Source organism: Podarcis gaigeae (assembly GCF_964106915.1).
Source record: "Podarcis gaigeae genome assembly, chromosome: 6".
NCBI lineage: Eukaryota > Metazoa > Chordata > Lepidosauria > Squamata > Lacertidae > Podarcis > Podarcis gaigeae.
In genome coordinates, this window is record NC_139682.1 from 76,408,718 (window position 1) to 76,530,613 (window position 121,896).

A 121,896-nucleotide genomic window follows, 5' to 3' on the forward strand; every position below is an offset into this window, starting at 1 on the left:
CTTGTCATTAGTGTATGCTGTTAAATGTTTTCATTCAGTTCAGTAAGTTCATTGTGCTAGCCAAAAGCTCTGACCATCACATTATAGTGTACAAAATACAAACATAGCAACAATACAACCAACACCAATAATATAAAGGAAAGAAAACTCAGATTAAACATCTGCATCTCCAAAATAGATCATAGCAATATCATCTAACTCTTTCCAGTTTTAATTTTCCTTTTGCAGCCAGTGCCAAAAGATCTATTTCGTATGTCACAAAGCATTAGTGTCTCTCAAAACAAATTGATCCGTATGTATTATTGCTTCCATATGGTTTATTATTTTCTTTACTTATCAAGATGTACTCATCGCTTAATTGTAGTAAAAACCAGCAAGTGGTTTACATTAAACAATGGCCAAATCAAGAGCCAAAATGGGATAGATTTATTATTACAGTCATACCTCTGCTTACGAACTTCATTCGTTCTGGAGGTCTGTTCTTAACCTGAAACCATTCTTAACCTGAGTTACCACTTTAGCTAATGGGGCCTCCCTCTGTTGCTCTGCTGCTGACACACGATTTCCGTTCTCATCCTGAGGTAAAATTCTTAACTACTTCTGGGTTAGCGGAGTCTGTAACCCGAAGTGTTTATAACCCTAGGGCTTGCCGATCAGAAGGTTGGCGGTTTGAATCCCCGCAATGGGGTGAGCTCCCATTGCTCGGTCCCTGCTCCTGCCCACCTAGCAGTTCGAAAGCACGTCAAAGTGCAAGTAGATAAATAGGTACCACTCTGGCGGGAAGGTAAACGGCGTTTCCGTGCTCTGCTCTGGTTTGCCAGAAGCGGCTTAGTCATGCTGGCCACATAACCCGAAAGCTGTCTGCAGACAAACGCCGGCTCCCTCAGTCTATAGAGCGAGATGAGTGTGCAACCCCAGAGTCATCTGTGACTGGACCTAATGGTCAGGGGTACCTTTACCTTTACAGTGTGTAAAAATGAAAACTAAGTCACATCCACACTGATGATGGTGATGATGATAATGGGATAATTAATCAGTGCTGCACACTAGGTCTTGATTCTCTCCTGTATATATAATGTATCCCTGAATACCAATTGTCTCAATTTACTTACAGTTAACATGCAGTATTTGTGTTGTTTTCCTCGCCTTGGGCTCAAACTCCATCTCATCAATTGGCAGTTCGGCTCTGCATGTGATTTCTTTCCCATTATCTTCTTCACTGGGAGTAAACGTCATGCTCGCACTTTTCGTCTCGACAGATTTGATAAGGGGTTCTCGGGAAAACTCTGTCATCCGACGAACCTCCCCTTCGATCTCCAAGTAGATCTCCAGCCGGTCAGCGGGATACACTTTAGGAACACGGCAGGTGATAGTGGCTGGTTCCCCCAGAATAAGCGGCTGGCTGATCTCTATAACTGGATCACTGGGGAATGCTAGAAAGAGGACACAGAAGGAGAAAAGGTTACTCAAGAGAGACTCAAAGTGGAATGTCTGCATGTTGTGCACACACCCTAGATTCAGGTTTCTGCTTCTCAAGACCTATCACGGCTGAAGGAAAACTGAAGCAGCAGTGAGGGGTTTTTCATATGCGAATTCTTCCCTGACCCAAAGAACTTTCCAAATTCTGCATGTTTGTTGAACAAGTACTCATTCAGCTGCATCTAAATATGAAGGACCCACTTGCTTCCGTGTATTTAGAAAGCAACACGGAAAATTTCTACCATGTGTTTTAAATTATAATGGCTCCATCTGTACAGTGGGACCTTGGTTCTTGAACTTAATCTGTTCCGGGAGTCTGTTCAACACCTGAAACCATTCGAAAACAAAGGGGTGGCTTCTGATTGGCTGCAGGACGTTCGGCTTCCGAAAAAGTTCGCAAACTGGAACACTTACGTCTTCAGTTTTTGGCCTTCGGGAGCTGAGATGTTCAGGAGCCAAGCCATTTGAGTACCAAGGTACCATTGTACTGGGGAATCGTCCCCCCTCACTGACAATATTCAATTGTAAACCCTTCAAGAGCTTGACTGTGCTCTGTTCACCTCCTGCTCACTTCAGCGAGGCTTAAGCAGGTGGATTTCCATGGAGATTTTGTTCAACACAACCTATTCAGTATGTTAAAGCAGGTAATGGGAAGCTTTTTCTTCCTCTCACACAATACTAGAACTCAGGGCCATCTAATGGGCAACCTCACATATAAATCACTGCAGTGTTGGAAGTGGGAGGTTATTAGAGCAAGGATTATAGAACTGTAGAAGGGATCCTGAGCATCATCTAGTCCAACCCCCTGCAATGCAGGAACATGCAGCTGTCCCATATGGGGTTTGAACCTGTAACCTTGCCGTTATCAGCACCACACTCTAACCAGCTCAGCTATAATGGTAGCAAGGCTCTTTGTGTCCAGATAGGGCTGCAGGTCGTAGATCAGCCAAAACTAATAAAAGACACTTCATGCTTCTAAGAGCGACTTCATATACAGCGGTGGGTCCAAAATTGCTTAACTGAACTTTTTTGAGGAGGGGGTGCAGGCCCCTTGCCCCAGGAGAATGCTACCGTATTTTTTGCACCATAACACTCACTTTTTTCCTCCTAGAAAGTAAGGGGAAATGTCTATGCGTGTTATGGAGGGAATGCCTACGGGTGGCATGCCTACGGATTTTCCTCCTCTAAAAACTACGTGCATGTTATGGTCGGGTGCGTGTTATAGAGCGAAAAATACGGTACTCAATTTATTCACACTGTATAAACTGGTATGCAACCTCTCTCTGTAATCTGGGCTGTCTTGAGCAAAACAAACAAATTCAGAAATGAGCACAGATCAAATGAGACACACGTGGAACAATGAACACATAAAATCCTGGATCTATACAGTGGAAAAAGTAAGGTGCAACTAAAACAGAGAAAACAAACCGGCGCCAAGGGTTATAATTATTAGTAGGTTGAAACGTGATTGTTTCAGAGGGTTGTGCAGGAATACTACTTACAGTAAATGTCAATTTGCACCCTCTGTTGTTTCCTGACCTCCCCGCATCTAGTGTTGCAGAGATATTCGTGCTCGTTTTCAAAGCCAACCTTCATCGTTAAGACTGAGTTGCTTCCCCGTTGGCTCACATTTGCACCTAACGGGAAGTCAAGCTGAGTCCTCCAGTAAAAAGTGGGGCGATCACAGCCAGTTGTGTTGCACCATAGCTCCAGGTCTTCACCGATCTGTGCGGCAACTTGGTGGCCGGGCACAATGTCCTCCACCTCAAAAGCTTTAGCTGAAAGAAGAGGGAAAGAAACAGGGTCAATCTCTTTAATTCAGTTAGGCTTTATATTTTCCGCTAATGGCATTCCCCACCATATAGGCAATGTCTAAATCCATCAGATTGTCTATTCTCAACAAGTTGTCTCCAGTCCACACCCCATTGAATTCGATGGCACATTGTGCCAAGCAAGGACACACAACTGTCTAAGCAAATACTGTACTGAGTTTCAGATGTCTGGGGTTAAATCTACAGTTGTGACAGTTTATAAACCTATACAAATTTATGCTTGCTGGAAACCTAAAATCTGTCACCAACTGATTTGAACAGCTGACGGCAGGTGAATTATTGCCCCAAAGGCCTTGTTTAATTCATTCACTTGACCTGTTTAATACACAAATTGATTTTGCATACAACTGTAACAGCATTTCTAAAATTGCATGATCTGTACATAAGTACTTGGGCAGGAATTCCAGTGTAAAATTACCTGTCTGGGAATATGCCCCATTGAACTCAGCAAGATTTAGGCTGCAATCCTAACCCCACTTTCAATAGGACTTACTTCTGAGTAGACATTCTTAATTCAATTCAATAGGACTTACTACTGAGTAGACATTCTTAATTCAGTTCAATAGGACTTACTTCTGAGTAGACATTCTTAATTCAGTTCACTAGGACTTACCTCTGAGTAGACATTTTTAACAGACATGGCTACCTACTTCAAGTAAGTCTTACTGAATTCAGGGGAAATAATTTATGCTATTTATGAGTAAACACAGGCAGGATCAGACTGTCAGCACAATCTTATGCATGCAGTCACTAATTCTCAGGAGCAGGGATGGAGGAGAAATTTTGTTCCGTTCACATTTAAAGCTGAAGCAAATTCACGCTTTCCAAAACAAAAATGCATGCAGCTCTCCTTCAAAATTCACACTTACTTGAATTTTGCAATACAGTTCACCGAACAAAAAATTGCATATTTTGTGGGAAAGTGTGCATAATAATTAATATATCGGTGAAAAGAACTTAACTGCTTCCAACAAAGCATATGTTACCCTAGTTAAAACAGAAATTTACACTAAAGTGCAAAATGTGGATAACTGGAAAAATGATAAATAGAGATAACCGAAATGAACTGATCCATCCCTACTCAGAAGTAAGTACCACTGCAGGTTTTACTCTCAAATGAGGATTAGGACTACCCTTTTATTAAGGACCCTCTTCTGCACCTAAATAATTTAGATTTATCATTAAAATTTATTCCTTGCAGAAGTGATGCTATTTTCCTGAAACCATTCATTTATACGGTAACAGTTTAAGTGTCTCATACTACTAGACTGAGCATGCAATTTTTAAAAACACGCCTCACATTAAACAAACTACAGCTGCTGGTTTATTTTCTGAAGTGAAAGGCAGGGTGGGTAGGCAAAGCCAAAACTCAACAGATAGCAGTGTTAGTATATATCTAAAAGCACAGAATTCCCACCTCCTGAAAAATACCAAAGCAAAACACACAACTCACAAGTTAGGACAGCCGTAAGTAAAAGCGCCGTCAACGCTGACAAAGTTCCTCTTGACATTTGGCTGCCTTTTGTCTTAAAACCGATTTCGAGAGGGAAAAGGAAACCAGTCTCAAAACCTTGATGCTGCTCCTTCAGAAATGAAAGCCAAGGCTTTTGAAAGTATTTGCTCCGAGAGGGAAAGCAGTGTGAAGAAACTCCATCTCTTTCTTTTTTTATATACAGTGAAGGAGGGGTGGGCTGTGGGGAAGGGGTGAGGTGGGCAAGACAAAGTTGGAATTTCCATGCCGGGAAACCCCATAAAGCAAGAGTGAAAAGTGAAATCCCCCTCAGCGAGGAGTGGATTTGGAGTCGCTCCCTGGGCTTTTCTCCCTCTACTGCTTCCTGAGCTATATTTCGTTTCTCACAACCCCCCCCCCCCCGACAACAGCATGAAAGGAAAGCAAAAGGCTCTCTGTCCAGAAGGGAGGGGGGGGGGAGAGAGAGAAAAGAAGAGAAAATAAATTTAAGTGCGGGAGAAAAATGAAAATCTAATAGGAAGGAATTTTATTTATTTTTTTCAATTTTTTTATTAACTTTCAAAATTTCAAAACAAACAAACAGACATACATACATCCTGTTTAAATCTTGGTAACATTATTAAGTGATTTCCTCAAATCCCCTTGGTTGAATTTCATTATATATCATTTTAACAGTTCTCCAAAATCGATTTTCTCAAAAAATTAACTTGTTCACTTAACATCTTTCATTCTTTCTAATTTAACTTTAAACATCTTACACCTTATCCTTACATATTTGAATCCTTAGCCTATTATTTGCAAGCTTTCCCAATTAAGTTATCTTAATATAGTTAGCTAAATAGTCTTTAAATTTCATCCATTCTTCCTGATACTACTCCTCTTTCTGATCGCGGACTCTTCCAGTCAGGTTGGCCAGTTCCGAAAAATCCATCATCTTCATCTGCCTACAGGAAGGAATTTTAGGGCTTGTTCTACCGGGGGGAAATTGTGAAGAAAAAGGGTTAAATGACCCTAAATGACTTCAAGTGACAACATATACAGGACTTTAAGTGAGCCTCTTTCTTTCTCGCTTGGTTCTAGTATCCCCCCCAAACCCCTTGCAAAGAGGGAATGAGAACACTGCCCAACCTTACAGGGCTGTTGTGACAATTCCTATATTAAGGTTCCCATTTTTATTTGCTTTACTGGCTCATGGTCCCTTGATCTGTCAGGCTGAGGGCCTGACCTGTACTCATTAGCAAAGGGGTGGGCAATCTTTGTCAGGCTGAGGGCCACAGTCCTTTCTGAGCAACCTCCCAGGGGCCACATTTCAGAGCTGGGCAGGGCCAGAGGCAGAGCACCAAATTTTACTTTTGTTACATTTGCCTAGCTTCTGCGCCGACTTCTCTCATCCATCCGGTCATGCAAGACTTCAAGGGCACATTGCAGCCAGGCAAAAACACCAAAGGACAGGGCAAAGTAGGAACAGTGAGGTGTGTGGCCTGAGGAATCGAGGTGGGGCTTGAGAGATTTCCAAGGGCCAGATAGAGAGGTCTGGAGGGTCACATTTGGTCCCTAGCCCTGAGGTTCCCCACCCTTGTGTTCCTCCCCTCGTCACTCCTTTATTTAATTACTTTTAGGACTTAGCCCTGATGAGGCACCCTACATGACAAAATACAATTTTAAAAAAACCAATTTAAAAACTGAAGCTTAAAAACAAAGGCCCTTAATAAAATATAATTGGGGAACCAGTAGACGACAAACAAGTGCAAGCAAGGACTCAGCAAGACTCTTGTACCTTGTGGGATATTTTTAAGGGGATATTTATTGAAATTATTCATGGCCACATTCATGGAATGTTTCTGGCCTTTGTTTTTAAGCTTCAGTTTTTAAATTGGTTTTTTAATATATATATTTTATTAAGTTGGGAAATTTTGGAGCAAGAGGGAGATAAACTGAAATTGCAGAGCTTTGAAAAACTAAAAGACAAAGTGCGAGATTGGCTTCATTATTATCAAATAATGGAGACATACAATATGGACAAGAAAATTGGCTTCCAGGTGGAAAAATCAAAATTGGAAACAGAACGGTTAGATCCCAAAACTAAGATTCTGTCAAGAATGTATAACTTGCTGTTGAAATGGAACACTCAGGATGAAATGGTGAAATCTGCTATGATAAAATGGGCACAAGATGTGGGACACAACATTATGCTGGCTGACTGGGAACAGTTATGGACCACAGGTATGAAGTTTACGGCATGTAATGCCTTAAGAGAGAATATTATGAAAATGATATACAGGTGGTACATGACACCAGTCAAGCTCGCAAAAATATATCATTTGCCTGATAATAAATGTTGGAAATGTAAAGAGACTGAAGGTACATTCTTTCACCTTTGGTGGACATGCCCAAGGATTAAGGCTTTCTGGGAGATGATCTATAATGAAATGAAAAAGGTATTTAAATATACATTCTTGAAGAAACCAGAGGCCTTTCTCCTGGGCATGGTCAGCCAATTGGTGTCAAAGAAGGATAGAACTTTTTTTATGTATGCAAAAGCAGCAGCAAGAATACTCATCGGAAAGTATTGGAAGACACAAGATCTACCCACCCGGGAAGAATGGCCGATGAAGGTGATGGACTACATGGAACTGGCGGAAATGACTGGCAGAATCCGAGACCTGGGAGAAGAGTCAGTAGAAGAAGATGGGAAGAAATTTAAAGACTATCTACAGAAACATTGTAAAATTAAGGAATGTTAGAATGAAGTTATGTGGTTTTAGCAGTAAATGTTATAAAGGAGTATTTAAAGATGGATTGTTAATAGGTGAGAATGTAAAGTTATAATATATTAAGATAAATTATTAAGATAAAAGTAAAAATGGAAAGGATTTGTTGAAATAACTAATTGAACTAGAATACAAAAAAGGGAGGTGCGAGGAGGTCAGGGAAACAAGTAAATGAAAGTCAAGACATGGAAAGGTTGATTTGTTTTTAATTGTTTTTACTTTTTTGTATTTTGTATTTTTTGCTTCTTTTTCTTTTTTTATTCTTGTAACTTTTTTGAAACTTTAATAAATATTTTTTTTAAAAAAATTATATTTTATTAAGTTTCAACATTTTCAACATATACAATCCAACATACAATTATGTTTTTTCTCTTATTTTCGTCGACTTCCCATCCTGTTTTCCAGGCAGTTGTTGTTACTCCCTTCTATCTATTAAATCATAACCCACAATGCTATAATCTAATTACTTCTGTTGCTCAGTGAGTTCATCATACTATTATATTTCTTTTAGTACGAAAAAGGCACCCGTTCTTTCATAAAACACTCATCATTAGATTATCTTAATTTTGCAGTTAATTTTGCCAGTTCTGCATGGTCCATTATCTTGCTTAGTTCCCCACCCTAGTATGAGCAGGTGATAGCAGGACCGGCCCCTCCATGAGGCAGACTGAAGCAACTGGCTCAGGCGGCAGAATCCAAGAGGCGCCTCTACAGGCAAACCACCCATCCTGTTGTCACTGGAGAAGTGAGGAGAAGTGGTTGTGGTGGCTTCCAGGTTCGAGAGAGATCTTGCAGGAGCCCTCAGAAGTGAGGGGTTTGGCAGGGTGTCCAGCAGCTTCCTGTTTTGCCTCAGGCGGTGAAACAGGATAGGCCACTGCGGGTGACAGTTTTCCTTATGTGGAAAAAAAAGTTATTTTTTTGCAAACTTAGGCAGCATGAAAACAAGATGGATGCTTTTGTTTTCTGGTTCGTTGCAAATTTGAGCGTGACAGAAGCTCTGTATAATTGCTAAGCACTATCAACGTGTCATGCACTTGGAAGGGAATTTGACAAGCCGTTTCGCTCCGAAACTTTGTTCACCATTGAAGCATTTGAGAAAAGAGCCAATGTGTTATGTACTGAAGTTCTCACCCTGGGCCAGCAGGGGGATACTGTAGATAGTTTTCACTCAGGTCCACATATGCAAATAAGGGATTGAAAGTGACGTTCAGTGATTGGATAGTTACAGAAAGTGGTTACTGTTGCGTTCTAGTGGAGCTCTATATAAGCAGGCTGGCTGAACCCTTCAGTTCTGTTCTGTTCTGGCCTGTGAATAAACAAGAGCTGTTTGAAGAATTACTGTGTCATCTGATATGTTCATCCACAACTTAACACAATGTGGTGCAAAGGCTAGCGGGCTGGATTAGACCAGGGTTCGAATCCCTATTTAGTCATGAAGCACACTGGCTTCATGGGTGTTTTCTCTCTGCATCTTTTGGGGCGCTGTACACCACCGAGCCTCTTGAGCTTGCAGATTGTAAGGTCGGCAGTTTGAATCCACGTGACAGGGTGAGCTCCTGTCTCTTTGTCCCAGCTTCTGCCAATCTAGCCATCTGAAAGCATACCAGCATGAATAGATAAATAGGTACCACTGCGGCGGGAAGGTAAACAGTGTTTCCGTGCACTCTGGCACTTGTTACGGTGTCCTGTTGCACCAGAAGCAGTTTAGTCATGCTGGCCACATGACCCAGAAAGCTGTCTGTGGACAAACACAAGCTCCCTAGGCCTGCAAAGCAAGACGAGCGCCACACCCTATTGTTGAAGTCCACTGGACTTAACCATCCAGGGGTCCTTTACCTTTTACTTATAGAGAAACCATTCCCATGTCATCCCTGTCCCCCACTTTTTGTCATTGTGACGCTGGAATGGTTATAATCCGTTTTGTGACAAAGGGGCACCTCTCAAGCACTTCCTGAGCACATGTGTGCACAGAGCTCGGTTTCCCCCTCCTGGGGCAGACCTATTGACTTTGCATAGCTGTTCTGCTCTTCCTCACTATGTATATAACCTATATGACTAAAAATAGTCAAAATAGGAAGCTGTACAGTGACGAAGATGCCTTCATATGTGAACATGCAGCATATATTTTCTGTATATCAGTAGATCACTGCCCCGGTTTCTTTCAAAGGACTAGGGAATTAAAATAAATGAATAAAAGGTCTGTGGAAATGCACATTGAAGGGACAGTAATTGTTAAATAGTGGATAGACATAGCAGACGATGCAGCGATTTCTCCAAAGCAGCTCTTTATTTGTAAGCTGAAACAGAACTGAACAGCAAACAGCTCAGCCGACTTATATAGGCTGTCAACATTGTAGCAACAACAACTCAGGGTTTTCCGCCTAAAGTAACTGATGTGGACCTGAGTGAAAACTATATACACGATAACCCTGGTGGCCAGGGTGAGAACTTCAATACATAACAGTAATGGAGAACACCATTGCACACTATTTTGAAAAGTGCCCTGGCAATATTGTAGATGTTCCCGCTAACCCACCTAGGTTAAGCACTATCTCTCAGCCCACAAAATGGGGCAGAAGAACAGGTTATGTTTGCTGACCTGAGTTTCTGATGTAAAGGATGGAATAGAATTGTAACGAATAAATATAGAAAAATGCCACACCAAAACTGTCATTCCTCAGTACCCCTGCACCCCACCCACAGTCCATAATACCCCTAATACACAGTAGAAATTGGCCTCAGGTTATATTTTAAAGAGATAAACTAGAGATTTCATAAAGGGTAGAAACACAAGAGATCGACTTTAATTACCTTAGAATGGCTGGTAACTAAAGCTCTTTCACTCTTTTACCAAAGTAATCTGTGATTTTATTTCTCTATCCTCTAGTGGCCTAGCAGGGATTGCCATAGACAAATAATTGAAAGGGATTTTTGTTATTGCTGTTGCTCCTAATTCCAGGAAGGGACTTTAAAAGAAAATTACTTTAATCTAGACTTGGGTGGCCCTCCGAGTGGAAACAATGGAATGACTTCAAAATTCAGAAACAGAATGGAACCAGGAAATGAAGCTGTCTGAAGGAAACCGAAACTAAATGAGCGTTTTCCACCTCGGTAGTCAGAGCAGAAATCTGAATCATTTAACTTTACTCTGCATTTTCTCTGCGTACCCTTGTTTCCAATATTCATCCCTAGTTTGTAGGTGAGCTGACCAGGAAAACAACATATTGGTCTGCTCATTAACCCAAGCTTGATCTACAAATCAGCAGGTGAAAAAAGTTTTGCAGTTTGGGAATAACCACAGTCACCTGCTAATGTCTGAAGAGGAATCCACTCCTAATGGCGAAGGTATAGAGACTGGCCATAAAGTTGGCCGCCCTCTGAATTTTGCCCCATTTCATGGAACGGCTGAAGCTGAACCCTCCACCAGCCCTTCTGGTGGAAAATGTGAAAATTCCTCTTTCCCAACGCATTGAGCAACCGCCTTCAAACTAATAAATCCTCCTCTCTCTCAGAAATAAAGGAAAATTCCTGCCTTCTATGTAGATTGGAATGTAAAGGAGGTGGAAACAAGAAGGCAAGAAAGACAGAAAGACTGATAGATTTACCAAAATACAGCTGACCTCTTCGCAGTGGATAATGGACCATTAGGGTGAACATACCCACCAACCATCCCAATTTGACCGGGATACCCCGGAATTACAGAAGGCATCCCAGCTTCTGATTGGTTGGATCCCGGAATGTATTGCTTTTTACTTGTGCGAGAGTGTGGGACCAAATAACGTGGGTTTTTTGGGTGCCACACTCTTGCCTTACACCTGCACATGCCCCCTCCTCCTCCATGTCACATGGCCCGAGTGACAGTGGCTTCCGGAAGTATGTCACAAAGTCAGGCTTGGCTCCTCCTGAGTCCCCCCGCCCCCAACCTGGAACTTCAGCTTGAAACAATGACTGCTCCCCACATTAAATGGGGGGCGCCCTTTGCGTGGTTGTGCACAGCCCCCTGGACCCTATGTGGCACCATTAGCACAGGCTTGGCTTCGCCTTCCCCAGGTGGGATACCTGGAGGTCTCCGGCTACCTCAGCCAATTGCCCAATCCCGCCTGGGGAGGTGTTGCCAAGGTGATCAGGCCAGGTAGGGGGAGGGACCACTCTGCCCACACAATTGGGGGAGGATCTTACCTGGGAATCGTCAGTTGGCTCCAGAGCTTCTCCCACCCTCAGTTAAGACTTCTTTTGCAGGTTAACCTTTTCTCCACAGGTACGTGGGCGCTGCTACGTCAAGGTCGCTGTTGAAGAGCCGGAAAGGAATTCTCCTGCATTGGCAGGTTTGCTTTTTCTGTGGCAAAATGTCACAACTTTGGCGGTATCAGGCCTTGGGTGGAATCCTTTAGTCTATCTTCCCTAAATGGGGGGGCGTGCAGTGGTGACCCACGCCCCCTCCTCTTCACAGCGGCGATACCAGGGTTCCCCATTAAAGGGGTTGTTTGAGGGGAGGCGTTGGCCGTACGCCTAGAGGTCGTCATTGCTCTCCCCTGTGACAGCGGTGGAATGGGGGCAGGCTGTCTCTGCTTGAACATATGTTCTCCAGAGCTAGCCTCCCCCCCACACACTGGATAACCCTGATGTTCCCCAGATCCCCGGTGGGGGACTGGGAGGGATAAACGCCAGTGTCTGAGCCAAGGTCTACCCACAACTGAAACATAATAAAGTTGTGGCCAATGTTAATCCCATAGCATGTTGTCTTGAGTTGTTGTTTCACATGGGGGTTGCCCAGGGTTTGGGGGACTCTGCCTGTCCACACAAAACAAACGGTGGGGGTGGGAGTTGCTGCATGTCAGGGAATGGTCTGAAGACGAGGACTGGGGAATGCTTTCTATGGCAGACCAGCTTCTCTCTGATGGAGAACTGAAGGGAGAAAAGCCCCCCCCCCCTTGTCTACAGCGTATTCAGAAGCAGAGAGAGAGACAGGAGCTGAACAGTTTAGGGGAAGTTACCCAGTTACAATATAATGACAGGAGAATCAGAAGGGAGGGAGCAGCTAGTTGAGACATCACTTGAGAGTGTGGGGAACCATGGAACCGGAGGTCCGAACGTATCAAAGAGCAAAGGAGTCAGAGGGAGGGAGGAACTCCCCGTTGGTGCCCAAAATGCTGTGGAAGTCGGAAGGAGGGTTTAGAGTAGCCAACTGCCCTCCTTGCGGAGAGCTGTGTATTTGTGCCTGCAGCATGATGCTGTAATAAAAGGACTAGAAATCTTTCAACCACTCATTAATTCTTATCTGTGAAGTTACCAAAGGGAGGGGATTACTCTCCACACCTGACACTGTGGCCCTCATGTGTGTGGGGTGTGTGTGTGAAAAGGCAAAGAGGTGGGGGGGGGGAAGGCCCGAGTGAGAGGGTCCTCCATCGAGGAGCCCAGCCATGTCCTGATTTTCACCTTTCCTTGAAACAGAGGTTCTTCTGTGGATGAAACGAAACCTTATCTATGAATCTAGTGAGCTGTAACAAGAAAGATGACAACCAGAAAAAAGGAAAGTAAGGAAATGCCCTGTTGTTGTTGTTGGCACCAAATACACGTTGTGGAAATCCCAAATTTAAAATGTGAAAATGGGCATGAATCTAGTTAACAATGCTCTCTCTAAAATCAGACCTTCTGTACGCATCCTGTTTTCAAATAAACTTGGCTAGCAGAAGCGTTGTTTCAAGCAAAAGAAGTCTTTGAGAGGAAAACATTTAATTGGTTTAGATGCCTTCACCTCCATTTCTTCTGTTCCAGATCAGCCCTTTAACTTCCATAAATCTATCACTAAAGCATTATACAGTGGTACCTCAGGTTAAGTACTTAATTCATTCCGGAGGTCCGTACTTAACCTGAAACTGTTCTTAACCTGAAGCACCATTTTAGCTAATGGGGCCTCCCGCCGCTGCTGTGCACGATTTCTGTTCTCATCCTGAAACAAAGTTCTTAACCTGAAGCACTATTTCTGGGTTAGCAGAGTCTGTAACCTGAAGCGTATGTAACCCGAGGTATCATTGTAATTTCATCAATGACATGTTGCAGAATACACTTGCAGAAGTACACCAGCCTAGAGCAGCCTGAAGTTAACCACTAGCTTAGATGTGTATCTGATTTGTATAAAATAAAAACCCTCTTATGTCTCTCAAAGTACAATTTGGCTGAAAACTAGGGTCTTGAGAGCACATTGATACATTGAGAAATTTTCATAGGTAAGGGATCAAATGAGTCACTTCGCTCAATTGAAATATTCTTCAACATCATCCAGCACCCAGCCAGACAGCGTATGCCAAGATTTCACACGCACATCACATTATTTTAAAAAGAAAACTTGCTTCTTTATCTCCAAAGAGCACTCACTCTGCGCTCTGATAGAGGGTGACACAGTCATGCAAAACATTTTCCTTCAAATATGTATATCTGAATACAAGGACTGCCGTCTTTGATGCCCAGCCAAACAAGCCTCTTGAAAGGGAAACTCAATCTCAGCAGCTCATGTCGCCGTTCACTTGACTTGTCTGTGGCTGCGTATATTTCTTATCAGGCTACGAGCTGCTCATACTCGAACACATTTCTGCCTCTTTTGCTATGCACACTAAAGGGAACCTATCCTAAAAATACACTTTCCAGATAAAAGTACCTGTAAGAAGAACTGTTGGACAGTGGGAGAGTCAACAGCAGAGATTACTGAGTTGCCAAGGCTGCAATTCTATGCAGAGGCACTTGGGAATTTTGCTTTTATTCATTTATTATGGCATTTATTTCCCACCTTTTCTGCAGAGAGCTCGGGGTGGCGATTGCCCTTCTTGCCCCCTCCATTCTTCTTCTCACAACGACCCTGTGAGGTGGGCTAGGCTGAGAGAGAGTGACTGGCCCAAGGTCACCCAGCCGAGTGAGGATTTGAACCTTGGTCTCCAAGGTGCAGCACTCTAGCCATTACACCACACTGCCCTTCACTTCCAATCAAACGTTGTCCATCTTGATCACTGAGTTCTTCTGATGGGACACTTTGGGTGGTCCCCCCTGCCCCTGAGTTTTGACTGGCCTTCGCCAGGGACCAGTTGTTGTTGTTGCTGTTATGTATTGAAAGTACAGTGGTGCCTCGCAAGACGAAAAGAATCCGTTCCGCGATTCTCTTCGTCTAGCGGTTTTTTCGTCTTGCGAAGCAAGCCCATTGACGGCTTATCGGATTAGCGCTATTAGCGGTTTAGCGGCTTTTAGCGGCTTATCGGCTTATCGGATAAGCGGCTTAGCGGCTTAGCGGCTTAGAAAAAGGGGGGGAAGGGGAAAAAACCCACAGGAACTCGCAAGACATTTTCGTCTTGCGAAGCAAGCCCATAGGAAATTCGTTTTGCGAAGCACCTCCAAAACGGAAAACTCTTTCGTCTACCGAGTTTTCCGTCTTGCGAGGCATTCGTCTTGCGGGGCACCACTGTATATCCTTCTCTTTCTTCCAAAGGAGCCCAAGGCACCAAGCACACCCATACTTAAAAAAACCTCGAAAAGCCTTCTAAAATAGTTAAACATTCTAAAAACAGCTACAGTTCAACAACAACACCAACACCACCACCATGTGCCCTCTGGAACACTCTCTGGAACGCCATTGGGAGTCTGCTGGAAGACATCCCTGCTTTCTCTTACGTGTCTTTTAAAAATTGTAGCTAAAGCTTCAAATTACGACCTTTTCATCAACTGGTTTACTGGCACGCTACTGATGTTTTTCTTGATATTCTTGCAGCATTGTGTGTTTTTATGCTGTACACCACCTAGTGATATTTTCTATGAAAGTGCCATTTATAAATATTTAAACAAACAGGCGAACAAAGAAATGTTCTTTAAAATCTCTGCGGCAGGTATTTTGGAACAGGCCCAATTGCGGGGGCACTGTGTTCTCGACAAAATGATTTCGATTAAAACCTCGGCTCTTTGGTCTAAAATTGTAATATGGTTTTCTTTCTGGCTGCTTGCTCAAAAATCATAGCCTCCATTTCACAGAATTTAGCTGGACCATCAAATCATCACCATTATTATTATTATTATTACCACATTATTTGCAAGTTCTTAGATATTCCTGCCAGGTAGGAACATGGGCCCTTACTGTCTGCCAAGGCATAGAGGGTTTTCAAAGGGCTAAATAAATTTCCCTTGCAAATGAAACATTCTTAGCATTAATAAGTTGGAACAGCAAAGGCTGCAGGCCTATGAAGATGGGGGGTGATTTGCAAACGTCAAAGCTGATGTTTGGATTATCCAGGGGACCAAATATTTCATATCATGTGACTAAGACAAAATATCATGTTATTACTAGCTAGCTGCCCGCCAAATGATGGGAATTTGTAAGGAAATGTAGCCATAGGCTTCTACCACATGGGAGGTGGGTTAACGCCAGCATAAACATCCTTTTCCTGTCCTCTGCTGTGTTTGGGCTGGCTTTCATTCCCCCATGAATGCAGCATTTGGGGCCTTTGAGTTTAGAGAAAATGCGAGCCAGAGGAGACATGATGGAAGCATGTAAAATTATGCATGGAGAAAGTGATGATGGCTGAGTTATTAACCTAACATGGGCAGGAAGATGGGCAAAGAACAAAGCAGTTTGTCCTGAATAGCAGAGGGGTATAAGCTCCTACGTACTCTAGTGAAGTAGGAGATAAAAGGCCAGCGTTTTTAGGATAGCAGTTGGTAGCGATGTGCTGACAAAAACTGCAACAGGCCGCAGAAAGAAATCAGAGAGCATGGCTGATTTCTGTTTTGGATCCAATCGTGCTGTGCCTATGGGAGAAGCAAGAGACCTTACTGGAGTGTATTGCCGTGAACCCCTCCACATCACAGGCTCAGGTTGCATATATGCGTAAATAAACCATATATCCTAAAGACACCACAGTCTCCGCTTTGCCTCATTCTCAAAGGGCAAGCACCTGGATCCCTGGATCTCGTACTGCTGTGGAGATTGGGTTGGTACGCAATAATATTTAAGGATTCTTAGCCACGCTGTCTTACAGACCAGGCTTCCTCAACCTCAGCCCTCCAGATGTTTTTGGCCTACAACTCCCATGATCCCTAGCTAGCAGGACCAGTGGTCAGGGATGATGGGAATCGTAGTCTCAAAACATCTGGAGGGCCGAGTTTGAGGAAGCCTGTTCTAGACCAATCCTTAGGCATATATTGGATGGGAGATTTCACTTCGTATTTCAACATCACCCACCATCACTTCTAAACATTTGTGGGGGGCATTTTGCTTTCCCAAATTCTGCACCGTGTCGTGCATTCTTCTCACCGGAGTTGCTTTCAGAATCAAATTATCACACAGGGCACACATAGAACAGAAGCAGGATGTCCAAGCAAAACAGACAAGAGGAGATGCTGTATCTATAAATTACCAACCGAATTACTGACATCCACAAGATTTCCATTGTTATCTTTCCTCTTACCATCAGATCACTGACCTTCCTCACTTCGTTTGACTTCTTTGTTTTGCATTTTCATGTTGACCATTATTTTGACCCATGTGCTGCTATGGCAAAGGTAAATATCCCTCGAAGGAAGCCCCCATCGTCCTGTTGTCCCTGCAGATTTCCTCCAAGGGCAGTTGAAAAGAACATTGGTGCGCTGACTTGGCTAGAGTTGGCAGTCTGGATAAAAGTGTGCACTCAGATTGGTGTTAGTTGCCTTTGGGGTGAGAGAAACCCTGGCTGAATATATTTTCATTCGTCAGCAAGACCACTTTATGATCCAGTATCCTGCCTATGACAATGCTGAGCACCTGGTTCCATCTCAGGAGGAAAGCGATGGCCCTGAAGATTGGGTTTTCTCTGTTATTTTAAGCTACGCACGTCTTTCTCTTCCATAAAGTCCAAGGGAGTTTTAGGGACTTTCTTTAAGCTAGCCACCTTCCAACGCTTGTGGGGCATTTTGGGGGTAGGAGAAGAAGGGTCATCCACACTCCTTGAACTTCCATAATCATCCTTTTCCCAGTCCAAACAAACAACAATAGCCACATATATCTTCTTAGGGTGTTTGTGTATGCGTATTTACTACTTCAGGACCACAACATCAACTGATGAATTGCCATGTGAAACAGGAAGTGAACTTTAGGCACCACCAACAAGACTCTCTATGTCATTTCCAATGAAGGCCCAATATTATATGGCACATAGGTGTATAAATTGCCTGTAACAGACTGAGTGTATTCTGGTGTACAGACCCAAAAACCATTCTCTGCTCCAGGAAAAGTTGGGAGTGCAAAGTTCTGATCTCTTCTTAATACTTGAAGATAGCTATAGATATTGGTATAAAGTGGTACCTCGGGTTACAGATGCTTCAGGTTACAGACTCCTCTAGACCAGAAATAGTACCTCGATTTAAGAACTTTGCTTCAGGATGAGAACAGAAATCGTGATTTGGTGGCATGGTGGCAGCGGGAGGCCCCATTAGCTAAAGTGGTACCTAAGGTTAAGAACAGTTTCAGGTTAAGAACAGACCTCCAGAACGAATTAAGTTCTTAACCAGAGGTACCACTGTACTATGCTATACTATACTATACTATACTATACTATACTATACTATACTATACTATATACTATACTCAGTGCTTTTTTTCTATAAAAAAATGTTTAAGAGTACTCTCATTTATATTGAAATACTGCCCTTCAATGAGGCTAAATTTGGATTCACAAAATGTTTAGGGGTATGCGTACCCCTGCATCCCCCCTGAAAAAAGCACTGACTAGACTAGATTATAAGACACGTACCCAGTGCTTCTTGGGAATTCTAGGAAACAAAAGAAATCAGTGCAGTTTTGAAAGTTTCAGTCCACCATTTTGATTCAAAATGGTGTCCAGTTGTACCCAAACATGGATTCTTGATTTCAGGAACCATAATGCAGGTAGTAGCTTTATTGACTGTACCACAACAGATTATGAGTGAGAAGAATGCTTTGCTGTGTTCACCAACAAACAAAGGTAAAGCTGGTTTTGGACTACAACTCCCATCTTCCCTAGCTATCAGCATCGGTGGCCAGGGATGATGGGAATTGTAGTACAAAAAAAAAAAAAAAGTTGGAGACCCAAGTTTGGGAAACCCTGATGTAAGTTAAGCTCTCACAGGAAATGGATGCTATTAAAGAGAGAGAAACCTTTGCTCATTAGTCTCTTTGGATTATTTCATATTTTCTAAGATACTGAGCCTGTGCTGGGCAGCACAAGACATTGTATGGATATTTTTGGATGTAACTTTAATGCTTATGTTCTGTTTTTGAAGAGTTCTGCAAGTAAAAGTTTGAATAGTACTTTTATGGGCCTGGACAACAATTTCTTCCAAAAGGAGTCAGTTCTTACGCTTCCAGTCGCTTCAAACTGCGCAATATTAATATCTGCAACATAGAATGTTGTTGCTTCTTCCTCTGTGAGAGTGGGCAGGTCTCTTCCCAAATCAATCAAGAGATAATCCCGGGAACGGTCATTTGTTAAGGATGTTGGGAAATGGAAGTGTCTAAACTACAAGTTGCCAGGATAAAGTTACCATGACTGTTAAAGGGACATAACTGTGCTTGGCCTGGGTGGGGCTTGATGAAAGTTATTTCTGAACTATTAACCAGCAATCTGACAAAAGATAAAAGGTTTGGCCGCCACCATAGCAAGAAAACTGAAATGACTCACAGCTGCATATTTCCCAATGGGAAGGCAATTAAGGTTAACAATGAAGATTTTTAAAAATGCACAGGGTGATTCACTGTTTGCAATAAATATATTAGGAAAACAAGGAGACAAGAGCTGTCTTAGGCTATGTACACATTCCTGTTTACTTTGGCTCCAATGTGCTCCCACATCTGAAGTTAGAAGCCAAATACCTATCTCCTTAGCCACAATCTATAAATATCTATCCTGGAGTGAAAAGGTTCTAAACCCCTGCCCTGTGTGACAGATGCAAATGAAGCTCCAAGCACCAGCAATTTTAATATAGCTGTATATACTGCAAGACAGGCTCTGGCAGATTGAGTGGACAAGACCCAAAATGAGTCCAATGGTCAAGAAGGTGGTTTCTGCACGTGCTGTAGAGGGAAGTGAGGGCCAGATGAGGCTTGTCAACCTGGGAAGGTAGCCCATCGGGAAGAAGGAAAACACAGACCTTAAATCTCTGCTGCCTTGCTACAGTGGTGCCTTGGTTCTCGAATGGCTTTGTTGTCAAACAAATCGGCTCCCAAAAGCCGCAATCCCAGAAGTAAGTACTCCGGTTTGTGAACATTTTCCGGAAGCCGAATGTCCAACATGGCTTCCGCTTGAGTGCAGGAAGTGCCTGCAGCTGATCGGAAGCCAAGCCTTGGTTTTTGAACAGTTTTGGGAGTCAAATGGACTCTTGGAATGGATTAAGTTCGAGAACCAAGGTACCACTGTATACTCATTTGTAAGAAAGGCTTTGGGAGTAAACCCCGAGGAAAACCCTGAACCCACTGCCTTGCGGGACATCTTTGGGAGGAGAAAAGGCAAAGGAGTAAACACATCACAAATCCAGAGCGGAGTCCCTAAGGCAGTTGGATGGCGCCTTGAACACCTCTTTCTGGCAACTCCTGCAGCCAAGTTGGTGACAAACATATTGCTCTGTTTTCATTTAGACCACATCAGCGAGGCCAAGAGGTGTGTGTGTGTGGGGGGGTGTCTTATTGTCTGGGCAGCCCAGGGCAGACTTTGGGCTTCCAGATTTCAGTGGTGCCCTGTGCAAGGCCAAAGTTTGGTGCGCCCCGCCTCTCACTTTCCATTCTAAGTCATTGTTGGGGTGCCCCTGCAGCGCTTTCTTGGCTTGATGCCTAGTGTGGCCAAACAACTTGTGCTCCTCTAAATCTACCTCTACCCAGGACCTCCAAACACACTGCCCAGGCTTGCGCCCTTAATAATTTTTTCCCCCTAACGGTGCACTCTTCCATTGTCTCTTGAGACAGAAGGGTGCCAAGAAAAGGGGGCAGGAGGAGCTCCATCCATGACAAGAATGTCACCTGCCCAAAAAATGGAAAGAAGAAGAAGTCCTGACAAAAGAAGAATGGATACAAAAACTTATGGAATACACGGAAATGGTGAAACTTACCAGAAAGATAAGAAATCAAGATAACAAACTTTTTTTTAATAAAAGTGTGGAAATGATTTATTGAATATTTGCAAACAAATTGTAAACAGAACATTGGCAGGATGATTGCCATAACCTGGAGTTTTATAAGCGTATATATTTAAAGTAGACGAATAAATGAGTAAGTTAAGTTAATTTGGAATATGCAGAAAATAAAAAAATAAATTTAAGGGAACGCAGAAAAAGGGGGGAAGGAAGTAGAGTTTTGAAATGTAAAAATGATTGTAAAATTATTGAAATGTAGAAAATTGAAAATCATAAATATTTTTTCTTTTAAAAAGGAAGAGTCCCACCCTCCTCCAGTGCCCCCTGCCAGTTCAAGGCAGTTCTATACTGATGAATGCTTTTACAGAGTAATCTTCTTTATGTCTTCTCGGAGGCCCTCCAGACTGGCGTTTATTTCGTGGGTGTATTCTGTAACATGTTACTGATGCAATAATAGTGAATTAGAGGTGGATTTATACTGGACATTCAGCATATCATCCTTACTGCATTATGGGATCATTTGTGGTATGAAAAGCTAAAGGATCTCTGTTATGTAGTGAAGTTTCACCCTGGGCCAGCAGGGGGATACTGTATATAGTTTTCACTCAGGTCTGTAGATAGTTTTCCCTCAGGTCCGCGTCAGTTATTTTAGGCGGGAACTCTGGGCTGTTGTTGTTACAATGTTGACAGCCGGCTGCCTATAAAAGCAGGCCGGCTGAGCTGTTTGCAGTCAGTTCTATTCCAGCTTACGAAATAAAGAGCTATTTGGAGAAATCGCTGGTCGTCTGTCATGTCTACCCACTATTCAACACTGGCGACGAAGGTGGGATCGATGGACATCAGAGCACAGCCAGATGCGGCCAGCCTCTGAACTGAGCTGAATCACTGAGCTGAATCACAGAGCGAAATCACTGAGCGAAATCACTGGACAGAACCAATTCAGAGCTGACTGTTCTGGCTAGAGCACTGTGTTCCATCCATCGCCCTTCACGCCGGCATCGGAATCATGGCTTCACTTGTGCCTCTACCGCCGTTTGCGCCAGCCTCTGAATCATGGGATTCCTACCTCGCTCGGTTCGACTGCTACCTCCAAGCCAACGAGCTGACAGCAGTATCAAAGGATCGTAAGCGGGGCCTATTCCTCAGCCTCTGTGGGCCTGAGGTGTTTGAGACGGCCCGAGCATTGGTTGCGCCCGAAGCAGTCCAGGCAACACCATGGGACACGATCCAAGAGAAGCTCCGCAACCACTACGCACCAAAGCCGTCCAAGATTGCTGCCCGCCATGCGTTCTACCACCGGAACCAGGCAGAGGGGGAGTCAATCAACAACTACACCACCGCCCTGCGACAGGCTGCAATGCACTGTGAGTTCCGAGACTTAGACAATGCCCTGATGGATCGAATCGTCTGCGGGGTCCGGGACATCCATCTGCAACGGCGTCTCCTCGCCAAGCCAGACCTCACGCTGCAGAAAGCCATTGAGGAGGCTGTGGCCCAGGAGATCCGCAAGTCCAGCAGCCAGCGTCTTGCTAGGGAGCCAGTTCCGGTGCATCATGAAGAGGCCAGCAGTGATGAGGCATCCTCCAGTGAAGGTGATGACGTGCACCAGACAAAGCGGGAGCACAGGAAGTTCCAACAGAAGTCCAAGGGCCAACCGGAATGTGCCGGCTGCGGAGGCAACCATTCCCGTGCCAAGTGTCGATTCAGAGACGCCATCTGTAGGAAGTGTTCCAGAAGGGGCCACATCGCTAAGGTCTGCCGATCGGCTCCGTCTGACACCCCCCCTTCATCGACTCGCAAGTCCAAGCCTTCACTCCAGTCTGCCAAGGAAAGTTGTTTTGCTCTCACCAACTGCCGCTGCCCGTCTGGAACCACGATTGGCCAAACCGACTTGCCTACGCGACGCAAGCTGAACGTCACGGTGCTCATTGAAGGAGCTCCATGTGACATGGAGATCAACACCGGGTCTGCCCTGTCCATCGTGTCGTGGAGCACCATCAAAAGACTGGTACCCAGAGTGTCCAAAAGGCAACTCGACTCTCACCGCATACACCTGAGAGACTACCAGGGAAACGACATTCCCGTGGTAGGCGTTGGCCAGTTCCGGATTGCCTTCAAGGATTTTTCGGGCCTGCTCCGGTTGGTGGTGGTCGAAGGTCAGCGGCCAAGCCTCCTAGGGCTAGACTGGTTTGATGCCCTCGGCCTGGAAGTCACCGGCATCAACTGCATCTCTAACGCAGAGACTGAGGGTCTGGTCAAAGACTTTGCCGAGGTTTTTGACGGCACCTTGGGGCAATATACAGGTACGCCCATCTCCTTTAGCCTTGATCCACAAGTTGCCCCCATCAAGCTAAAGCCACGCCGGGTTCCCTTTGCTCTCAAGGCTAAGGTGGACAAACAACTGGACAAACTGATCGCCCAAGGAGTTTTGGAGCCGGTTGACCACGCCAAGTGGGAAACCCCCATCGTCACGCCTGTCAAGCCAGATGGGTCGGTGAGAATCTGCGCTGACTACAAGTGCACGAACAACAAGGCACTTCAGCAGCACGCTTATCCGGTTCCTGTTGTCCAACACCTGCTGCATTCCCTGGGTGAGGGTAAGGTCTTCGCTAAGCTGGACCTTGCCCAAGCCTATCAACAACTGCCAGTCGATGATGCCACTGCTGAAGCCCAGACGATCGTCACCCACCGGGGGGCATTCCGTTGCCGCCGGTTGCAGTTCGGGGTGAGTGTGGCTCCTGGCATCTTCCAAAGCCTTATGGAGCGTCTCCTGCAAGGGCTTCCGGGCGTGGTACCATATTTTGATGACGTCTTGGTGTCTGCAGACTCACACCAGCAGCTGTTCGAGCGCCTCCGTGCCGTGCTGACCAGGTTCCAAGAGGCCGGGCTCAAGGTAAAGAGGGAGAAGTGCCAGATCGCCGTTCCACAGGTAGAGTTCCTGGGCTATCTTATCGATGCCTCCGGCCTTCACCCGACCACATCCAAGATCCGCGCTATCCAGCAGGCCCCCACCCCAAAGAACAAGACGGAGTTGCTGGCATTCCTGGGGCTGCTGAACTTTTATAACATGTTCCTGCCCCACAAAGCCACAGTGGCTGAGCCTCTTCACCGACTCCTTAGTACAAAGACGCCTTGGGCCTGGGGTCATCGGGAGACGGCGGCCTTCAACGCGGTCAAGGCTCTCCTTTCATCAGACAGTGTGCTGGTACAGTACAGTGAATCCAGGCCGCTGGTCCTTGCCTGCGACGCCTCACCTTTTGGCATCGGTGCTGTCCTTAGTCACCGTTTTCCAGATGGAAGAGAAGCACCACTCGCCTACTTTTCCAGGACACTATCTCCGACGGAACGGAATTACAGCCGGCTCGACAAGGAGGCATTGGCACTTGTGGCTGGAGTGAAGAGGTTCCATGAATACCTCTATGGCAGGACTTTTGACCTCATCACTGACCACAAGCCACTCCTGGGCCTCCTCGCCGGTGATCGTCCAACTCCACCGGTCCTCTCGCCACGCATGCTGTGATGGACTGTTTTCCTGGCTGCCTACCACTACCGGCTCATCCATCGCCCGGGGAAATCGATGGGCCATGCTGACGCCCTCAGCCGTTGCCCTCTTCCAGCATTTGTGGAAGACCCGGCTCCAGCTTCATCGCTCCTTCTGATTGAGGATCTTCCGGCAGCGCCTGTATCAGCTGCCACTGTGGCCTCCACGTCTGCCCAGGATCGCACCATCAGCCGGGTGCTCAACTGGGTGTGGAGGGGGTGGCCACAAGGGCCTTTTAATCTCAGTGTGAAGTTTAGGGACGTGCACTGATAGGAAACGAAGCAGTATGTTTGCCCCCAAGCTGCAAACAGTGTTGGAAAAGGTTGTACAGTGGTACCTCGGGTTACATACATTTCAGGTTACAGACTCCGCTAACCCAGAAATATTACCTCAGGTTAAGAACTTTGCTTCAGGATAAGAACAGAAATCGTGCTCCGGCAGCACGGCGGGAGCAGGAGGCTCCATTAAGAACAGATTAAGAACAGTTTCAGGTTAAGAACGGACCTCCGGAACGAATTAAGTACTTAACCTGAGGTACCACTGTATATCCACCTCAGATACCATCATGAGCACAAAGAATTCACCACAAGCTCACTGTAAAAATGACGTTCTGGGAAAGGATTCACAGCAGCAAGTCTCACTGATAAATTGATGAGATTCAGGACTGCGGCCTGACTCTCAGTTATTTAAAAGGAAGCCGATTCAATGCGCTAGGTTTGTTTTCAGATTTAATTTAATGAAATTTAGTCTTCTTCTGCTTTCGTACTGGTTCCCGTCCCCACTAACTGCAGCAGTCCGAGTCTCTCCTCTCTTCTGAACTGTCTCTCATCTTGTAATCTTCGGCAGCGTCCCATTATTCTTCTCAAGTTGGGTGGCACTCTTCATTCCAACCATCCTAAAGTGGGGAGAAAAAGATGTAATCATTGCCCTCTGCAGAGACAATGAACATAAAGGTGACCAATGGCCAAAATAATGCACTAACTGCAGGTGTCATGCCTCCTTCCAGCTTGCATGTCCTACTGTCAATAACCAGTGCCAGCTTTATGTATAAGCTAAACAAGCTATAGCTTAGGGCCTCACTCTCTTGGGGGCCCCCCAAAAAAGTAAAGGAAAAAAACCTGGATGTACATTTCCAAAATACAGTGGTACCTCGGGCTAAGAACTTAATTCGTTCTGGAGGACTGTTCTTAACCTGAGGTACCACTTTAGCTAATGGGGCCTCCCGCTGCCACCGCGCAATTTCTGTTCTCATCCTGAAGCAAAGTTCTTAACCCAAGGTACTATTTCTGGGTTAGCAGAGTCTGTAATCCGAAGCATCTGTAACCTGAAGTGTCTGTAACCCGAGGTACCACTGTATAAGATCAAAAACAAATAAAATAAAACCTACATACAGCAACAGTGTTTTGTGTTGTGTAGGCTCCTATGATGTGCAAATCAGTGGCGTAGTGTGGGTTGTCAGCACCCGGGGCAAGGCAAGTAATTTGCACCCCCTAACCCATGGATTTGCGCCCCCTAACCTGTGGATTTGCGCCCCCTAACCCTAACCCCCAGATGTTGCGCCCGGTGCGGCCGGGCCCCCCTGCACCCCCCACGCTACGCCACTGGTGCAAATGGCTTTAGATACCTATTAGGTACATATATTACCATATAGCATATATTCAACACAAAAAACAGTGACAATTTGTTGTTGACAAAGAACAGCTGGACATATAAAAGGCCCCATTACCTTCAGTAGCTTAAAAGGTAAAGGTAAAGGACCCCTGACAGTTAAGTCCAGTCGCAGATGACTTGGGTTGTGGCGTCATCTCGCTTTATAGGCCGAGGGAGCTGGCGTTTGTCCGCAGACAGTTTTTCTGGGTCATGTGGCCAGCATGGCTAAGCTGCTTCTGGCGAAACCAGAGCAGTGCGCAGAAACACCATTTACCTTCCCACCAGAGTGGTACCTATTTATCTACTTGCACTTTGACGTGCTTTCAAACTGCTAGGTTGGCAGGATCTGGGACCGAGCAACGGGAGCTCACCCCGTCACAGGGATTCAAACCGCTGACCTTCTGATCAGCAAGCCCAAGAGGCTCAGTGGTTTAGACCACTTAGCTTAGGGCCTCATCAAACCTAAATCTGGCCTTGTCAATAACATGCCACGTTTGGAAGATGGGGGATACAACACAAAGGCGGATTCTCTTTTGACATTATATAAAAGCTATTTACGGGGAGGATGGGGGCAAATCTCTGAAATACGATATGAACCCCCCCCCAGTAGCAGATTTGCCATAAAGTACTTGCATTATTCCTGTGCATGTATATTAGACCAGAATAATACTTAGGTTGCAATTCTATACCCACTTACCTGGGAGCAAGTCCTATTGAGCTCAATGTGACTTACTTCTGAGTAGATTTGCACAGGATTGTGCTGTTACAGTGTTGCTGTTTTTCAGTGATTCTCTCTCTCACAAAAGCTCAATAAATCTTTGCAAACCCTATTTTAAAAACCCTGTGTTATATATTTTTAATCCTGAATTGCATGTGGGAGGCTCAAGTTGGGAGCTAGCCACTGAAGTGAAATCTAAAATGGAGATTTCACCCCTCACAGCTTATTCTCCTGGCGATAATGTTTCTGTCTTCCTTAACAACACCCAGGGTTTGGAGCAGTCATTTATTTATTTTTTCTTTTATACTAGGAAGTTATCAGTTTAAAATTTCCCCAGCAGCGTAGCGTGGGTTGTCAGCACCCGGGGCAAGGCAAGTAATTTGCGCCCCTAACCCCTAACCTGCTGCCGCTGCCAGCTTCTTCTTGCTGCTGCCTGGGCTGGGGTATTTACGGTAAGGTAGCCACGACGGCGGTGGGGGGTCCGTGTCAGATGATCTGAGGCGAGTTGCCGCTGGCGCTGCCGCCCAAACGACGCCGCTTGCCCGGAGGAGGAGGGCAGAGAGGCGAGGAAAATGCAACGTGGCCCAGCAGCTGCAGCGGTGGTGGCGGTGGGGCTGTGAGGAGGGGCTGCCTGGCGCGCCCTCCGCGGCCCTGATGAGCAGGGACCACGGCGAGCGCTGAGAGCCGCTGCCTGCCGGACGCCTTCAGCCCGGACGCGCGCACAGCTCGTCGGTTCCACGAGACATGGGGCTCTGCTGCAGCCTGCGCCCGAGGCTCTTCGGCAACTCCGGAGGCGGCGAGCGCGCCCCCCCAGATGTTGCGCCCGGTGCGGCCGGCCCCCCCTGCACCCCCCACGCTACGCCACTGAATTTCCCAAAAGGAAGCTGTCGCAAGTGAATGTCATTTCTTGGCTGGGCTGCAACGTTTACTGATACTCTCCAGGGCAGCTTTTCATCTTACAGGATGCATGGTTCTTTTTTTAAAGCATGTATTTCCAATACCAAGAGCCTGGCAACATTACAAAAAACAAATCTGTGTCACCTTTAATATTCTTGTGCTGACCTCTCAAATCTTGAACAATAGAGGACAGACTACATTCACACTGGCGGCTGCCTATTATGGGGTGGGGTTCATCTTTTCCTAAATGTTTATGCTTCAATTATCAGAAGTACTGAAAGCCTCCTTATTGATTGGAAGGGGCAAATTAGTTAAGATCTTCTCGTTAAACTGCTGATTTACCATTTATTAGCACCTGGGTTTTCGAGAACAGAAGACACCTATCACAGCAGGCAGGGACACAGTGCTCTGGATAGCCTGTTTTATTCAGCATTCGTCTGGATTTGCCTGCACAAAATTTACACTGTCATTAGACCTACACCCAGCTGTTATTGAGCAATTTATTCTGATTTGTTTAGGGGGCAGTTATTTGGCAACAAGCATTCGTCCTGATCTGCTTGCAGGGTGCTTACACCTCTTCCCAGTAACTATTTATTATTGATTTCTAAAAATATTTATATATCAGTGCATCATAACACATATATCACAGCGGTTTACATTAATATGAAAAAAACATAAAAGCAAACAATAAAATCATGGAAAGCTAAAAGCAAATTAAAAGTAAAAAGATATCAAAAGCTCCATAGTATATTTAGGCAAATCTATGAAGGACTTCCTTTTCCCTCTCTCCTGGATCTTCTAATATTCAGCTTTATTGATTGGCCCTGGGTTCTAATTTTATGAGAATAATAGAAAATCACAGAATAGGAACGGACCCTGAGGATCAACAAGGGTTTCCCAAACTTTGGCCTCCAGCTGTTTTTGTACTACAGTTCCCATCATCCCTGATTACTGACCCTGCTAGCTGGGGATAATGGGAGTTGTAGTCCAAAAACAGCTGGAGACCTAAGTTTAGGAAACTCCCTGCAATGCAGGAATATGCAGCTGTCCCTTATGGGGATCAAACCTACAGCCTTGGCGTGATCAACACCATGTTCTAACAGAGCTATTCATGAGAGAGGGAGAAGAACAGAATCTGGAATTTCTTTTTGTTGCATTTTGTTTAACGCTTATTTAAATTTCATTCCACAACTGCACGAAACGATATTTACACAAAATGCAAACGTTAAATTACATAATTCACTAATGACACATCCAGTATGTTCCTACCAACACTTTTTACATTATCTCAAGAGATGAAAACGATTCCTTTCTCTTTCACGTAATCCTTTCTCTTTCATTTATGGTTTGCAATCGGGCCAACTCCAGCTTCCTCCACTGAATGGGAAATCATTCAAGGAGTCAGGCATAAGTTTAGAAGTTGACTCATTTCAATGTACATGAGCCTCTGATCAGCAACATGAAGAGATAGCCTTTGAAGAATGGGACTGAGTCATGCGTGATATTAGTCACAAAGGCTGAGATGGGGGTGGGGAATCTATGTGAGCTGAAAACAAGGATTTGGGTGGATATTTTTTTTAAAAAAAGCACCTTTGAGAGAGGAGACGTTGATACCATATCGCATTACTACAGTTTGAATTTGAAAGAAAAAGTAGGCTTAGTAACTTTGACTTATTATATACTCTAGGCTTCCTCAACCTCGGCCCTCCAGATGTTTTTTGGCCTACAACTCCCATGATCCCTAGCTAGCAGGACCAGTGGTCAGGCATGATGGGAATTGTAGTTTCAAAACATCTGGAGGGCCAAGTTTGAGGAAGCCTGATATACTCTTCTCTCTCTCTCTCTCTCTCTCTCTCTCTCTCTCTCTCTCTCTCAAATGACTTAGATTTGATGATGGTTTTATTACTATTTATTAAATTTGTATACTGCCCTTCAACCATAGATCTCAGGGTGGTTCACAACATAAAAATACAATAAAAGAAACACAAAGCACATAATAAATATAAGAACAAAAGCAAACTAATAATCCCCCTCCCCAACACTTTTAAAAGGATTTCAGATGTTAATCGGCCAAAGATGTGGTTGAAGAAGAACGTTTTTCCCTGGCGCCTGAAGATGTATAATGAAGGCACCAGTTGAGCATTCCATAAACAGGGAGCCACCACAGAAAATGCTCTTTCTTGTGTTGCCACCCTCCAGATCTCGCTTGGAGGAGGCACACAAAGGAGGACTTCAAATGATGAGGGCAGAATCTGGGTCGGTTCATGTGGAGAGAGGCAGTCCTTGAGGTATTGCGGTCCAAAGCCATTTATCTGATTCGTTTCCTTTTGCCTGTCAGCAACACTGAGAGCATTTATTTATTTATTTATTTATCAATCATCTTGTGTACCAACCTTCATTGCAAAGTACTGTACAGTGGTACCTCAGGTTAAGTACTTAATTCGTTCCGGAGGTCCGTTCTTAACCTGAAACTGTTCTTAACCTGAAGCACCACTTTAGCTAATGGGGCCTCCTGCTGCTGCCGCACCGCTAGAGAACTATTTCTGTTCTCATCCTGAGGCAAAGTTCTTAACCTGAAGCACTATTTCTGGGTTAGTGGAGTCTGTAACCTGAAGCGTATGTAACCTGAGATACAACTTTAATAACTTTTGCTTTTGGGCAGTATAGACAGCTTGTAAATAAATGACGGAAATAAATGTGTTTTCTAAAATTTCTTTTGCTTTGATTTTACCATGTCAAATGATGCTGTTAGCCGCCTAGGGTGTTATGCGTGGAAATGGAGCATCTAAATTTAATAAATACACAAAAGAGAGAGAGAATCTCTCCAATTACTAATTATGAAACACAAATATTAATCTGGCGGTAATCCTAAACACACTAATAAATACAGCTAGCCTATTGAGTTTGATGAAACTTCTGAGTAAACATGTTTAGAACTGCACTTATTATATAGTACATAGAACAGATTCCAAACTGGCTCTGTAAATTTAGACCTGACAGCGAGGAATAATGGTCAAGAAAAAATATGTGCCCTGGTCTAAGAAGAAAGGCAGGATATGAATTTAAAAATAAAATATAGTGGATCTGACTCAGAACCAGTCAGCTTGCTGTGTCCTTTTGCTGGACCAGGACTACAGTCAGTTTCTATGTTTTTTGGCTGACTTTTAGCAATTCACTGACTCTCTCTCTAACCCACCTCTTGTAAAGATAAAATTGGGGAATGGTCTATATGTGTACTTTTCTCTCATCCTTTAGTGGAAGGGCTTAATAAAAATGTGATAATGAACTTTTAAAAATGTCAAAACAAAAAAGATTCCTTCCAGTAGCACCTTAAAGACCAACTAAGTCAGTTCTTGGTATGAGCTTTCGTGTGCATGCACACTTCTTCAGATACAAGGAGTCTTTTTTGTTTTGACTATGGCAGACCAACACGGCTACCTATCTGTATTTTAAAAATGTGTTTGTTTGCATACTGGTAGTGGGGGGAAACATTGTCCTTAATAGTAGGAGAATAATTTATTTTCTGGTACAGCTGCCTTCAAGGAAGGAAATCCTAGAACCATTAGGCTTTCCTTGTACATAGTGCATACTTTCCTGAACATATGGCATAAACTGAAAAGAGCTGAAAATAAACCGGTGCAACTTGCAAAAGCCCTATGGCTCAGTGCGCTGACATTCTTTATTTCACCGTTAGTAGAAAACATTTGCCAAACTGTTCAGAAAACAACATGCCGTGTTTGTATTATGATGGAATGCTTCGTTTTCAGTATGGACACGATCCAAGCTAAGCACCTTTAACGTTCCAATGATTTCAATGGGAAATATATTAAAACATGGACTTAATTCTTCCATTGAGGGCAACGGTACTTAATAGTGATAAATATGAGAATGGAGGAACCAAGAGCTCTTTGCAGGAAGAATGGGATGTAAATGTGATTTTAATGTGAGGTGTGCCTATGAAAATATTCAGGCACTCCTAGTAAACATACTTTCAGCCCCATATAGTAGCTTATTTCTTTTACATTGGGTGTCATGCTATCCAGGGCTGGGCAGTGCTCCCAAAATCAACAGGACACAGGAACAGTGGAATTTCCCAGCCTTTTGTGCTGGTAGCCATTTTAATACAAAATATTTTTAAGCTCCTGTTTACTTACAGATATTTTTTGAATGGTCTATGAAGCCGTGGAAATACCCTAGCCTAGCAAAAAAGAGGAAATGCGAAGGCGTAAACCTGATCTTTAAAAGTGGGAAAGAAAATCTCAACTCCTTTGCAGAACCGTTTATTTGAATCCACTGAATGTTTATTGAGGTCTTTCTGCGACCAGCTTTTATTTTGATCCGATCTCTCTGCTGCTAGCAATACTCCCTTTCTCCAAAGGCCCCCCATTGTGGAGCTAAGGCTTGGACTTTTGCCTCATTTCGGTTTTTAGATACACAATAGGAAAGGGAAAAGAAAGGGGATTTTCCCTCCTTTTCTTTTCAGCCTGCTGAGTAAACATTCATCAGCAGGAATTCTTCAGGAAACTGGAGCTCTGGGGTTTTGCGGGGTCACCTGGCTCTGAACATCTTGCACCTCTGAACATAGATCATAAATCATAGAATTGTAGGGTTGGAAGGGACGACAAGAGCCATATAGTCCAAGCCCCCTGTCATGCAGAAATATTTTGCCCAATGTGGGTCTCAAACCCACGACCCTGAGGTTAAGTCGTGCTCACGCTCTACCGACTGAGCTATCTGGGTGGGCAGTCTCATGCTGGTGTGCTGCTGCTTATATCAGTTCAGCCGTTTGGTGTGTTGGCAATGCTGATAATCCAATCCAGGAGCTGAATGAATTGCCAGATCGCTCGCTCATAGAAAGAAAAAGGAACAACCCAAAAGGAGCCATAAAATGGGAGGTTTACAGAGAGGTCCTCAAGGGTGTCTCTCTGAAGATATGCACCCCAGTCAGGCAGCAGAGGGTGTTTCTAGATGCTGAGCGCATGATCCAGGAGAAGCCAAGCGCTTTGATTTCGATAGAAGAGTTAAGCCAAGCATCACCTCTCTCCCACAATCCTATGTGCATGTTATGTACTGAGTTGAATAGGATCCAAAATGCAGCAGTCTGATTGGTCCTAGAACAATAGGATTCAGAATGCAGCAGTCTGATTGGTCCTAGAACAATGCAGCAGTCTGATTGGTCTGCAGGAGCCACCCAATACAGCTCCAGGTGGAAGTGAATCTACAACCTGATTGGCCTACAGGAGAATCCTGGAATTAGCCAATCACGTGGGGCCCATTGTGTAAATAATGTATATAAAGCAGATATTTTGGGGGAACTTCCATTCCTCCTCACCACTACGAGCTGAATAAAGAGCATGAAATCCACTTTCGACTCCGAGTATATTTCAGTGCACTTTCTGAGAAGTAAGGCTCACTAAACTCAGTTCAGTTCCATTTGGACAGCTTTTCCAGAAGGTTAGGTTGAGAGGGTGACTGGCCCAAGGTCACCCAGTGAGCTTCATTTCATGGCTGAGTGGGGATTCGAACGCAGCTCTCCCAGGTCCCAGTCCAACACTCGAACCATTATGCCACACGGGCTCATGCTACGCAGCAGTGACTCAGCCAACTAAGCAACACAGCCCAACCATGGCCTCAGCTACTGACTCCAACTCCCATCATCGCTGACAACGGACCATGCTGACTGGGGCAGATGGTAGTTGTAGTCCAACAACACTGGGAGGGCACAGGGTTGGCTAACCCTGACATGCTGGTGTCACGCTAGTTCTGCTCCATGGCATGATCAACTTGCAATCATTCCACTCTCCCTCCCTAAACCCACACAAGATTCCATCAGGTTAGGGGAAACTGCTGCAGTTGCTAATTTTAAAGGCTGGGAAGCAGGGAAGGATAGGAGAAGGGGCTCAGGTCTGAAGATAGAGGCTGGGGGAAGAAGCTTTTTTATTTTAAATGTTTTAAAATATATATGGAATTTGCCATTAGTTCATCAGCGCCATCTAGTGCCACATTTGTATAATGCACTTAAAACATATTTGCAGCTGCATAGCTGAGTCCACAATTTGGGAATCCAAAGTCAGCACTACTGCATGTGGCACAAGCACTTCCTAAAAAAACAAACCCAAAGTTAACGCACCTGGGAAAATAGCCAGTAAGCCATATTTTATTATAGGTCGGAGCAGTTAAGGAAGATGCAAAAGGAACTTGTTTTATGAGTGGCAGCAACTGTGGAAGAAGTGAGGAGGACAGAGTGTGCACCAATGTTATTTCCTGGAAATAGGTATCAGATTTAACAAGGAAATCTTTGCATCCCTCATCACTAAATGCTGGCAGCGTCTCTTGTTTGTCTAAGGCTCAGGGAATTGTGTGCCTCCAGCCTCCATACTAGATTTAACTTGAGCCATATAGCATAAGAATGCATAGTTTATAAATATCATGGTTATATATATATATATATATATATATATATATATATATGTAAAGGTAAAGGTACCCCTGCCCGTACGGGCCAGTCTTGCCAGACTCTGGGGTTGTGCGCCCATCTCACTTAAGAGGCCAGGGGCCAGCGCTGTCCGGAAACACTTCCGGGTCACGTGGCCAGCGTGACATCGCTGCTCTGGTGAACCAGAGCCGCACACGGAAACGCCGTTTACCTTCCCGCTGGTAAGCGGTCCCTATTTATCTACTTGCACCCGGAGGTGCTTTCGAACTGCTAGGTTGGCAGGCGCTGGGACTGAACGACGGGAGCGCACCCCGCCACAGGGATTCGAACCGCCGACCTTTCGATCGGCAAGCCCTAGGCGCTGAGGCTTTTACCCACAGCGCCACATGCGTCCATATATATATATATATATATATATATATATATATATATATATATATTCTTCCTCAAACTTCTGCACAGCAGTATCTTGGAAAGGATCCAAGGTGCTTGAGGACAGCAGGCGAGCCTAGCCTGATATGAGTTCTGCATTATTTTCTCAAGTGCTTAGTTGACAACAATTTAAATAGAAGCTTGCTCTTTGGGTCAAATAAGAACTTGGCATACAGCAAGACCAGATATTCTGCACTGAGAAGGAACTAAATAAAGGAATCACACAACACTAGGAAGATTGGATTTTGCCACAGTCAGGGCTGACACCAGACATCAGAGGACTAGTAGTAGTAGTAGTAACAACAACAACAACAACAACAACAACAACAACAACAACAGAAGATGAAGAAGAAGAAGAAGAAGAAGAAGAAGAAGAGGAGGAGGAGGAGGAGGAGGAGGAGGAGGAGGAGGAGGAGGAGGAGGAGGAAGTATTCTGTCCATCTGATGGGTTTGCCCCAGTCACTCTGGGCGGCTTCTAGCAGAATATAAAAGAGCAAATGATACATCAGACATCAAAAACTTCCCAATACAGGGCTACCTTCAGATGTCTACAGAAGTTGCTTAACTGGTTATTTGTTGGACATCTGAGCAGGCACTCTGCCTTGTTCCCTGCAACTTCACTTCTCGCAGTGAGGGAACCTCCAGAAGGTCCACCCTCAGAGATGCTCCTTCAGGTATACAGGGCCACAGCCGTTTAGGGTTACAAAGGTCAGAGCAGTGCTCCCAATGAGACGCCACCCCAACCCACGCCCCTCCACCAGTGCTGGCCCATCTTGTTTCGCCACCTGAGGCACAATAAGAATGGCTCCCCTGCTCCACCACTGCACCCCTCCCCACTCCCACTGTTTGCTCCACCACTTCCACCACAACTGGAATGTGTCCCTCTCTTGTAAACTTGAGAAGGGGGCATCAAGAGAAGGGGTTTTCCGCAAGGCCTTCCACTTGTCTTCCCCGCCTCTGGAATGGCACAGAAACTCAGTAAGAATTTCGGACGTCGTTCCGGTAATCCGACGTTTCGTTGCTAAAGAACTTAGTCATCGACCTCCTTCAGGTTTAACAAACTGAAGGACAGGACATTGTTATGTACTGAAGTTCTCACCCTAGGCCAGCAGGGGGACACTGTAGATAGTTATGCAAATGAAGGATCGAAAGTGACGTTCAGTGATTGGATAGTTTTAGAAAATGGCAACAGTTACATTGTTCTGGAGCTCTATATAAGCAGGCTGACTGAGCTCCTCAGTCAGTTCTGTTCCAGCTTACAAATAAAGAGCTGCTTTGGAAGAATCGTTGTGTCGTCTGCTATGTCTACCCACAACTTAACAGACATCATCCTCTTTCTATGCTCCCCTGATGGAAACACGCAGATGGGGACAGATATACCCCTGCTTAAAGTCCTTTACATACTGTCTTATCTTGTATATTATTTACTACAAAGCTTGATGACTAAGATCTTTAGCGACAAAACGTCAGATTACCGGAACAACGTCCAAGCACTGAATCACTGGTATATCACAAGTGGATTCTTTATTACTGCGTTTGCAATTGTTCAAGATAAAATCTATTTTTGAAAGAGAAGAAATGAGCACTGAACCACTGGTGTATTACAAGCAAACTCTTTATTTACTGTGTTTGCTATTGCTTAAGATAAAACCAATTTGGGAAGGAAACTACTTTTGCCATTTTTAATGGATATTTATCGTTTGTTTACAGATAGCTGCCTTGGTGATATTATCTTGTGCCGATTGCAGTAGTCATCGTATCCCCACCCTGTTCGCTTGTTAGGAGCCAGCAAGGGTCAGAATTGATGGTGGGCTCCCAGCATGCGATTTGCTGAACTGCACACCTGCCATATATATCGCAAACTGGGAGGAAGCTGCAATTTCCCTGTATAGGAAAGTTTTTAATGTTTGATGTTTTATTGTGTTTTTAATATTTTGTTGGGAGCCCAACAAAATCATCATCACCAACAATAATAAATTGTATTAAAATAATATTTTCTCTATAAAAATATATAATATATAAATATGAAACTAATTATAATATAAGCATAATATTGCATCTGTTTCTGGCCTAAATTCAGCTCGGTGCAAAATAAGTCCTGAACGTATTGTTGTAGGTGCTGCCTACTCAAATGCCAAGAGATCCAGGGGCAGATGGGGCAGACTAGGAAGAACTTGATGCCGCGGAGAGCTGTTTGACAGTGGAACGGTCTCCCTTGGGAGGTGGTGGGCTCTTCTTCCTTGGAGGTTTTCAAGCAGAGGTTGGATGGACATCTGTCATGGATGCTTTAGCTGAGACTACTGCATTGCAGGGGGGTTGGTCTAGGGTTTCCATACGTCCAGAATTTCCCAGACATAGCCAGGATTCTGCCATTGTTCGCAGGTGGGAATCTGGATGTATGGCAGCCCATGTCAGCAGTGTAAATTGTGGTGATTTCCCATAAAAAATACTGTATCTTTTGCTTTATAGGATGCACCTGACCATAAGACGCACCTTGTTTTAGAGGGGGAGAACAAGAAAAAAAAATCTCCTCCTCTCTGCGCAGCGCCCCTTCAGCGAGGCGGCAGGAGAAACAGAGCCCCTTCCATTTCTCCTCCCGCTTAGCTGAAGGGGCGCTGCGCCTTAGCTGAAGGGGCACCTACCCTTCAGCGAAAGGAATCCAAAGCCTCTGGAGCGCAGCAGGAGCTCCCATTGCACTCCAGAAGCTTCAGGCGGCTATCCCTGAAGCCTGGAGAGCGAAAGCAACGCGAAGCTTGGGGAGCGCGGAGGGAGAGCTCCTTCTGCGCTTCGGAGGCTTCGCGTTGCTATCGCTGAAGCCAAGGAGCCTGCATTCGCTCCATAAGACGCACACACATTTCCCCTTAATTTTGGAGGGGAAAATGTGCGTCTTATAGAGCAAAAAATATGGTAGCTGAAAAATGTTTTGTTTTGTTTTGTTTAGATTTGGGAGGGAAAGCTCAACAACTTTTCTCCCCACAGCAAAAAAAGAGCTCAGCAACTTTGCCCAATAAAGCTCAACAACTTTTGTGTCTGGATTTTCACTTTTTGAAAGTTGGCACCCCTAGGTTGGACCAATTGACCCATGATTCTATGATTCTATGATAGGGTGCCTGGATTCGAAGCCGGAGGATGCAGCTATCCCTTTACATCTTTTGACACTTCTTTGCCTTTGGGGGCCAAAGGAGATAAAGCAGTTGCAGTATATCGGCCCTTCTCTCTCTCGGGCCCATTGCACAAGGGCTAAACTCCAGGCATGTCACACAACAAGCGAGGGAGTTGGCAAGGACTGAGCAAGACAAGGTGTGGCTGCTTTATTTCCTCCCACTTCAGGAGATTCAGTTACTTAGGGACAGCTTTCAGACTATGCTGAAAGCAAAGGGGGAAATAAGCAGGATGTTAAGGAGTCAGGAAGTCAGGGCTTCGTGTTCTGCGTTTTGCTTAACATCCCTCGCTATGATTAGCAGAAACACACACACACACACGGAAATATCCTTAGTTCACAAGGTCAATCTGTCTTGCCAAATTAGGGCTTCTTTGGCACAGGGTTTTGTAAAGAGATTTAATTCTCTTTAAGCTCAGAGCATACATGGTTTGTGGCCATTTCCTGGAACCGTTAGCTTTCAATGAAGGCAGGGGTCTGCAACCTCTGTGGACCCAGGGAAATATTTATCGAGGGGGGGGGGGGACTAAGAAACTGTTGTGCGCACCACAAAATACCCATTTCACCAACAGGGAGAAAATGGCAATGTTCAGAACGTTTTCCCCTCAACCCAAACCCAGGCAGAATGCTGATAAAAATAAGATACACAGGGTTGGTGGGTGGAATCAGACAACATCCTGCCAAAACAAGCAACAAACAAGTCCACACCCAAAGCCATTAAAAAAAGGGGTGTGCAAGACAGAAGGATGGCCATCTGAGATGGATGCTTTGGCCTAGATTCCAGCATTGCAGGGGGCTGGACTAGATGATCCTTGGTACCCCTTCCAACTATGATTCTATAGGGCCTCAACAGATGCCATGGTCTGAGAGCGCCATGGTGCCCAGGGGCATATTTGGGACCCCAGATGTAGGAGTTGATGATCTCAGTTTGAAAAATCCCCCGCAGGATAACATTGCTGGCATTATTTACAATTTCTGGGACCATGGGAGCTCATTAAACTTCAATCCCAGGGACCTGTAAACTAATCTCTCCCACTCTGAGTGGGAAAATCCCTACTGATTTCCATCTCTTCTACTTTAAGTCCCCTTCTTTTAAGTGCAGCCATTGTTCTGGTTACTTTAATCTTAGCAGGGATTTCCAGTGCAATGTTATATTACCAAATAAGGTTGGAATCTGCTTGTTTTGGCTACTCCAAACTACAGGAGATGTTGGAGATGACTGACTGAATCTCCAATCTAAATCTTTGTAAAGAGCAGGGGCAGGAGGACTGAAACAACAATGCTGGGAGAATTTTGTCGGGACCATTTTCCTGAAGAAAACCACCCCTCTGCAGCTGCTATTTGCCCTGTTAAGGGGCAGGTACAATACAAACATGAAAGTTTTCCTCCATTGCCATAGACGTGACCTAATCTTCCCATACATACTTTCCCCAGACTTTTAAAGGCAAAAGAGAAACACATCCATAGGGTTTCCTTTAGTTTGGCTCTCAGCTCAGCTCTCTGCCGGTTAATGAAGGTAAAGTCTGAGCTTAGATTTAGGGCATCACAGGTAGTATTTGCTAGCAATGGCTATGTCAAAAAACTACAGAAGAAAATAATATAGATTGGCCTGCACAACTTGTGAGTCCACCAGCCCCAAGGCAGCCAACCATCCACATAACGTGGCCTTCTAGGTGCATGACAACATCCCTTGTTTTTTGTTTGTTTGTTTTTCAATTCCCAACAGGCAGCAAAACAAGGTGGCTTCTAGATACCTTGGTGTGGGCCACCATCCATGGTTGGTCAGTTATACTTGGCTTGGTGAGGAGGAGCCATATAATTTGTGCAGACCTCTCAGAAGTCGTTGAAGAAAACTAGACGAATAGTCTCATATCCTGCAAGTGTCCCAGAAAAACTGGGACATCCCGTTTCCCACCCCCACGAGAGCATGGTGGCCATTTGGGGCACCATGATTTTGCCCCAAAACAGCTCTACTTTCAGGGCTGCAATCTCACTCCATGCCCCAAATGTGTGTTTTGGGGCATTGTGACAGCACACAGCACCCCCCAGAAAGCATGTTTTTTGGGCTCTGTGATCTTGTGTGGGTCACATGGGAGCACCAACGGGAAGACACGCAACCTGGTTTGGGGACTCAAAATGTTGGCGGGTATGCAGTCTGCCTGTCCTCTTCCTTGTCTCTCTTTCTTTGGCCAAAGTTGTTGAGCCAAAAAATCAACACTTTCAATATGGGCTGCCATAGGCCCAGATTTCCATGGACACTTTAGCCGCTATTTGATACTTTCACACGGACGCCATTTCGACGGACGAATCCTGACTATGTATGGCAACTCTATCAGAATTATCAAAGCCAGAAAGATTATTGACCATGCCTTCTATTTCAGTTTGTATTTATTTTGCCCCACTGCTGGAGCAGCAGCCAATGTTTCATCCATAAGCACATGTCTGTTCAAAGTTCACAGAAGTTTCCTGTTCCCTCCTCTCCCCTGCAGCCAGCTCCTATCCTAAGGGTCAAGGGCCCCTCCTGGGCAATGTAGGGTGGGCTGCAAGAGGCTTCTGCAGGAGCAGAGAATCACCTAGTACTGGATTGGGTGAAGACTGATTTGGGGGCAATTCCCTCTTTGCCCAGCAGCCCACTGCACCTTGTTTCACAGTATCCAGTAGACTACACTGAGAAGATTTCAATGGGCTGCAAGAGGCAGGAGGGGAACAAAACGTTTCTTCCTTGAACTTCTTTAAATTAACTCATTTAAGGTTTCAAGCATGTGTCTCTTATAGCTCAAGCTCACTCATGCCTAGGCATAAAAGGTAAAGGGACTCCTGACCATTAGGTCCAGTCGTGGCCGACTCTGGGGTTGCGGCACTCTTCTCGCTTTATTGGCCGAGGGAGCCGGCGTACACACATTTCCAGCATGACTAAGCCGCTTCTGGCGAACCAGAGCAGCACACGGAAACGCCGTTTACCTTCCCGCCGGAACGGTACCTATTTATCTACTTGCACTTTGACATGCTTTCGAACTGCTAGGTTGGCATAAGTAGGGACCGAGCAATGGGAGCTCAACCCATCATGGGGATTTGAACCACTGACTTTCTGATCGGCAAGTCCTAGGCTCTGTGGTTTAACCCACAGCGCCACCCGCGTCCCTATGCCTAAGCATAATACATAGTAAATAAGATATCGTGTTACTTTAAAGACTAATGGCTGAATTAAGACCAAGTTAACTGAATCCATAGTGCAAATATCAATAGGTCATGTTAGTCGTGGCTTAATTTAAATCCCACTGATTTAAATTAACTCAGTTTCAAAAATTTACTGTGGCCTAAACTTTCAAAGAGCAAAGCCGGTGCAGCAAATCTGTGGTCTTCCACCAGCAGCCATTGGTCCCAGCCAGCATGGCCAATGGTCATGGATGTATTGTGTGTGTGGCTTTGTGCGTTAAGATGTGCCTGTTGGTTTGTCTATTCTAAAAAAAGAACAGAGAAAGCAACCTCCAGAAAAATGCCAGAGAATAATGACTTCTCAATTTCAACGTAGCCAACCTGCTAGGCGGAATCTGCCTGAGGAACAGCACCATCTAGCTTCACTCCTTATAGATGTCAAGAAAAAGCCTCCATGGCTCAAAGATATTCCGATCACTTAGAACCGGTTCCTATGTAAAGGGAAGGGGTTATTTACTTTTTCCACGACCCAAGATCGTCTAGAGAGCCCAAGGAGCTGACGGAAGGAACAAGGGCACAATCACGAGAGAACTCAGAAAAACGGGCAGGGAGCGGCAAAATGTGTTTACCGCATTTTGAAGGAAGCAAATAATACAAACATTAGCGTAACTGGATTTTTAACAGAGGAGTGTTCAGGCAAAGGTGGGAATTCACTGCCTTTCTATGTCACGCCTTGTTTCGTGTGAAAACTAAAAATCAATTTGCAGATTATTTTTGCTTTCAGGCAGGGGTAAAATGAAAAATTCCACTTTGGGTGAAAGCCAAGCAGCTTGTGTCTCTCTAGCCCAACTCTATGGTGTAGAGCAGACACTCTGGCCTTATCGCATTGCCCCATAATGGGAAGGATTGGATTCTGCGATCCATTGCTGCCACTACGTGAATGCAATTCATTTCTCTCTAGGCCTGTCAATAAATGGCAGGAGTATCGGCCAGAAGCCGGGTTTAGGCAGCCTAGAATCGTAGGTTATATATTAATGCATTATCTTCCATAAAATGAAGTATAAGCCTTCTGTGTATTAACAAAAGCATCTATGATTCACATGCTACCTGAGGTCTCTCCTGTACAATGAATGTGTCACCAAAGGTTCCTTCTTTGCCTTTGCTCCATCTGCTTAACCTTACTTTTCTTTCTCATCATGTTCCTGTTGGTACTAAGTGAGCCCCAAAACCTAGTAAACTCTTATTTCTGTTCACCGTCAGCCTTCTGATGTCACGGCGGGTCTTTGTTACCCTTTTGAATGAGTCAGAAGCCCACACACCAGGCTTCCTTCCTTTCATGTCATAAAAGTTCCTAGCAAGCCTCAGGCTACAGAACTTAGCTACGTGGAGAAAATGGGAAAACCAGATTCTATGCTGCATTTCTGAGGTCAATGGGCAACTTTGGGCAAGAGGACTGTAACGATTTTTGACATACACACTTTTGATCGTGCAGGATGCTTGAACAGTTCGCTGTACTGTTCAAATGAGGGGAGGAGGAAATAAACGACCCCGTACTTAATCTGCCACCTCAGAAATGATGTTGTGCTGCAGAAATGGTGCCTATTCTAAGACTGGGTGAATCTGTTCATTTCAGTTTCTCCCCGTTTCTAATTTTTCTAGCCTGAAATTCAGTTCACCACATTTTCACACCAGTCTGATTTTTAAAAATGCAATTTAACAGCATTTGAGTTCAAAAAATTGCAAAGCAATTTCCCCCAATATAATGCATGTGATGGTACACGTTACCCAGTATATGCATTTTTGTAAATGGCTGGCGGGTGGACCTGAGTGAAGCCTGCTTCCCTCAGGTCCACTCCCCAAAACCATGTCCGCCATGGATTGGCTAGTTTGAATATCAGGTTTGGCAAAGGGCGTTAAGCGGCCATTTTGTACACATTACTTGTTTGGAGAACTGCAAAATCTGGAGAAGTGCAAATTTCAAAGAATGGCTGTGTCAGTTCACATATTCTGTGAGCCGCCCTGAGATCTTATGATGAAGGGCAGTATATAAATCTGATAAAATAGATTAATAAATAATTGTTCTGAAAGTGCAAATTAAGTAGATCTTCAAAGGCAAACTGAATAGAATTCCTCCCCATCTGTCATGTGTTCATATCACCATATACATCATGTGACATATCAACACTACATAACTGGGTAAATGGAAAAGCATTGCAGTTGAGTGGACATTATGGTATTGGTTGCATATCATGATAAGCAGCAAATTGTGTTGAACCATGGTTATGAATGTGCCTCTCCCTGCTATGTGGGTCCCTGCGCAATTCAGACAAGCTATACCATGGCTCGCCATGTCATCTGAACCCAAACCATAGTTCGTTTGTTTCAAACAAGTGATTGCCCATGAGCCATAATACAGAAATAAACCTTTCTGGCTTGCCACTTGTGGCTTGTTCGAAACAAACAAACATGTCTCCGTCTAGGTTCAGATGAGCTGAGAAGTCACAATTTGGCTTATCTGAGTCATATGCACACCACACATCTGAGACAGGGAGAAAAGCTGTTCAGCACTCATCTTGCTTTCAGGCCGAAGGAGCTGGTGTTTATCCGCAGACAGCTTTCCGGATCATGTGGCCAACATGACTAAACCACTTCTGGAACAACGAAACACCGTGACAGAAACCAGAGTGCACGGAAACACCTTTCCGTCGCAGCAGTACCTATTTATCTACTTGCACTTTGACGTGCTTTCGAACTGCTAGGCTGGCAGGAGCTGGGACAGCAATGGGAGCTCACCCCATCACAGGGATTCAAACCGCTGACCATCTGATTGGCAAGTCCAAGAAGCTCGTGGTTTAGACCACAGCACCACCTGTGTTGGCAGGGGAGCAGTATGTTCACAATTAAACCATGGTTTAAGATAAACTGGAGTTTATAGTGACCTGGGAACCAAGCCATTGGATTCATGCAGACAAGTTATCACATAATGTTACCATCAACATGGGACAATGGAGCCGCAGTATCAGAAAAAATGGCTTCCCACTCTGGTTCCCATCACGGCTAGGGCCACCCCAAAATTCAACACACATCAGTTTCAATAGTTCCTGGAATGCCTGTGGATATTAGATAAAACTGGAAATGCATGATGTATAACTAGTTAACAGAGGATGAGAGCTGTCACGACTCTACTAAATATCGAGTTCTGAGCAGATGCTTGGTTGTTTACTGCCAACTTTGAAGTACGGTTACAGCTTGGCATTGAAAACGGGTGAAATTTTGCTTAGGTTTCCACTTGTTTGTTTCTTTTAAAGTGCACATTCTTTAAAAGCAGCCTCCAAGAAAAAGGATGGCATTTTATAGAATTATTTTTTTTAAGGCTCTCTATCTCTATTTACTTTGATTCCCAAATCCTTTTAGATGCTGCGCTGTGAAGAACAGGGACAGGAAAGGAAAACCTTTAGACGTACTGTACATTTCCCAAGGCAAGGCGAAGGATGCAGTGTTCCCCACTATTTCTGCATTTGGAGTTGCCTTCAGACAGTCAATGTTTTGCAGAAGGGATTCAGTTGCATACTGGAAATTTAGGTTTGCACAGTTGAAATGCTCTGGTGCAACAAATCAACTTCAGAAGAAGCAACACATTTCTTTTGCAGTTAGGAAAGTGACAGGGAAATATAGAATAAAAAATTATGGGCTAACCAATTACAGTCATACCTTGGAAGTCAAACGGAATACGTTCTGGAAGTCCGTTTGACTTCCAAAACCAAGGCGCGGCTTCCTGCAGCCAATCGGAAGCCGTGGAACCCACATGGACGTTTGTGTTCCAAAGAACGTTCACAAACTGGAACACTCACTTCCAGGTTTGCGGCATTCAGGAGCCAAAACGTTCAACTTCCAAGGCGTTCGGGATCCAAGGTATGACTGTAATGGGAAAGTGCAAAACTATCATACAAGCAAATCAAGATGCATAGCCATGGTCATGTAAATACCAACCCGAAACAAATCAGAATGATTGCTCTATATAGACTGCACACTATCTAACCTCTGTGCAAGCTTTATGCAAGGAAATCTGGATGGATGCTCAAGAAAGTCACCTGGAGAAGCTTGGAAGCACCTCTTTCTGGTTTATGTCAAAGTAACAGGCTATTAAAAGGCAGCTAATCATGGATATAAACACCTTTAAATATAGGTGTTGCCTCACTTACATGGGGGTTACTTTGACCCCCATAAATGAAATCGCGTAAAGTGGGGGGCACCCTCTGAAAAGCCTCTGAACGCCCATTTTCCCTTGCTCACGCTTTGTGCCTATCTACAGTTCCTCTTGTGCCGCTGCTTACTTCAGGGGAAAACTGCTCTTTAGTGCTCAATCAGCACAAACAGCAATTTGGGTTTCCTATGGATTGCCGTTTGTTCCAATTTATCACTAAAGAGTGGGTTTTCCCTGGGAAAGGAGCAGGACAATGGGAGAACTACTCACCCCCGTGCCTTGAAAGTGTGGATCAAGCAGAATATTTCTGAATATTTGTCTGTCCTACGCTCCACGCACCCTTAAAAAGCACCCAGAGATCCCAAGTCTCCAAATACTTTATTTGAGTGTCATGGTTTTCGAAATTGCTCTGAGATTAAGTTGGCAATTAGGTTGGAACGGCAATGCAGTAGAATGAAATGTATAAATTGCAAAATTAAGTGTTATCACTGCAATATTGCAACACAATACAAGACAGGGTTCTCCCAAGCCTTGAAGAATCTCTGCTTCTGGGCGAAAAAAAGGCAAACATTTTCAAAGGATAATATTCTTTTGAGCTATAGGGAATCTGACAACGGGGCAACATATCTCTGTGCCCTCAGTATGGCCAAATGACTGATACTGCTGTGTTGGGACAATAAATGTACAGCTCCATTTATTCAATGGACTCAAGGCCTGACTGCAGTTTCCACATAGAAGCGGATTGCTTATAGATGGAGACTTTTCATGACCAAGTATAATGAAATTTGGAACTCATTTATATAAAATAAAGTTGGTTGAGGGGGGAGGGGGAAAATGAGAGTTATATAAGTGCATTAGAAATAATAATACATCTATTTGGATAATATCAATATTAAAGGTAATGGTAAAGGGACCCCTAACAATTAGTCGTGACCGACTCTGGGGTTGCAGCGCTCATCTCGCTTTATTGGCCAAGGAAGCCGGTGTACAGCTTCTGGGTCATGTGGCCAGCATGACTAAGCCGCTTCTGGTGAACCAGAGCAGCGCATGGAAACGCTGTTTACCTCCCTGCCAGAGCGTTACCTATTTATCTACTTGCACTTTGACGTGCTTTCGAACTGCTAGGTTGGCAGGAGCAGGGACCGAGCAACGGGAGCTCACCCCGTTGCGGGGATTCGAACCACTGACCTTCTGATCGGCAAGTCCTAGGCTCTGTGGTTTAACCCACAGCGCCACCCGCTTCCCTAATATCAATATTAGGTAAGTATATATGGAATTCTAACTGTTATGGTGATATATTGTGCCCTAAAAACAAATAAAAAATAATTACAAAAACAATATATTAAAAAGCATTTCGACCACTGCAGTATATCCTATAAGGGCTTTGCCTAATCGCAAAGTTGGACCCTCCTAAATCCTGCCCACGGAAAGCACGGGAGCACAGCCTTGTACCCAGCGCATTAATTCTACCTTTTAGATCTGCTGCTGCAGCACAAGCCATGACACGTGTTCAGTACTAGCTCACATTGTGCCCCCTTCGAGGCTTAACTTAGCAGCCTACCCACTGTCAGCTGTCATCAGCCTCTGCATTCTGGGGAGAGAGAGAGCAACATTCAAGCGGGCTGGAAAATTCCATATTAGGAAAGATGAAAGCTGCTTTTGTTCATAGGTAGAGCTGGTAAATCTGTACCTGTATAAATAGTTCTCCCTCGTTATTCAAGGAGATTGTTCACTGAGTCATAGGATGGGAGGGGCCAGATGGCCATCCCATCTTGGCTCAGTGCCGGGGAAAATGTTCTGTAGAAACCTGCATCAACGTATTCTATTAGGAGTAGGTAAGGGGATGCGGGTGGCACTGTGGTCTAAACCACTGAGCCTCTTGGGCTTGCCAATCAGAAGGTCGGTGGTTTGAATCCCTGTGACAGGGTGAGCTCTCGCTGCTCTGTCCCTGCTCCTGCCAACCTAGCAGTTCGAAAGCACGTCAAAGTGCAAGTAGATAAATAGGTACCGCTGTGGCGGGAAGGTAAATGGTGTTTCCGTGCACTCTGGTTTCTGTCACGGTGTTCCGTTGCGCCAGAAGAGCCAGTGTGGTGTAGTGGTTAAGAGCAGTGGAGTCGTAATCTGGTGAACTGGGTTTGATTCCCCACTCCTCCACATGCAGCTGCGGGGTGACCTTGGGCCAGTCACACTTCTTTGAAGTCTCTCAGCCCCACTCACCTCACAGAGTGTTTGTTGTGGGGGACAAAGGGAAAGGAGAATGTTAGCAGCTTTGAGACTCCTTCGGGTAGTGATAAAGCGGGGTATCAAATCCAAACTCTTCTTCAGTCATGCTGGCCACATGACCCGGAAAGCTGTCTGTGGACAAACACTGGCTCCCTGAAAGGGAGATGAGCACCGCAACCCCATAGTCGCCTTTGACTGGACTTAACCCTTTACATTTTTACCTTTATTAAGAGTAGGCAATGCTGTGCTCTCCAGATGTTGTTGGACTACAACTCTCATTATCTTTGGCCTTTGGCCATGCTGGCTTGGGGCTGGTGGGAGCTGGAGTCCTGGAACATCTGGAGAACATCATGTTAGCTACCACAACCAATGTAGACCAAGTTTGGTCAACGTTCATAGACTCAGTCAGAAGCCACTCTGTTCTCTCTCTCCTGTGATCCAGGGACCAAGAGTGTATTGGCCACACAGCTCCATTCCTTCCAAGATCTCCACAAGAAAGCCAGCTAGCAGTAGGGGTTTCATCATTACTACAGCATAGACATATTTGTGCAAGCCTGGGACAGTGCATGCAAACATTACTGTTAACATTACAGCGGCCATCCCCAACATGGTGGTTTCTCAATGGTTCGGACGCCCAACTCCCATCAGCCTTCACCAGCATGGTCAGGAATAGTGAGTACTGAAGTTTGGCAATGTTTTGGATCAACAGCTTCAGGATATGGCAGTGCTTTACTTTTCCTGCCCATTAAAAAATGGCTGCCGTTCCATAAAATTACTGAATTCAGGGACATCAGGGATGAGAAAAGAGTCCATTTTGATTTTTCTGTTTCTCATTTTTTCAATCTTGAGCTCAGTTCTCCACATTTCTTTTTAGTCTTTTACTGGGAAGTGTGAACGAGGGAAGCTTCACCTTTAAATGCAAATTAGACTGAACCCCCCACCCACCCAACTCCTAGGGTTGAGCCACCGCTCATGAGATTGGGAACCTTTACTTCCACTGATGGGATCCTAGGAGAGGCCCTCCTCTTCTATGAACAGAACCTCTCTGTTCACTGTTGCCATTTCCTCACGCCCTAAGGGCACCTGTCACACATACACAACCCCTTTCATGAGGTAGGTTAAGCTTGTAGGGGTGCGTTCAATGCTAGCCATCCACAGTCCACCCATTGAAGTTAATGGGCATGACTCACTTCAGTTCATTCATTCCAGTTGGGTCTATCCTAAGTCGGATACAACCCATAACAGCTACTTGCCCACAGGTTGCCCAGTGAGCTGTTTGGTTGGAGAATTTAGGCCCTCACAGCAGCTGCCTTAACTCCCCCCCTCTGTGCTCTCTGCCGTCGTTTCTCATCATGGGGAGTTCTCAACCCTAAAAAGGGGAGATATTTGCCCTAGCTCACTTGCTTTGGTTAATTATGAACTTAGGGGCAGATTACTTCTGCCTTAGGGACGCAGGTGGCGCTGTGGGTTAAAGCCTCAGCGCCTAGGACTTGCCGATCGAAAGGTTGGCGGTTCGAATCCCTGCGGTGGGGTGCGCTCCCGCTGCTCGGTCCCAGCGCCTGCCAACCTAGCAGTTCGAAAGCACCTCCGGGTGCAAGTAGATAAATAGGGACCGCTTGCCAGCGGGAAGGTAAACGGCGTTTCCGTGTGCGGCTCTGGCTCGCCAGAGCAGCGATGTCACGCTGGCCACGTGACCCGGAAGTGTCTCCGGACAGCGCTGGCCCCTGGCCTCTTGAGTGAGATGGGCGCACAACCCCAGAGTCTGGCAAGACTGGCCCGTACGGGCAGGGGTACCTTTACCTTTACTTACTTCTGCCTTGGGTGTGCCCCCCAAAAAAGTCTACCGTTCGTAAACCAAGCAGAAAGACAGCACCAGCGTACTTGTAAAAAACATCCCCAAATAATCATGGGAACTGTAGTTTGCCTCTCACAGAACTACATAGCCCAGCATCCTTAAGAAACCACAGTTCCCAGAAGTCTTTGGGGTGGGGGGTGTATCTGCTGCATTAATGCCCAAGATTCTCTAAGGAGTGGAGTCTTGTCTGCCTCTGGTGATAGGTTTTCAATGGCTCAAACGGAGAGTCTTTCCCTCTGTTTTCCGAAATCTTTCAGATAGATCCTTTGCACCTTATCTGTGGCCACCGTGCGCTCTTTATCCATCGGCTAAGGCAATCTCTCATTTACAAGCCAGTCTCCTCCTTTGGTAGTTTGTAAAAGCCAATAAGGAATACAAAACATTCAGGCGAAACAGTGAAGACATGGGGAGGCCAAAAATAGAGGTATATAATCAGATCTTTTCATCCGCTTGACTGCACTGAGTTTTTTCTGAAAAGCTCTACAAAGTGTAAAAGAGATTTGATACAAATATATACATTTTAAAGCTTACAAGTGTCTGTGCATTATTTTATTTTTTAAAAGCCTCTCCGTAGGGAGTGGAGTACCGTGCAGTTCAGTGAGTCATTTGGTGGGTGCTTCCGATGGCTGCTTATAATGGGATTGCCGCTCTTTGTGCATGCAGCCTCAGTTGTATCCTCCTCCCCGCCCCCGGCCATGCCCTGTTTAATCCAGACTTCCCATTTCGGGGGGGGGGGGGGAATCTAATAAGGGAGTTCCAGACTGTTGCTATTTTCAGATGGGATTTCGTCCCGTCCAGGCAAATTCAGGTTGTACCATTAAAAATGGATATTGAGCAACTAAATCACTTGCTCTCCCAAAGGGAACTTTTTTTGCCATGAGGAAAGTGGCACCAGAATGTTTGGCGTGACACTTGCCCAGCATGAGGTCACCTGACCTCACTGCAAACCAATCAGAATGGACGCTCAATAAATAGCTAGCATCATCTAACCTCCCTGTGGACTTTGTGCAAACGAATCAACGTAAATGATGGCTAAGCAGGTTATCTGGAAGCAACCTCTGTAAAGGACAACATCCCCACCTGCTGACAACAGCCCACATGCGATACCTGAGTCCAGGGGTCGGCAACCTAAGTCCCATGGGTCACAAGCGGCCCATGGGGGTCGTTTAATTGGCCCATGGACCCCCACCGCCCACTTGGGAACCCCTGCCACCTGCTTGGTCAGCTCCCGTGCGCCACGCTAAACCGGCGCAGAGAAGAGCGGGGACTGCCTTCCACGACACCGGCCAGCTTCCCATTGGCTGCTGGAAGCTCCTGCAGCCAATGGGAAGCTGTGCACCCTTCCTCCGCACAGGAAGGAGTGCCGGAAATAGCATTTGAGGGTGCATGCACGCACGTGCACACACACTCCAGCCCACTGCGGCGTCTGTGGGACCGTGAAGCAGCCCAAGCCACAAAAACGTTGCTGACCACTGCCTGAGTCCAAGGCTAATGTCTCCCAACAACTTTTCACCTAAGAGCGTGCGAATTTTGGGGGGTGTCAGTGAAGCACTAAGCTGCCCAGACTTTCCACCTTGGTCCCCAGCTGCGATGGCTCCTGAGAGGGAAGAGACACTGTGGGGAGGGCAGTAGTGGCTGCTGCGGCGGCTACCGCCACCGCCGGGTTTTCCCCTCCAGGTAGCACTAAGCGGGCACAACGGCGGAACTCCTCGTTCTTCCACGTATAGAGCAGCGGGTTGAAGGCGGAGAGAGAGCAGAAGAGCAGCCAGCTGGCGATCTGCAGCCCCCGGGGCATGGGCCAGAAGAAAAAGCCCAGCAAGCTGACCCACACCAGAGGCTGCGTGGCCAGGAGGAACGCGAGACAGAGGAGCAAGACGGAGATGCTGCTGAGGCGCCGGGCCCGGCGGGGAGCCGCCGGAGCTGCTGGGAAGGGCAGCTGCTGGAGCAGGTGGAAGTTGAGGACGCTGACGCGCTTGACACTACCCCTCACCCTCCTGACAATCCCCATATAGCAGTAGAGCAGGAGGATTGTCTGGCTGAGGACAGCCAGGGCTACCAGAAGGCCCATGTAGTTCGAGCTCTTGGTACTGGTGCCATTTCGAGACTCCTGTCGGCTGGGTTGCCACATCTGCAGTCCTGGGGGGACGGAGGCGAGGAGGAGGGCCAGCCCCCAGGACAAACTGATCATCCAGGCCGTGTGCTTCCTCTGGTAAACAGCCTGGTACGTGATGGGCGGCTTGGTGATGAGGACATAGCGGTTGAGGGCCACCAGCAGGTGGGAGAGCAGTGAGACGATGAGCCCAAGGCCCACCAGCCCAGCACGGAGCAAGCGGTACCCTTCTGACCGCACTGTCGGGGACCCGGAAGGGAGCAGTCCCTGCACCGCTTCTTGCGGCATCCAAAGGCCACAGACACTCAGGTCCGCAACGCAACCGTTGACAATGAAAGCGTTGCTGGTGGTGCGTAGTTTCCTGAAGGTGAAGACCAGGTAGATGACCATGATGTTGGATATGGTCCCGTAGATGGCTAGCAGCAAGTAGAAGAGAGACAAAGAGATCCTCGTCCCCAGGGAGTCTTCTTCACAAAGCAGCTGTTGCAAGGATCTAGAGCTCCAGGAGGAGGAGGAGGAGGAAGAAGAGGAGAAGGAGATATTGGGCATTGTGTGGCACACAAATGAGGCTCTCCAGACCAACCCTCAGCACTGCTCGGTTCTGGAGAAGGCTAAGCTGAGCCAGGAAGAAATCCAGGAAAATCTCCTAGACCAGGCAGAACACAGCAGGAGCCAAAGCAGATAGTCAGAAAAGTACCAAACATACATGACGTCCCAGAATGTAGACGGTGATCTCCAAAACAGGCAAAGAGCAAGACTGGATCCCATGGAAAAACACCAACTTCTCAGATCGTGACAGGTCTCCAGAGTCAGTTGTTGGCAGAGGTGAAAGAAGGGATACGTGAGTCTTCTTCACCGTATTTCTACACAGAGGAGGCTGCAAGTATTCCAGATCACGAAAGAACAAGCTTGCCGATGGATCCAAGGCTGGTGTTTGCAAGCCAGGCAAGCAGAAGGAAGGCGAAATCCAGAGCTTGCCTCCAAATCTCCATGACTGCAGCAAAGTTAGATTCTCCTGGTCGAGTGCAGCCAGCAACGAGTGCCCAAAGACAGGCAGGCGAGCGAGGAAGCAAGCAAGGCAGAAAAAAAAGAAACCTCAGCTGTGGAAATACCAGGAGTCCCAGCACCCTCTGGGCAATGGCCTCAAGAGTGGCAGCAGCTCATCTGAAGACCTGGAGCATCTTCTCTCGCTTTACAGCATGCACACTGTATTATCAGCCTGGGGAAATTCGGCGCTTCCCATCTTGATGAATTATTCAGCAGGTTTCAGGCTTGCGAGAGCAGGAGAGAGGGAGAGGGAGGGGAGGGGGAAAAGAAAAAGAAAGAACCAGCTTGCACTGAAAAGCCTGCAATTACAGAGACAGATCTCTCTCCCCCTGCCTCCATTGCCACCCACTGGAGTTCTCAAATCACACCCCTCTGGTCTCTTCCTGGACCTCTCCTGTAGCACTGATTTTCAGGATAGAGAAGAAATTCCTTTGCTCACATCTACTTCCATTTCCTCCGACTCCCCTCCGTGAGGATGTGGTTGGTTTATTTCCTCCTTTCCCCCTTTTTTTTAAAAATAAAAAAAATCTAATTTTAGATCAAATCTTTAGTTGCAATATGGGGAGGAAAAAACCACGCTCTTGCTTAAAACATTCTGCTCCTTGGCAACACAGTCTTCATCATATCACTGTGCCGATTCTCTAGTGTATTTTTGCCATAGGGTTCCCCCACCTCCGGAAACCTGTCCTTGTGAACGCAAAGCATCGTGGCAACGGAGCTGAGAAAGGTACAAAATAGGAGGGATGAAGTACATGGCTTTTCCTAAGAGAGGGAGGGGGCAGGTGCTGTCCTTATATTGAAAGCTGTCGATTAAAAAAGTGATCTCCCTGCCTGAAAATGCCCAAGGTGGGTGCACCAAAATGCCCCAATCCAACAAGGTGGAAGTTTCCCATGGGCTTGGTCTGGGGGGCGGGGGATGGACAGCTGCTCCCCCTCAGTCAAGTAAATAAATAAATAAAATACTTAACTAAAAGTAGGAATGATCACAATATTTGAAAGCACTCACAGAGGTCACTTGGATGATGTCGTGGCGCATTCGAGAGATGCAACCGACAGAGCGATAGGCGTGGCTTCTGCAAACCAACAAATCGCATCCCAGGTAGCTCAGCTTCTGGAAGCTTCTCATCGTTCCTGGCCGTCTCTCCTGAGAGTACGCCCCTGCGAGGCCTGTCTAGAAACGACTAGAAATTCCCCACAGGCTATTTATACTGCGGAAAGCCCCCAGGCCCCAGTCAACGATGTTATTGTTATTATTTTTATTTAATTCCCTAGTTTTGAAACCACTGAAGATTTTGACAGATTTTTCCCCGAGAGCTTGAGGTCAACAGAAAGTCATTTAAAACAACTGTTGGGGAGACGGTTCATTCCGAATCTGCTAGACGGAGCCAGACGGAGCATGATGACAAGTGGGTGCCCCCCCCAACATAAATGCTGCTACGCCCAAGAAGTTGTCTACTAGGCTTGTAGCTGATGCGAATTCCAGACACCTTATACTTTCTGGATGTGTGTTTCAATGCACATGGGGAGATACATACCTATTCAGAGACTGTACGGAGGACAAAAAGGCGACTCGGGTCACATTTCAAAGCCAAATCGACCCAATCCGCAGTTTCTGAAATGCAGGCACCCCCCACTTACGCGCAGCTGACTTGTGGGCAACCGCACATGCATGCTTCGCCAGGAAATAATTAAATAAATAGAACGGTACCAGGAAGTACATCCAAAAAACGAAGACCATGGCCACTGGGCCCATCACCTCCTGGCAAATAGAAGGGGAAGAAATGGAGGCAGTGAGAGATTTTACTTTCTTGGGCTCCATGTTCACTGCAGATGGTGACAACAGTCACGAAATTAAAAGACGCCTGCTTCTTGGGAGGAAAGCAATGGCAAACCTAGACAGCATCTTAAAAAGCAGAGACCTCACCTTGCCAACAAAGGTCCGTATAGTTAAAGCTATGGTTTTCCCAGTAGTGATGTATGGAAGTTAGAGCTGGACCATAAAGAAGGCTGATCGCCGAAGAATTGATGCTTTTGAATTCTGGTGCTGCAGGAGACTCTTGAGAGTTCCATGGACTGCAAGAAGATCAAACACATCCATTCTTAAGGAAATCAGCCCTGAGTGCTCACTGGAAGGACAGATCATGAAGCTGAGGCTCCAAGACTTTGGCCACCTCATGAGAAGAGAAGACTCCCTGGAAAAGACCCTGATGTTGGGAAAGATGGAGGGCACAAGGAGAAGGGGACAACAGAGGACGAGATGGTTGGATAGTGTTCTCGAAGCTACCAGCATGAGTTTGACCAAACTGCGGGAGGCAGTGGAAGACAGTAGTGACTGGCATGCTCTGGTCCATGGGGTCATGAAGAGTCAGACATGACTAAACGACTAAACAACAACAAACCAGGAAGTGGAAGGAGAGCTCTGGAGATCTCCTCAGAGCCTGGAGAAGATGTCAGCGAGGGCAGATGAAGCCCCAAAGAGACCTGAGGTACAGTGGGGCTTTGTTTAGGCTGCTCAGCTCCCCGTCTAGCAGCCGACACTCGGGGGAGCGAAGCAGTAGCTGCACAGATGCTTTACTGCGCATCATCCAGCCTCCAGCCGGCCCCAGAGCTTCGGCTCAAGTTGGAGAGGGAGCTGTGTGGAGAGAAAGCTGGACAGCAGGAAGAAACGGGTTTTTTGAGGCTTTTAAGAGGTTTTTTAGAGGGTGCTCCCCATTTTATGCGAGTTCACTTATGTGTATGGGCTCCCGGAATGTAACCCCCCACATAAATGGGGTGGGGGGAACGCCTATAAAACGAAAACTGAAGCACAGCCATCCGCATTCATCCAAAATTATTAATAAATTATGCAGTTCTCCAACCAAGTACGGTTTACAAAAATCCATATGTGTAACGTAAAAAAATATGCATAAATATGAATATATTGGAGAAAATAACATTCAAAAATGCGTTCTTTTAGGAGGAATTGCTTGCAAAAATCTGGACTCTATAAGTCAAAGCTGCATACAAAAATGTGCCTATTGGGATAAATTGACAACAACCTGCGGAAGAATTTTCACGAGGATTGCAAATTGCTGCCGAAATGTGGAGAATTGGATTTAAGATTTGAGAAGAATCGGGAACAGAGAGGGCTGAAATTGCTCTGTCTCTAATTCAGAGTTACCAACACTGATTTACAACTGGATTAAAACCAAATCCTCTCTTCCCTCTCTCTCTCTTTCTTTTTTCTTTCTTTCTTTTTGGGTGGGGGGAGGCACAAATCATAATGCTGGTTCTTCATTGTGATGCTCCCATTATGTAAGGCCCTTCCAAGAGAGGCTCTTCTATAGCCACCTGCTGCTCTTTTGCTCCCAGGCAAAGAATATGTATCCATTTGACCAGACAGAACGTGAACCCACTGTTAAGGTTTTGTCAACTGATTTTTTTTTTTAATGCTGCTGTTCTGTTTTGTGCATATTTTACTGAGATTTTCTATTGCTCTTGTTTTTCCTTTTGCTATTCCCTTGTATGCCACTGTCATAAATAAACAAAATTATTTATTAAACTTAAAAAGACTGTACAGCAAATACAAACTTGCATCAATGGAAGGACAGCATTTTGAAAGTAAATTATTCAATAAATTAACAAAATAGTGGATAAGAATGAAACATCCCAAGCAGCAGCATTCTAAAACCAAGGCATTTTCATTCATTCATCTTCTCTTTATCTACTTACGGACAGATTTTGTGAACACTTCTGTATATTTTTGAGGACCGGTACAAATAATAATAATAATAATAATAATAATAATAATAATAATAATAATAATAATAATAATAAATTTATACCCCGCCCACCTGGCTGGGTTTCCCCAATCACTCTGGGTTTCCTCAGCAATGCACATCACTTGCGAACTCTACATTTGACGTCTTGCAGCATATGCAAAGCTTTGCCTGTACACACCATACATTTAAAACACATTTAAAGCACCCACTCAAATCACTCTGGGAACTGTAGTTCAACCCCCACCCCCAGGGCTATGATTCCCAGCACACTTAACAAACGGCAGTTCCCAGTATTTTTGGGGTGTGTGTGTGTGTGTGCTTTAAATATATTATATCAATGCAGCCTATATGAAGATCACATAAAGTAAACTGAAGCGATAAAATCTAAAGGCAGCTAAGCAGGCCATACCAGTTCAGATAGCAGATGGGGACATACTCTTTAATAATAATAATAATAATAATAATAATAATAATAATAATAATAATATTTGTACCCCGTGCATCTGACTGGGTTGCACCAGCCACTATGGGTGGCGTCCAGCATATACAAAAACATAATTAAACATGAAAAACTTCCCTACACAGGGCTACCTTCAGATGCCTGTATGCTCCTGTGTGTTAAACAAGCAAACAAAATCCAAAATTGCAAAGTTAAAAACCTCTAGTACAACAGCAAGGTAGGTTTATCTCGCAGCCTTATCTCTACCAGAAAGCAGGTTGTTTTTGTTAGAATGTGATCCATCCCCATCTGCTGTAATTGCCCTACAAACAATCCTGTATCTGAGGGTAAGGGGGGGGGGCATCTAGCTGTAGATATTCCTTGGAGGAGAGGAAAAAACACTCCACACATGCTTAAAGAAGCACTTGCTCTGTATTACCTCACCTGTTTCAGGACAGGGATGGGGAAGTTGCGGCCTTCCACCTGTCGTTGGACTACAACTCCCATCATCCCTGACCTTTAAGCCATTCTGGCCGGGGCTGATGGGAGTTGGAGTCCAACAACATCTGGAGGAGCCAGAGTTTTGGTGTGCAAATATTGAAAATATGGCTTCAGACTATACCACTGGCTGTGACTGATGGCTGCTATCATCGGACGCCTCCGCCCATACACGATCAAAGCTAGACTTGGATATCAGCTGCAAATAATAGTAGTGTTGTCTGTCGAGCTAAATGCTCTAAAAGTGGAGAGGTTTCTTTGCTGTAAAAACAGCTGAAACATGTCAAAGGGGCTATGTAGCCTGTGAACATCTGCAACACCTCCTTGCATTTTTACAATTTCTGGTGTATAATAATTTAAAAAAAAAAAAATCAAGGGCGCATGCTTTGGCCATGCACCAGGAAGCCCAACGGTGCATGTTTGCTTCCAGATGCACAGATCCATCAAACAACTTAGCCCATGGGTAGGCAAACTAAGGCCCGGGGGCCGGATCCGGCCCAATCGCCTTCTAAATCTGGCCCATGGATGGTCTGGGAACCAGCGTGCTTTTACATGAGTAGAATGTGTCCTTTTATTTAAAATGTATCTCTGGGTTATTTGTGGGGCCTGCCTGGTGTTTTTACATGAGTAGAATGTGTCCTTTTATTTAAAATGCATCTCTGGGTTATTTCTGGGGCACAGAAATTCGTTCATTTCCCCCCCCCCAAAAAAATATAGTCCGGCCCCCCCACAAGGTCTGAGGGACAGTGGACCAGCCCCCTGATGAAAAAGTTTGCTGACCCCGGCGGCTTAGCCTTTATCCAACTGCAAAGACATGATTACAGCCTCCCACGCTGTATGCAGTTGCCATGCAAAAAGTGGGAACTGGCCCTGGGCGGGCAAAACCATTACAAAGAAACGAAAGCTACTCAAATCATGGGAATGGCAATTTCTTGTGTGTCCCCCCCCCCCCCATGGCTTTTGGAGCTGAAAACCACCTCCTGATGCCCTCACACTGCACTGGAACGAGGAACATGGTTTGAACACGCCTCTCTAAGCTGCCTTGGAAAGATCAAGAGCCGCAATGAGTGCAAAAGCACAGCCGCCATTGAAACTGTGAAGTGCTAGCCTGGCAATGGCAGTCCAACGTGCTGCTCCCGCCACCTCCTCTTCTTCCGTAACTTCCCCTTCCCAAGATGCCAGCCTGCACTTAGAACGAAAGACAAAACCCCACAGAGCAATTCCTGTTCTCTGCATGTTAAAAAAAGAGAAGTGTTCCCTTTCTTAAGAGATCACTTTCAGAAAGGGTAAGAAATGCAGTTAGCAGTCACTGAAAGGCTGTGGCGCTGGGAACATCTCGTCTTAAATCCAGATGAGCAGCTGTCAGTCAGTGTGGACAATACTGAGATATATGCATCAGAGGTCCGACTCAGTAAGGTCATTTAGGCAGTGTGCAATCAAGTTTGTTTTTTTGGAGGGGGTGGTGGAAATGGCATGATTATAGTATTAAATTTATATACCGTATCTTTCGCTCTATGAGACGCACTTTTCCCCTCCTAAAAAGGGGAAATGTGTGTGTGTGTTATGGAGCGAATGCAGGCTGCGCAGCTTTCGCCGAAGCCTCCTGAGCGCAGTGGGAGCACTCCCGCTGTGCTCTGGAGGCTTTGTGTTGCTTTCACTGAAGCCAGGAGAGCAAGAGGATCGATCCCTCTTGCTCTCCTGTCTTCGCTTCGCTGGAGAGCCGCTGCGCAGCTTTCTCTCTCTGCGCAGCGCCCCTTCAGCGAAGCGGGAGGAGAAATGGAAGGGGCTCTGCTTCTCCTGCCACTTCGCTGAAGGGGTGCTGCGCAGAGAGGGGGAGCTGCACAGCGCTCCCTCAGCAAAGCAGGAGGGGAAACAGAGCCCCTTCCATTTCTCCTCCCGCTTTGCTGGAGAGGCGCTGAGCAGAGAGGGAGAGAACGTTTTTTTTCTTGTTCTCCTCCTCTAAAACTAGATGCATCTTATGATCGGGTGCCTCTTATATGCATCTTATATGGTTGAAAAATACGGTGTATCTTGTGTGGTGCGTCTTATATAGTCGAAAAATCTGGTACTGCCTTTTCTCTGAGGATCACAGTGCGGTATACAGTGGTACCTCAGGTTAAGTACTTAATTCGTTCTGGCGGTCCGTACTTAACCTGAAACTGTTCTTAACCTGAAGCACCACTTTAGCTAATGGGGCCTCCCGCTGCTGCCACGCTGCCGGAGCACGATTTATGTTCTCATCCTGAAGCAAAGTTCTTAACCTGAAGCACTATTTCTGGGTTAGCGGAGTCTGTAACCTGAAGCGTATGTAACCTGAAGTGTATGTAACCTGAGGTACCACTGTACAGCGTAAAAACACTGTCATGTCACTCCAGCACATACTGCAGTTGTATGTACAGCCTCACATAGCTTAGCAGATTCAAGCGGAAATCACACCAAACAAGGGAGCAACCCAGCACCAGAGACTACAAGCTGTTGTTTCTCCTGCTTCTTGCTGGATATGCCACAAGGAATTTGTGATCCCTCTGTGTGCCATTTATGGCACCTATGCTGTCAGCTGGCCACATAGGGGAGAACTGCTAAACCCAGTGTTATGGTTGTAAGGGGGTTACTTGTGTGTAAATTGCCTTCGGTTTAGTTTGATTGCTTGCCCAACCATGCTTAGGCTCACAGCTCGCCCTCCGTGACCTGTTGGTCACTTGCAGAATCCGTCAGTGGGCGTTTCTTGAACCTCTTCCAGCATAAAAGCTGTTTGACGCCAAGTCTCCGCCTATGTTCCCTGCGCGGAACTCGTCTGCGCAAGGGGAAGGCTGGGGCGTGCCAGCGCTCTCTCCACTAGTTTCTGGTGAAGGGTCTCGGAGCCCTGTCTCCAATTCCTCCATCTCCCTCTCTTCTCTACTGGTGTTACGCTGAATTCCTTCCCCCCTGCTGGTCCCCTCTCCGGCATCGCTCTGGAGCCCTGCCTCCGCCTCTCGCTCTGATGTCAGTTCCCTGACACCCAGAGATTGAAACGCCTAAATCTAGATGGTCCAACATGCAGCCCCACCCCCAAGGCTTTTTGGGGCAGCTCTCTGCAGCATTTGACACTGCCCCTAGCCCTCACGCTACCTTCCTCCTGGGAAGGCTTGGACAGGGTCTGAGTGTCTTCTGGCCTCCTTCCTCAAGACTGAATGAATTTGTTCCGAAAAGGTAATCCGAGAAGGATTGGCTGTTCATGAAACGACTTGCAGTAAAACATCTACGGAAGGATCGACATTACAGAGACCTCTTTTCAGAAAAATTGCATCCTTTTATTAGATGCATGAATAGCGCTAAACTGCAAGAAAATGTCAGGCGAGAAATCATTTCAGTGGTATAAAATGTTTTACAGGGAAAGATAAAATGGGACTTTTCACTAGAAAATGTAAAGCAGATGCCTTTAGGAGAATATCTACACCCACACCCACACAGCTCAGTGTGTTGAGAAAGCAAAAAGGACCGAGCAGGAGCAGCAAAGAGGCTTCAAGCTGCTCTCTGGGTAGCCACATCATCGTGGTAAGGTAACCCATAATATGGCTTGCCATATACTGTCATGCGAACCGGGCTGCTATGAGCAGACTGAAATGGCAAGGCATTGATGGGAATTCCATATAAACGTGCATATACACTACAAAAAAGTTGCTTTTGTTCTGATTTATGTCTGTTCCGCTTCAGTAGTAAAAAGTGGAAGTGGAAATGTGTGGAAACTTCTAACATTTCTTTATTAATTTCAGGCCAGATAGCTACTCCCCAGGCCTTGCTTATACAGTGGTACCTCGGGTTAAGAACTTAATTCGTTCCGGAGGTCCGTTCTTAACCTGAAACTGTTCTTAACCTGAAGCACTACTTTAGCTAATGGGGCCTCCTGCTGCCGCCGCGCCGCCAGAGCACAATTTCTGTTCTCATCCTGAACAGGTACTATCCAAGGTACTATTTCTGGGTTAGCGGAGTCTGTAACCTGAAGCGTTGTAACCTGAAGCGTCTGTAACCCGAGGTGCCACTGTACAGGGTTTTCCTATTCTCTATGAAGAAACACTCTCTACTTGCTCATGGTTAGCCTCCTGGTAGGTCTGCCAAACACCTTTCAGCTAACACAGCAAGGGGACACCTTTGTACATGATGCCGACATGTTTTTTTTTAGCACAACAAGATTGAGAGGATGGTTTAAAACAAATGCGAATGCTTTAGAAGAGATGTTGGCCATGGTTGGGAAGAAATAAGGCTGGCCTCAATTGCAAGACCAGGAACAGGAAGACTGTGAGGGGTCCCTAAGACAAGGTTGCCACCAGAACAAGAAAGACCAGCATTCAAGAAATGAGCAGCGAGAGGAGTGGGTAGCTGCAAGAGTGAAATAATCCACATTAACAGCTACTGTGAAGGAAGGCTTGAATTTGAGGGACGGTGGTTTTAGATTCTAGGGGGTCCTCCAAATACATTTCACAAAACTGAAGTATTGGGTGCACCAGCACCTGATTAAAACAAAGAAATTAAGTTGTGCATAATTTTTACTTTTATTATTAGCGTTTATTATTTCTACATTGCAAAAATAGTACATCTTTCTAGTAACTAAGCTAGTAACAAAATACATGTCAAACTTTATAGAGGTAGAATTACCTTAGAATCTGCCTATCGCTTACTCATATACAGTACATTTTATGTACATATGATAAAAAAATATTGAATTCAGTGATTAAACCAGCTTCAGTCAAGAAGAATTTATCCATCATAATTAGGACTATTTCCCTTCAAAATAATGATTTATTTTTTTAAAAAAACTCATCAGTAATTATCTCTCCTTGATATGACCAAAAAAATACATTCCTGGGGCGGTGTCCTGGTTTAGACAACAGTATCTTGGTTTAAATAAGAGAAGTGGAAAACTATAGTTACCAGCTTTGCAGCAAGCCAGGAAATTAAATCAACTTCAAACCTTGATTTAATATCCCAATTTCTTCTGAAGCTATTGCTCATAAATTTTCTGGTTTGGCTGAAATAGGAAATTATGGTTAGAGGTCTCTGGGTTTGATTGTTTGCCCTGTGAAGAGATGAGCGATGGGGCTGCATATGAATGCAAAGGTTTTGTTCTTATCTTGGCCAATTAAGCTGAGATGTGATTGTTTGAACATGACCAAGGAGTGCAGAGGTTTCTTCTTCACATAATATGAATTGTAAGTGAAATGAACGTTGCCATTTCACTTTCCCAATTATTGCACTCTGAGCGACACTGACAATACTGTAGACGGAAATATCAGAAGTGCAGTTATTTCAGAACTAATTTTGAAGGGTTATGGTGAAGACCTACAATAGCATTGTTTGGAATAGTTCCGTGATTAAATTGAACTGGGAAAGAGACATGAGCGAAAAGCAACAGCATTTACCGGTATAGTAAGTAGGACAGCATGAATGAACATGGAAGGAGTAAAACACAAAGAGGGGCATAGTTTTAACAGTGAATCTGCAATCCATAGTGGAAACATGCAACTCCTGCCTCCATGTCTAAATATGCAGCGACAAAATCTTTGCAACTATTACAACTTCAGACAGTACATGTCTTCCGTGCTATGCATAAACACTTTGCTCACTATACACAGATGGATATTTCATCCTGGCTTTGCATTCTGATACAGTAGAGTTTCTGAAACTGAATTATACAGAAAAGGAAAATACAGAAAGGCAAGGCTCTAAAGAACAAAACGTCTTTGCAGAACAAATTACTGGGCTGAAAATGTTAACAAGGTAACATACTAATTATTTATTTAAAAATTACTTTCCCTTTCCATGGAAAAGACACTTCATTAAGGATGCTAGAACAGACCTGCTTCATAGGCATTCTATATCCCTTTGAAAAATGTCCATTTCAAACATTAGCATTTTCAAAGCCAAAGCAATGAGGCTGGTATTAACTTTCTTCCCACTATTAAAAATTATTTATAATACTGTAGCCACAGTGCATGAAAATAAAATCAGCAAGCAGCTCTGTTCTCAACGGCCAGGTTCAAGAGATATGAACAGGGGGCTTCCAAATAGGCACATAGATTTTTTAGTTGCCCTCTTCTGACACCTTGTTGCATGCTGCAGAAGCTGAAGGACCCTCTGAGATGCAGCAACCCACAAGGCTGAGGTGGGGGGGGGCTGCCACCCCATTCCCCTCCAGGTGTACACAGCAGTGGTTTTCACCCATTGCTTCCTCTGGGTGCTGGCTAATGTTTGAAATGTAAAGCAAGACATTTAAAAACACACACAGTTTTGAAAGGATTAAAAAAGTGAAGCTTAAATCAAAATATAGCCTATGTTTACACAATTTACTGTATAGATATTTATATACACACAAAATATTTTACTCAATATATATTTATATATATTTATATATATATATATATATACTTATATACACACGTTATAATAACACTGTTATCGAGAACCATAATTACAAATATATTGCTAAAATCCATTAGAAATATTCTCCGTTTTAAAATCTTGCATCTATACACAAAATTGTACTAGTCGTGAGTTTTAACTTCAGTGCGTTCGTAGTAGTCACTAACTGAAGTCTCTAGGTAATTCAGAGATTTTGGTGTCTTTAGCTCTAATCGTGTGTGAAGAGGTCTTGTCCCCTTGGGCTGGTTGTTTTCCCCACAACATTGCTCTTCTTGAAGAGAACCGAATTTTAAGAATTGTCCAGCTTTCACCGAAGCAACAAGGCTTTAGTACTGAACATATTCAGACTGAAGGGACTGTGCAGGCAAGAAACAAAAACTAGCGTTAAGATTCAGTTAAGAGACACAGTGAGGTTCAATTAACAATCAACTTTTCCACATCAAACAAGCTTGTCATTATGATTATTTTTGTTCTAAAAACAAGACAAAAAACACTGACTAGAGAGATCCAGGGCTGGCCAGGAAGCAAAGTTAATACACTTACACTATGAAAAATATAGTACAAATGGACATCTGGAAGAGTAAAAGGGAAGTGGTAAAATCAGGTTTCCCAAATGTCTGCTAGCTGAGGCACACCCCCATTTAAAATGGGAGGCACGCTCGGGCCTTTACAACCAGGCAAGTTTACATTTAGAGCAGTGTTTCCCAAACTTAGGTCTCCACCTGTTTTTGGACTACAAATCAGATCATCCCTAGTTAGTGGGACCAGTGGTCAGGGATGATGGGAATTGTAGTTCAGTATCCAAGTTTGTGAAACACTGATTTGGAGTGTGAAAGAGGAAGAATTACCCGCCCTCAGAGGAATCTACTTCCTGGTGTTTCTCTGCAAGAGTCTCTTATCTGGCCTTTCCTCCTTTATATCACGAAGAAGGCGACCCCAGTAGAGAGACTCATGCAGACACACAAGGGACGTTCTTCCTTGAAGACGCAAATTTTGATGTGGTTTTGTATCAGCTGCAGCCATGCAGAGACAGCAAAAATTAACAGTAAGATTGGGCTGGAAAAGCACTTCAGCTAATAGGATCTTTTAAATAAGGACTCTTTTTCCTGTAATGTATAGTGTGTCCCACAAAAACCAACGGAACTACTATAGCATACTTCTTTTGTGTTATGGTAATTAAAGATGAATGTTAAATTATGAGGAATAGAAATGTGTTGTTTTTCTTTTTTTTCTTTCTTTTTGGCAACTGACGAATCTTCAGAGACCCACTTTGTTCCACAGTACTCCACGTTTTCATTGTTGCTACCAATTAAGAATTCTTGCTGCCTTTTGCATTAAGTGCTTTAAAACAAAAGGCGCAGTCATAATCACCTCTAAAATTCATCTCCGTAAAGAAAGTGGCAAGATGAAATTGCAGTAATTTGTAGTTTAATCGCATTCACTTTAGCTTCAACAATGAAAGAACGCCCTTCAGGTTTTAACTTTGTTCAGGAAGTGAGTGTAGCATGGCTAACTTGTTTTGAAATAGCAGCACACTTTAAAGCACAATGAAACATTTTAGCTATACGTCTTAGAGAAGGGGAAGGAGCAGTAGGAAGTACAAATGAGAATCAACAGTGCTGCAAGCAGCAAAGATGGATGGGGGAGAAAGTTAGCAGAGTTAAGAGCAAGCCATAAAATTGCATTCCGTAGTTAGTGTATATTGCATGCCGGTATTTGTATTAACAAAGCCCTGTGGACTCTGAGAAGAGAAAGTGGATTTCAAAGGGCGACTTTTGAAACCCTGCTCATTCTTGCAACTGGCACAAGTATTATCCACGAGACTGCTCATCGTTTGTCCCAAACCTAAGCTCACTTACCTGGCAGTAAGCTCCAGTGAAGTCAATGGGACTTACCTCCAGGTAAATATGTTAGAAGAAACCCTTCCAGCCACATGCCAGCTAAGACAGATAACACCGAAAAGACCTCGTTCAATTGCAGGAGTAACTTTACTAAGGCATCTAAGAAGGGAGAAAGCTGTACGCAAGCCCCCACAGGTTTATAATGGTCCAAAGGTCAGTGTAATAAAGTGTCAACTATTAGAACTGTCAACTATCAATGCTCGCATCCTGCTGGTCTGCTATTTCTCCCATCATTGTGTTTACTTGTTTGAATAACATTTCCGGATTAAGTTAAAAACAAAAACCCTTACACAGTAGAATATGCTCCATGTTATCAGAACAAGCCCAGATTCTTCTCTCCATTTGGTTATGCATGTGTGCATGTACCTATATAAAGAGACATGCTCTCCATCGTTTAGAAGTAATCAAAGCTGCTGGTGGAAAGCTGTATCTATATTCACGGAAATGGCTGTTGGCAGGCTGCGTGCTGTACCCATGTAAATAACCATGTGAAGAAAATGTGCAGACACTGAATGTTTGAACCAGCCTTGACTTGTGCTGCGTATTCACAGCGCTGGAGCCAGTCTCTGCCCATTTGACAGAAGAAAAAGCGAACATAACAATACACCCAATGTGTAAATTTCTAAATACGGCACAAGCAATGAAGAATTAAAATGTCAAAGTTTTGCTTTGTGGTCTCCGTAGTGGGGAAGATTTTTCTATTTTGGAACTCAAAACGCCCATCTTGCCTTCCTTATCTTCTTTGTAGCAATAATAATACAGTGGTGCCCTGCAAGACGAAGGCCTCGCAAGACGAAAAACCCGCTAGACGAAAGGGTTTTCCGTTTTGGAGGCGCTTCGCAAAACGAATTTCCCTATGGGCTTGCTTCGCAAGAAGAAAGCCCATAGGGAACTCTCCGGGGACCTCTTTTAAATGCTAGCGGTGGGGAGCAAAGCCTTCCCCCCCCCTCCGGCCTTCAGAAGATGTCCAGGAAGGCCGGCGGGGGCCGAAAGGCTTTGCTCCCCACCGCCAGCATTTTAAAAGCAGTCCGGGATAGCAGGGAAGCACTTCCCGCTATCCCGGATGGCTTTTGAAGGCAGGCGGCGGGGGGGGGGGAGCAAAGACTTTCGCCCCCCACCGGCCTTCAGAAGAGGTCCTGGACCTCTTCTGAAGGCGGGCGGGGGGCAAAAGTCTTTGCTCCCCCCTGCCTGCCTTCCGGGAGAGCGGAGAAACGCAGCGCTGCGTTTCTCCGCTCTCCCGGGAAGGCAGGCAGGGGGGACAAAGACTTTTGCCCCCTGCCCGCCTTCAGAAGAGGTCCAGGACCTCTTCTGAAGGCCGGTGGGGGGCGAAAGTCTTTGTCCCCCCTGCCTGCCTTCCCGGGGGCTTTTAAATCGCCCCGGGACAGCGGATAATTCCTCCACTGTCCCGGGGCGATTTTAAAATGCTGGCGGGCAGCAGCGCTGCCGCCCGCCAGCATTTTAAGATCACCCCAGACAGCGGAGACTTCTCCGCTCCCGGGGCGATTTTAAAATGCTGGCGGGCGGCAGCGCTGCTGCCCGCGAAGCCTTCGCTGCCGCCCACCAGCATTTTAAAAACCCCGGGACAGCGGAGAAGTCTCCGCTGTCTGGGGTGATCTTAAAATGCTGGCGGGCGGCAGCGCTGCTGCCCGCGAAGCCTTCGCTGCCGCCCACCAGCATTTTAAAAACCCCGGGACAGCGGAGAAGTCTCCGCTGTCTGGGGTGATCTTAAAATGCTGGCGGGCGGCAGCGCTGCTGCCCGCCAGCATTTTAAAATCGCCCCGGGAAGTCTCCGCTGTCCCAGGGGCTTTTAAAATGCTGGGGGACAGCAGCGAAGGCTTCGCTGCCGCCCGCCAGCATTTTAAGACCGCCCCGGGACAGCGGAGACCGCCCCGGGAAGCGGAGAAGACAGCAAAGACTTTCGCCCCCCACCGGCCTTCAGAAGAGGTCGGGGGACAGACTGTCCCCAGACCTGGTCTGAAGGTGGTTTCCATAGGAATGCATTAATTGATTTTTAATGCATTCCTATGGGAAACCGTGCTTTGCAAGACGAAAAACTCGCAAGACGAAAAGACTTGCGGAACGAATTAATTTCGTCTTGCGAGGCACCACTGTAATAAAAACTTTCTATAGTGGAGCCTCGGGTTACATTGACTCCGGCTTATGTCACCCTTGGCTTGAGACCAGTGCAAACCCGGAAGTACCGGAACGGGTTACTTCCAGGTTCGTGCCGTTTGCACATGTGCAGAAGCGCTAAATCGTGCACATGCGCAGACGTGATGCTTTGGGTTGTGTTGTTTTTGGGTTGTGGCGGGGCCTCCAGAATGGATCCCCGCCGTAACCCAAGGTTCCACTGTATATGCTTTTGAGATTTTTCAGAGACTTTCATAAGGATGAGCTAAGCCAGCTTTTACTCAGATGAAGGGAGCAAAAAAGGACACAGACCCCAGGAGGACTCAATTTTTGGCCGTGTATTTGTTGCATCTACACTTTCCCCCCAAATTACTTTCCTATTTCCAAGTCTAAGTGACGTTGATTAGAAGTATAGCAAGGCACTTATGATTAAGATCAACGTTTTGACACAGTACATTTGTTTTTGACTTTCTTGCCAACAGGTGCAGGCCCTAAACTGCTTCTCTAATGTTATATTTTCCTAAAGTGTGTGCCATTCTGCTATCATGCCATCAAGCAGGCTGCTATGTACAGTCAGAACTAATCTAATCTTATGTATGCAGATCCTCCAATATGAAATGTAATCTACCTATTATAGCCTGCTGTGCAACCAAAGATACATTCCTGGCTATATAATCAATTTGCATTGAACAAGAGATGTTTCTGAGCAAGATAAATAAAAGCCAAGAGCTGTCATTAAATATTTCAAATGCAGTATGTATGTCCTACAGCCCAGAAAGGTAAAGGTACCCCTGCCCGTACGGGTCAGTCTTGACAGACTCTAGGGTTGTGCGCTCATCTCACTCTAGAGGCCAGGAGCCAGCGCTGTCTGCAGACACTTCCGGGTCACGTGGCCAGCGTGACAAGCTGCATCTGGCGAGCCAACACAGCACACGGAACGCCGTTTACCTTCCCGCTGGTAAGCGGTCCCTATTTATCTACTTGCACCCGGAGGTGCTTTCGAACTGCTAGGTTGGCAGGCGCTAGAACCGAACGACGGGAGCGCACCCCGCTGCGGGGATTCGAACCGCCGACCATGCGATCAGCAAGTCCTAGGCGCTGAGGTTTTACCCACAGCACCACCCGCATCCCTGTCCTACAGCCCAATTCCATATTAAATGCATTCAGTATGGCCTGCAGCCCAATTCAAACCTATCTCTTTCCCCTCCCCATCCGATTCTTAACTTTCTTTTGTCTCAATCTGCACTTAGTGGCAGACAGAGAGTGGAGGATTAATGTACCTAACAGGGCTACCATGATTTTGAGTAGTCACAACTGTATTGTTTTTCAGTAACATGGCAGCTATAGAGACCCTACCAGATCTGCTTGCGCACCATTATTCATGGGAATCATACTGTAAGTGAACTGTGACAAACTAGTTGTCCGATCCATTTTTGTTACATTAAAGGATGCAATATATATATATATATATATATATATATATATATATTTTCCCTTCCACCTTTCTACCAAACTCAAACATTCAGGAGATTTAGCACAAGCCTCTGCTACAGAATAATATTCCAAAATGTAATTTAGAACACCTGCAACTTAAGGTAGCATATGCCAGGAAAAAAGCACTGAGAAATGGTCTGCTTCAGCCATGGTGCCTTCCTTTTATAACACCTTAAAACTGCTGACATTTTATGGTGTTTTATACAATGTTCTGATACAAGAAACTCAATTAAAAACAAATGCACTTTTTATATATATATAAAAAAGGCAACTGTCACAGACACTTCTTGCAATAAACTTCTGGGATTACAATATTATTTCCAAAGAGAGAAAAATTACAGGTTTTTTATCCCTAAGTGAAGCAAGATGCTGGATGCTCTCAAGAGCACCATCACAAATCTTCAGGAACAAATTAATATGAAGAAACCCAATTCTCAGTTCTGGGAAGCAGGTTTCCACACTAACCTCAAATGACCTTTATGACAGATAACTCATGCCAAAGTAGCTGAAGGTGCTGGTTTTGGCTTCAGATACTGCGGTATTCACTAATAGTCGCAATAATTCTGCAGCCTGATCCTAGGCACTGCTGTGCTGGACCATTAAACAGTATTCAAAGAAGTCAGGGGGGGTTTAAAGAAAGGGTTTTAAAAATAAAAATTGCAGCATGTACAATTTGAGGTAGATCATGGAATGTAAAAGAAACATATATTGGCTTTTCTGTCTGGAACTTTCAAAAATATAATGAAAGTATGTCAAATACTATTCATTAATAGTATGTACTTAAGTTAGCTGCACATTTCATTCACACATAGGAAAAAGGCACCATAAAGATGAAAAGTTTTAGAAGATATAAAAATAGGGAAGCTTGTTTTTAGGGCAAGTAAAAGACTTCCATTGTTTTAGTCCATTACATCGTTTTACAAATTGGGCCGATTCTTTTATAATGGTGAGAATGCTACACCCTATTTAACTTTGTTTATGCTACCTTTAAATACATCTAATGACTCAGGAAGACCTCACACTGTCAGGTGAGCTTCAGGTTTCCAGCGTTTTACTATGAATGATTTGAAATGGATAAATTAATGCAAGAATGATAAGCTCATGGAAGATGTTAGAGAGTTAAAAGATCTGCTTTTTAGAGCAAACGTTGAAGAAGCAGAAGTAAAGAGCAGCTTATCGGTTCGGCTTAGAGGAAATGGCAAAGGTGAAAAGATCTGCATGTCCTAGGTAGGAAAAAAAGACCAGAAACTGAGATCTAGAATGGTTAGAAACCCTTTTGAGAGAGAGAGCTCAGGCTTAAGGGAGATTCTGTCAGGTTCCTGGAAGGGCTGCTTTGGCTGTGAACTTACAGGAATTGAGCGACTCAGGTATCTTGCTGGAGAAGCAGCGAGCCCCGTAAAGGATCTGTAGGTGCTGTACTCGTCTGTCAGGACGCTGGGAGAATTGGCATAGCTGTTGAGGTTGGTAGCGCTACTGCCGCTCCTGTTGTACATGTTGTTGTTCTGCTCATGGTAATTTCTGGCAGGCAGGTGCGCGCTGCCATTCAAGTGACTGCAGATTTGGTTTACAGAATAACCTGTCCTAGAGGACGATGATGTCAGTTTGCTCTCGGCATCATCTGAAGCGGCATACAGGTTCCCTAGAGAACTGGCTAGCCTGGAGTTTATGGAAATGCTGAACGGAAAACACATGCGGGGTAAAAACACACACACACACACAAAATGTACATAACGTGATGGTTAATGCAAGGCACATTTATAAAAGGTACTAAGGGGGAGGAAACAACGAAAGAACCATTGTCACAAAATTAAGTGATGGCGATACACAGCTTCATTCTTTCACGTAAGGCAAACGATGAAGCAACCATCAAAAAGGCCTGGAATTGTAAGTGAAGACCATCCCCAAAGCCATGCGTAAGAGATGACTATGGATATTTGGAATTTCCTAGGTCCTGGCTGATTCATTTGCTATTTATCTATTTCTTGGTTCTATAAACAGCTGAAAAGTGCTGGGGGGGGGGAACTCTGTAGAAACCCCTGTATGTGGATATTTTAATAGAGGGCCCCTCTCAGCATCACAGCCACAGTTGCATTAGTACTCAAGGCCACTTGTTCAGACTATCAAACTAATTTACCACAATCAGCAGTCCAATCACAAAGACCAAGATGCAAATCTATGAAACTGAGATCCATTTCCCCCTCCAAAAAAACTTGATATTGCCCTTCCTTTATATCTCCCCACCCCGCAAAGGAAAAGATAGACTAGAGTAAGGCATACCTTTTAAAATTTGGGCTTGAGGAGGAGTGAGAACTTCTGCTTATTCTCTTCACTGCAGGTGATGTAGCAGCAGCCACTTTGGAGGACTTCAAAGGAGATACAGATCCCTGAGAGATAGATGCCGTATTCAGTCTGAAAGAAGAAGAAGAAGAAGAACAAAAGTATGTTTTAATCATTTAGACAGAAGCATCTCGCTTAAACTAACATTTTGAGAAACGCAAGCTTAATACTTAGGCTACCTATTGGTAGGACAGAAACCACTGGGGAAATCATTTGGGGATTTGGGATATAGTGACCCCAGTATATTGATAAGATGCAGATTATCTTCTCCCAGAGTTCCATCAAATCCCAGAGAGGCAGTGGAAACACCACTCTAGGCGTCTGAGGTTAGCGATGCTCAGCAAACAAACAAACTAGCCTGGTGAGATGGAACCACTCAAGACTGTTATATGGACCAATTCATGCAAAGTGCTGTGCCCTGAAGACTCAGGTCCCCAGTCTGGATGTACTCTTAGATGCTGTACAACTGTCAAGGAAACTGCTCACAGAGATAATTTGAATCATGAAGAGCCACCCAAGTGAATATATTACAATGCATGGAGCAGGTTCAGAGCTGGGGCGGGAAACCTCTGGCACTCCAGATGTTGCTGCATTCCCAACTCCCAGCCCCCAGCCAGCATGGCCAGGGATAAGGGATACAGTGGTACCTCAGGTTAAGTACTTAATTCGTTCCGGAGCTCTGATCTTAACCTGAAACTGTTCTTAACCTGAAGCACCGCTTTAGCTAATGGGGCCTCCTGCCGCTGCGCCGCCGCTGCACGATTTCTGTTCTCATCCTGAAGCAAAGTTCTTAACCCAAGGTAATATTTCTGGGTTAGCAGAGTCTGTAACCTGAAGCGTATGTAACCTGAAGTGTACGTAACCCGAGGTGCCACTGTAATGGGAACTGTATTCCAATAATAAGTGGAGGGCCACAGATTAGCAAACCCTGCTTTAGAGATTTGGTTTCAATTACCACATCACTTCAAAGACTCACATTCAGAAGTCCACACTTATCTGTGTGGAAGAATGCATTTAAAGCCATTAAGCAGATGAGTCAGGGCAGCTTTCTGAATACGCATTTTGCTCGCTGGAATGATGCTCAAAGTCACTTTCAGTGTGGGATAATTTTAAGAGAAGGAAAGGTTTATATACATATTTACTTGTGAATCAGACACAAGAATGGCTCAGCGACATTCCCAACATTTAACATACCCACGGCAGGCTCACAAGGAGAAGTAGGTATAAAATATGTCCCACTGCAAAAGGCCGTTAACGGGAGCAAATTCCAACAACAGTTCTCTGAACATGAATTGTGATATAAGAAGCGGCTCTAACACACACAACTTACAGGGACAGTCACTTTTAAGTGAGAGGGCGAGGGGGAAACGGGACGTTTCAAGATCTGCCAAAAAGTCAGTGAAAATATAATCCAAATTGCTTCTCTGTGAACTATGGAAATAAGTACCTGAAAGGCTGGGACCTGGATCTGGAGTGCAGTTTCATATCCTCAAGCCTAGAAAATCAATGGCATTTTAAATCAAAAGTATTCCCACTATACAGCCAAACCTAAAATCCTTAAAATATATACAGTATAATAATCTAATTAAAGTCAAAACAAAAAAAAAATCCTTCCAGTAGCACCTTAAAGACCAACTAAGTTAGTTCTTGGTATGAGCTTTCGTGTGCATGCACACTTCTTCAGATACACTGACTATGGCAGACCAACACGGCTACCTATCTGTAACTGGAATCTAATTAAAGAACCAACAAGAATACTACATATTGATGAAACAGGAGTTTACTAATATACAAAGTACCAGGCTGTTCACTACATTTCTCTCCCAATCCGGAAACTGATTCCCAAAAAGGAAAGGAAATGAAAAACATTTTACCCATGCTCAGGAAGATTGGGATCTTCTCCAATGTCCCTGAGGAGGGAGCTCAACAGGGCATGTGTCTGCACTAAGAAGGTCCTCAATCTCATGCTGTACCCTTCAGACAGTGACCACCCAAAGCAGGGCCTCCTTCAACAGTCTTAAGGCACAGAGAGCCACATTCAGAAGGAAGACACAGCCTTTCATGGACAAAGTCCGAGGGTCAGTCCCTGGCATCACAAGTAAAAACAAAAGGACCAGGTAGCAGGTGATTAGACGCCTCTTCCTGAATCCTAGATAGATGATGCAGAGTAAGAATGTGGGTGGACCACATTCATACACGAAGTTACATTTCTTCAGGTAACTCAGAATCTGACTTCTATGAAATATTTTAAGCCTCTTTTCCCATTAAAACTAACATCTTTAGACAAAGAGCTGTCCCCAGCCTCTTGCCCCACGTCCCGGGAAAGTTGTTGTCAAAGCCTAGATAGGCATCGTTGTCCAAAGTAACAGATCTTTTAGTGCTGGACCTGTGAAATTAGGTGTTTTAAAGTATTGGTGGAATACCACCTGCTAATCTAGATAGCTCCCCGAACACGAGAACTGTGAATGGGTCACCTAAGAGTTCCCGTTGTAGCTGAACGTGGCTGCCTCCGAAGTTTTAAGGCACGAAGTTTGTCCCCTTGCGTCATACCATTCTTGATTTCCTGCTCTGAAGTGTCTTCCAATTCATTCTGGAAAATAGGTACAGTTCAACAAAATTAATGAGATTCAAAAGAGGATTGTGTTTTTTTGTTTTACTTTACCTGGGGCCCAGCCCTTTGAAGGCAATATATCTTTCCTTCTTGTGCCATATTGTTTTGGGTCCATTATCAACTACACAGATAACCCATGGGCTCAAGTTGCCATTTCCCACAAAGCCCTCTCAGGGTGCGCTTTCCACAACAGAGATATTTCACACATAAGCAGCTGAGTGCATCTTATCTAACAGGTTGGAATTTAAAAGTTGATGACCAGTCGTTCGAGAGGAAATACTCTAGCTCAGGCACAGGCAAACTCGGCTCTCCAGATGTTTTGGGACTACAATTCCCATCATCCCTGACCACTGTTCCTGTTTGCTAGGGATCATGGGAGTTGTAGTCCCCAAAATATCTGGAGGGCTGAGTTTGCCTTTGCCTGCTCTAGCTCAAATTATAAAAGCAAAGCTACACCTGCCCTCGGGTAACTTTGGAATTATCCTGTTCCAGGTTCTAAGATGGACAAAGGCCAAAAGCACAATGTAGTGCCGTCACATCAGTTAACACAACCAAGGTTGGACATAGCGTTGCCACATCTGCGTTTTGCTTTCTCTCCATTCCAACATACCTTGCGTTGTTTGGGGGGGACGGGACCCATTAGCTTGCAATTAACCTGAATGCCAATCAATGTGCTAACACTGAAACACATTTGGACAATCGTTCCTGGCTTCATAAGTTGTAGTTCCCAAGCTGGGGCCAAGTGCTCTTCCACGCTGCCTTCACAATGAACATCTTGGCTTGTATTCCAGCTATGACTGAGCCTGGAAACTTGAACTTACTGTCAGTGAGCAGACCAGGATATAATGTGAGAGCACTGAAAGTGGTATCTAATGTTTGTCATACTCAACAGGAGACCTGTTGAAATAGCTTGGGTCCATTAATCCCAATGAGCCTCCTCTGAGTAGAACTTTGTTGGCTGCAATCCTTAGCATATATATCATGGGGTAGCATAATAGCTAAGAGGCCTACTCCAGGAAGTAGTTTGCGGGGAAGACTGCTTGAACCCATGACACTTGTGCTGTTGGGGTCCCCAGGAAACTGTGTTGTCTCCCCCACTATTTAATTTCAATATGAGGGCACCGGAGAGGTCAATTGGGGATTTACATTGATGATGTTCATCTATTCTAAGAACTTACTAGGTAGCCTTAGACATGCTCTCTCTCAGTCTTCTTGCCCACACCTCCCCCGGTGTACTAAAGCAATAATAATACTGAACACTTTTTACAGGAGTAAAATATATGAAGTTATTTGAGAACCCGTGAAGTGTTCTGAACACACAAGAGTGAGATAGATGGATAAAAGACATATATCAAGCATTATTATATTTCAAAAACTACTCCATTGCAGCTTTTCTACTTGGGATATTAAGGAGATAATTCCAGTGAAATTTTACCTCTACATATTTATCCAAATTACTTTCTATTTTATTAAAAGTCCCACTGATGGAAATGTCATCCAAGCCAGACAGAATTCTGCTCATGCTGTCTTCATCTACTAATCTTGGTTTCTGTTTGGATCGGAAGAGGTCACCTTGGAGCCATAACATCGACTGCTTTCTATTTAACAGTGAAAAAAGGGCAAAATTAGTTCCAGCAAAATGCGTGTCAAAGTCACAGTATAAACAACTATTAATTTCTAAAAATATTTAAGTCTTCTTTGCAGAGTAGCCCCAGGGTAGGGTACAGTAAAATAGGACTTTCAACTTGGTTACACATACTGTAGCATTGGAAATCATTCATTATAGTATACATAACTTTATTTTAAATAATTTTATCTGGAAGTTTCTTTTGGGTGTTCTTGCTTCTTCAGACGTTTGATTGGGAAAGATTATCATAACCAGGAAAAAAAAATCAATTCTAATATACTGCATTACAAAATTGTGAAAATTTTATTTTATTGTGTCGTTAAAAGTTCATTTTAAATAACCTTTTAAATGTTTTCATGAAATGAACTGATGAAAATATAAATATGTTAAACTGATGCACATATAAACAGGATGCATCTAAAAAAAGTAGTTACTTTGTGTGACCATTGCCTTTTCCTTCATTTATGAAAAATAATGTAGCTGGGTGTTGCTGTTTTTTTTTTTAACTTTGTTATGCTAAATGTTACTGATTTCCCCCACAAGCAATTCCCGCCCCCCCTGCAGTTTTGCTTAGTAGACAACTCTGGAAGTGAGCCAAAAGAAATAGCATTATCCACATACTTTGACTCAGAGAAAAGCTCCCACAGGGAGGTTACATAACTGGTGAATAGGTCAGGATTAGAAAGATGGGGTGGGGGGGGAGTTATTTCTGCTTAGAGTGAGGAAGTTGATATCCAGTATAATTAAGTGTGATCTGAGATTATACTGCTGATGATGAAAGCCATTAACTCTTGAAATAACATGCTGGGAATCTGTGTCACATATGAGCAAAGATTAAGAGGTGAAATATATGTTAGCCTTTCTTCTAATTATCGAGGAAGCTTTTGTTTCTCCTTTAGATTATCTTATTCATACATTATAAAGTGCACATGAACAACTGTTTACAATTATTTCCCAGCATTTATTTGTTAGGAGGCTAACTGTCCAGAAGTAACGCTTGGAGTATTTTGGGTAGGACAACTGAAAAACACAATCTAAAAGAACAGAGACCTTTGCACAGTTCAAGTTCCTTTGCCCCCTGCTTCTGCAATGACAGCCTTTTTACTCTAAATAGCACAGTTCTTACAGGGAAGGTTAGGACTCCAGTCTAGCAATTTGCATGTTCATTGATGAGCTTCGATATCAACACAGAGCTTCACGCGAGAAAAGGATTTTGTGTTCTTCTCAGATGTACAGGACACAATTGAAAAAAAAGAATGCAAGGAAGTTTTCTTGACACTAATGAGAAAACATGGGTTCTTCAACTGGACCTGAGCACTACTGTTCAGGCTTTCCTACTGAAAACTAAAATATGTTCTAGCCCGTTTCAAATGCTTTCTAGTGCTATTATTCTGTCTCACATAGGGATCCAGGGATTGCAAAGGTGAGAAAGTTATCACTACAAAAAGAACTGGGACTCAATGCATTTAACCTTTTAAATCCCAAAGTTAGGGGATATGTGCCTTTTGGAACAGCCAGGAATACAGAACTCTCTGTGCCAAAAGCATTATTTTCTATAAACTACAAAACAATGGCAGTATGAATTAGGAGCATCGTTCACTGTTGTTTTATGATGTTTGTTCTAGATAGTTATTTTAAGCATTAAAAATTGAACTTTTTTTTTAATTAAAAAAAAACCTCTCTGAAAAGAGCCAAAATTCCAAACGTGAATCATCGCTTTGTGAGAAAGCAACTTTTGTTCATCTCTGGCATTTAAACTTGCGACCTTTAGCAAAGAGGATAAACTCTGAAACCTCCTTCTCAGCCGATTTGCCAATGTGCTCATGTGGTCGTTCTCGGATGTTAAAACGCCTACATTCTGTCTTGCTAATATCAATATGCCCTCAGCTTTCCTGGCTCTGCACCTTTCAGTAACCAGTACTTTTCCGGGAACAATTCAAAGTGTTGGTGCTGACCTTTAAAGCCCTAAACAGCACTCGGTCCAGTATACCTGAAGGAGCGTCTCCACCCCCATCGTTCTGCCTGGACACTGAGGTCCAGCGCCGAGGGCCTTCTGGCAGTTCCCTCCCTGCAAGAAGCGAAGTTACAGGGAACCAAGCAGAGGGCCTTCTCGGTAGTGGCGCCTGCCCTGTGGAACGTCCTCCCATCAGATGTCAAGGAGATAAAGAACAATCTGACTTTTAGAAGACACCTGAAGGCAGCCCTGTTTAGGGAAGTTTTTAATGTTTGATCTTTTATCGCATTTTTAATCTTCTGTTGGAAGCAGCCCAGAGTGGCTGGGGAAACCCAGCGAGATGGGCGAAGTATTAATAATAAGTTGTTGTTGTTGTTGTTGTTGTTGTTGTTGTAGTAGTAGTAGTAGTAGTAGTATAATCGGAGCTGGGATTAATCCTGTCAGATACCTGGATACCACATAACAATATCTAGCATATTCTGCTTAACTACTGTTGGGCTGTAAATAGTGACATATTTCCCAAGGGAAATGGCCATAAAATTGCTGGTGGTGAACTTTTCTCAGCCAAAGGACTGCTTCATCCCCTCATGGGCAAACTTCTGGGGCTACATACCAGTGATATGTGGGGCCAGATGTAAAGATGGGCAGAGCAATGGATGTGACTCTTTCCTTTTCTACAACAGGCTACATTCCAGCCATGTGAAAGTTGGAGGTTGACGCATACCTAGACTACCAAAGTCTCCTTCCTCCTTTCTGGGCAAGCAAGGGAAATTATCACAGTTGGAAGGACACTTTCCAGCCAGGCAAATGTACTGGGGGCAAGAGAAGAGTCCAGAGGGCCAAACTGAGAGGGTCAAGGAATAGCCACATTTGGCCTGGGGTTCCCCACCATCACATTAAGCTGCATCTTGCAAATGAGTGCCTATCTAATGTAGGGGCCCTATATATGCATGAGTCAAGAGAAGCAGATTCAAGACAAGCCTAAGATAATTGTCAATGATTCCATGAATGGGGCGGGCGGGCTGAAAAGTCCTCTCACTGCTAATCAGTTGTTGTAAAAAGGTTACACAGAATAGGAACGGGAGGCAACGCCATTACATCTTCCAATTGTGCTGTGTGCGCAAGTCAGGTGGAATGATACCCCCTTCTTCACCCTCCATGTGCTGTTCTCCCAACCCCATGGCAGTTCTCCCAACCCCACAGATCCAATTTCAGGGGGCATATGGGGAGGGAGCCCCACGGAGCAAGCAGAAGTTGTTGTGCAGGGTTCAGCTGATGGAGCTAGGTAGGTGAGTCCCACCTCTTATGTACGGGGCAACAGGGCAAGAGACTCGTCATAGAGGACAAGTTCAGATTGTTTCTCAACTTTAAGCTAGAGCGAGTGAGAAAGGGGCTTCAGGTGACTGCACCACCCCCAGAAATGCAACCTCATTGCCACTGATACCACAGAGAAGGGTAAGGGGACATTCCATTTACATACAAATTAGTTTTCTTTGGAGAGTTAGAGACTGTGTAGCACCTATTTATTAAAAAGATGTGTAGATTACCCTTCGGAAAACAAAATGCAGCATGCAGCATTAAAACACGAATACAATTTTTGAAAAAATATAGCTCTGTGTTAACCTTTACCCTCCATTCTTAAGGAAATCAGCCCTGAGAGCTCACTGGAAGGACAGATCCTGAAGCTGAGGCTCCAATACTTTGGCCACCTCAGGAGAAGAGAAGACTCCCTGGAAAAGACCCTGATGTTGGGAAAGATGGAGGGCACAAGGAGAAGGGGACGACAGAGGACGAGATGGTTGGACAGTGTTCTCGCAGCTACCAACATGAGTTTGACCAAACTGCTGGAGGCAGTGGGAGACAGGAGTGCCTGGCGTGCTCTGGTCCATGGGGTCACGAAGAGTCGGACATGACTAAACGCCTAAACAACAATAACAACAACCTTTACCCTTGGGCGATGCATTGCAGTGTGTGTGTGTGTGTGTGTGTTTTAGCATGTGTGGGTTTCATGAGTAATGTGACATGTATGTGTGAGTGATAAATACAACGATGGAGAATGTGTGGCATGGAATCAGAACCTTGAATTTTGCTGACACATTTCCCTGACCAATTTCCCTGACCAGCTACAATATTTAGCGCCACTACAACATCATTACCAATTGCATCACCATCAGAACTGCGAATCCCATAAGGCAAATCAGATGGTCAATCTATCATCTTAAGTGGGTAGCCCTACTACTTCTTGTGGGTTTTCTTTTCTATGGGCACTACGGCTTGAGTGATTCCACAAAATATATTTTAGATCTTTCCTCCCTCTTCAAGAACACGTAGAAGAAAAGGGCCAGTATTCCACTTTGAAAGAAGTTATGTACATTCATGACAGAATTGCAAGTACATCCTGATACCTTAATCCATACAATTCGTATGAATTGTAGAGTTGGAAGGGACCATGAGGGTCATGTAGTCCAACCCCCTGCAATGCATGAATCTTTTGCCCAATGTGGGATTTGAACCCAAGACCCAAAGATTAAGAGTCTCATGTTCTACCGACTGAGCTGTCTGCGGTTATCAACAAAGATATCACATTACAAATGCACACAAAATACTGACTCACTCTGCTCAGCCAAAAAGTCACGTAGGAGGATTAAACTACTTTACAACTTCTTAACCCGTGCACTGAAGCTACAATAGCCATCATACCCTGCGTAACACAATAAATCGGAGCTGTAATAAATTAGAGTATAGAGCAGGAATCGTTCTCGCAATTTCAGCCGAGAGAATTCTAAGAAAGTCACTGAATAATCTGGCATTCATGCAGCAGACTTGCTAAGCTCTACAGAGACAGGAAAACGTCTGGTGTGGAACAGCAAATTATATGATTAACAGAGGTGTCATACTTACTCCTCAAGGAAGTGCTGCTGGGGTCCAATAATAGAACCTGGCCTGCACATTCGTATCCAGGCAATGGCTTCAGAATGTGTGAATCTATAGTGCTTCATTATATAACAAGCTATCAGTGTTCCTGTTCTTCCTAGCCCAGCTACGGTGAGAACATGGGGTGGGGTGTGGGGTGGGGAAGAGACATAAAATTGATGTTAGGTACAGAACTACACGCGTTTAAGAATATCGACGAATTCCTCTAAATGTGTGATATTTCATAAAACTTGTTTCCTTGTACCATGTCCTAATGTTTTACAAAAGAACATTACTGATGTCTATTTTAAACACCAGGAATCCATCGTAGTACAAACATCCTGCTAGATCCCACAGAGCCCTGCTAATTCCTGTCTTAACCTCCACTGCCCTTTCTATTCCTGCTCTGGGTAAATCTACTGAACAAAGGTATACTGCTTTGCTGCACAAGTCAAACTGAAGGCGTATGCGAAAAGTGAAACTATATGTGATGTTTGTCACATGAAAAGGCATTACCTTGTCAAGGTCTCCCTTCCCTTTTAATGTGAAAGATCATTTATTTACATGGTGTGAAGATTTCGGGATATGGGAGTATTTCTGTCACACACCATTAGCTGCTCATAGCTGGAGGATGCCACAAGACAGGGTGACACTGAATCTGCATTTATTCTGCTACATTTCTGTTTCTCAGTGTAACTCCATCCTAAGTATTCTTTTTTAAAAAAATTGGTTTATTAGAGTTGCTCTTTTCCCCACCCCACCCCAAACACGTTTAGTGCAAGATTTACTAGGATTTCAGCACCTAATGAAAAAACCACCAACACAGCTGATCTTCATCTCCTCAGCTAGCAGTTTATGATTTGCTGGGGATGCATTTTTATCCAGAATGTATTTTTTAGGGTTGTGAATTCAGGATCATGAGAGTCGCATAGGCACAAGCTGCAATGAAGAAGCCAAGGTAATCTTCAGCTAACAGAGCACCGCAACAATTGGTGTCCAATGCTGTTACCTCTCCGGGTTCTTTCATTAGCTTAGTACATGGCTCCTGTGAAATGTCTTTTATTAGTTTTAACCCTGGTCAGCCTGAGACGGAAATAGTTTTGTTCTGGAAAAGTTTGTTCCCATTCAAAAGAAACACTGATATTTTCCCTTCAGAAGACAGTAGGGAGAATGAATCTCTAGGATGGTTGTGGGCCCAAGAACAGAAGCTGATTGGCTTTTTAAAAGAAAATGAACAAAAGCCAAAAAAGCACCTTGCCCTCTGCTTTCAGCTAATTAATAAGAAAGAAGGGGCACGGAGAGAGGAAATGCAACACTATACTTTTACACCCCTGCTTTCCAAATAAGAATCGTTTCATTTGAGCAGAGCACAGCACACCACAGACAAATGGGAAAATTTATCACTGCTATCCCAACAGCATAAGAACAGTAATTTCTATGTCTACAAGATAATTTTTTTAAATATTGAAAAGACACGCTTCACTAAAAAGAGAGGCAACAGCATCACTCAGTGGAATAAAATAGGGTCTGCATTAAAAACAGCGGGAACCATTATGAAATTTCTGCTCAAAATCACAGCCGAAGCTTTTCATAATTTAGACTATTTTACCCAACACAGCATTTTTAAAATTAAGATCTGAGAATGCTATTTTCAAAGCTGATTATTTATTCCTCTTCGTGCCAGAATACAATACCACTGAATTGCTTTTCCTTTTGGAAGAACTCACCTTTACAATGCACAGCTATGGCACCTTCTGCTTCCTCAGAGATGGTCAAGAACTGTTGCAATATACTGTCACTTGGCGTGCTTCCGTCTATGAAGAACAGGTCGTAGTGGTCAAACCCACCATCTGTGAAACGCTTTGCCTCATAAATCTTCTTGTTGAGTCTTATGACAGTTGTTATGTTGTGCTTCCTGAAATATGGGAAATAGGCTTCTGGTGCATGGAGAGGGTAGCCTGTAACAGGAAGAGCGAAAACGCCTGGCTGTTTGTATACGACCTCCAAAAACTTCCTACTGGTACAGACAACAACTACAACACCAGACTTTAAACACTTTTTGTTTAAAAACGAACATTACTAACGTAATCAACATAGTGTAAAAAGAAAGCAAACGTTACTAAGAAAATCTGTGCAAGTATACAAAGTTGAGCGGCCTAAAATTGTAGTCAATAAACTTTCAGTCACGGAACCTTAGTTTGCACAACGCATTAAGCCAAATATAGCTTAGTGAGACTGTGCAAATGTTCACTGCTTTGGTCTTTCCTTGGAGATAGATATATGTAGATATAGATATAATCTGCTGTGTTGCCATAGTCAAGGTTGCCCTAGCATGTTGGTGTTATGCACTCTCACCTAACTATGAGGTGTAGCCATGAACAAATCTTGGTTTATAGCTCATGGTTGGTGTGGAGACAGCCACGAGTCTTTGCTCAGGTGTCATGCTAAGCCAAACCTTGGCTTATCTTCATGAAGCAGAAAATACCAAGGAGCAAAGCATCTGCAAGCTCATTCCTGGGAGCCTGCACAGTATTGCTAAGCCTGTAACAGTGACATGTGAACAAGGAACAAACTAATGCTATTAGCTAACGTTGCAAGAAGCTGAACAACTAATAGGGTAGAAGAAGTATGAGTGGAAAACCCCCTTCTTCAATTAGATGTAGACCAGAATGCAGCATTCTTGCATCTTCCTCATCACCATGAAAATGACTTGATTAAAACAAGCATTAACAAAAAACTCTCCAGGTATCTGTATATTAGAGTAGAACATTTACAGCTGTGGGGTACAACAACTAATGTATTTTCTATTTCTTCCCTCAGCTAACTCAGCAAGTCAACAACACACTGAAATATGCATGCTCTTCCTTTCTATGCTGCCCCCCACAGTTTCCTTTTTATATAGCTTTTGAAGATATGTGTTATAGTTCAGTAGCTACCAAACTGATAAGAGCTATGGCTCGTTTAAAGAAAGCAGAACAAATTTAAGGCTAGATACAAGAGTCTGAGATACAAGAATATCCTAGGGCAATTCTTAATAGCAAGATGTTCCCTGTGCTTAAATCGGGCATCAAAAGGAAAATGATTTACAAAAAAAAAAAAAGAGAGAGAGAGAGAGCCCAACCACTTGAGTCTGGATTTTTGCTTTTTTTGCTTTTAGGAATAAAACATTCATTCTGAATAGGAGAATAGAAAACTAGCATATTGGTCTAAAAGAAGTGAGTATTATTTTAGCCACTACAGTATCTAAAACAGGGAATAATGCCACCTTATAGGTTTCACTCTAGATTAGAATCATAGGGTATGTATTCATGAAGTCCTCAGTCTGCAATACTGTATGCCTGGACTCCACTGGCAGAGACCTCATAGGAAGGCAGATCATTCTGCCCCAGAATCTGCCTCATTGGCAATAAAGAATTCATATTTTATGTAGCATGTTCAAACATAACCTTAGGAATCCTTACAACTATCTAAGACCATTATCTATGTATTATAGATGCTGGGCTAGTCCCTCCAACCGTCCTGCCTTCATTTTCAACTCTTATGTTTAATAGTCCTCATAGGCAGTGCCTATCTTCTCCCCAAATGTTAGCTTTGTAGGTCATTTGTAATTAAACTTGTAGTTCATGCAAACTGCCAGTTTTAAGAATGAAAGAAGGAAGGTTCGTTGTCTTCCCCACTTATAAGCTATTTTCATCTAACGATAATTATTTTTTTTTAAAAAAAAATGCAGACATGAAACAATGTTCATTTGGCCTCTATGGGTACTTCCAGACAAAAGCTCAATAGCACAAATGGGTCTCTGGAAACAGGTTGGGTTTTTAAAAAACGTATTTGATCTTCCACAGAAAAGGTTAAATAAGGAGGGTCAATACTGATGCTAATGGCAGCATGTAGATGCTGTAAAAAGCTTGTGCACATGAGCTTACATTAAACACCCATTTGGAAGCACCCTTGTAGCTTTTTAACACATCCACACAACTATTGTTTCCACTAATAGCATGGTGTTCTCCAAAGGGGTGCATACAATGTTCCTGTGCATACAGCAAGGTCTCAATATCTACTTTTCACACATGTAGATCAATGGATCACAGTCAATTTACTAGTCATGCAAAATACACACAACTCTACAAAAAAAGACAGGAAAAAACAGATACCATTTTCTATCTTGGTCTTTGGATGTGGTCCACTAAATGCCAAAAATTTTCCTGGGACGATCCAGTTGAAGTCACCATTTTCAACTCGCTAGTGGAAAACAAAAGCAGAGACTTAGAAAAATATTTATCTTCACAATAGTTTTTGAACAAGGTCCTCTTCTGCAAAGCTTTTGAAAAGTCATTTGTTGTCTGCTCATAAGAGAGAGTTGTATTGACATTGTACAGTTTACCTGCTTGCAATATCTACTTGGAAAGATTTGTCAGTTTGCTCAAATTTTACCCAAAGCACTTCTTCCAGGACCAAAGAAGTGTCTCAATCTCTTTTCCTCCAGTTAAGAGCAGCAATGGAAGTCTGTGACATGATTAAGACTTTCAAAACTAATCTTTAAGGGAAGACAAACTGAGACCAATTAGCTTTGTTGTTTTTTAAAATGTGGTAAATACAAGCTTCTGGCCAACTATCACTTTCATGCTTCATCCTCTTATTATGCCAAGTGTGAAGCAGAGATGAAGCAGAGGTGCGTATCAGCTGAAGTCATCAGTAGGATGCAAATGGAGCAAGCATGTTGGATACCATTCATCCCCAATAGCTTCCATTTTAAACCTAGATGTTGAGAGTACCACAATAATGTAGTAAAGCTACTTCATGTTCCTTTTTAAAGTGCACACTTAATAAAATCTTAATTCTACAGGTATACTTGTAACAGAGACAGGGTTGGCTGTGGTAGTTCACTGCTGTGTATTTTGTCAAACACTCCTCTATTTTACATACACACAAACAGAATTCCAAGGTCATCAATAGGCCTAGGCATATTTAATTGGGTGCAGACGGCAGATTTAAGGGAAGTGAATAAAAGGGTCCAGGATCCAAGGAACTGCATGTGGAACTAGGCTCATGAGCCCACTGTGGCTTTAAGACTTTCTTTTCTAGCAACTGCAAGCACCTATGCTGAAGAGCAAGTTATTTTTGAAAGAGAGGATGTCATAGGGCATGCGAGATTAAAAAGAATTCCAGAACTCAACTAGGTGTGTCCAAGCCCCCTCTTGTAAGGCCTTAAGCAGTTCTTTTGTTTTTGTTTTATTATGTATTTTTGTGTTCTCATTTTTTTTATTTTTCTGTTGTTAACTGCCCTGAGATCTTCGGCTGAAGAGCGGCATACACATTTTATAATTATTATTATTAATTCTTTAGATCCTGGCCAGAGTGTCTGCTTAGATACAGCGTGAAGCTAAATCTCTGTGAGCGTTAAAAATAAGTGACACTGTCATTCTTAGCAATTTGTATTAAGTTGAGATGAAAAGGAGGCAGCAAATTTTAAATGAAAAAGATTATATAGAAAAGGTTCAAAATTCTTTTTTTTTTTTGAAGGACAAGAGGTGCTACTTCTGGAAGCTTCAGGTTTTTTTTTTTAAAAAAAACTTAACCCCAAAGTTAATTTTTAACAAGTAGTGCAAGCATTTCACAATGCGACCATTGGTTAATCCACCTACCTACTCTTCCTGTTGGAAAAACTTGACCAGACATGTTCTAAATACACATTCTCAAGTACTCTCTTCAAACAACAATGTTTCAGACTTAGAACACATAAAATACTGGGCAAGGCAAATAGAAGTGACATTACTTGCCCAGTAAAATGATGCAGCAGTAAACTTGAGGCATGCAATAGCCATTACTCAGACTCCACAAGCTAAGAACCAGGTAGACATAAATAGCATTTAACACTGGTCAATTACCCTAATAATACATTTCCCTCTTCGGACTAAGTGAACAAGAGAAATTGAGAGGAGAAGGAGTTCCCCCCTCACTTCTCTTATATTGAGAACTCATTTTTTTAAAGGATGGCATTTGCACAGTACCATGCAATACAGATCCTCTAATCCAGGGGTGGGCAACCTAAGGCCCGGGGGCCAGATGCGGCCCAATCGCCTTTTCCATCCAGCCTGCGGACGGTCTGGGAATCAGCGTGTTTTTACATGAGTAGAATGTGTTCTTTTACTTAAAATGCATCTCTGGGTTATTTGTGGGGCTTGGAATTCGTTCACTGCCCCCCCCCCCAATATAGGCCGGCCCAGCACATGGTCTGAGGGATGGTGGACCAGCCCACGGCTGAAAAAGGTTGCTGACTCCTGTTCTAATCTCATTATAAGTGGATCATGCCATGGCGCTCAGCAGCCTTTCACTTCTTTGTATTTGCTCTTTTACTGAAAAAGAAATGCATCAATAACTGGAAGGTAATTGGGAAAGAAAGCAGCAATGCACCAATTGTGCAGCACCTACAATTTAGGAAAAACCCAAGCTTCGCCACAAAGCAGAACTACTTGTGCTTAATAAGTGCATGTTGAAACTCAGGCAAACTATTCAGTTCAGAAGACGCACAAACCTCATAATGCTCATACTCATCTGCATCAAATGTCTTGAAGTCAATAAATCCATGCTGTAAGGCCTAGAAAACAAAAAATGTCAAGTTCACAGGCAACCATCCAAAGGACATTTTGAACCATTTAAATCTGAATGAGCACCAAGCTGGTCAAATATATGGGACAAATGGAAGGCAGTTTTCATAGGATTTTTTCTTGGGGTTTTTTTAGGAGTCTCTCTTGTCCCCTCTATTACTTGCCTTAGCTATTGAACCTTTAAAATATAGCGATTAGGTTAAACAGATTTATCACCGGGGTTCAAATAGTAAAGCAAGAAATGAAAATATGTCTCTACGCATTTCATGCATCTCTAAGGACACTAATAGGAATAATCAATTGTCCCCATATTCCCAGTTTTGTTTAACTGTAATATACTATCTGGTTGTAAGACATACCATCCTATCCAAACGATCTGGAATTAATCTACACAAACTGTAGATAGTATTGTTAAAAACATTCTGTTCCTGATACTAATACTAATACAGTGGTACCTCGGTTTAAGAACAGTCCTGTTAATTAACTATTTGGTTTACGAACTCCGCAAAACTGGAAGTAGTGTCCTGGTTTGCGAAATTTAACTCGGTCTAAGAACAGTGGAAGGGCACTGGCTGCGGGAAGCCTCATTAGGGAAGCGCATCTCGGTTTAAGAACAGTTCCGGTTTAAGAACGGACTTCCGGAACGTATTAAGTCCGTAAACCGCAGTACCACTGCACACAAATTAAATATCTAGCAATTTATTTTCAAAAGAACAAACACAAATCAAATAGTTCAGTAGGATCATCAGATATTATTAAAAAGAATCAATGAAAGATTTAAATTGCTGGATTATTATTCCTATATGCTGGTTGGTAAGAGATTTGATAAAAATAGATCTATTACTATCTATATCTATATCTATCTATATCTCTATTTTTACAATTAACCATTAGGGCATGATTGAGCTATTTTACAAAATTCATCTTTAATAATAATAGTAATTATAGTAATAGTAGTAGTAGTAATAATAATAATAATTTCTACCCCATCCATCTGGCTAGGTTTCCCCAGCCACTCTGGGCAGCTTCCAACAAAAGATTAAAAATACATTAAAACACCAGTCATAAAAAACTTCCCTAAACTGGGTTGCGTTCAGATGTATTCTAAAAGTCAGATAGTTGTTTATTTCCTTGACATCTGATAGGAGGGCGTTCCACAGGGCGGGCGCCACTACCAAGAAAACCCTCTGCCTGGTTCCCTGTAACCTCACTTCTCACAATGAAGGAACTGCCAGAAGGCCCCTGGCGCTGGACCTCAGTGTCCGGGCAGAACAATGGGGGTGGAAACGCTCCTTTAGGTATACTGGGCTGAGGCCGCTTAGGGCTTTAAAGGTCAACACCAACACTTTGAATTGTGCTCGGAAACGTGCGGGGTACATATGGTATGGTAAATATACAAGACCTGCTTACAAAATATTATTTAGATCTAAATGATGTGGAGAAGCAGCATTACCAGATATTAATTTTTATCATTATACTTTTAAAAAGGCAAGGATAAGGCTGTTGGTTTCTGTTGGATAACATCAGAAGCACAGAGCAGGATGTGCTGAAAATGCATTTTAGTTAATTTATTCTGGCTTCCGAAAATCAAAAACATTGAGCCCTATCCTGGGAGAGACAGCTGAAAGTACGCTGAATGTGTGGTATATATTAAAAGCAATCCTAACTCCCAGTCAAGAGAGCACTGGAGTTGAATGGAGTTGTGGAGCCACCACTGTATATAAAGCCTTGCCGCTCATGTCATCCCGAGCAGTGGTGGTTGTGATGTGGCAGTTATTTTACCTAAAAAGGATAACAGTTCTGATATAACCTGCCCCGTCCTCCCGATATTGACTTGCTGGGGAGTTAATGGGAGAGAAGGAAGGAAGGAAGCAAAAACCTGAGGCACAGGTGCTGCTACACAGTCACGTGTATGAATGCCACATCTAATGTCAAGGGTGGGTTAATACGGGAGCTGGTGATATAGCAGGGCTAGCTGATATAGCAGTTTTGTCACTTTGTCCAATGAGGGACTCCACTATAGGTCACTACAAAATTCTGCTAAAACTAAATAGTGCACCTGTCAGCAGTTCAGAGCTCTAGCTGCTTGAAAGAACACCAGTGCAAGTAGATAAATAGATACCACTGTGGTGGGAAGGTAAATGGTGTTTCCATGCGCTCTGGTTTCCGTCATGGTGTTCCATTGAGCCAGAAGCTGCTTAGTAATGCTGGCCACATGACCCGGAAAGCTGTCTGTGGACAAATGCCAGCTCCCTCGGCCTGAAGCAAGATGAGCGCCACACCCCATAGTCGCCTTTGACTGGACTTAAACCATCCAGGGATCCTTTACCCTTTACCTTTTCACCTGCATGTGCCTAAGGATATGATTTCTCTTTCAAATGCATTTTGTGACGTTACCTTTTTTATTCCTTGTAGACAATCCAGAATAGTTAGATTATATGTACTGTTCCCAAATGAGGCATCCCTATAAAAAGAGAAATATCAGCATATTCCAGATAAATACAAAAACATCTACCTATCATACCCCATTTTAGTAAATGGCTATATTTTAAATTTCTGAAATTTGACCCTCAACATGAAGGTTACACATGAAAATGCTTCTACACACAATTCTCCTCAATTTATTGATGGTACGTTCATCTAAAATGTTTATAGGATGAACTCAAATAGAAAGTATTATTAATTATTAGCTACACGTATACTTTGTATACCATGTATACAAGGAAGCATACATGTTTCTCCTGCCTCGCATTCAACTTTACCGTAACAACAACCCTATGAGGTAGGCCAGCCTGAGAGAGCGAGACTGGCCGAAGTTCATCCAGTGAGCTTCATAGCAGAGTGGGGATATGAACCTTCGTCCCCTGGCCTCAGTCCAGCACCTTAGTCATTGCACTTCTGGCTACTTAAATATAATTCACACGTCTGGAATTAGTCCTACAGACACATTTCAAGTGTATTTTGTGACGTTACCTTAGTCCTACAGACACATTTCAAGTGTATTTTACTGCTACTATTTTAAATCACAGTTCCCTCCAGAGACTGAATGGAACATGGCGCAAAAGAAAGCTGAAGGAAGAAGAAGAGAAGGTAAATGATGCTCCCTCAAACCAGCTTTTCAGACTATTAGACTATTATATTCACCATATGTTCCTGGATTAAGAAATAGGTTTTGTTTGTTTGTTCATTTCGTAAGAGTCTATGAAGCCTTACACATATATGAGATTACTCAAAATTGGGACTATACATAGCACACAGGACTAGTATTTTAAATTAGAATTACTTAAGATGATAGTTCTCCACTTCACTATGTATACTTCACCACTCCTCAGCATTTAAAATACTCATGCAAAAAAAAGGGAGTATAACACCGATGACAAAAATGGAGCTTAAAAATAATTTGAAACAATATCTTCCTAAATGTTTGGCAATTCTACTTAAAATGGATACTCCACAGACTCTGCTTGGACTATTTCCCCCTCGTTTAAATAGATATTAATCAATCTAGGGTGGCCATCGCAACTGGGAAATTAGAACTACAATGTAGATAGCAATTTTGGCTGTGCTTCACTGGATCAGCACAAATAGCTGGAAGAATAATTCACTTTCAACTCTAATTTCAATACTCTGCAGTTTTCCATTATAAGTATTCTTAGATATGTCTGAATGTGCACCCACACCCCTGACCTCCAAGAGGGCTATTTGCATCTTCTCCCTGACACACATATATTACTAACTGCTACAAAAGAAGAAGCGATAGGAACCGAGTTAAAGAGAAACCTTGCCCGTGCACTGCAGAATAATCTTTCATCCATTGACGATACTATTTAATGAGGTTTTTGTAATACTGTATTTAGAATATGTATGGAATTTATCTGGAAAGTCTATTCACACAAGCAGCAGAAGCAAGACTTTTGCTAATGCACCATATGTTGGCTACTGAAACTTAGTCTGTACATAATGCTTGCCTGAAACGTTTGCATGGGAAAAGTCAAACTGACGACATGACCTCCTGAGCTTTGAGAATCAAAATCTAAATATAGATTCCTGTTTAATCATTCATCATTCAGTGACACTTTACTGTGTTTTGGACAGTCTACCCAGGGCTAGTTAAAGAAAAAAAAAGGCTAGATACTTGCTAAGAAACCAGTATTAGTCTCAAAGCCTATTATTATTATTATTATTATTATTATTATTATTATTATTATTAACGTACAAAGAACCTAACATTTTCTAAGACAGGGATGGTCTGTAAAAGATAATCTAACAGATAAAATAACAAATGGAAAAAAAGGATGGTGAGGGAAAGGAAGGCAAGTATTGGAGCAACTGCTTATTCACTCCAATGAAATTAACAGGCCTTAAGTTAGATATGGACATTGATTTCAATAGGCCTACTCTCAGGGCCGGATTTAGGTTTGATGAGGCCCTGAGCTACTGAAGGTAATGGGGCCCTTTATATGTCCAGCTGTCCTTTGTCAACAACAAATTGTCGCTGTTTTTTTGTGTTGAATATATGCTATATGGTAATTTAAGGACCTAATAGGTATCTAAAGCCATTTGCACATAACAAAATAGGAAGCTACACAACACAAAACACTGTTGCTGTATGTAGGTTTTATTTGTTTTTTTATCTTATATTTTGGAAACGTACATCCAGGTTTTTTTCCTTTCATTTTTTTGGGGAGCCCCCAAGAGAGTGGGGCCCTAAGCTATAGCTTGCTTAGCTTATACGTAAATCTGGCACTGTCTACTCTGAGTAAATGTTAGTTGAATGCAACTCGGGGGCTGTCTTCCAGAGTGACTGTGGGTGCCTTAGCTGGTGGCAGAGGCCAAAGTATGCCTCACTTTGGTTTAGCAGTCTTAAGGCAATTGGCAGCTAAAGGAGTGTGTTTGTTCTTTGTGAAGTGGGGGGGGGGATAAGGAAATTCCCTGCAACACATTCTCTGGCCGATGAACAGGCTTATGTTTTCCCCTTTAGTTGCCATAATACAGCTAAGGCAAGCAATGCTAAAAGCATTAAGAAGTATTTTAACCACACTAGCTAATGGAGGATGTTGTAAAGGTAGCTTCAAGGGAACCTGAATTTGCAATAGGCAATGATTGGATGTTTAATGCAAAATCTGAATGCCAGATGTGTAAGGAATCCCAGATGTGTGAAAGCAGGCTGCAATTACTCTCAAAAAGGAAAAGCATAACATGCACATTCTCTGATGCACTCCGCAAGGCCGACGTAAAAAGCGTTACTTGATTAATCACGAGTTTTAATCAGATCTGCTTATGAATAATACAACTCTCTCGGGGGGGGGGGGGGAATGGCTGTGTTCAGACAATTGTGTACCAGCTTCTTAAGCTGCTATATAAAGGACTCTAACAACCATCAAGTCAGCTGTCTTGGCAGGAAATGCCCTGTCCTGGACATGGTCAACTGATCTGCTCCTGGAGCTGATGGGATTTGGAGGCAAAGGGTGCTTCCAGGAATGGTCCGCGCTTTATCAAGGGCAAGACTGTCAGAACCACCAGTAACATCAGCGAGAGGTTGATGCCATTATAGACAACCAGATTAATTTATAATTACCGTATTTTTCGCCCTATAGGACGCACCGTCCCATAAGGCGCACCTAGTTTTTTTGGGGGGGAAATAAAGGGGGGGGGAATTATTTCCCCCCCAGGCGTGGGGCTGGGGCGGGGGAGGCCCGAGCTTCCCCCGACCCCAGCCCCCAAACAGGCAGCACTGGCTCCCGCTGCTTGTGGAGAGGTCCGCAAAGCCTTCAGCATGCAGGCTTCAGCTTGCAGGCAACTCTCCGCAAGCAGCAGGAGCGCCCCCGCTGCTTGCGGAGAGGTCCGCGAAGCCTGGAGAGCGAGAGGGGTCGGTGTGCACCGACCCCTCTCGCTCTCCAGGCTTCAGCGAAAGCCTGCATTCGCCCCATAGGACGCACACACATTTCCCCTTCATTTTTGGAGGGGGAAAAGTGTGTCCTATTGGGCGAAAAATACGGTATTATTATTCACACTAAGGCCTTTATACAATAAAGCCACAAAGCAACTTGATAATCATTTGTCAATTGTACCGAAACCATTTCTTGAAAGTATGCCCTTCTATTAATCAATTGATTTTTTTAAAAGATACAATTTCTTTTTTACTAAACATGGCCGCTCTAGGGCCAAAGCTGAGCCTTTTCGAGTACCAGCTTCCAGATCTGCAACAATATTGACCTTGAAATAAAACTCTGGATAGGTAATTTGTGTTTTAAACTGTTTTTGTAGTTTATTGCTGGTTTTAATATTTTGATTTGTTTGATATTCTTGCTGTTAATTGTTAGTAAATTTATCTTTTTTAAACCGCTTTGAGGATTTTTACATTTAAGAGGTGTATAAAGTTTATTCAGTGTGAACCATAAGCTTGAATACCCCTCATATCACATTTTAACACAAGTGTGTGCAAAAGAGAATACCTTCTATATTTTTTTCATATGATAATTTCTACTGGAATGTAATAAACCCAAGTGTTTAAAAGGCTTCAGCTGCTGCTGTTTGATCACTATCATGTTTTGCTCTTCTGCTTAATTGCGTGGTCCACTCAGTTCAACATCCTGAGGACCTGTCAGCTTTCACTGAAAAAAGCAAATTTCTGGGGCTTACAACTGCAAAGACAGGCAATGGCTGGAGAAATATCACACACCAACGGATAGGGTAAGAACAAACAGTCTCCTGTTTTCTATGAGTAAGGGTGGGAAACAGACCTGTGTGTATTTTCAAGGTTTAAAACCCAGCAGAATCCAGCTTCTCTTGGCATATGATGTATCATCCTTGGTGCTGAATTTCAGCTTTAGAGAACAGTATATACCCAGGCAGACTGGTATATTATGGCAACAGTGCTCCCATAAGCACAAGCCCTGACTCTGTGCAAGGTGCAACTAAGATTGCTGCAGATTCTGTGCCTAGGTAGCGGAAAGTGAAGTGGAAAAGGGCAATTTTCTTCCTGAAAGCTGTTTTTTCTAAAAACCTCGTACCACCTTTACACTTTCTTTCAGCCGTTCCATTCCCACTTGCATGTAAATACTGGCTTTATCCCTCTGTGTACAATAAGCCCTTTATTCACGATGTCTGATTACAAGGCACCTAATACTGCTGCCCAGATACCAAGTCCGTGTTTTATATTGTAGTGAGAGATCTTATCCTTTGTGGGTAAATCCTTATTCCTACTGACAAATTATGCTCCTGAAAAAATTGCTTCCAGTAGCACCTTAAAGACCAACTAAGTTAGTTCTTGGTATGAGCTTTCGTGTGCATGCACACAAAAGCTCATTCCAAGAACTAACTTAGTTGGTCTTTAAGGTGCTACTGGAAGCAATTTTTTTTGTTTTGACTATGGCAGACCAACACGGCTACCTATCTGTAACTGGAACTATGCTCCTGAAGAAAGACTGAACATATATTCAAGATTTCAGACACTACAAACCTATAAGCCGGGGGTAGAGAACTTCAGGCCTGCAGGAGGGGGCGACACACACAAATGTGGCCTCCCGGGGCTCTCTCCAGCCCCCAGGACTTTCTCTAGGTCTCATCCACCAATGGCCTGACTTCACATCTTCTTCCTTCCTTCTTTTTGCCTGGCTAGAATGGGACATTTAACCCCGAAAACAACTTCTGCTTGCCTTAAAGAATAGAGTGAGGTGTGGGTGTGGGTGTGTGTAAAAACTAGTCTACTTTAGGTAAAGATAATATTTACATTTACTGCTCCTCCCATTTTTGTCTCTGCTCCATCCACCATTGGCATGCAGCCTTGGAAAAAAGGTTCCCCAGCACTGCTATAAGCTATCATTCACTTGCTACGTAGAGTCATACCTCAGATTGAAGTTGCTTCAGGTTGAGCGTTTTTGGGTCGCGCTCCGCGGTGACCTGGAAGTAACGCAACACGTTACTTCCGGATTTTGCTGCTCGCGCATGCACAGACGCTCAAAATGACGGCATGCGCAGAAGTGGCACATCGCAAAGCTCTGGATGTGAACGAGGCTCTGGAACAGATCCCGTTTGCATCCAGAGGTACCTATGTATTTATTTTTCCAGCAACTGGTATTTGGAAGCATACTGTCTCCAAGCACGGAGGCAAAGCGTAGCCATTGTGGTTAGCAGCTACTGATAGCCTTCTCCTCCGTCAATTTATCTCGCCGTCTTTTAAACCCATCCCAGTTGGTAGCCAAAACTGCCTCTTGTGGGAGCAAATTCCATAGTTGATGGGCTGTGTGAAAAAAGCGCTTTCTTTCATCTGTCCCCAATCTTCCAACACTCTGCTTCATTGGATGACCCCAAGTTCTGGCGCATGGGTAGGAAACTAAGGCCGGGGGGGGGGGCGGATCCGGCCCAATCGCCTTCTAAACCCAGCCCATGGATGGTCCAGGAATCAGTGCTTTTTACATGAGTAGAATGTGTCCTTTTATTTAAAATGCACCCCTAGGTTATTTGTGGGGCCTGCCTGGTGTTTTTACATGAGTAGAATGTGTGCTTTTATTTAAAATGCATTTCTGGGCTATTTGTGGGGCAGAGGAATTTGTCGTCCCCCCAAAAATATATATATATATACCGTATTTTTCGTCCCATAGGGCGCTCCATCCCATAGGACGCACCTAGTTTTTTTTTTGGGGGGGGAAATAAAGGAAAAAGTTTTTCCCTTTATTCCCCCCCCCCCCCAAATCAGGTCGGGGAAACCGAACCAGGTCGAGGAACAGCGGGATGGCGGCGCTGCACCTCCTTGCTGTCCCCCGAGCTTGTGGGGCTGGCCGATGTCTGTCCGGCGGGTGGGGCGCTCTGCTTCAGGGCGCCCCTCGCGCCGGGCAGCAGGCTGCTATCCGCAGCATGGGGAGTCCTGCGGGGAAGTCCCGCAGGGCTGCCTAGGCTGCGGATGTGTTCCAAAGCGCTGGGCGCTCTGCTTTCAGCGCGCCCGGTGCTCCAGGAAGCAGGCTGCTATCCGCAGCCTAGACAGCCCTGTGGGAACTCCCGCAGGGCTGCCTAGGCTGCGGATGTGTTCCTGAAGCCTGGAGAGTGAGAGGGGTCGGTGCGCACCGACCCCTCTCACTCTCCAAGCTTCAGCAAAAGCCTGCATTCGCCCCATAGGATGCACCCAGATTTCCCCTTCATTTTTGGAGGGGAAAAAGTGCGTCCTATAGGGCGAAAAATACGGTAGTCCAGCCGCCCACAAGGTCTGAGGGACAGTGGACCGGCCCCCTGCTGAAAAAGTTTGCTGACCCCCATTCTAGCGTTAAGAGAAAAAGGGAAAAACTTTTCTCTATCTGCTTTCTCCATCTCATGTGTAATTTTACACCCTTCTGTTGTGTCACTATTTCTTGCCTTTTCTCAAAAGTAAGTAATGAACATCTGGGGAGAAAATAAATAAAAGTTATGCAGGAAGGTCCTGTTTAGGTAAAATTATCTTTATAGGAGTCAGTGTCGCCCCCCCCCCCAGGGGTGTGTGACACTATGGGAGGAATTTTAGCAACTCTATCAAGAAGCTGGATGGTCCTGATTTTTAAACATTGAAAGAGCCACATAACACCATAAAAAAACCAAGTGAAGACTTTGGAATTACAGAGGTAGTCTCGTTGTTTCTAGAAGCTTTCCTATCAAAAATTTACCTGCCAATACTAATGCAATGGTTTTTCGAAAGGAAGCTTTCAGAAAGACTTGTCTTTATTTTCCTTTGCATAGGAATCCAGCAAGTTCAGGCAAGCCCAGAAAGTCTTTGCCATATACTATTAACAAAGCTGTGGCAACACCATATATCCCTTCCACAGCAGCAACTGTCACTATAGACTACCCTTGCAAACAAATGCTTTCACGTGCCAAACATTCTCTAAAGCTGTACACCATTTGTGTATAGCAATCTTTTAAAGTATGTCCTTTACTAAACTCTTGCAGTGGAGTCAGCCTTAAATATTCGCCGTCCTACTTTTGAAAAAAATGCACCTACCAATGCCAAGTTTCAAGTTAACTGTCATTTCTCTCATGTATGAAATGAGTGTCTACAAAGAGAGCTACAAAACTTACCAGCACATATATTTTTTATCCAGGAACCACAGGGTAAAGTGTCAGTCCCTATAAAACCAATGGCCGTACCCTAGATCTGTGGTTTACAAACTGTGGGCCGCCAGTGGTTTGTGAGCTTTATTCAGGTAGCCAACAGTGTGTCTGGATTTGTGGATGCACATCCAATGCACTGAATATTGATTGTTAATTGCATTCTCACTGTGTCTTTTATTTCTTAGGTTGTATTGTATTTACAATTCAAATTCAGCAAGCAGAGAAACCATTAAGTGGTTCACTAAGACCCCAAATGGTGGTGGTGGTGGTGGTGGGTTTGGAATAAAATAAAAATAAAGTTATGGCATTTCACCAAACATTTAAGAAAACAATTGAGTGTATTCGACTAAGTTTTACTCAGGGAAATTAATGAACGTTACAAAATTAGATCCATTAATTTCAATGGGTCTACTCTGAGTAAAGTTTAGTTCAATGTGCATAACTGCTTTAGGTTGGTGCTAAGACAAGCTCTACCAGAAACCGCCAGTCCAGCCAGCTTCTCTATGTGGAATTGGAAGTGGGGGCCATCTTGTCCTTTGCTTTAGGCAGCAAACTGCACTGGGTTAGCCATGGATAGCGTAGAAATAACATTCTAGATATACTTTAGCATGATGAAGCAATGCTCCCTTGCCTGCTGTTAAAGTTGACCAGACTGGTGGGTACCAGGGACTTCCCAGTGGTTGGTCCCATACCTGTGAACTCTGTGGGTCCCCTCTTGTGGCCTTTAAAGAGATTCAAAAATTTCTGTATGCCACCAAGCTTTTTATTGACAATTATATCTGTCGCTCTTTCTATTCAAATGCCCCTCGTCGTATTGTTACGATATTCCATTGTTGTGTTGTTTTTGACATTTTAATTGTAAACTACCATGTGAGAGTTTGCCTTAAAGAGGCAGAGCGGAAATAACTAAAATCAAGAGTTTTCTGAATGAGTGGAAGTGACTGCCTTTGGAAGACATCCATGGTTTCCAATTGGGACAGGAAGGCCAGCTGCGTGTACACCTATTTCCCGATACAGCTTGGTCCTTGTCAATGTTTACTCAGCTGTTGTACCCTGGGCTGGCCACAGGTGATTGTATCTGGCACCATTGGAATGCAAAGAGGCAGAGACAAGGGAGCACTGGGGAGATTCGGCTGAATCTCCCCTTATTGCAGTCCACTGGCGGTCTCAGTCACTTGCATAGAAAGCAATTCACTTGTGGCAGACTCTCCTCAGTGGTTTGTATTGCCTAATGAAGGGGCAAAGGCTAAGCAGAAAAACTGGAGGTATGCACTTCCATATATGAAAACTCTATAAAACAAGTTACAGATAGGTAGCCGTGTTGGTCTGCCATAGTCAAAACAAAAAAAAATTCCTTCCAGTAGCACCTTAAAGACCAACTAAGTTGGTCTTTAAGGTGCTCTATAAAACAAAATATTGAGCATTATAAAATGGGTACCGCTGCCTATTGTGAAAGAATGCAGTCATATTTCACTGCAACAGATCCTTTGGGAAGCTAGAAGGTCTGGCACTGATAAAGCGATTTGACTAAAAACCTAACGTTAAGTGCCCTCAATGCAATATTAATCCCTTCAGCCAGCATTAACTTCTCCCCTGTCTTTCCACCATACACAGAGGTTGGAACCTGGCTGTGTGGTATATATGACCTAGCTGAATACTGATATTTCAGCAGTCTTTTGCCTCTACAGTCCTAACATGAAATGATGTTTGAATTTCTAAGCAGATTAAGATTTTCCAGGTCATTGAGCTAAATGAAACCAGATCTATTTGAATGAAAACTAATACTACATATTTCAAGAGACTCGATCGTGCAATGATTGTGTCCTGGTGCCTAGGAGGTGCAGAAAACAGACCTGAGAGTAGGTCTTCTCAGTAGCAGCATCTGGATTGTAGAATTTGTTATCTCAAGATACCCAGCAATCTGATTCACTTTAGATAATCAGGTATTAGGTCTAGATAGCCTCCTAGAATTGGTTCTCATTTTTGATTATTGATTCTAGGCCCAGGAGAACTTTATGATTGTTTGGTTATTTCAGTATTGGCTTTGTTTTTAATTATATGATTTATAAGCTTCTCTTAATGCTCCTTGAAGCACAAGAGGCACGCATGTTGCCTTATAAACAAAATCACAAGAACTCTCCACATTAAATAGATATCACAATGTAAAAATCTCCTAAAAGTGTCTTATAATCTTGGATTATAGGAACTTCTTGGATCACTAGACTGAGAAATCCTGGAATCCAGTCATTTAAACTGAGAATCTTTACAAATGAAGAAAAGCATTTTTGTTGTTCCGGAACAAACAACAAGCTGATTTGGATCATGGAAATATGTATCTTTTTCTGTTCTTCCATTCATACCTTTCAACTAGATTCAGACATGCATTTCTCTTGAAACCATACCTAGGTAGGGAAAACTGGGTATTCCTGCAGGGGAACACAATGAAGAGACTGTGCATGTTTGAGCCGCGCTTCCAGTCCCTTCTCAGGTACATTTCAGAGGGGAAAACAAGCAGTTTGTGTCAAACGCTTTACAATTGGCACTGGGAGGCCTATAATGAATAAGCAGGCTCCAGGAGAAAAGTAACCAAGCAGCACAAGTCAATTCTGCTCTCAACTAAAAAAACAAGTAAATAACTAAACAGTGTATGTGTTAGAACTACCATGTTCCATGCACTGACCCCACCAAGTGAGCATACACAGTAGCTATGTAGGCTTCAAAATAGCATTGCTATCATTGATAAGTTGCCCTTGCTTTAAATATTTGATGCCTACAGCTCAGAATACATTCCTGGCAGCTATCTAAACTCCAGGTATTACAAATAGCTCTGTGCTGAGAAAGCTTTGATGCTTGGCACCCAGCCAGCTTCTTTAAGCTGCTAATTCAGCAGCAATTTTGCCCTAATGAAAATGACTGTCAGGAAATGCCAGCCTTATGTACCTATCCTTGAACTCTTTCCTACATTTTCAGGCAGAAGGTAGAAAGTCATTCTGATAATGACAAAGGAATGGCTTCTGTCACTATCTACCTAACGGTCAAACTTAATTCACTGGCATCTGTGACTCACATCTGTCTCAATAAGGCTCCAAGGCTGTGGCAGACACATCAAGCCCATGCTGGACCTACATTTTCTATTTAACTAGATCTGCCAAACACTAACTCTCTAGGTTTTGCGGTGAAGTGCAAATCAGTTCCTCAGAAGTTACAAGCCCATAATACAAGCCTGGAGACACGGCCTCTTAAATCTGGTTGAAAAGAAGACATGCATATTTAATATGCAGAAATGTACCAAATGACACACTAAAGAACACAAAAGCGAAAGTTTAGTTAATTTTTATCAATGAAGCCAAAACCATTCAAGTAGTATTAATCATTGAATTTATTTGTCATTTTCTACCAGAAAAGTCTCAAAGTGAGTTACAACAATAGCATTCATGCAACCACAAATATGTATGATGTGTAAAATCAACAATACACTAAAACCAATGATCCACAATCACCAAAACCAAGCAAAAATGCCCTTCCCTCACACAACACAAGGATTCCAACTGAGATAGCCACAAGAACCCCAACAATATTAGGATCCAAATGCCTGGGAGGATTAAAAAAACAAAACAACAGCACATTTTAACCTGGTGCCCCAAATCTGTCAACATTTGTGCTACAGATAGGTAGCCGTGTTGGTCTGCCATAGTCAAAACAAAAAAATTCCTTCCAGTAGCACCTTAAAGACCAACTAAGTTAGTTCTTGGTATGAGCTTTTGTGTGCATGCACAGGTATCTGAAGAAGTGTGCATGCACACGAAAGCTCATACCAAGAACTAACTTAGTTGGTCTTTAAGGTGCTACTGGAAGGAATTTTTTTGTTTTAACATATGTGCTAGCAGAGCTTCCACAAATATAGGGCTGCCACCCCAAAGGTCTGTGCTGGCAATCTTCCAGAGACTTGTTATTGGGAGGTGGTAAGGTGGTGTGTGGGAGAAAGAATGCAGGAGGGAGCCAGGAAAAAAATAATAGTGCATGTACAGCTCTTTGGACCTTTGGTGGGTAGCAAGCAAAAGGAACAAAAAGCAGTCAGAAAAACAGGTCCAAAAATGAAGCAAGAGAAATGTAGACTAAGGGGAGTATCGTGGTGCCCGAAAGAAGCTACACAACATCATCCATGTAGCATGGTAATATAAATGCTAGGCAGCGACTGCAACACAATATGCCAGCCTCAAACACCTATTTAGAAGCTTTGAAGCTAATCTGTTTAATTTGTAACTACAGCTGGCATAATGTAATGGCTAAGAGGCTGAGCAATGAATCAGGAAGAGCCTGGGTTGACTCTTACCTCTGTCACAAACTCACTAGGAGGCTGCAGGCAAACCTTACTGTCTTTTAGGCTCCCCCTGCAATGTGGGGGATAACAAATACAGTGGTGCCTCGCAAGACGAAATTAATCCGTTCCGTGATTCTCTTCGTCTAGCGGTTTTTTCGTCTTGCGAAGCAAGCCCATTGACAGCTTAACGGATTAGCGCTATTAGCGGTCTAGCAGCTTTTAGCGATCAGCTGAGAAGCGGCTTATCAGCGGAACAGCTGATAAGCGGCTTAACGCTTAGGGAAAGAGCAGAAAAAGGCGAGAAAAAAATGCGGGAACTCGCAAGATTTTTTCGTCTTGCGAAGCAACCCCATAGAGAAATTCGTTTAGCGAAGCGCCTCCAAAAACGGAAAACCCTTTCGTCTAGCGGGTTTTTCGTCTTGCGAGGCGTTCGTCTTGCGGGGCACCACTGTACAAGCTGATCTTATAGGGTTGTTGTTAAGGATTGAAACTAGATAATGCATTATACCTGGAAGTGCTAGGCAAATGTTAGATATTATTACTGCAGCAGCCATACCTAAATGGAAGATATGGTGGATTAGATCCAGATAAAAGTATTCGGTAAGCTTCTTCTGGTGTTTTCTTTAAGGAGATTACCTGCAAAAGAAAACCAACGTGAGCAACACACTGTCTTAGAAAAGCTAAAATGGTATTTGCAGTGGTACGATATATTTTCTCAAAACAAGACCTTGATGTGAATTGGATGAAACCTGCCATTCTTTAGCATCTGCTACACAGACTTAAAAAGAGTATTTTTATGCTTCAATCAGTCAGAGAAATGCCAATAGGCTGTATACAATGCTGTTGCTCAGCAGACAGTGAGGAACAGGGAGGGAAGCAGTTTTCAGAGATGTCCCCTTCCCCTGATCTGCTGCAGAAGATTTGGAAAGGGCTGCAGTGGGGAGAAGAATTGCCCAAAATATATTCCCTCACCTTTCTACCAACATAATTCTTACCATTAGCTAAGCAGCATCGTTGGATAACATACATTATTCTTAATGTAGATATGCCCATCTCATGTAAGCACCACAGCTTGCAATTCGCTTTCCAATAAATCATGTTTTAGGGCATGTTTTTGTATGAGTGGGATTGCATTATGAGCACCATTTCAGGAAACTCCATCCAGTTTGCTGCAACATCCTGAGTTCAGTTCTATCCACTGTTATACTGACGAGAACACTTCCACTGAAGCCACAGAAACGATTAGTTCCTCTGACTTCTGTGGTCATGTTCAAGTCAGTATTCTTCTCCTGACTCTCCTATAATAAAGCACTCCTATTCTCATTCAGTACGCTTCTTGGAAATCAAATTACTTCCTTCTCTTTTGTAAGTAGTGAAGATGTAGGTCATGACGGCTTACAGAAGTAAGCAGTAGAAAAAAAGGGGGGAAAGTGCTAATAAACGTATGAATGAAATCTGTCTTTATAAAAGATCGCCTTACCCACTCAACTGCATCAATTGTCAGAGCTGGCACTACTACAGGTGCTATTCTGCATTTGTAAGAACTCTGCATTTGTAAGAACTCATTCAGTGTGGCAGTGCCTACACTTTGTAATTCCCTGCCTACTGAGAGCAAGCAGGCGCTTTCACTGTATACCTTTTGGCCCTTGTTAAAAACCAATATGCTTAGAAATTTGAGGTCATTTTAATCTGTTTTAGTATCTTAACTTCTGTATGTTTTAAAGTATGGCTGTGCTTTTTTCTTGATTTTACTGTTTTATCTTTTGTAAACTGCTTTGAGGTTGTGGTTTTTTCTACCATCAAGCAGCATATAAATTTTTATGAAAGAATAAATTACTAACAAATATAGACAACTGTGTCCCTTCATCAAAACTTACGTTATGTTTTCATTGCTAACAGTAGTAGATAATAACGTGATTCAAGAAAACCTTTCTAGGACTGTTTTGCAAACCGTATTTTTATTCTCTCCGTTTCCTGAAAAGTTGCTTCTAAAGAATGAACTATTCCATGATTAGGATGCTGCATAGGGACATTTCAAGGGAATTTTAAACTACATTCTGCAAATTCTGAGCTCGTAGAGTAAATGCTCAGTAGCACATGCAAAATCATTTCAGGCTTTCCGTTACTTCACACACCAGTGGCTGCTAAGCAGCTCCTTGCTAAAGCTGATGACGTTATACCAGGAGTTCTACTGAAACTAACAAAAGTATCCTGGGAGAATTATAGAGCTGCATTTAAGGCAGCCTGGAAAAAAAACCACTCAATACAGTACGATTACTTTCCACTGTAAACACTATGAGTCCCAGATTCAACCAGATGTGCTCTATGCCACCAGGACATGATACTGGTTTCATGAGTGATTTGTTTCACACAATGGTAGAGTCAAATGTTAACTAGACCTCGCTAGGTAGCACTAGGAGCACAGTTTGCTAACAGTGTGGAGGAAATGGGGGGAAAGAATGGGGCTCCCACCTTGCATTTTGAACAACACTCAAGGCAGCATTATAAATAAAGCAAGCTGAGAGGGAAATATGTGTTCCTGGGAACTGGGTTCAACAGAAAATATGTAAGTCACATTGTGTAGCTGTTTATAGTACACAGCTACCAGTAGAAGTTCTATTCTAGAATTTAATCTAATGTTTGCCTATTCTCATTTTACACATTAATATTTTAGCATTACGGCAGTAAAAAAGCAAACATCTAAACTAACAATGTTCAGAACGTCATGTATTAGCCTACACAAACATCAGGAAACATTGTTTTTCGAAACAGCAGCATTATGCATAATAAACCTAGCACATGAAGGGAGAGATAAATGAGTGGAAAATGTTGGCTGCATGCAAGTTTAGCACTAGTAATTCAACTGAAGGTTATTTTGGCAAGAGAGGAGAGACTCTTGTTCTATTTTCCTTCCAAGAGCAGCCTACTATCTTAAGAAGCATACTGTGCAAAGCAGGACTGACCCACTTCTGGCACTACCTGTCTCACCTTTAAGCTTGATTTGCACCCACACCTGGGAAACAGCAATTAGATGAGGCTATGATGTGCCTAGTATCAACCCCTGCAGAATCCTTACCCCCACAACTGGAGATACAGATTGCGTCTCCATCCCTAATCCTTGTTAAAACGTCATGAACAACACACACCTGACTCCTCTGTATACCAGACCATTAGAGTCTGTCCATGCTAAATAGGGATGCAACAGTGGCACTCTTAACTCAACCATTAATGTTATTAATTTAGCCAGTCATACACAAGCCAGGCAGACGTGTCTGTCCTAGCTGAATAATTGCTCTTCTGCTCCACTTTGTGTGTGTGCAGTTCTACATTAACCTGGCTGTTTGTTTCTGCTATCTATGGCACAAGGAGTGCTGTGGGAGGACAGAGCCAAAGGGAAGCATGCTCTGAACTCTGCCAAGTGCTGTGGGAGTGCTGTGGGAGGACAGAGCCAAAGGGAAGCATGCTCTGAGCTCTGAACATAATTGAAGGGACAGGCAAGCCTAGCCCCATCTATCAATCAGAGAAGCAGAAGCTACAGGAAACTTGTTTCCGTCCTCCTTGCCATAAAGAACTGTGCGCCAATGCTTGTTTTCCTCTTCATTCCTTATTCCTTCTGCACTGTGTCTCTTAGATAATTCCTATCTGCAGTCTATGTCCAATCTAAGTGCTGTACAGAGCTTGGACATTTCAACATGCTTTATAAATTACTATTAAAAGGAATATTTCTACCACAATTCACTGTTTGCAGTACTTTTGCTGCACTATCTTCTCAACGCTAATGATTCTGCATGATCACGCCTGTTGCAATAGCAACCAGGTTTATATATTTATTTAAACACAGAAGGCTTCCGTTGTCAGATCCAGGATGAGGTTGTCAGCAAGAAGTATAATCTCAACCATGCAGAATATAATGCCATTACAGCCTTAGAAACAATTCCAACATTATAGCCAGAAAGGATGACAAATGGGACACCAAGTTCATCATGGCATCGTTGAATTACAGAACGGGAAACACAAATCCTCCAGGCCACATTCTACAGACCATCATCCTTGGACCCCCTTGAGTCATACCATACGGAACTATTTGGGCCTGCTGAAGAATTTCCATATAGAAGCACAGAACAAATGTACAGAGACATCCAAAAATATTGGGTTTTAAGTCCTACTGTCCAATGAGGGCTGGTAGACACAAGAATGTAAGTTAAAGCTAACTCCCTTTCAATGGCTACGAGTCGAAACACAGTAGCTTGTGCAATTGCTCCTTTCCTTCTTGTGATTTCTTCTTTCTTGTCCTTCGTTGATTTCATTTCCATGCCAATACCATCCCCATATGACTATTGTTTGGTGTTTCTCAGCACACATATGAAGTTAAAGCAAATGTTATGCTCCTCTAGAAACAGCTCAACTAGTTCATTTGTTTGTCTCTTGCTCAGTTGCTCCACAAAGGGCCCATTTGTTTCCATTACTCCATACAGGAAGATTGAGACATATGACGTACTTATACAAGTTCATATTCCCAAAGTAATGTTGATGATCTCAGTAGAGATAATATTTCTTTTTGGCACAGGTTTTTACACACCGTTTCCCTATACAGGAGACCCATTTCTAAACAGCATAAATCCAAAATGTAACTTACTGTCATTTAGCCAAAAGAGCGTTATTTTAAGACGTACTGCTACAAAACTTCAAATGTTTACCTTGTTTACCTTTAAAGATAAATGACCTACAACATTTTATATGCATGCTTCAAATAATAATAATAATAATAATAATAATAATAATAATAATAATATCAAGCTTCCCAAATAAAACCAACACAAACTTTGCCATCTTGCCTCACCAGCACAGCCGTAGATCTTTTAACAAACATAACTTACAAAGTGCCTTTTAACAAAGGAGAGGTCAAAACGGTGCTCACAACTCAACATGAAAGCAGTAGGGCAATCTCTCCTGCTGGTTCCCTTGAATCCAAGAAGAATGAGTAAGGGAAAAAAGTCCCTGCAGCAGACTGAACCCCCTGGGACCAATCGTAGAGTCTGGATTCCCAGTCCAAGGAAGATATTGAAAGGAAATTGGGCACAAGAATGAACAATGCTGTATTATGTGAACACAGTGTACCACTAAATGTAACTATCTTTTTTACCTCCTTTCCCTGCTTAAGACCAGAAGCAGGAAAGGGAGCAACAGAAGAGACAAAGGTTCAGCAGAATGGGGAAATCTCTCCCACTGTTTAAATACTGGACTAGATTGTAGAAGAATTATAACAAAAGGACAGTGATACTAGCATTTATAGTATCTGTACTTAGCCAGAAACATATAGGTCAGCAAGTCCCTGCAAGAGAGCGAGAGAGAGACAGACTTATCGAGTGATACTTACTGCATATGCACCTATCAAAAATGCGGCATTTGCTCGTTTCCGCTGGTCAAAGCTGGTATAATATACTATTTTCTTTCTTGAAAGACTGAATGACTGTTTAAAAAGGAAAAAAAAGTACAAAGGGATGGTTAGCACAGAACCACAAATTTAAGCAAATGAAATACTGGCAGCTAAGTAATACCAGTTTAGTGTTGTGTGTCTTGGCAGTTCTTTCAAATCACCTCACTCCCTGGTCAAGTGCTCCTCAACTAGGGATGGGAGAATAGATTTATTTGGCTCATATTAAAACTTAATTTTGCATTTTCCAAACTAATATGTGAACTAAAACACATTTAATCTTTTGAAATCTGTACTTCTCTGAATTTTCTTATGTAGATCCCCAAAATGCAAATATTAGGAGAAATGTGCAAAAAATCCTCACAAGATTTTATGCAGACTAAAAATAAATAAAAATCACAAACTGCTGCAGAAATGGGATAAACTTAGGATCGGAAAAGGAAAAAACAGAGGGAAACAAAACCGACAGATTCATCTATCCCTAGACAATCACAATCTGCCTGCAAATTGGCCACTTGTCTTTCTCACTTTTCTTCTTCAGCCTCTTTCTGAGATGGTCTGGATATTACATCAGCCACAGGTGATGGCATTCCTGTGGCTAACTTCCCATCGCCTGTGCTCATCTGAATGACTGCCCTGCCTAAGTTCTAGTAGACAATACGCCTGAGGAACTGGGACACCAAAATAACCTCTTTTAAGACATCTGGAACAGTCTCCTCATGTATTCACTCAGCAACAACAATAAAGACAGAGGGAATGCTTACAAGACAGTCACACCTTTGAATGAAAAGTCCAGAACATGTAAATCAATCACCAGGCTCCATTCTTAGCTTGCTGCTTACTGTGCAGAAACACCAGTAATATCAAATGTTAAATCTCTCACATGAATAGGGGTTAGAGAACAATGAACCAGTGACTTGTTTTCTACTCTTGTGCTCAGCATAGGGATGAAACTCTTAAAGAAGAGTGATCTATTATGACATAGGCTACGTGGATCACGGTTCAAGACAGTTTATGCCTTAAGAAATTTTTAAACTTATCATGTTGAGATAATGGCCTATTTCACATCCAACAGAGAAACAAAACAGAATCCTAGCGCACTGCTCAAATCACACTCATCCCTTTCTTGTCTGGCAACCCTTGTGTTATCTTCAAACTAGCAACTCATGGTTTGCTTCTCTTCAAAGCACAGCTAGAACAAAGCCAGGAACAAACCATGGCATATTCTTTGCTTGCTCTTGTGGTTTGGAGGGGAAAAACAAACCACAAGCACTGATTTGCATGTAATTGTGAGTCAACAATCTGGTTGGTTTCCTCTTAATGCAGCAAAGGAAGAGAGATGGCTGCAGTTTGAACAGCATACATGCTTGTTCCCTGTAAGCTATGGTTTGTTTCACCCTGGCTTACCTTTATATGTAAATCAAGCGACTGCATGAATTTCTATGAAATATAATCATTTTCAAACTATTTTTCCTCCAACAAAGTTTCAGATCATCTTGTGAGTTAACTGGAAGAATACCGTTAATATATGTGGTATATATTTTAGATGTCATGGAACTGCATAAACAAATCCATAGTTTAATTTTCATATGGAGCATAAATTGTCATTTTCTTTATTCAGAGAGAGAAAAACACAATCTTAATGTAAGTTCAGCAGTTCTGTTAATTATCATAAATGGCTGTTAATAATAACAGTTTGTTAAATTTTAGCAAAAAAAACAATATTTAGAAGAAAATATAATGTTCTCACCTTTAATTTCTTGTTTAGTTTACAGCAGAATCGATGTACCAGAGCCACATTTAAAGGTCCAAAATCTGCATAAAAACTAGAATATATACCAATGGTCAAAAAACCTGTACTTTAGTCCTTTTGCTGTTGTCAAATATTTCACTATTCGAAGGCTCTCCCTTCCTAGCAACATCTCCACTGAAACCTAGCGGCACAGTATGTAGCAGCAGAGCACAATTAACACTCGGTTCTACAGTGTAAGGGCAGGTGAGACAATGAGATTACAGTAAAAGGTGATGTCTGCTCCACACAGATAAGTTGAAGGACCACCTTTGATTATATTCAGTGGCCATGTCTGATCAGCAGATGGACAATTAACAATTTTCCAGGGGTGCCATATAGTTTTTCTGGCTGATTTAAGTGCAGCTGTTCAGAAACCAGAAACATCACCATCTTGATTTGTCAGGAGATAAGGAAAAATATGTATTCTCTGCTCCTTCAGAAATTTTTTTGATTGCAATATATACTTTATATTACAGTGTGTAATCCTGCATTTGCTAATTTTATAGCTACCATAGTTTACACAAATAAATTGATAGAATCTCACACTTGTCCCATTATTATTATTATTACTATTATTACTATTATTATTATTATTACTATTACTGAAAACTCAGTAAATGTTAATTACCCAAATGTAGGGGCAGAACAACACTTTTAGGTTAAAAAAAAGAACTCCAAATGGAGTGAAATAATTAAAATATAAGAGACAATAAGCTGCTGCTGCTAATGTATTGTAAAGAGTCCAGGAGGCCGTGATCACCTTCCAGGAATAAAGATGAGGCATTACTGTTGTAAAGGAGGGATAGGCCCTGAGCTGATTCACAAACCAAGTGTCACGCTTCCAAGAGTCCTTAGTAACTGTTGCCAGCCCATAACACACATGTATAGGATAGGCCCATTCAGGTTAAAGAGTGCAAAAGCAGCACTTTATAGACTGGGGGGGAAGTATGCACTCAAGCAGTTTGAGTAAGTATTCCATTAATTAACATTTTCTTAGTAGTCTTGTTTTCAGAATCCAATTACTTTGTGTCACAAGATTTGTATACCTATGACGCCATCAGGTATTTGACAAAACAAAGCTAATGTCAGATGTAGTCCCACAGCTCTGTGATGTTGGAAGGTGCAGCTAAGTTTTCATTTTCCGGAGACAAACACAGTAAGCTAAAACATGCCACTTTGGTGTTGATGGGACTTGCTAGCTTCAAAGAGGTACTTGGCTCTGTATGACATTTTGATAAATGAATTCAGAGTCTCTCACAGATAAGCTGTATGATGTAGCTCACCGCCAGATACAGTAACTTTTGCAACTGTTGCAGGGGTCAGCAAACTTTTTCAGCAGGGGGCCAGTCCACTGTCCTTCAGACCAGTGTTTTTCAACCACTGTTCCGCGGCACACTAATGTGCCGCGAGATGTTGCCTGGTGTGCCGTGGGAAAAATTGAAAAAAATTGAAAGATTTAAAAATAAAGTATTTTATAATTTTTCATATTTCTGTTTACTTACTATTTCATAATAAAGTAATTATAAAATACTTTATTTGTGTTTATTTGATTCCTGTTCAAGAGAATTACTTTATATATAGTCAATATAGGCACGGAGTTAAATTTTTTAACATTTTCAAATGGTGGTGTGCCTCGTGATTTTTTTCATGAAACAAGTGTGCCTTTGCCCAAAAAAAGGTTGAAAAACACTGCTTCAGACCTTGTGGGGGACTGGACTATATTTTTTTGTGGGGGAACTGAATGAATTCCTATGCCCCACAAATAACCCAGTGATGCATTTTAAATAAAAGGACACATTCTACTCCTGTAAAAACACGCCAATTCCCGGACCGTCCTTGGGCCAGATTTAGAAGGCGACTGGGCCGGATCCGGCCCCTGGGGCTTAGTTTGCCTACCCATGGTTTATAGTCTCTCTGCTGATTGAACACCTAAAAGATCCAGTATCTTCAAAGTGTGTTTGAGGTGGATGTTAAGATTTCAGAAGGAGCAACGCAGTTTAGTTGCGAGGCACAAGGAGTTAAGGTTCTTATGAGCTTCCTCCATTTGAAACAGATACAGACCAGCTAGAGAATGTGCTGCCCATGTAAGCCTATTGTGCATTAACCAGTCAAGTGTGATATGCCAAGCCTAGATCTGCTTGCAAAGAACAGAACAAGAGCTAGCATTCTTCTTGAAGAATAAGCCAATGACAAGTTCCCAACTCATTAATTAGTTACCAGTCTGACTAAATCAGCCCTGTGGCTGCAGATCATTCCCCTCTACTTTACTTTTCACCATATTTATTACAAGATAAGCAGTAAAAATAGGGCAAAGACATTTATTTAAGACATGTATGTCAACTTAACATGAATAATCGCTTTCAATACACTGGGCTTAAGGGAAAAGAATAGATGGCCTATTCAGCTTTTTATTTTCATTAGACAGTATAAAAGCACATTCATTTTCCCGGGCATGACATGTTTTGATGTTTAATCATAAAATATTTAATTGGACTTGGCAGAGCTGGAGTGTTAATAGTTGGCATTTGAGACATGGCAGTTATGGTACAAACTTGAACTCAAAAGTTATCAAAGCAATGTGGCTACAAAGAAAGGCAGCTGCTGCTGATTGCTACATTTACAGGAAGCAGGAAATTGCCTAAATCGTCTGTAGATCTCGTAAGGCTTAGTTGTTAAAGTTAGATCTTTCTTTCATGTGAAAAAACCTGAAGAGGATTCAGGGGAGCCAATTCAATTCCTGAAAATAGGTGGCAGGATGGGGACGAAGCTATATATACCTATTTTAAAAAATTAAGTGTTCATTGTGAATACATTTCACAATGGTATTCAGTGATTTTAAGACAGTGGTATTAGATGCAATGAAACATCAGTAAACAGTTTTTTTAATAAAAAGTAGACTTGCACAGAAAACAGTAACCCGGTGATTTCTGGAAAAGAAGGTTTTAGGTCCTAATCCTATGCATGTGAATTCAAAAGTGCTACTTGGATTATAGGACAACAGCCTTAACCTGCCTTCAGAAAGAGGAGAAGGAAACAACAGGCTGTACTCAGATGTTTCAGGCACTGAATTGACAGCCAGTACAGTCAACAGGTGGCGCTGTGGGTTAAAGCCTCAGCGCCTAGGACTTGCCGATCAAAAGGTCGGCGGTTCGAATCCCTGCGGCGGGGTGTGCTCCCGCTGCTCGGTCCCAGCGCCTGCCAACCTAGCAGTTCGAAAGCACCTCCAGGTGCAAGTAGATAAATAGGGACCGCTTACCAGCGGGAAGGTAAACGGCGTTTCCGTGTGCGGCTCTGGCTCGCCAGAGCAGCGATGTCACGTTGGCCACGTGACCCGGAAGTGTCTCCGGACAGCGCTGGCCCCTGGCCTCTTAAGTGAGATGGGCGCACAACCCCAGAGTCTGTCAAGACTGGCCCGTACGGGCAGGGGTACCTTTACCTTTACCTACAGTCAACAGGAAATATGTGATACTGAGAATGCAGATATCTCACAATAGGGGATTAACAATGTAAATCCATGCTTGTCAACAAATGGGAAACTGCATTTGCAAACATCTTCAAGACCTGCCCCAATATGGAACACTTTCTGCAAGTCAAAATACGGTTGATTGGTCCCTTGATCCAACAGACAGGAATAGCCAGGATGACGATGACAAATGTACTACATTAATAGCACTACAGAAGAACCTTTATGATGGGCAAGGCCACCTTCTGATACCATCACACATTAAAAATTGCTTATGGTGCATGACTGAATGGGCCTTAATGGTGGTTCAAATAATGATGTTGCATAGGCATGGCATTAGGGAACTTTGAACCAAAAATAGTGGCATATACTTTTCCATCATCCTTCTGCACCTAGAACAGAAGCTCAGCATGATTCTGAGATTTAAAAAAAACGCACAAATCAGGAAGACAGCCAAAAAAAAGGTGGCTTAAATTTTCTTCACACTGATTAGTTCTTTCCTTACTGTATTGCTTCCCACATAATTCTCTCAGGAATAGCCTTCTCAAATGAATTCTCCAGAGAGCTTCCTTTTGGAATACTAGGGAGAAAATCTGGTATTTGTTGATGGGATGGGGATAAATGCACTACATAGGAAGTTTCTATTTGCGTTAGCAGATCAGAAAATTCCATTGTAGAACATGGCGTACCATGTGCCAGGGACCACTTATGTTAAAATGTATTTCTAAACTGGTTGTATCTTTGTATTTTTGTGATGAAAATGGTTTCTAACAAATAAACGCAACAGACCAACTGACTACTTGATTAGTCGACATAAATTGGATTAAAAGTTTCTAGATTTCTAGATCCCCACTGGGGTGGGGATCACCACGGAAGCCGGCACCTGCATGGGAGTGCCTGGTTGCATTCCCTCAGAATTTTGTGCCCAGGGCGACACACACACCCCTACTACACCACTGTACATATATACTCTGATGTCAGAGAAGCCTTCCAGGCAGAGAATGAAGTATGCTAAGACCACTCTCCACTCTAATCCTGCTGTGAACCAAACTGCAGATGTACTCTAAATTATGTTTTGATCAGCATTGCTAAGGAAAGACAAGTGATGCCCAGTAAATGGTCAAGTGGGAAACAGTCACAGCGCTATCATCAGCAAAACACTGCCATGGCTCTCAAGCAAAGTAATTCAGTTTTAAAATAATAACATCCATTAAAGTGAAAGAAAGAATTTAAACGTGGTAAGTGTCATTAAAGACAGTCAAATTCTTTAAGGAAATGGAGCAATTTATAAAACAACTATGAAAGTTATACCTCTATTTTTTATTTTATTTTTAAGGCTAGACAGACCAAGAGATGTTGTTTGATAGCAATGACAGAATCAAGAAGACTAAAGGGCAAGGCAGTTCCATTAAAACAGTGGAAAGTTACTCAAATGAAAAAAAAAAGGTCGTATATTCTAGCAAGCCGGATATAAATTGTTATGGCAAGACAAGTACCAGTTCTTTCAGAGAGAGTGTGACCCCATCAATAACAGGCCAATCTGCCACAATGCCTTCATCTTCTCAGGGTTCATACTCAGTTTACTGGCCTTCACCCAGTCCACCAAGACAATGGTACAGATCATGTACAGCCCCTCCCAACATAAATGTTACGAGACTTTGCCCCAAAGCTCCCAAGGACCACTCCCAACAGCTTCATATAGATGTCGGAGGCAAACACCAAAGTGCAAGGATCATGGGACAAAAAGCAAAGTCTTCCAAAGCTCTGGACATGTCCTGGTAGGTTGGAGTGCAAACACTTTAAAACAGTGCCAGCTTGGAATAGTGTGTGTGGTTTGGGAACATAGACAAAAAGAAAAGAAAAGAATAACCCTCACATAGCTGAACAATGGAATTCACTCCATATGAAATAGTGATAGCCACCATCTTAGATGGCTTTAAAAGAGAATTAGACAAATTTATGGAGGACAAAGTTATTTGTGGTTACTAGCTATGATGGCTGTGTTCACTGTTGGAGGCAGTATGGCTCTGAAAACCCGGTTGTAGGGCATCATGCGATGGTGGTGGGAAGAATGGTACTACACCCAGGATCTACTTGTGGGCTTCGCAGAAGCATATGATTGGTTTCAATGAGAACAGGATGTTGGACTAGATGGGCCTTTGGCCTGATTCATCAGGACTGTTCTTAAATCTGGAAACAGGGTGTCTTTTTTAACATATGCTGAAACACTGAAGAGTAGGATTTTTTTTTTTTTTTTAGGTTTTTGGTGTTGTTATTTTTTAAGATGGCTAAAGGGCATTTGTGGAGGAATTAGACAAGATTTTACTCATAGTACCAGAACTTGGAGGTCATCCATTGTGGTTGCATTGGCAGTCAACTGAGGACACGAGAAGAGAAAATAGTTCTTTAAACAAAGCATAATTAATGTAGGGAAAGTCCTTAGCACAAGTTGGGGCAATGGCCCCTAACTTAAATAGTTCTAATAAAGCACTGGACAGATTCACTGAGAAGTAGGTCTATTAGCTTTGACAGCTGAGCAGAAGCTTTATGAATGCCAACAGCATACCCCTTATTACAAGGTTCTGGAGGCATCAATATGGGATGACTGCTGCTCTCATTTACTTGGAAACTTCCCAGAAGCCTCTGGTTGGCCGCCGGTCAGCATTCTTAGCTAGCCTTTTGGTATGATCCAGCAGTAAGCTCTTGTAGCATGCAATAATTCTGATAAGGCAGCTGACAGTAGTTACCATGCAGTGGAACATTTTTCAGAAGAAAGCCACAAAGGGATGATTTTTTGTTTTTTTGGATGGAGATGCTTCAGTTATGCATGTTTTAGTATGCAAAGTATTTTGAACAACAGTTGCCACATATCAATTATACCAAGACTGGTAGGCCACCCAGTATAAAACAAAACCAGCTGACCTCCCAATAATTGGAGAGTGAATCTAAATCCCTGTGACTAGGGAAGATTCCAAACCCCTGAACTGTGGTTCAAGAGGGTAAAGCAAGTAGGACTGCAGAGCAAGATTAACCCTAGACACAAATTTCTGGTTGCCAAACATAAAACGAGATTTATTAAAGAAACCAGTGTTTATAGGCTTTAAAGCATTTTTAAAGTTGGAAAAAATACACTGTTATCTTAAGCGCTATCTAGTCTCCTGATGCTCTTGAATCAGGCGGCATCAGCTAGTTAAAAATCCTAGTTCAGCTTTAGGGAGGAAATGGAGTATAGCGTACTTTACAAGCAAAATAAGACAAAGAGCAAGGCCTTTCCTCACTCATAGTACCTGAAACTTTCCTAGAACCACTGACTAACTGAACTTTACATCAATTGTAATGGAGCTAGAATTTGGCGGGGGGCGGGGTACTAATCTGCAGAGAAATCAAGATAAACCTAAAAAGCAGATTCTGAAAGAGAAGATAGTCTTCTTGAGCAAGAAAGCTATGTCACTATGGCTTTAGGTCCCAAATGAAGTCCATGGTTCTTCATTTCTTGCAATAAGCAGTTCATATGAGTGTACAACCTACAGAATCCCTCCTGATGCTAGGTTTAAAATGAGCTACTTCAAATAAGAGCTTCTTTTGTTGTACCAGAGGCAGGTAATTTGTTGTACAAAACAGAGTATTTTGAAATACCCCTTAAAAGTTTTGATCCTCAACTGAATTATTATGATTACAATACAATTATTCTTAAGAGCTGTAGGCTTTAAGTGACGTTATGTGGCCAAACAACAAAAGCCCCTATTTTTCACATGACTAAGAAATGAATTTTTTTAGTCTTCCTGGTGGTTTAAGTATAATTAAAGCTATATAAAAGTGAACAGGGAATGTAGGTCATCTGGAATAGGAATATGCATTAGTGAAATTCTTTAAATGTTGGAAACTTCAGCTAATGGATCAGTATAGCAATACACGCATACTATACAGAGGAATTTTATAGACCAAAAATGCTGCTGAAAGACTTCTGGATTTGCAGGCAAGGTATTATGGGGCAATTTCTAATTTGATTGTTTCAATGAGCCAACCAAAGCAATCCCTCCCCACTACTGAACTTTGTGTGGTTTGGCAAGAAGATCATCAGTTGTTATATTTCATCTAGAACCATGTAAATTTAAGGTTCTCAGCCCCTGACGGGCCTAGGTTTCAAGCTCTTGGGGCACCTTCCTCCACATAACCAAAATTTTGTTGCATTATTTTGAAGGTCTGGAAAGCATACTTTGCCTCACTGGAAATGTCTTTTGAATGGCCCTAATTGTTCATCAGTTGCAACATTATTATGCTGCAAACAGCATTGTGGAAGATTGTGGGTAAACATATTCCACAGGTCACACCGAGGAGGAAGCTCCTCTCTGACACTGGTAGTCCAGGACTGAAGCCAGACATCAATTCCAAAGACTTTATTTAGCCTTTTGGGGGAAAGCCAGTGACGTCATACCCTTGATGGTAATTCAATTTGTAATGTGAATTTGATTTGAGAACCCCCATTTTGTAAAGACATTTCTTGGAAAAAAGTGACCAGTTAAAAGTCCTTGACTGAGAATGGGCATCAAGTCTTGCTGCATACTGGATTAAGGGTGATGGCTGCTTGCAACCTTAGCAACTGCAATTAGAATACCCAAAGTTGTATTGCTAAGTTTTGTAGTATGATAACTACAGTGGTACCTCTGGTTACAGATGCGTCAGGTTACAGATGTTTCAGGTTACAGACTCTGCTAACCCAGAAATAGTACCTCAGGTTAAGAACTTTGCTTCAGGATGAGAACAGAAATTGTGCGCCGGTGGCGGGAGACCCCATTGGCTAAAGTGGTACCTCAGGTTAAGAACGGACCTCCAGAACGAATTAAGTTATTAACCTGAGGCATCACTGTATGGGTTATATCCAATGGTGGTTTTGCGCAGGGAGCACTTCCATTTTCATCAATCCCTCCTAACACTTGCAGCTTTTATGCACATTCTATGATTCTGTGATCCCATACTGTCCCATAGAATCCCTGAATTCCAAGTAGAAGTTAAGGGTGTGGATGGCATTGGGGGGATAGATAATCAATAAGAGCCCTGCCTTTCACAGTAAGTGCATATGCTAATGCAAAGCCACCATAGGATGTAATCTATTAAAAAATATTTTGCAGGTTCATAAGGTAAGTGAAGAGGAAATGTTGCAAAAATCAACTTCAGAAAGGAGTTTTGTAAATCTGTAGGGTACTACTGATTCCCCAGCACAGTTTGTGGCAATGTCTGGGCAAGTGAGTGTGTTGTCGATTATGAAAATAGATAAAAGTATTTTCACCTTCTATGGTCACCTTTCTCACATGAAATAAACAGAGCAGGTCCTATGCTAAGCACCTGTAGACATGGCAAATAGCTAATCTATTAACAGCATTTGACAGGAACACTTTGACTCTATCACGTGTGATAGGGGTGGAGGTGTTTTAATTCATTCATGGAGTTGAATTGACTCCAAAAGCCTTAAGGGTAAATATCAATTTTTCACCTAATGATGGGCTTGGAGTGTATCAGACAGAAACATTAAGACTGCAGTCCTATCTGCACTAACCTGTAAGTAAACTTCACAATGGGAATTACTTCTGAATAAACATGTACAGTGGTACCTCGGGTTACAGACGCTTCAGGTTACAGACTCTGCTAACCCAGAAATAGTACCTTGGGTTAAGAACTTTGCTTGAGGATGAGAACAGAAATTGTGCGTCTGCGGCAGCGGGAGGCCTCATTAACTAAAGTGGTACCTCAGGCTAAGAACAGCTTCAGGTTAAGAACAGACCTCCAGAACGAATTAAGTTCTTAACCCGAGGTACCACTGTATAGGATTGTGCTGTAAACAGGGTGGTCTATTTCAGTGGGTTGACTCCAATTATGACAGTCAGATACCACCCTATGGGTTGTATTCAACATAGCGCAAAGGAGATAGTCCTGTTGGGCAGCCAGAAATGCTTACGCTGATAGAACTATCTCCCCTCTCTTCCCACTGTGTGTTGTTCTGGGGGTTCTCCAGAGCAGATGGGAGGGGTGAAAGTCGCTGGGGAAGGAGGATTCAGAAGTCCTGTGGCACAAGGGGAAATTCCTTGTGCTGACTTCCACTACCACAATTATTTAGTTGAAAAGCGCCTATGTTACTTACAGTATACCAAATTATTCAGGGTAGTTAAAATAAAAAATGATGTGCTCCTCAAAGTACTTACTTATTTTATGAAGCAACACTTTTTTTTTATAGAAAATGAAACTTTCTGCAATGTTTCCTATCCCACATCACTGAATATCTACGTGCATTTTGCTTCCAGCTTGCAATGCATTAGTCCTGCCAGTCACTACACATTAGCCCTGTCCGCTATTCAAAGGATTAATCCTACTTATTTGGACACCTTGGACAGCAGCCCAGGTTATGGCCTACTCCAGAAATCTGTACTACCTTCCTCCTCCTAAACATGTGTTTCCACCTTCCCCTGCAAACTCTGCTTCAGGAGCTATGCTGCCATCCATCTTTTTCATCAGGTTTTTTTTTAACACTCTTCTTATCCTAAGTCTGTCCAGCAAATGTTGTCAATCTGGTTACCCACGGTGTTTTTTTAAGTCTCAGAGAGCAGTGTGCAATTCCTCAAATATTTCTAGAACAGAAGTGTCAGGGCTTATCTGTGACTGGCCAACAAGGATTTGAAGCTCCTAAGAAAATGAGAGTGACACAGGTTGTATCAGCATCCCAACAATGAACTTAAAACAAACTTGCCAGCCAATTTAAGCAGGTTCATGAGCCACTTTAGAAAATGAAGAGTGATAAGAATGACAACCAAAGCATTCAGGGATTGTTAACACAACTGCTATGTATATCTACAGCTTGACTGCACTGCTAAATATAGGTCCTTCCAATGTTAAGTCTAATCTGTCTTTCACTAATAAACATTTGTGTAAGGATGCCTAGGACACAATCCATCAGAAGTTAGTCATAACCCTACAATCCTGTGTCTTCTCAGAGGCAAGTTCTACTGAATTCAAGGGGGCTAACTTCCAGGCACATTGTGTCAGGATTGCAGCCTAAATCTCACTGAAACCAAAGCAGTATCACGTCTTACAGTCTGAAGAGTGCAAAAGTACTTAGGCAATGAATATCACTTAAAGAAATCACGAAGGTTTTGAGCCTTCCTTTATTTATTTTATTTCCATTTTATTATGCTGCTACTGACTACTGAAGTAGATACAAGCTACTATTGCAGTAGAATTGTTAAGCAACAACTTTAATGCAAATCCCTCCCTTTCATCTGTAAATTTTCAGTGCCCAAACTCCATGGCTAAATTACATCAGATACAGAAATTGCTGGGAGGGGGAAGGCAGTGCTGCAACCAAAGTTGGCAGTGTAAAAGGAAAGATACTATCTTAAAAGCTCTTCTTGTTATTCTCTGAACTCCTGAAGTGCTTGTTTCATCCCAGAAAGTATCAATCAGCAGGCAGAATTTATCACAGTGTACAAAAACACAGTCACAAAAGCAGCTTGATGAAGTAATGATTTTAACAACCATGCTCCAAAGTTCGGTGAACTGAGGTTCACTTACCATAAAACTGAATGACCCATCTTACAACACATTTAATGCTGCAAACTCAATATATATTCATTGCTAACCACTATCATGCACTTAATAGATCTGTAGATCAGTAGTGCATCTACAATGTTTTGCTTTTTCATCAAATTGTAGAGAAAATACTTCTAACCCAACATTTGCGGACAGGTACAACAGGCTTCTTCTTTAAGATGTGAATTCGATTTGAGAATAATACTTTACACAGAGACCTATGGCCAGAGTAGAATCCATTTTATAAAAAAGCAGGAAACAGGAGGTGGGGGAAGGGGGCGCCCATTTTCTGTTTAAATGCAATTAAGTCTCAAGGACTGGTTTGATAAAAACAACCAATTGGACACATATACCGCTAACTTATACGCAAGTATTTCGCTTAAGTTTGTTCTCCCTCTTCCCCCAACCTTTTCCCAAACACTTAGCGACAAGGGGGGGGGGGGGGTGACCAACAACGCTGAAAACGAAAGTGAGCAGAAAGGAGAAGGAGGAATTTTTTTAAACAGCGGAAGAGATACGAACTTACTTTTCATAAACAAGCTCCTCATCCGTACAGAAATAGTGCGTGTTTACTGTGCTTCTGGGTCGGTTTCGTAAAGTAGCAAAATATAGTCTGTCTGCAAGAAAAAAGAAAAAGGGAGACCATGAAGTAAGATCTTCAAGTTATACGTCCCGCTGCTTAGCTGGAACTTGAGTGTTAGTTCAAAGCGGGAAGGGAGAGTCGCTTGTCGTCCCCCCCGTAAGAAAAAAGAAAGAAACAACCCTACGCATTTGATCGGGTTTCACTCCGGAGCAAGCATTACCTGCCACCAAGATTTCGCAGCTGGGCGGCGACGTCTCGGCCTCCTCCATAACTCTCCTTCCCCTCCCGCCGACGGGGGGACCCTTGCCGCCCGCCTCGCGATTTGGGGGGGCTCCCCTCGAAACAGCCTCTCCCGCAGGGGCTATGGGGAGTTTCGCGTTCGCTCCGGGACGCGCGGCGAACTTCGCCCCGGGGAAAGAGGCGGTTCTCACCCCCGCCCCGGGCCAGGCGCTCCCGGGACAGCGGAGGGGGGCAGTTGTTGCGTCGCGCCCCTTCCTTTATATGACGGGAGGGCGACCCCTACTCGCGGAGGGGAGACTCCTCCGCCGCCGCCGCTGCAGCCTCACCTTTGAGGAACTCCGAGGCTCCCAGCAGCTGCTCGGACGAGGCGGGCGGAGCCGGCTCCATGCGAAAGAGGGCGCGGAGCTGCGTGGCTGCGCGGGAAGGCGCCTCCGAGCTCATGAGTGCCTCCCGGAACGGCGGCGGCTTCTCCGTCGTCGTCGTCGTCTTGGGCGGCAGCGGCGGCGGCCGGACAGCCGCTCGGCCGGACTCAGAGGCGCCAGCAGCAGCGGCGCGGCATGCTGAGGGAACGGACAGCCGCCGCCGCCGCCGCCACCTGGCTGGCTCTGGACTTGTGCGGCCGCCGCCGCCGCCGCCCGCATGGGATGGGAGGTGCGCGCGCGCGCGCCTCAGGGAGGCAACCGGCCGGCGAGGCGCTGCTCCGGCGACGGCGGCCACCCCCAGCAGCAGCAAGCCGCGAGTGGCGGTGGAAAGGAGCACGGAGCCGGCCTGAGGGGAAGGGAGGAGGGCGCGGGGTGGCGTGGAAGGGGTTCCTTCGCCGCCGTCCCGCCCTCCGGCGGCTTAAAGGGGCAGCGCGCCGTTACCAAGCAGCCGGCGCCGGCGGTAGCAACCGCGTTACCAGGGCTTTGTTACACGCGCGCGCTTTTACCTCAGGGCTCTTCCCGCCCGGCCGCTTCCGAGCCTCGGGCCTTGCCAAGGGGGGGGGGGGCGGTCTGGGAGGCCGCTCCTTCCTTCCACTTTAAGCCGAAAACCCCTCCAAAAGCCGGCGGGCCGAGGCACCGGGCCTACGCGAGTTTAGTCAGAGGCCGCCTCGTTCAGTGTGTTGTTGTTGAGGGGATCGGGCGCAACCTTCACTCCGGAGTCGGTCCCCGCCGTTCAGTGCAACTGATGCCGTCCCCCCTCAATTTAATGATTACTTAGTTAGACATGTTAAGTTAAATTAACTGAAAACAGCTTGCAGATACTTAATTGGCTTAGGATTTTATTTAAGTGGTGAATTAATATGTTTAATTTCATAATGTGAAGATCTAAGGATGTTAATGTTTAAGTTAAATTTTTTTAAGAACTGTGCTTTGGAAAACCGTTAAAAGGATATGCAATGAAATTCAACCAAGGGGAAGCGAGGAAATCACTTAATGTTAATAAGTGTAATTTTTAATAAGGCTATGATTTATGTCTGTTTGTTTTATGTGTTTGTTTGTTTATAATGTTGTGAAAACCAATAAAAAAATTGGGGGGGGGAATGCCGCCCCCCCTCAACCATCCCAATCAAGCCTAAAGCTCAGTTGTATTACCAACCGGGTGAGGTTGGCTTCCAGGAAGCAAAGATCCATCCCCGGGGCGAAGCAATGCTTCTTCAATATT

General features: G+C 43.6%; 3 protein-coding genes across 11 annotated transcripts in view; all 3 read right to left on the reverse strand.

Annotated features, from left to right (window-relative positions):
- The window catches only part of VCAM1 (vascular cell adhesion molecule 1), a 10,294-nt gene extending 5,188 nt beyond the window's left edge, over window positions 1-5,106 (reverse strand). The window contains exons 1-3 of one of the 2 annotated variants that reach the window (XM_083743440.1): window positions 4,765-5,106; window positions 2,982-3,257; window positions 1,113-1,433 (exon numbers count right to left, since the gene is read on the reverse strand). In XM_083743440.1, the coding sequence (XP_083599566.1) occupies window positions 1,113-1,433; window positions 2,982-3,257; window positions 4,765-4,822 (655 nt within the window). In that variant the 5' untranslated portion in view covers window positions 4,823-5,106. Of the gene's footprint in view, window positions 1-1,112; window positions 1,434-2,981; window positions 3,800-3,896 lie in introns of both variants that reach the window. The other variant, XM_083743441.1, reaches the window with a different exon arrangement.
- A 19,816-nt stretch (window positions 5,107-24,922) lies between these two features.
- CDC14A (cell division cycle 14A) lies at window positions 24,923-121,655 on the reverse strand. 8 transcript variants are annotated; one of them, XM_083743394.1, is made up of 16 exons: window positions 120,579-121,651; window positions 119,956-120,046; window positions 108,347-108,422; window positions 106,540-106,632; window positions 101,719-101,798; window positions 89,162-89,228; window positions 86,692-86,754; window positions 84,311-84,398; window positions 81,884-82,114; window positions 80,145-80,283; window positions 75,098-75,260; window positions 73,526-73,641; window positions 72,499-72,546; window positions 70,992-71,123; window positions 70,064-70,388; window positions 24,923-25,102 (listed from the first exon to the last, which is right to left on the reverse strand). In XM_083743394.1, the coding sequence occupies exons 1-16, from the start codon at window positions 120,691-120,693 to the stop codon at window positions 25,070-25,072; spliced, it is 1,860 nt and encodes a 619-aa protein (XP_083599520.1). In that variant the 5' UTR covers window positions 120,694-121,651; the 3' UTR covers window positions 24,923-25,069. The 8 variants fall into 8 exon arrangements, with proteins under 8 accessions (XP_083599520.1, XP_083599523.1, XP_083599522.1 ...); XM_083743397.1 differs by lacking the exon at window positions 120,579-121,651 and adding an exon at window positions 120,233-120,495; XM_083743395.1 differs by lacking the exon at window positions 24,923-25,102 and adding an exon at window positions 61,304-63,545 and having other exon boundaries at window positions 120,579-121,650.
- On the reverse strand, window positions 47,966-53,724 carry GPR88 (G protein-coupled receptor 88). The gene is made up of 3 exons (XM_083743517.1): window positions 53,102-53,724; window positions 48,900-52,599; window positions 47,966-48,525 (listed from the first exon to the last, which is right to left on the reverse strand). Exon 2 carries the CDS (start codon window positions 51,595-51,597, stop codon window positions 50,479-50,481), a length of 1,119 nt encoding a protein of 372 aa, XP_083599643.1. The 5' UTR covers window positions 51,598-52,599; window positions 53,102-53,724; the 3' UTR covers window positions 47,966-48,525; window positions 48,900-50,478.
- Window positions 121,656-121,896: the final 241 nt, after the last annotated feature.

Coding starts and splice junctions, on each gene's coding strand:
- GPR88 (XM_083743517.1), bottom strand. CDS start 51,597: ATGCCCAATATCTCCTTCTCCTCTTCTTCCTCCTCCTCCTCCTCCTGG.
- CDC14A (XM_083743394.1), bottom strand. CDS start 120,693: ATGAGCTCGGAGGCGCCTTCCCGCGCAGCCACGCAGCTCCGCGCCCTC. Junction 86,755..89,161: donor GTCTACAAGGAATAAAAAAG/GTAACGTCACAA, acceptor TTTGTTTTCTAG/GCCTTACAGCATGGATTTAT. Junction 70,389..70,991: donor TCAAGCCCAAATTTTAAAAG/GTATGCCTTACT, acceptor TTTTCCGTTCAG/CATTTCCATAAACTCCAGGC.